Below are 113079 nucleotides of genomic sequence, written 5' to 3' on the forward strand. Positions count from 1 at the left end.
TTTAATAAAAAAACAAAACTGCTACCAGCTTTTCTTCAGAACGATGAACCGAGACTGCAGTGCCACGGAAACAGGGGATGTTCACGTTGTCTTCGACAGTTCGTCAGAAATGAGTTTGAACTTTGATACGATTTGACGTTCTCCCTGAGAACTTCTATTTTAGAAAAGATTACACTTCGACTGTCAATTTCTTATCAGATACTTCATCTAAAAAACAGTGTAATTGTTTCATTTAAAAGACAAACTAGTTGGGAGTGGAAGAGTGGTTCACGGTAGGTAGGAGTGACAAATTTGAATGAGGAATGGTTGAAGAGGAAAAAAAAAGTAGTACTGCAGAAACTCTTGTTAAGACGGAGGCAATATATTCTTAATAGATATAAAAATCAATATTTTGTAAAGGTAAGTCAAATTTGAATGAGTATATCGGTATAGTATTTATGAGCTTGATGTACCGGCAAGTTAACTAAGAATTGGTTATAATTTTCGATGTTTGACATTCTGGAATCAACACGCCTGATAGAAAAACAGAGTATTATTCTTGGCACGGTTTAGACTCTTGGTTGCCCATATTTCCTAATAAGCCAAAAATGGTTTGTTAGAAAATAAAAATTAATTTATGGATAAAATTATATATATATATATATGTTTTTTGTTGTGACTTAAAAGTTAAAGCTGAAAAGAAAACTATGTTGAAAGTAACTTAAAATCTTAAAAAAATTAAGTTTAAAAATTTAAAATTTAAAATCTTAAAAATTAAGTTAGGGCAACCAATACGACTATACATCACTACTTTCCTGACTCTGATTTCTTCTTGAGAAAAACACTTCCCAATAATTAAGGCGAATATTATGCACTACCTTTTGAAAACGACCTAACACACTAGTACATAGACGATCCCGCAGTTTTTGATTGTATCACGAAGACAAGGAGGCAGCAGAAGAAATCTAAGGACAAGAATTCCACCATCATCCATCAGATCACCAGCCTGTGCTTTTGAATCCCTTTTATTTTCCTTGTCAGGTCTTGACATGTCATTATCTTTAAATCTATGCCGATAAACCTGTAGCAAAACTCTAATTTGACATGTGTGTAGATGGTACTTAAAGGCAAATAAGAATCATCAGCTAACTGACAAGGCACTTTAGTGCACAGGGATAGTATCTCTGATATCTAACTGATGACCTTAAACCATTGTTTTGCCGCACATGTAGAATAGAAATGCATTCACATTAGTCACATGACATGAGAGACAAAGATGCAAACAGATACATAACCTAGTACTCCAAATTTGAATCTAGGTTGCTATATTTTACGACAAAGGGAGTATGTAAAGAAAGAAAGAACATTTGGAACATATCACATCTAAAAACACCACAAACAGATCCATAACTTTTGAGATTATGGGAACTAATTACAGACCATTTGGATGTCAGTTCAGACAAGCAAACAAACTGGCTAAAATTTATTTTCCACTGAGCTGTTGCAAATACAGAGGATCTTTAATGGACCCATTCTTCGGATTGAGATAAACATATCTTAATTGAAAATTAGACCATCTATTGGATTTGTTTTCCTATAAGGTAGTATTTCTCATTCGAAACATCATTAGAAATCCACATTTTTGACATGAAGCAACAAAATATCGAAATCCTAACTTCCCAGGGCACAAACATTCTACAAATACCAAGGCATGCACAAATTTCCCCCCAACAAAGCCATCATAAAAATATGGTACGCAAAATTTCAAACTCTAGAGGAGATCAGCCGGCGTCCGATTTGGGTCGCCGGTGTTGTCGCTGGACGTCGTGGGCTCGCTAGTTGGGACGGGGGTGGGCTTTTCTTCTTTGAAGGCCTTAGAAACTTCCCGTCGATTCTTAGCAACATCAGAAAAAGAAAATAAAAGCAAACCTTTTGGGCTATAAAAGTGTGTACCTTTTGCGTCTCAACTCAAAATATAGAATTTTATGGTTCGCGAAGTGGCAAAATTTTCATACTGATGTATGTAGAATTTTTTTTAGAAACACAGTATAAACATAGATGCTCAAAAAGAGCTCACACTGACCCGACCAGCATATCTTAAAACTAACAAAGTCACCACGAACATCTCGCTGTTGACGGATACATCACTTACCGTTAAAAAATAATTAGCCATAAATACGGGTATTTGTGTTAAGTCTGGGATTTGAATCAGAGCGGGCTGGTTCAACCACAAGTAACCTAAGCAGTAAAACTATGCTCACTTCGCTTTGAAGTTAGAAATTGTAAAAGGATCTTGCATAAATTAAATTACTTTTATATATTAAAAAAATCATGTAAAATAACTACGGTCCAAAGGTTAGCTCATCTCTTTTTTTTTCTCCCTTGGATTCCAGATTTTCTATAGATTGTAGTAGCTTAGCTGGCACGTGAGACTTGTAGTCACTTAGGGCTGTTTGAATGGGAGAGACTAATTTTAGTCCCCTTCTCATCCAAACAGAGTCTTAGATTGAGTTTGGGAGGTAAGGTTCACAACCTTTGCCTCCAGACACGAAAAACCAAATACCGAATTACCGTATAATTAATTAAGTATTAGCTAAAAATAGATTAATATATATTTTTAAGCAACTTTGCTATAGAAGATTTTTTAAAAAATCATACCATCTATTATAGTTTGGAAAAAGTGACTGCGGAAAGAGATAAGAGGTTTGGAAAATTGGAAAATTAACTGAAGAGCCCAGCCTAGTCACAGGTCAAGGTCTCCCTCGACAGGGGTGTACACTGTACAGTGTGGCAGTGACAGCCGAAGAAATAGTCAACCGCAGCATGCCGAACACCGTTGACTCCATCGACGACTCACTCCACCTCCTTCCCCATCCCAACCCAACGAGAACGTCACGTCACCTCACCCCCTCTCCATCCTCCGCCTCTCCCCTCTCCCTCTCCCGCCATGGACGGCGTCCTCCAGGCCCTCGTCGTCGCCGTCGCCGCCTCCGCCGCCATCCTCTTCCCCTGCCTCGCCATCGCCTTCTTCTGCCGCCACCGCCACCGCCACCGCGTCGTCGTCAAGCCCCGCTGCCGCTGCCTGCAGCCGTTGTCGTCGGCGGCGACGCTCCCGGTCACCGCGCCGAGCAGCAGGTCGTGCGAGTGCGTCTCGTCGTGGTCGTTCTACGGCGGCGGCGGCGACGCCGGCGACCGCTCGCTCAAGATGCTCTCGCTGGACGACCTCGCCGGCGCCACGGGCGGGTTCTCGCCGGACAACATCATCGGGGACGGGAGCTTCGGGTTCGTCTACCGCGCCGTGCTCCCCGACGGCGCCAGGGTCGCCGTCAAGCGCCTCTCCGCCGACCACGCCTCCGGCGGCGAGGGGAACCGCGAGTTCCGCGCCGAGCTGGAGGTGCTCGGCACGCTCAGCCACCCCAACCTGGCGCGCCTCCTCGGCTTCTGCGCCGCCGGCGCCGACCGCCTCCTCGTCTACGAGCTCCTCGAGCGCGGCAGCCTCGACGCGTGGCTGTACGGCGACGCCGCCGGCGCCGCCGGCCAGCTCCCCTGGCCGGCGCGCCTCCGCATCGCCCGCGGCGTCGCGGCGGCGCTCGCGTTCCTGCACCACGGCAACGAGACGGCCATCCTCCACCGCGACATCAAGGCCAGCAATGTCCTGCTCGACGAGGGCTTCGAGGCCAAGCTCGCCGACTTCGGCCTAGCCAGGATCGCCGCCGGCGGCGCCGCCGAGTCACACCTCAGCACGCAGGCCGCCGGCACCGCCGGGTAATTTAATCGATTGCACCCTTACTACAAGCCAAAATTGCTTCTATGGCCAATAGTTCATATACTAGTTGAATGCCTGTGCCTTCCAACGAATTTAAAAGAAAGAATCATAGTACCATTATTGTCTCAAATATTAATCCAAGAATTCCAACAGTATAAATGCTCCTTATAGAATTCGTTTTATTATTGTTCGTGTCACTGTGGCTCACTATTCACCACCACTATTTTTTTAGTGTTTCAGAGAAGTATATATAGCACTTCGATAACGATAGTGTTAACATAATGCTATTTTGAGAACGTTGGAAACTTTGGGTGCTATCAAAATGAATCAGGATCTTATGATTCTATGTAGTTATAAACTTTCGGTGCTAGAAAAATAATTTTGACTTATTAGAAACTATGGTTTGCAAATGTGGTTCGTCATCGAAAACCGATCCCTAGTGGTTTGGTCGATAACCGTGCAACAGTTATCGATGATAACCAGTTGAATTCAGATAATTTTTTTTCACATTGATCTCGATTTTGGTTTGATTTTTTATTGAACTTGACCGATTTATCGAGCCGTTTGTAAATATTTATTGGCTTGATAAGGTTGATAACCATGATAATTGAGCTGTTGCCGTCGCATTTCAATACCTTGCAATGAAGTACCCTTTTAGAATATGGTTTTTCATATATGCTTATTCTTTTTACAAATATTTGGCCCTGTTGACCAATATTTGATCAAATGGATTGTAGGTACATGGCACCAGAGTTACGTGCTGGCGTAGGCACGAGCGTAAAGGCAGATGTGTATAGCTTCGGCGTGCTACTGATGGAAATGGTTACCGGCCGGCGACCAAGCTGGCCGGTGAAGATCAACATGAAAGGGAAAGAGGTAGAGATGCTGAAATGGGCTAGGGATAAGGTAGACAAGGGCCAGGCATTGGAGATCCTGGACCGTCAGATGGGGATCCAATGGGAAGGGAGAGAGGCTGACCAAGATGAAATGATAGCGTATTTGGATGTGGCACGGCGTTGCACGGAGGAGAGCCCTAAGCACCGGCCATCCATGGAAGAAGTGGTTGAGATGCTCAACAAGATCTAAACCTGATTGAGAGCACATAGATTGAAATGCTTTAGATAGCTGTAGCCATGTGAAGTTCAATCAAACTTCCGGTTAGATTTTCTGTCTAGTTTGGGCTGATTATGATGCAAGATCATACTTTGGAATTGGGAATTAATTATAAACCATGGTGAGTATGAATGTTGAAGGGCAAACATGCCAATGCCTATCGTTGTATGGTAATGTTTGTAACTTGGTGATGAAAAGCTGATGTATACATGGGTAGCGAATAGCTTGCAGCATTGCAATAATGTATAAATATTGTGCGGATTTTGTCATCCGTTTAACTTGTTTGACTAAAATTTGAAAAACCCCATACATATATACATGTGGACATTTCACATTTGTAACATAACACCTTTGATTTTAGAAATCATTCACATAGCAAGAGGTAGTTCGTGCTAGTAACAACGGAATTGATAACATACCAATTAATCAACTATACCATTAATACAGTTGGATCATATGTCAGACCATTTCTTCAATTGTTCAAATTAGGCACGAATTCAAGAACAGGAAGTTGTTTTTTCATCCAGGTTGAAATGATCCTCACTAACTATCACCTTGAATTCTGCTACCTTATCTTGATATATTATCAGCACAACTTCATCTTCATCAAAAAAAATTTTAGTTGTGGTACAAGCTTCATATTCCAGTCCCCCTTCATGTTAATTAACTTTTGTCCAGATGCAGCAGCTTCTTTTAAATCATATATATATGCTGCAACACAAGGCACAGCTAGCGTTCGCGAAAAAAACACAAGGCACAGCTACAAAATTATGCAGAGAGAGAAACCTAATGCATGTACTGAGTTTCTCTGGACGAAAGAGCGTGGGGATGAGCGGGGCGGGCGATGAGTTTTTTCCAGTTGTCTCCAATTCCTATGGTTCTACAATAATTGGAATTTTTTTCTTTGAAATCTTACAGCAATTGGACTTTTTTTAAGAACACGCAGCCGATCTATGTAGGTGTTAGAGATAAACTCCGACAATCGTCCACCCGAGAAATACAACCACTAGTACAAAATCATTTTTCATAGCACTATCCTTTTATATTTACTGGCGGGTTTAATGAACACATGCTTGTAAAAATACTTGAGAGTGATTCCGGTCACCAACCACCAGCGGAAACCAATTTTTATTGCCTGACACTTAAGAGAACCGCTTGAAAAAAAAATAAAGGTCATTGTACAAGCGGACCTCTTAAGTGACAACCAACGAAAATTGGCGGCTGCTAAGGAGTACTAACTGCAAAAATAAGTATCACTGTATTATAAATCCACACCAACTGCACCGATCGACTCCATTCTTCTCCACCCACCCACCCCACCCCCTCCCACCCCCACGTCCCTAAAGGCGACGGCGGCCACAGTGACGACAGCGATAGCGACTCCGCGGTGGTGACTACAACAGCAACCCAACTGCTTGGGCGGTAGATTTGGTCGCTGGAGCGGCGCGGATGGAGGATTCAGTCGCAGGAGTGGCGCGAGCGGCAGATCCGGCCTCCGGATGGCCGCAGGAGGGGCGCACGGTGAAATTGTTGCGATACATATTTTTTGTAACATTATTAGCTGTTACAATAGCATGGTGAAATCGTTACAATATTACTACATTTCAAAGCAACAGCTCAGAATTTGCAGTATGCCTATATTGCACCAAATTAAAGTTTATTGCAATGGAAATTTTTGTTGCGGGAAATAGAATTCCCTGTAGTGTATATGGATCAATTGTATTAATAATTGTATATAATGATAAGTTCATATATATTATCCCTCAACTACCACGTTTGTCTAAAATGATATTATGTTTTTTTATACCATACTATTAGTTCAACTAAAATCCTGACTTATCACGTGGATGACCAAAAGTCTTAGTATGTTTTTACTTAGTGAATTGGAACATGCACTGGTCTGCTATAATACGTGTCAATATAATTAAAATCCATACGGCCTCATCTAAACAATTAAAATCGAATAGCAGAATGTTCTTCTTTTTCATAGAGTAAAGTGTACGGGCGGTACTTAAACTTGTAGGAGTATGTCATCTAGGTCCCTAAACTTTCAAAATGCATATCCAAGTCTCAAAACTTGCCATAGTGTGTCATCTAGGTCTCAAATCACCACAACCCCTTCAGGATCTTACGTGACGTTGATGTGGCATACCATACGGACATGACATGATATTATTTTGACTGACAAATAGGATCCATTTATTTTTTTCCTTTTTTTCTCTTTTTCCCCTTTCTTCACCTTTCTATGCGACCCGTGCAAAAAAAAGGAAAAAAAGAAGAATGAGAAGAAAACGAAAAAGAAAAAGAAAAGAAGAAAAAAAAAGAAAAGGACACGTCACGTCCATGTGGCATTGCCACATCCCTAAAAGGGACGTGTTAATTTGGGACCTAGATAATACACTTTGTCAAGTTCTATGACCTGAATATGCATTTTGAGAATTTAGGGACCTATATGACACAACCCTATGACACAATCCTATAAGTTTAAGAACCACCAATGCACTTTACTCTTTTTCATACTTTGGCATACTTTGAGTGTTGTTTAGTAGTTGCATACTTCCATGCCAATTCTCTTCCTTACACCTCACTCATTAATTAATTGTCACTAAGCCGATTTCCCAAAAAGAAACAAGAAAAATACCGATCAATTACTCATTATTGGTGAGTAGCTGATGATCGATCTAGTACTACTATATACTACGGTTTTTTCTCTCCTTATGGAACAGAGAGGAGATCATCTCCCATTTCCAACATCGAAAATGTAGGACTCTCATATCCATCCACCTAACTAAAAAAGAAAAAGGGAAGCATCAATTTTCTTGCCACAACTTCAGTATAGAAATCAAGTACTCATGTTCTTATTTTGCATCAGGAAGTTTGGTGCCCAAGAATGCATGGTGGATCCACCATAGAGGCTACGGGATCTCGAACACACACTACCAGTGTCGTAACCATGGGAGCTCCCATTAAGCCCCTCTATCTATCATACATCCATCAAAAGAAGGGATTATAGTTTCATCTAGTTTGCTTAGCCCTTTCTTTTAGTCTTTCGGATCCGCCGCTGCAAGAATGCATGAGGTTTGATGAACTCTTGGTTCATTCCCTTTTGCCTCCTGTTCCCATAGCCGATCTCAATACCAAATTCCTAAAGATTTTCACTTCTTTCTCTAGTTTCTTGCTCCATAATTGCTAGCGAAGTACCATGTATTTTAGCTAGTTTTGTGCTCTGCTAGTGTAGGCTAGTGGCACTGGTTTCTCCGATAGAAAATTATGTACAGTATGATACTGGTATTGATATGCCAACGATATATAGTGGAAATTTGGCTCATTATTTACATCTAGAAATGACCAAACAAGGTATAGCCGTACATGATCTCAATATTTATGGGCTTCGATTGCCTGCACATCACAAATATGTGTTTATCTCAATATTTACACACTCTGGTTGTCTGAACATTGCAACCACTATTTTTGCATGTACTGATTTTTGCTGGGCAGTAGAGACTGGGGAGAGCGAAAAATTCCTTGCTCTTTGCCTCCGATTCCCATGCATGTCTCCACGATAATCGATTGAACACCCAAACTTTCCCTTTACTTGCTCTTTACTTCGTCGATCAGTCTATGTTATACCGGCTGCTGCTACATGCTTACAGTAGTACTCAATCCCTCATATTCCAAACCAAATATACAATTTACCAAAATTGTGTTCTCTCAAAACACCGCGGACACAGCCAGCCACAATGAATCCGAACAGGACTCCTCGCCAATCCGGTGACGACACGTCGCCCTTGTACGTTTCCCTTGCGCTACTGCCTGCTGCTTCCTTCCTGCCGCATGGGCCAGCTGAGCCTCCTGCTGCCCGGGCCTACACAAAACCAGCACACTGCATGGCACAGCACCACCGCTACAGTACCCGACCATATACTCCAACAATTTCTCTCTCCAACCTCCAACCTCCTCCGCGAAAACCGACGCTTGCACGGACATCTCGTGAAGCCCGTTGCGAAGATCTCTTTAACACGGTGTCTATCAACCGTGTGTGGCATCTCGTATCCAACTTTATCCCTTAGTATCATTTATCATTTGGACCTTAATTCCTCCCTGAGCCTAGTCTCGATCTTACCGTTGACCAAAGTTGATCTCTAAGAATTCTGACTCTAGTCACTTTTCACATGGTATTACGACCGTGCTAGATCTATGCTCTTCCGTGAGTATAGTCCTAATCCTTACCATTGACTAAGGCCGACTTCAAGTCACTTGCACACAATCAGACAAAACAACTATTTCTGGACACAAATATCACAACATGACCCACATTAGTCACACACGCTCACACCAATATCCACATATAATTCCAAACCAATTTTCATTGAACAAACTATTTGCAAAGCCAATTGTTCATCACAAAATATTAATCATGACAATGATTTCACAATGCGTACATGAACTCACATTTATGCACTTAGATTGGCTGCCTGAATATGGAAAATCTGTGTAGATGAACTCAACACTTATGCACTTCGATTGGCTGACTGAACATCGAAAATCTGTGCATCTCTTGATATTTATGCACTCTGATTGTCTGAACATCGCAACTATATGTTTATCTCATAAAGGTGGGTAGAGAACTAGATGATCTTTCTTGACGGTGTTATGCACACTTTCGGGTGATGAATATAATTTTTTAAGAGTAATTTTACAGCGGTCTCTACGGGTGTATTCTACGGTCAATATTATCCTTAAAGGTGCGATCTCAATCATTGATTTATAACTTAGATATGATTCATTGAATTAGAAAAAAAAAATCAACGGCCTAGATGGATTCTACTATAGTAAAAACCATTAAAAAGATTATTAAGGGAAAATTCAACGCAAGAAATGTATCCCTTCTCAATGACGCACTCCCTGTCGCCCTTGCAAAAGCGATCGGGGGCGAACCCTAGCCCCTGGCCGCCGCCACCCTCCCCTCCTCTCCCCCGCCTCGCCACCGCCGAAGCGTGTCACAGGAAACCGCGCGGCCCGCCGGGATGGTAGTGGTGAGGCTCCAATCCCCTGCGGTGCGTCCCGTCTTTGGCACGAAGGGGCGGCGCAGCGCAGCGGCGAGGCACGTGGCTGCGGATTCGGCGCCGCCACCATTGGATCTAGCCCCATTGCGGCTGGATCCGGTGTCGCCGCCGCCAGATTTGTTTTGTGGCAGTGTGGGCGCGGCGTCGGCGGCGGAGGCGCAGGAGGCCGCAGTAGGCGTGACGGCTACGGAGGCGCGGGCGCTTGGCCGGCAGCAGGCGCCTGGCTGGCGGGGCTAGTGGCCGGCACGACAAAGGAAACGCGGCCCGGCGCGAGGAGGCGCGGACGGCAGTGGCGGATGCCGGCACACGGAGGCTGGTCGGCAGGGGGCGTCGGTGCAGCGGTTCCCACATGTCGACGGAGGTTTGACAGCGGTGGAGCTTGGGTGCATCAATTGTGGGTTCGTAGGCAGCGGGCGACAGGTAAAAACCTAGCCCGACCTAGTCCGGGCCGACAACGATGACGTTTTCAAGCGTCTCTTCCCTCTTCCCTCTTGAGGGCATTGTCATGCCGTCCCATCTCCTCCAGTGGGGCTGTCAGGTGAAAACCCAGATTCGTCTCTCTTTGAGACCTTAACGGACGACAGCGGTGATGTTTTTCGTCGCTCTTTTTTTTTGGAGACGTCATCAAATCAAATTTGAGTCAACAAGTTTGTCATAATGCGAATGCGAGTTTTACAACTTTTTAGTTGGAGTTTAACTTCTAATGATTATAGTTGAAGTGTGCAATAATTAAGTACCCTCCCCATGTATATTTACCAAGTTTTAAACATATAATTTCTACCAATACCATACCCAATGGGTATGTATGTGAGCAATGGATACCTACTGGCAGTCCTAGTAACAAAGTTATGCAATCGTCGGTGGATCTTATTGTCTCAAGCATACTGTGGTGGTGACTAAAACTTTTGATTAATTTGAGCTGCCCCATACATTCTGTTGTAGTATACAGTCTATGCCTATATAACAGAAGACAAGTAGTAATAGTCTATGCCTATATAACAGAAGACAAGTTTTACTACGATCTTTGCTTGCACCTTAATTATTGTACAATTCTATACTACCTGAAGTATGTATTCATCTAATACACGGATTCAACTAGCACAACACATAGGCTAGAGTTGCGACAGTACTCGAAGATGCATGGAGCCAGGAGTCTATCTCAGTTTTTCCGCAGAACGCGGAACTCCATAGATTTCCCATAGCACAGCACTACGAATATGTAGAATATGATGCCGAGAGAGCAACCTAATGCGTACTCTACGAATATGTAGAGTACGCGCGTATTGCTTTGGGCAGGACGAGCAGTTCTTCCCTCTTGCCTCCAACTCCCATGGCTCCACATAACTAGCTTGTTCGATCCCCAGCTCTTTCTTTAATTACTTTTCTTTCTTCCTTGATATACCTGCACTACATATGTGCTGCTGCTACATAGGTAGCACCTGCTGTGCTGTTTGTTTAGGAGGCATCATATATATAGTGGACGCCATATGGATCAATGGACGGGTACATATATATGACAGTGATATTATTGATGATGGCTTGATGCATGATCTGTTTTGTACTGTCTGGTTGGAGGGATTTCGTGGGTGGGTTGGGTCGAACCCACTGTAGTGCATAGCCCGGTCCACCAACCGTAGGTCACCCAGATCACATTAGGCCTGCTCCACACAAGCCCAACCATAGCCACAACTTTAAATCCTGTGCCTACAACTCAAAAGACTAGTCTTATGGATGAGGACCGCACCCACCTTTTAAGTCGTGCTCCCTCGTCCCCCCATCATCAATTACCGATATGGGACTAAACACAAACAATCTCCCCGTCACATCAACCCATATGACCCCGAACATCGGGCCCAACAACCTTCCCTGTCACATCAATCCATGTGACCCTGAAGACAAACACAAACAATCTCCCCATCACATCAACCCATGTGATCCTGAAGACATTGGGCTCAACAAAATCTCCCCCGTCACATCAACCCATGTGACCCCGAAGACATCGGGCTCAACAATCTCCCCGTCACATCAACCCATGTGACCCTGAAGACTTATTACCTGGCCTCCCCACCATGTGACCCATAGAAATCGTTCCAGGTTCTAAACCTGGGCTCTAATACCACTTGTTAGAGTACGCAACTCGGCCCACCAACCGTGGGCCACCCAGGTCACATTGGGCCTGCTCCACACAAGTCCAACCGGAGCCACAACTTTAGGTCCTGAGCCTACACAACCCAAAAGACTAGTCTTATGTATGAGGACTAGGGGTGAAAACGGTACGGAAACGGACGGAAACCATCTTTATCGTTTTCGTTTTCATATTTTTTTTCGAAATCGGAATCGGAAACCCCGGATACGAAAACGGAACTGAATATTATCGAAACCGAAAACGGAGCGAAAACGAACCGGCGTAAATACGGTAACGAAAATTTATCGGAATAAAAAACCCCTCAAACTGATAAATCCAATTCTCAAGTCTCAACGGTCAACGATTCATCATAAAACACAATCATATAAGTCCAATTATTAAGTATTAACAGTACATCACAAAACACAATCTATGAAATAAATTATCTATGTTTAAGAGAGTAATGATGTTGGAAAATCCCAATGAAGGAAAAAATATTCTTATGTAATTTTAGATTTGCATAAAAAAATATTTTCAAGAAAATAACAGCAAAATACCATGGTATTCACTATTAAGTGCTTAAAAAAAGAACCCAGTATATTTTAGTTACAAAATTTCTGGAAATTCCAAAAAAAATTCCGGAAATTCCGAGAAAATTTCCGGAAAGTTTCCGACCGATTCCAAGTTCCGACGGAAACTGCCTTTATCATTTTTGATTCTGTTTCCGAGAAAATATTTTCGAATTCGTTTCCGAAAAAACCGACAGATTCCGTTTTTGAAAATAGGTCCGGAATCCGGAAAGTTTTCGTACCGTTTTCAGCCCTAGTGAGGACCACCCCCATCTTTTAAGCCGTGCTCCCCCATCATCAATTACCGATGTAGCACTAAACCCAACACCCACTTTCATAGGTGTTTAGTTGTGGGACTAGGTGGGATGGGTTGGCTCCAAAAGAGAATATTCCACTAATATCTGGGACCAGTCGATCCATGAAAAATGGTCGTACCGCGCCGACCCACTCCGCCAGCGCCGCAATGAGCATGACACGGTAGATTTTTGTTGCTGCCGCAAATATATCGTTTTCAAATAGTAGTATATATGTTTGCTAAACTCATGTTTACTCAAAAATTATTTCTTTGTTATATGTATATTGTGTGAGAAGTAATCTCACCAAAGGTGTCTATATCCACGGAGCCTGGCTCCATCCATTCATCCAAAGAAGGAATATGATCATTCTACCCATTATATCCCTCAAACCAAACATATTTTTCCCTCAAACCAAACAAAAAAAATATGGTTCGTTCTATTCCTCCAACCAAATAAAAAATAGAATCATCTCAACCCAATAAAACAGGGATGGACCTAACCCATCCCACCTTATCCCCATACCAAACACATGCTAAGGTGTTCATTACTTATTTGAATACTCATGTCTTTTGTAGTACAAAATCAAGTACTTGCAGAACTGTTGTGTAATGTATGTAATAATAGTGGAATAGGAACATGCACATGTAGCTATATACTAGGTGAAACCCCGCGCATTGCTGCGGGAATTTAGTATGATAACAATAAAAAAACAGCGTGTAAGATAGCTAGATAACATTAGATTAAGTAAATTAATGTGGTTTATGATAATTTAAATTTAAATAGTATGTAGAATAGTGATTCAAGCGTAAAAGTAAGGTGGTATGATTTTATGGAAGAAGAAAAGTAGGGAGATAGTTTAGACCGTAGATTAATCATCTAAAGGCTAAAAACAATTGATGTGATATGACTTAATTAGAGGAAAAAAGGAAAAAGATAATTTGGACCATAGATTAATCATTTAAGCACTAACTAAGTGAGGATGAACTATATAAGTATATAGGATATCATAAAACATAATAAAGATATACATTGAAACATTATGTGAATTATGTTGGATGATAATTTAACATGTTTGTATTTGAAAAGCTCTTAAATTATAAAAACTATAAAGATATAGCATGTTTGCATGATGTTTAAATGTGATGATTGTTAGTGGATGATGATGTGGCATCTTGTTAATTAGTGGATGATGATGTGGCATCTTGTTAGTGGATGATGATGTGACATCTTTGTATGTTAAGCTTAAGGAGTTAATGGGGGATAACTTTATAGTAAGATAGGATATGTAAGCATAAGAACAAGAGCTGTTCTTTAGTGTTAATTTGCTCATTAATTAGCATTCTTATTAGTGAACCGGAGTAAACATTTGGTTATTCTCTGCAACTGATATGATTATCCTATATATGCTTGCCGTTATCTATATATGTGTAGTGCACCAATGATAGGGAAATTAAAATTTCCCATATGCACAAAGTGATATTTTCCGTATTAATTTAAATTGTAATCTACTACCTCCGTTTCAGGTTATAAGGCTTTACAGTATTGCCCACATTCATATATATGTTAATGAATCTAGGCACCCATGTGGGTAATGCTAGAAAGTCTTATAATATAAAACGGAAGAAGTAGTTGTTATGTCAATTCTCCTTCCATTCGTATGTCGTCATTCGTCAATTGACAGTAAGCCAATTGAACGAAAACAAAAAAAATACATGGATTAAATAGTTTATCATGAGCTAGCCCATTGATCCCTGATGATACCCACTTCTAACTATTTGGCGGTCTAGAAAGTGATGTGGCCTCCTAGTATAACGAATATGGACAGATGGTTGTCCAGATTCGTTACATGGCCGTATGGGTCACATCCTGTCTAGGTTGAGTTTTTAACATATATATAAAAAAATCGTTGTTTGGTTGGTCTAGTATATTATAATGCGCAGTAGATATCTTATTTCTACATAAGCATACCGCTATAAAAGTAGTCAAATATATATATATAATGAAATTTGAAGTTTGTATAAATTACAATTGTTCTAAAAAAAAGCTACAAGTGTACTTTCAATTGGCTCCATATAGTGTAGTTCCCCCTACGATTATAAATTTATACTCCCTCCGTCCTATAATATAAGAGATTTTGGGTGGATGTGACACACATCCTATTACAATGAATCTGGACATACGTACGGTATTCATTGTACTAGGATGAGGCACATTCACCCACAATCTCTTAGGTAGTGTTTGTTTGGAGGGATATCCCGGGATGGGATGGGATCATCCTATTTTTAGATGTGTTTGGTTGAGAGGCTAGAAGGGATGGGATGGTTCCAAAAGGGAATATTCCTTCAATATTCGGTACCGCTTCATCCGCGAAAATTTGGCGGACCGTGCCATCCCACTTCCTCGCTCGTGATTTTACGTGCCTCAGCGCGGTAACGCTCGCGTCCCACCACATATTTTCACCACTTTTCTTTTTTCCCTTTGCTCTTTTCTCCTCCTCACGATAGCCTCTAGGGTTAGGATTAGTGGCGGTGGCGCGAGAAGGGCGAGGCGGCTGCGGAAGTTGGGGCGAGCCGACGGCGCGCGTGCCTCCTCCATTGCCGGTTGCTGCTCTCCCTCATCCTCTCCATCCCTACCCACAAACTGCAGAGCTCGGTTTCCATTGTTCAAGGTAAAAAATCTTCATCCTCTCCATCCCTACACTGAATGGGGATTTCATTTATAGATCTGTGCATGTCTGTTTTTGTTCAAGAATGTTGTAGTATAATTAGTTCAACAATGTTATTTTTTTGGGTAAATTTATTGACAGTAGATGATGGTCATGTGTTATTTTTGTTGTTGTATCTAGATGGATAAGAGGACCAAGCTTTTAGTTTGTATTGCTGCTATAAATTTATTGTTATCAATGATGGCCATGATTATTCGGTCTAGAAAAAGAACAAGAGGTTAAGGAGAAGGTATTAGATATGGCCCAATGGTTGAAAGGGATAGGATAAGAATTGAGTACCTAGAGGAGGAATGATACAACTTGTATCGATATGCTTAGACTTAGAAGAGAAAGTTTTTTTCGTTTTTGTAAGCTGTTTAAGGATCGTGGTTTACTTGAAGATACCATCCACATGTGTATTGAGGAACAAGTTGCTATGTTTCTGCATACGGTGGGGCATAACCTTAGAAATAGGTTAGTCCGCACTAATTATGATAGGTCTGGAGAAACAGTAAGTCGTTATTTCAACAAAGTCCTTCATGCAATTGGTGAGCTACGAGATGAACTTATCAGACCCCCCCTCATTGGACACTCCAACTAAAATAGCAGGAAATCCTAGATGGGATCCTTACTTTAAGGTGTGAGATTCATCCCTATCTCATTTTATATTTATGTGAACATTGATATATTGTCCCTAATTTTTAATGTTGTTGAACACAAAATAGGATTGTATTTGAGCTATTAATGGCACACATATTAGAGCCTCTGTTCGTAAGAATGTGGAGTCTTCTTTTCGTGGTAGGAAGTCCCATGCCACTCAAAATGTAATGGCGGCCGTAGATTTTGATCTTCGGTTTACTTATGTCTTGGCTGGTTCGGAGGGGACAACACATGATGCTGTAGTTTTAAGAGATGCTTTGGAACGTGAAAATGGCCTTCATGTCCCACAAGGTAATATATTACTATAGTTTATCAAATTCTCCATGACAAATGTTGATATTTAGGAATGTGACCAACTTATCGATCATATGATAGGAAAATTCTATCTAGTTGATGCTGGATATGGAGCCAAACAAGGATTCTTGCCTCCTTTTCGTGCTGTGCGGTACCACTTGAAAGAGTGGGAGAATAATCCGGTGCAAAATGAGAAGGAGTTGTTCAACCTTAGACACTCATCCCGTCTGATTGGACAAGTGAGGACATTGATGAATCGTCAACCGGCCAAGCGAATGACCATGCATTGATGGTTCAGTTCAGGCATCGTTTAACTGATCAGATGTGGGCTGACTGTAATAACCATCATGGAGTGTAATATGTAGCCATGCAACTTGTATTTCTACCTTATTTGCTACATTTCATTTGTATTATGAACTTTTTTATTTATTTAATTCGCGTGGACAGCTTGTTGTAGTCCATTTGCCAAATGTCAGTTGTATGGATAAATGTATTGTTGTATGCTGAATTTCTAGTTTGATGAATTGATGAATGTTGAATTTCTAGGTTAATATGTTCCTGGATGCTCATATTCTGGGTTGATATGTTGGTGAATGGTAATTTTTTGGGTTGATATATTGCTGAATACTCATATTTTGGTTTGATATGTTGGTGAATGGTAATTTTTTGGGTTGATATATTACTGAATGCTCATATTCTGGTTAGAAAAAGTACGAATTACCCCCCTGAACAATTGCGGTTGTCCGATTTACCACCCTAAACTTCAGTACCAGTTATTTTTGACCCTATACTTTGTAAATCGGATGAATTACCCCCTAGATCGATTCAGGGTGGTTTTGGTCCTACGTGGACGCATATGTGGCAGTCTAGTCAGCCAAAACAGATAAAATAAAATATGGGACCCACTTGTCAGCCCAATCCCTCTTCTTATCCCCTTTCTCTTCACCCCTTCCCCTCTCTCTCTCTCTCGCTCCCTGGCGCACTGAGGCAGGCGACAGAATAGGCGGCGGTGGCGGCGGAAGAGGCGGCGGCGGCGGAAGAGGCGGCGGCGAGCCCACTTGTCGTGTCGGCGCGGCGGCCGAACCAAATCAAGAACATCGTGTCGGTGCGGCGGCGCGGGGGCGGGGGCGGGGGCGGGGGGAGCGGCGGCGAGCGCGTGCTGCTGGCCGCGCCGCGGTTGGCTTCCCGCCTCGCCGGTGTGCTGTCGCGCTCGTCGTCAGGGCCCAGGCAGAGGCGACGTCGTCGTCGTTCGATCGATCTGCAGCGGACGTGGAGCCGACGAAGGAGGAGACGGCCACGGCGTCGACCCCGACGGGCGGCGGTGCGGGCGGTCGGCTCGTGAGGGCCGGCGACGGACGGCGGCGCGGGTGGTCGGCTCGCGAGGTCTGGCGACGGGCGGCGACGCGGGCGGTCGGCACGCGAGGGCCGGCAATGGGCGGCCGAGGAGGCGAGGCGAGGCGAGGCGGCGGCGGCGGCAGAAGAGGAGGAGGCGAGCAGCGGCGATGTGTGGCGGAGGAGGCGAGCGCGGCGGCGGAGGAAGCGAGGCGGCAGCGGCGGTGAGGCGGTTGGTGGGGGGACGACATTGCCGCCTTCTCATCTCGCGCCGCCTCCTCGTCTCACGCAGTCGCCTCGCCTCGTGTCGCCAGTCGCCACCCAGCTGCACCGCCGCCGCCGCTCAAGCCCGCCCCTGTGCCGCCCTTCCCCGCCGCTCGCCTCGCCGCCACTCTCGCCTCCAGCCCGACCCCGACCGCCCCGTCACCATACCGGAGATCATGGAGCTGTACGACTCTGACACCGACACGATCGAGTCCTCGTCGTCGTCGGAATCTCCCACCCCGGTGGCCGGAACGCCTCGCGTGAGCTCGCCTCTCCGCCGCCGCCGCCTCGCCTCTCTGGCGCTTTCGCCTCTCCGTCGCGCTCGCCTCCGCCGCCGCCGCGCTCGCCTCTCCTCCGCCGCCGCCTCGTCTCTCCGCCGCGCTCGCCTCTGCCTCGCCGTCGCGCTCGCCTCTTCACCGCTCTCGCCTCTCCGCCGCGCTCGCCGCTGCCTCGCCGCCGTGCTCGCCTCTCCGCATCCGCCATCGCCTGGAGAAGTGAGAGAGAGAAGTGAGAGAGAGAGAGAGAGAGTAGAGAGAGGAGAGAGTAGTGTAAGACAAGTGGGTCCCACATTTTTTTATAAAGAGAATGTTGACTGGACTGCCACGTGTACGCCACGTAGACCAAAACTACCGCGGATTGGGTCGAGGGGGTAATTCGTCCGGTATTTATAGTTGGGGGTGAAGAATGTCCGGTTTTATGGTTCGGGGGGGTAATTCGGATGACCGCGATAGTTCGGGGGGGTAATTCGTACTTTTTCCATTCTGGTTTGATATGTTGGTGAATGGTAATTTTTTGGGTTGATATATTGTTGAATGCTCATATTCTGGTTTGATATGTTGGTGAATGGTAATTTTTTAGGTTGATATATTGCCGAATGCTCATATTCTGGTTTGATATGTTGGTGAATGGTAATTTTTTGGGTTGATATATTGCTGAATGGTCATTTTCTGGGTTGATATGTTGCTGAATTCTGAATTTTTTTATTAGATATATTGCTGAATGGTTATTTTCTGAGTTGATATATTGTTGCATGCATATTTTATTAATATATATATATATATATATATATATATATATATATATATATATATATATATATATATATATATACATATATATTTATATTACTGAATGGACATTTTTGTTTCATTTTGGCAAGGGAGGAAGCACCCATGCTTCATGGACCTCAGCTATGTCCTCTTTCATGTTTTCTCACCTAGTTAATGTTGTTGCTGGTGGCACAAGGACCTCATCTGGCTTCAAGGCAGTCCATCTCAATGCATGTGCTAGGGCGGTCAATGAAAGGTTCAATAGTACTTTCACGGGTGAGCAAATTAAGAACCATTTGAAGACACGGCAAAGAAAGTTTTCAAAGATAAATAGGCTTAGGAAAGTGAGTGCTGGCTAGTTGGGATGAGAAAATTTTCATTATTACTCTTGATGATGAGCACTATAATGGTTATATTGAGGTATATGTCTTACCTTGTGGGTTCTTTGTTTTATTTTTATAACTTTTTATTGCATTTTCTTATACAATAACTTTTGTTTCATGAAGGATCACAAGGCTAATGCAGATTATTTTAACAAACCTCTTGCACACTATGGTGAGATGCTTACAATATTTGGTAGCACCATGGCTACAGGAAAGTATGCAAAGGACTCAAGTTCAGTCCTAGGAACAGAGGATGTTCAAGATGACAATGATGAAGAAAATGATGGTCCTGCCACTACTGATGATCGTGCGGAGGCATCATCTGCAAGTAAGCCAAAGAAAGCAAAAACACAAGAGAATGAAGATGACGGGCTGATTGGTGCATTCACTAGTGTTGGTGACAAGCTTGCCTCTGCTATACTAAAGGTAGCCGAGCCGGACAATAAGCTTCCAGAAGGTTTATTTGACATATTGAAAACCCTTCCTGGTTTTGAGGAGGTCCATAGATCATTTTACTATGCTCATTTGGTTGCTAACCCTCACATTGCTAGAGCTTTCGATGGACTTCCATTTGAAAACAAGATGCATTGGTTTGCTATGTTCATTAGTGAAAAGTTCCCTGGATCAACATAGGCTTCTTGGATGAGTTGGATAGTTCTTTTGGTGTTATGTGTTGTTGGTTGGCTTATTTACCTATTATGTAAGACTTTAAACTGCCAATATGTTTGAGGCAGAGAACTTACTAGTACGAGTAAGACTTAAAATTGCTATCATGTGCAAGAATTAAATGTGAAGACCTTAAGTTGCTAATATATGTAAGACTAAAATTTGCTATTATTATGTGTGGCTTGTATTATATGTGCACTGTGAAGCTTCTGCTGCTGCTGCAGCAATTATTTTGGGCATACATGAAGTTTTATTAAATTTTTTTAATAACTTATGGAGCTATATTGTTTGTGAACAAACGAAATTGGAATTCACAATGGTCATTTTTAAATAGTGTGGTGTTCATGACTAAGTATTATTTTGCACTGTATGGTGTTCATGACTAGTTGGGGGTAACTTCACCAACTAATATCAATAGGTAGCCCTATCAGGCATCCCACCTTCATCCCTCCATCCAAACAATGTATAGGATCATTCCATCCCATTATATTCCTCAAACCAAATTAAAAAACAGGGTTCGTTCCATCCCTGTAACCAAACAAAAAAACATAATCATCCCATTCAAAAATAGAGATGGAGCTAACCCATCCCACCTTGTCCCCAAACCAAACATTACCTTATATTATGCGACGGAGGTACGTACTAGTTTCCTTTCATAACGTTTTGTATATTTTTTTAGTCATACATTTTAAAGTTTCACTAAGTTTGCCTAAAAACATATAGTAACACAAAACAAAACATATTATCAAAATATATTCAATGTAAAATTTAATGAAACAAATTTATTTAGCGTTGTGGATATTACTATATATTTTTAATAAGCTTCGATCAAACTCAAAAAAGAGTTTTACTGGAAAAAAATTAAAAGTGTCTTTTAATATGAAACGGATATGCAGTAGAAAGTTCCTTTTCAATTGGTCGACACCCATGAGCGTTTGCTTACTGGGCCCAAATCAGATGGGTCGGGCCGGATACTCCAAACGGGCCTACTAATCCTTTCGTCTTCTCTTCTCTCTCTCGCCGTCGTCTCGTCTCGTCTCCTCCGCCGCCGCGATTCATCCGACACCACCGGCGGCATCTCCGGCGAGCGGCAGCGCCGAACACCCCCAACCCCACCGAGTTCTTTACGGCTGGTGTCTCCCCTCCCATCCTCGCTACCGCGTCGCCGGCGCACGGGGAGGGTGGGGGCGTGGCGGCGAAGAGATTCCTGGGATCTCAGGGGATAGTGGACTATGGGGTCGGTGGATCTGATCGCCGCCTGCCTCGACTCCATCCGCCAGGTCGGATCTCTTCGCGACTTCTCTCTCTTACCTTGCCTGCTCGGATTCCTCATTGTTTGTTCGATTTCTTTTTATTATCATGTAAGAGATTAATTTTGTCCGGGTTAAACTGAATGTGTAAGAAGATTCCCAGAATTTTCAGTTTCTAATTATCTGAATTTTGCACTTTGGAGATGAATATGAGACTACTGCGTTTAATTGGACTATTGGAGCGATGAAATTGTTCTTTAAAAAAAAACCCATCTTTACAGCTTCCTGACCGTATTTCTTTCTCGTTCCAAAACGATAAATTACAGGAGCTGCTTAACTTGGTAAAGATTTATCCTTTTAGCTTCTGAGCTGACAAGTCGCTGTTATTCGTTCGTGATTAACTTAAGCTGTGGATAACTTTGAGAAAACAAATTCCTATTTGATGATTTGCATGTAAAACTAATGGACTTTATCTTCGTGGCTTTCACTATAGAAATTTATGTTCTTTTTTTGGTCTGTTGCTGCTTTGCAGATTGGAGATGAGATTGCAGATGCACTAGTGTACCTTGATGCAGGCACTCTGGAGGCGTTTCAGTTTATTGGAGCTTTCCCCTTGCTTCTTGAGCTTGGTGCTCGTGCAATTTGCAGCTTGGAGAATGCATCTCCGCTTGATGCTGTGAGATTACTTAAATCCCTTGCCATAAAAGTCAATTAATTATACTAGTAATAAAGAATAGATATGGTAATAATGCATACTACCTCCCAAGGTAGTTAGCCAGTAAGCTAATAGCAATGCCTCCCAAAAGTTGCAATGTTGTCTGCTCAGTAGTAATTTATGTGTCAAACTGAATGCAGCATGTTGAGTGCACCAAAGCTCAAGCATTTTTAGTGTGTGTCTGGCACATGAGTGGCAAAGTTTAGGAAGAAACCATAGTTGCAAGTGGCATTTGTTTCTTGATTTGTGTCAACTTAGAGCTAAGGACTACTCCCTCTATCCCAAAATATAAGGCATGGTCAAACTCGTCACGGTCTCCAAAACTAATCTTTGACTCATAATTTCTCATATACTATAAAGTTTGTAGGAACAAAATTATAGCCATTTGAAAGTGTATTCAAATGTCAATCCAATGATACTATTAGCAAATAAAATTCAATTTATATTATGGTATGGAGGGACTACCTTTTTGGTCCTATGACATCTTGAATTTCTGTACTTCATATTTCTTTTTCATTCTGAACTTCTTATAGATGAGAAGCAGTGCACCTAACAGCCTTCATGTTAACCTTAGTGTCAAACTCATATTTTCTTATATAAAACCATAATTTTCTTTGTTCATGTACAAAAAGTAAGAAAAAATTATGCTTTTTTTTAATGACAAATGTGCCATCCTGTTCTTTACATGATCAAAATGCCGTAACTTGTGTTTGGCAGGCTGCTGAATGGCACTCAAGTTTTGCACATCCAGCAAGGAAGATAGTAGTGATTACATCACGCCTGCTTAGTGATGCACATCGGTATATTTTGCGCTGCCTGGGAAACCATGGAACTATTTCACATTGTACTGTGTTGACAGCTATTTCCGAGGTACTTCATTCCTGCAAGAATTTGTTACTTTGATGCCTGTATTGCTTCTGAAATGCTTGAACATCCAGCCATTATTTTCCTACAATTATCTTCTGTTCACATCAAAATGGCTTTAGATTTTATTTTATTTTATTTTTTGCCTGGGGCTTAAGTTCCTATTTAATTTCCTTTGAAAAAGGTACATAGTCCATGTTAGTTTCCATATTATCATGAAGGTATCATATACTATATCTGGATTGTTTGATTTATCCTTTCTCCAGGGGATGGTCTCAACACTCATGTATGTAGTTTGTATTGTTGCATGTTGTCCATTTGGAAGCTTATCTAAACCATTATTTATTGTATGAATAATCTTAATGTCCTCTTGAATTATTTGTTGTACATAGTATAGCTGAACACATATGAGTGTATTAGTATGAGCTAATTTGTGGACTTTGTTTTGTTTGCAACCTGTGGTAACTTCTGTGGTGCTCAACCAAATGTTGATAAACAGCAATCTTGCTTCAACCCATATTATAAGATTTTTTTTTCTTTTTGCAAAACTTAAGAGTTTTTTTATTGAAAGCAAAATCATCTTAAGTTCTGCAAGCAGGATTTGAATCATTTGTGATATATTGCAGGTTGGTCACTCAGCATATGTTGATTCCCCATTTGGACCAGATGCCTTCCGGGAGTATGAGACATTACTTACTCAGGACCATGAGGAACTTCTGAAGAAGTATGAAAAGTCAGATGAGCACAAAGATACCACTTTTTACACAGGAAAAGATTTCACATCGGATGGTGGTAGATACTCCAATTGGGAATCTGGGGTGCATTATGGCTCTAATTCTGAATCTAGCCCAACAAAAAAGGATTTGTTTGCTGATGAGTCAAGCCAGCTAGAAACTAAAGGAAAAAGATTATCTGTAACTGTGACTCACTTTCCGATGATTTTCTCTCCTATTTCCTCTAGGACTTTTGTTTTGCCATCTGAAGGCACAATGGCTGAATCATGTTTATCAAACCATCATGAAGATTCCCTTAGTCCAGGGCTACCTCCCATATCTACTGGTAGATCTTTTGATGGTGATGAGATTCCCCCCGGAGTGACATTGACTGCCCAGTTCCTTTACCATCTGGCCAGTAAGGTAAAGATTTATCATAAGAACATATTTCTTACTAGTGGCTTCTTATTTTTCATTCATATAACCACTTAGTGATCCGTATTACAAAACATGTGTAGATGGACCTAAAGCTCGATATATTTTCACTTGGAGATACATCAAAGGTCATCGGGAAGCTGATGATGGATATGTCAAGTCTATATGATGTTGGTCGTAATAAGAGATCTGCTGGCCTGCTGATCGTAGATCGTACACTTGATCTCCTTACTCCTTGTTTCCACGGTGACTCATTTCTTGATAGGATGCTGTCCTCCTTGACACGCAAGGAAGGGACTTCATCCTATTTTGTGTCCAAAAATCCACAAACTCCAAGCAAGCATTCTGAAGCTACTGTTAAACGTATCCCACTAGATATAAAGGTCCCTTTTGAAAAGGTCTTCAGCAAGGAAGAACCTAAGAGTAGGACCAGTATGTTACCCGAAAGTATCATGTCATTTGTGTCTGGATGGAACTCTGCTGAAGTTGAATCTGAAGTAACCTGGCTACCTGATTACGCGGATAAAGCTCATGATGACAAACTCAGCAGTCAACATGGTAGTTTAAATGGTTCATTCCTATCCAATTATGCTGGAGTGTGCTACTTGGAATCATTACTCGACAGAGGAGCAAAAGATGGGTTAATGTTGATTAAGAAATGGCTTATGGAAGCTTTACAACATGAGAAGTTATCCTTCCCATCCAAAGGTCGGCAAGGAGCTGCCTCTGTTTCAGAGCTTCATTCTATGGTTCAAATGCTCTCTCGAGACCAGTTATCCTTAGTAAGAAACAGAGGGGTTATCCAATTGGCACTGGCTGCTGAAATGGCTCTCCAGGAGCCTCAAAGTTCTCGCTGGGATGCCTTTACAAGTGCAGAGAGAATATTAAGTGTAACATCTGCAGAGACAACTCAAAGTCTTGCCAGTGAGCTTCGTGATTTTATCAACACTAGCACTTCAGTTGAATCTCACAAGCAAGCTAATAAAACTGAGTCCTCTCAGGGCCTTCTAAGTTTCCAGGATGTTTTGCTTCTAACAATTATCGGGTATATCTTGGCTGGTGAAAATTTTCCTACATCGATTGCTGGTGGTCCATTCTCTTGGGAAGACGAGCGGTCTTTGAAAGATATTGTGGTGGACTCTATCCTTGACAGGCCATCATCTGTGAAGCTCAGATTTCTTGTTGGCTTGGAGAATGAGCTTGAAGCTAAAGCTAGACCTAAAGATGGTGACAAAAGTAATGACTCCATCGAAGCTTCTAAGAGTACTGATGATTTTGATGACCAATGGGATAGCTGGGGTGATGATGATGATAATACTGATGATCAGAAGGATGAAGCTTATGGGGACATGCAACTTAAGTTGGAAGTACGAGACAGAGTTGACCAGCTTTTTAAGTTCTTTCACAATTTGTCCAGTATGAGGTTAAGGAACCAAACTCTTGGAGAAGGCCTAGCAGCACTGAGCAGATTTGAGACTGACATATACTCAAGAAAAGGCTTGCTCTATAAGTTGCTATTAGCTGTCTTGGCAAGGTATGACATTCCTGGCCTTGAATATCACTCATCAGCTGTTGGACGTTTATTTAAAAGTGGACTGGGGAGGTTTGGGCTAGGACAGGTGAGTTATTAGTTTGTACTTCCTTGGTTCCTTTGCCACCACTCTGTAGCTATCCTTTCTCACACTCAATACTATCTGCAGTCTAAACCAAGCTTTGGCGACCAAAGCATTCTCATCGTTTTTGTTGTGGGAGGCATCAATGCCCTTGAGGTATGGTCCATATTCTTTGGTTTCAAGTATTCAATCATACCAGTATGGCATTATTGAAGCTGTGTTTCTATTATACTGTTTGGTGTTTAAATATAAATATTTGTTTATTTTGTTTAAAACTACAGTAAGAATCCTCAAATTTGACCTATATTTTCTATGTTTTGCTAGTGTACTGGTAGTGTGGCACTTTCAGAACCATCAGTTGGTACACGATTCCTATCTTCAAAATATCAGGTTACATTCCCATGTAGAAAACATGAGGTTTTAGTTAGTGCACTTTGAAAAGCGCATAAAATTGCACTCATCCAAATAAGAGATTACAAACCACAATAGAACTAAAAGGAACTTGCAAAAAGTTCTCTTTGTAAAGAAGGTACATATAATGTCTGATCCAATCTGCCGCCAAAACATTTGTTAGAATGGTAAGGAACCTTTCTATATTGGAGGAGATATGGAAAGGGATATGGATGGTTGTATTGGTATATCAATATCCGTTGGGTGTGGATTATCCAATATTTTTTAACTGATTATCCAGTGCTTGTTACTCCCTCCCCAAATTGATCATCATATAATAGAAACTAAAATTTCTCAAATTGATCATCTTATAACCGCATGGACACGGATTTCATCGGAGTGCAATTAATACAACATGGGAGAATGTGTATATTTGTGCATTATGTTTTAATCAATGCATGCACTGTGGGAGAATATGTGCATATTGTGCATGGCGTCTTAATCAATGCGGTTTAAATTATCCTAGGTCTTGGTACACAAACATTATACGATCAATTTGGGATGGAGAGAGTATTTGGACTATCTGCAACTTTTCCCATCTATGATTGTTCCTTTTCTCTGTGCAATTTGTGCTTATGTGTTGGCAAAGTATATATCGCAGTGTGAAAAAGTAAATCTTTAACAAATTAAATGATCTTTTCTATGCAAGGTCCGGGAAGTCATGAAGGCAATATCAGACAGCAGCAGACCTGATGTGGAGCTTATTCTTGGGGGAACAACCCTTCTTACCCCAGATGACATGTTTGAGTTGATGTTGGGCTCATCCAGCTTTAGTTAGTCTCAAGCTTAATTGTTGAGAAGCTCAGTCCAGTTAACACCAATGCATCTGCCTTGGACATCTTAAGAATGATCCAGATCATTTCTCCGGAAGTTCTTTCTCCAAACGTGGCAGTTCAGATACTGAAACTCTAAAGATTGTATCTTGGTGATGATACCAACAGCAAGCATAGGCAATTCAATTCATAAGCTCTTCAGATTTTTAATCGCAACTGAATGCAGCGATACAGTTCGTCTTTTGTAGGACAGCCATTGAAAACAATGACTTTTGAGAATCATCTTCTGGACATTCATTCATGCTTTGCTCAAAAGCTGGAGTCTACTGCTTTGGATCAGTCACTGTATTTGCAAGTGAAGTCAAATATGAAGTGACCCTGCTGACTACACAGTAAACACTCAAAACAAGGTGTAATTCTGTCTTAAGTTCTCTTGCTCCTAGAAGTAGCTGCTCTTCCGTTCAGAAGCCATATGTAAATTTAATCTATGTAAATTGTTTGCTGTTGATTCGAAAATCTTTGGTGTTCACTGGTCAGGAGAACTGTCAAATTAGGTACAGCATTGTAACTGAAAGAACATCATTACTCAGTTCAGTGAACTGAAGTGTACATGCACTATGTTGTGACTTGTGAGTAATATCACAACCCCCAAAAAAAGGCAAATAAAATTAGGAATAGTTTGTTATGTTCCAGAAAAAAAATAAACATATCATAATGTGTGTAATTGGCCTTTCTTTTTAGTAGGCTACATTTTCTGGTAAAACATTAATGGCAGCTTTCATAATCCAAGATACATAAATGTCTTTTGGAATTGTTTGTAGAGGAGTGGAGGCAACAATAGAAGTTGCCATATCAGAATTGGTCAGTGGTTTTGATTTGTCTGTCAGATGTGATCTTCCAATGCTCGAGGGACATGGAGAAGTTCAGCTTTTCAGTGGCATTATTGGTGAGCCATGCAGCTTAAGGAGGTTTGTGATGGCTTTCAGCTTGGATATAGTGATGCATTTGAAGTTCATTCATGGTAGATCAAAAGGGCTCCAATTTTGTTGAACATTCTTGTTCCTTTGAACCTAAGAAACATGGATATGCAAGCCATCAAATAAAACTTGAGCTCTACTTAGTCAACATTGGGGTGGCGCGATGCCAATTCTTTCTAGATGAAATGCGGATGTAGGATGATGGATGATCGATTTGTTTATAGGAAATGAATCAAATAATTATATTTTATAAACCTAACAAGTATATCTTAGAATAAGTAGCCTAAGTAATACTTTTGAAAGTGTGGCGCGAATAATCCATAAATAGTTCTGGCCCAGTATTCCAAGAATAACGGGACAAAACAAATTCCTTTGTGTTACATTTTGTTATCCTGAGCTGTATCAGTAATATTGTTTAATATATGCTTTACAGTGGTATTGTTCAATATGTGTGTCTTTGGATGTTAGTGGCATGGTTGGAAATGACAAGTCTGTATGCATGTTGGTTTGAACTTTGAACCACTTCTACCATTAAGCTTTCCTATTTGCCATTTACCTGAGGAATCTTGGGGTTCACATATTGCAGATTGGACCCTTCTCAATTATTGTCACAGAAAAGAAAAAAGATGATCACACACACACTGACACGTACTTGAGAAAAAAGGGAGCTTCTCCTAGATCTGAATTCTGACATTAGACTTGTAGAGACACTGGGAGTGTTGCTTAATCACCCTGCAGTCTCTGGCCTGAAAATGCTAGTGCTTGTAGCATTGCTTGGCATGTACTGTACCTGCCAGGCTTAAGCTCAACAGCTGTGGTTAGTTAGTGCTGGGCTAATCAAAATATTTAACCTGTTCTTTGTGTGTCCATGGAACGGCAGACATGTCAGGATCTGAATAATCCGTGCTCGTGGATGGATGCACTGAAGATGCATGCAGGGATGTCTGCTTGTTCCTGCTGCAGTGTTCAGTTCTTGCAATTTATAAAGCATCTTGCTCTTGCTGCCTCCTGTTGTCGTTCTCTGCAACTGGGCTATGTATCCTGTGATTTCGTTGATGCATTCTGTTCTTTTCCATTCTTTTGTTTCTTGCAATGTCTCCTTCTGTCAGCTAACATGATGTTCTTTCTCAAACAGAAAGAGAGAGAAAAAGGTTATTTAGCAGATTACCAAGTTATTTGGTCTAACAAGCTTTCTGATTGTCATTTTGATTGAGATAAGAATCAACTGATGATAATTCTTCTACTAATTTCTTAGTCTTGCAGCAGTAGCATTCTCTCTGGCAAGGTTAATTAGTGGAGAAATTTTACCTTACTTGAAAAAGTCTTTGTTAATTAGTAGAGAAATTTTACACTAAAAATTTTTATACCTCAAGATACCTAGTATCTATAGGTACCAAGTTTTTCATTAGAAAAATATAATATCTTCCGATACTTTTTTTTTAAAGGATGGTAAAGACTAAAGATTTCCCTAATTATTACTAGGATCATATAGCAGCCTATACTAATCTGAAACGGTTAACACATAACTTCAGAGTTTTCAGAGCTAAACCCCACATCTTATCCATGGCTACTGCAACTCAATCATCCTGCACTGCACAAGCAACAGAACACTGATCACCATCACCAGAAAGGAATTTTCCTGTTGACAGTGTGTTCAGGCATCAGGACAAGGAGGTGAAGTCTGAAAATTGTAGGCTCTTGCTGCATCTCTGAACTTTTGCTGTTTTGCACTGCACTGGCATTGCATGCATCCAGCTTGCTGAATATGATCACTGTCCCCGGACGGCCCACCGGAGACGGAGAAGAAGGCGGGCGACGACGGCCGCTACAGACGCCGAGGAGACGGCGCGGCTACCGAGGCCGGAACGTACCGCCACGGCACATGATCCAAGGCATCTGGAGTCTAGCTGAACAAACAGTTGAGCTCAAGGTAGAGACGAGCTAAGCTAGGGGTGATTAATTTGGCAGCAACTCCTTGTTCGTTTTTCTTCAGAAATGTTCAGAGTTCAGAACCCATCCGATCGAAACAGTTGTGGTGATGGAAGGCAGCTCATGCCGTGGAGTGTTTTCCTGTTTGGTGTTCGTCTTCCTCCCACAATCCGTTGTCATCTAGCTGTTAGCGTTTCTGCAGAGAGAGAGAGAGGTGTTTGTCTGACAAGTGCCCATGGAAGCTGTCCATGCTCTGACCGAAGAACAATTCAGACACTTGAAGCTACTTAACTCAATAATGCCTCTTGCTTTGTTTCATTGTGGATATTTTTTTTCTTCTATTAGAACAGTAGAGTTTGAGATATTATACCGTTTCTATGCAATGCAATGTGTTTCATGTCATCTCATGTTCCCCACCTGCAAATTTCCTGAAATCTTGGGAGCAGTTAACATAAACCTGAAATTTTCAATGCAATGTGTTAAAAATGTTAAAAAAAATTTAACACATTGCTGATGGTGCATGATCCAATACATTGCATTGCATTGCAGATTTCAGATGTTGCAACATTTTTTTTTGGAATAATTGTTGCAACATTTTTAACTGCAACATTTTTAACACGTCTGAAAAACTGGAAATTTCTGACCTTGCAACATCTTTAACTGCCCAGTTAGCTGGCTCAATGCATTAGGATTCTTATTAACTTATCCTAAAATCTTACCACAGATCCAAACTACAGAGCCCTCATGATGCAACCATATGAGAAGCTGAGAATTACTACTTTGTTTATTCAGTCCTGGACCTCCTTTGTCCTGTGGCTGCATCCATGCATGCATATATCATATATCATATATGACTTTATGGGACTAGATGCACACATATGGTCTCCAAGCTAGTCCTTTCTTCACATCACAGTAAGGACATGGACCACAGCTTTGTAGCATCAGCTTCAGTTGATGTATACTTATCTTCCTTTACCCTTTTGTAATTAGAATTCAGTATCACCTTTTCTGGGACAAAAGGTGGACCATTGCATGCATGGATGCAAATGCAGGCCTGCATGCAGGTTCTTCCTCTGATCTGCAAAGCTTGCAGACTGCATGCAGATTAAGCTTTTTGCCCTCTCTGTCAGTCATGTGATTCTTCAAGTGTGATTGTCCTTGAGGGATGTGGGTATGATCATCAGTTAACAGCATCATCAGCACCATTGGATGTCTCTGCATTGTAAAGGATCAAAGGAGGCCATTAGCATTGGTGTATTGGTAGGACCATTTGATTTGATACACCCAAACATATGTGCACTTCTAAATTGAGTACTGCCACGGCATGAAAAGTTGAAAACTTGCTTGCAATAATACTTGTTCACTTACTAGTAGGAATCTGAATCTCCAATACTTGTTTAAAAGACAGAGGCATGCACAACATTGCATCACAGAAGCTATATCCATTTCTATCAAATTAATTAGGAAAGAAATGAAACGCCAACAAAAAAAAACCTAACTGAACATGCATCACACCTATGATTCAGAGAGATACATATAGTTCAATTCGATCCATCATATATCATCATCAATCATACACACATACACACATACATACATACATACATACAGGAATTAATCTCTCTCCTCACAGACACTAATCATAATCAACAATGCCATGAGCTCGATCGCCATGGAAGATTAAGATAGATGATGAAGCTCGCATGCAATCTCTCAACTTTTTTTTTCTTCTCTCTCTGTGCATCAATGCAATTATGCAACAGTAGGTAGCAGGATTAATTAACTCCTCATCAAGAAATTAACCATGGTAAAAAAAATTAAAATTCTAGTGTCTTGGAGGGCACTGGTAGCACTTGGTGAAGAGGCCAAAGGTGTCAACTTGGCGAACGAAGTTGACCGTGCTCGCCCATCCGCCGAAGCCGAAGCCGACGACGAGCACCCACGCGACGACGAAGCAGTTGGCGGCGAACGTCCCCGGCCAGCCGCCGAGCGCGCGCGGCGGCGGCTCGACGGCGTTCTCCCTGGCGGCCGCCGGCGCGAACGTCGCCATGTGCGCCATCGCCGGGATGATGTAGACGGTGAAGCTGACGAGGAAGGATCCGACGGTGGAGTTGATGGGGCCGAAGAAGGGGAAGATGACGGCGAGGAACCAGATGGGGAGCACGACGGGGAGCCTCGCCGCCGCGCGGCGGAGCACGCCGGCGCCGCCGTGGACGCCGATGGCCTTCTCCCACACGAAGTAGAGCGGCGTGCAGGCGAAGCCGAAGGTGATGAACTGGTGGATGAGCATGAGCACCACCGCGGCGTCGCGCCACGGCGTCCGCGGCAGCAGCGCGAAGGCGTTGGAGTGGTCCAGCAGCGCGTCCCCGAACGCCCAGTACATCGCCGCCGCCGACGGCAGCGTCAGCGTCAGCACGTACGCCGTCGCGGCGAGGTAGATCATCTTGAACCGCCGCGGCCTCCACATGGCGTGCATGATCTCCACCGTCACGGCGTGGCCGCCGAACGTGTAGAGGATGTTGGTGGCGCCGGTGAAGTAGAGCACCATCGTCTTGCTCGGCCCGGCGCGCGGCGCCGCCCCATCCACCTTGCCGTGCACGACGGCGGCGACGGTGAGGTACCACGCGGTGTAGGACGTCATGAGGAGGCCGAGGAAGGACCAGACGCGGTAGTTGTGGAAGGACGGGACGAACACCGTGGTGGCGCAGCAAGCCCCGAAGATGTAGGTCCATGTCCGCTTGTCGAGGCGGTCGTTGATGTAGTAGATGTTGCTGGCGCAGGCGATGAGCTGGATGACGGAGCCGAAGAGGAGGAAGGTGCAGTTGAAGAGGAGGCCGGCGTTGCGCCAATGGCGGCCGAGGAGGCCGTCGAGCACCTCGAACCACTGGATGACATGGTTGCGGAAGTCCACCTTGTCGCGCTCCCGCCGCGTCCGGTACTCGACGTAGAGCACGCTGATGAGGTAGGCCGTCCACGACCCCATCAGCCCGTAGAACACCTGGAACGCCACCCCGGACGCCATGCCCAGCTGCGAGAAGGAGTAGGGCAGCGTCAGCAGCACCTGCGCCACCTGCACAGAATCACGCCATTGATGACGTCAAGATCGATCGTAGTGATCGCCATGAGAGTGTCATGTCATGTCATATGACGACGGATTGAACCTGGTTGGAGGCGCAGCTGAACCAGGCGTCGTAGACGGAGCCGCCGTGCCAGAAGAGGCTGGAGACGGCGAGCTTGCCGCGCCGCCTGCCCGACGCCGCCGCGGCTCCGCCGACGCCTTCGCCGGCGGTGGCGGCGCCTTCACGCTCCATCTCGACGTAGTTGCCCGCCACGATCGTCTCCACCTTCTCCGACGCCATGTCGATCGATCGATCGATGCTTGATTGATTTGCTTCTGAATTGTGATCTCTCGATCTAGCTAGCTCTGATCGATCGATCCACTGGATGAACTGGGGTCTTGTAGTTAATTGGATGGGCACAGGCTGTGGTGCAGGCTGGCTATTGATTTATAAAGAAGACGCTCGTCGATTTGTACTGTCTTGTCGTGTGTATTTTAGAATTTAGAGTGATGAGAGTAGCTAGCATGTGTGTATGTATGCAATATATGGATGGGGCATGCAGCTAGCAGCACACGAGCGGCCATGCCACTGATATAAACAAGTGATAACAACTACACATATATCTGAGCTTATTTGTTATTCCCGATCTCTTCTTTCTTGTATTTCATAGTCGTAAAACCGTGTGTCGCACAGCTATTGTTATTGACATTTGAAATATTTTTTTTTTAATTTTTTGAGGTCACATATACATTTGTCGACAACTTTTCTTCTAGAAATTTGACAGATGTAATTATGGTACAATCGAGTTGTAATTACATTGTAACTACAATGTCACTTGTATGTAACTTTTAAAAATCTCTTCGTAGCATGCTATTTTCGTGAAATGGAGGTCAACCGAATCCTCTCACATGTACGCACAATTTGATTTTTTTTCCTTCCTTGCCGGTAAGAATCTTGAAACAAATCTAACAATTCAAATTTTTTGTGAAAGTTGCGTACAAGTTATATTATAGTTATATGTAAATTACAATGTAATTATATCATGATAGTACTATAATTATATATGTTAAATTTCTAGAAGAAAATTTATCGACAATTATATAGCAAAACTGAATGGTTTCATAATTCTGAATTAATAAATATTGAGTTGTACTCAGTTTGTAATCTTAGTTGTAGCTTACCGACATTTTGCTTAGTCTAGAATTTGGAATCAATAAAAACCCCGTTGTATCCAGTTTGAAGCCGGGTTTTATAAATTCCCATTATAAAAAAAAACATTCATCATGAAGTATAAACTCCCACAATATGTAGATGTAGAATAGATAAGTTTTTAACATGACCTGAAAAGTTAAATGCATATAGATCATGTTAATATGATCCATCTAAAATGGTCAGATATTTTTTAACGTACGTACGACCAGTTTTTAGCAAGTACCAATTAGGTTTAGATACGTAGGAGAGATCTATTGTATATATAAATATTCTGATTGTTCATTGTGCTCCAAAATAAATAAACATAATATGGAATATTACATGTTCTTAGTACTACGAGCTATGATTTTCTACTAATATATTCATGTATGAAAAGATCGGAGTTTAGTGTATATATTATCTCTGCATGCATGGCTCCAGGGGATGATCTAATATAAGGACGGCAAGGGCTCGAGTCTCCACTACTGGTACCAGAATTATGAGAGCTCTTATAAAGATCTCACTAAAACTTTTTGTCATACATATATATAAAAAGGGTTAGAGTTTTGTCTAGTTTATTTAGATCTTTGCTATATCTCTCTGAATCTACTACTGCATGGCTTGGCTAGGCAGTGAGACAGAGAGTCGTCAAAGACATGGAAGTACAGATTATGTATGTATATCTTCTGAATAATCATTTCTGATAATATATATTGCTGTGATCTCCAGGGCCGGCCCTGACTTTTTGGTGGCCCGGTGCGGAAAAAAAATAAAGGCCCCCATTCACCATAAAAAAACAAGATAATATTTAAAAACTCATTGTCATTAACGAATTTCAAGCCTAATACCATAGTATACATATTTTGGAGGCCCCTAATTTTTAGAGGCCCATTACGGTCGCACCGTTCGTACTGCCCCAGGGCCGGCCTTGGTGATCTCTATAGCAGATAGCTAGCCAGATCGATCGATGCGGTTGGAGCTTAGTACTAGGAGACGTGGCCCATGCATGCAAAGTTGGCCAATGATCAACGATCCATGCATGTCCGGATTGTTGAGTTGTGATCCAAATTCATTTACACTTAATAAAGGCCAGCTTCTGCCGTACGGATCATCATCCCTTTTAGGGTTCCACTATATATATACCTCTTGTAAGCCGCCGTGCGGCGATGTAACCTCACCTCAGATATAGTGAAATATTTTGCTGGCTAGCGCCCGTGGTTTTTTTTCTCCTGTTTTGAGAGGGTTTTCCACGTTAAATCTCATGTCTTTTGTAATTGATCTATTGTTTTTTATCGTTTGTTCGTCTATCGTTTCCTAACACGGATGTCCCCTTATCATTGGCCGACGATATATAGAAGATCTCAACACGACAGCTAGTTACACTGATCGGCCATCATCTCGATTGATTGCAAAAGATATGCATGCGCACAGAGGCCACTTCTATCCTTAATTAGTTAATTAACACGAAAAATACGCACTTAATTAGTTTTTCGATACTCCCTCTTTTATGAATATTGTAAGACGTTTTAGATTGTGTAAGAAAAAGAAGTTTTCGATTTATCCTAAATTAAGTTTCATTAATTTTTAACAAGTTTATATAGAAAAATATAGCAGCATTCTCAACACAAGACAAATATACAACGGAAATATTGGATTTAATGAAACTTATTCGATGTTATAAATGTTACTGCGTTTTCTATGATCTTCGTCAAACTTGAACCTTAAACGACTAATTATAATACGGAACGGCTAATACTCCATTTCTCTGTTTCACTATACCTATCAATATAATTTTGATTGTCACTGTTTTACTTTTAATTAGTTTGACGAACTTTCAAATCGTTTGTTATGATGAACGGATATATTTATTGTCTAACATACTTCAATAATATGGTAGGTTTTGAATACTCTTGAATTTATTTATAAGTCAGCGGTGGACAAAATAAAACAAAGCCAATCAAAATTAGTAAAGTATTATGAAATAAGGGAGTATTGTAATATCTACAGTAATTTGGTCATTACTCAGACAGGAATTAATACTCCCTATACGTCTAAAAAGACTTGATTTCTCTAAGCAATCTAAGAAAATTTACTAGTGAAGAAAAACACCAAAGTGTCTCTTATTTAGTATTCCCTCCGTTTCATAATGTAAGACTTTCTAGCATTGTCCATATACATATAGATGTTAATGAATTTAAACACATACATATGTCTAGATTCATTAACATCTAAATGAATATGGATAATGCTAGAAAGTCTTACATTGTGAAACGGAGGAAGTATTATTTGTAGGAAAGTAGTATTGCCAAATGGGTAGCTAAAGGATATATGTTGAATGGATAAAACTCCACGATTTATATGGACAAGGGTAGGGGATAAAAATTAATTCTTTTTTTAACAAATATTGAACGCAGTAAATTAAGTCATTTTGGGACAGATGGAGTAATAACTATTTTAGAAGACAATATTAATATTATTTAGCAGCGTGATTAATAACGATGTGTTCAGTGGTCTTGTGCGCAATTAGTAAATATTTATTTTAGTTTTCGAAAGTGTTTATAGGGATAAAATGTACGTGTATATATGTTCATAGGAATAAGTATGTACTCCATCCGTTTCAGAATGTAAGACTTTTTAACATTATCCACATACATATAGATGTTAATGAATATAAAGACATACATATGTCTAGATTCATTAATATCTAAATGAATATGGACAATGCTAGAAAGTTCTATATACATATAGATGTTAATGAATTTAAACACATACATATGTCTAGATTCATTAACATCTAAATGAATATGGATAATGCTAGAAAGTCTTACATTGTGAAACGGAGGAAGTATTATTTGTAGGAAAGTAGTATTGCCAAATGGGTAGCTAAAGGATATATGTTGAATGGATAAAACTCCACGATTTATATGGACAAGGGTAGGGGATAAAAATTAATTCTTTTTTTAACAAATATTGAACGCAGTAAATTAAGTCATTTTGGGACAGATGGAGTAATAACTATTTTAGAAGACAATATTAATATTATTTAGCAGCGTGATTAATAACGATGTGTTCAGTGGTCTTGTGCGCAATTAGTAAATATTTATTTTAGTTTTCGAAAGTGTTTATAGGGATAAAATGTACGTGTATATATGTTCATAGGAATAAGTATGTACTCCATCCGTTTCAGAATGTAAGACTTTTTAACATTATCCACATACATATAGATGTTAATGAATATAAAGACATACATATGTCTAGATTCATTAATATCTAAATGAATATGGACAATGCTAGAAAGTTTTACATTGTGAAACGGATGAAGTACGTGTGTATATGAGCGGTTTTCATCTAGAAAGAGTCATGCAATGCTAGCTAGCTGTTTATATAATCAACAAAATATTGCATACATATAGTTGTGCGTAGTGTAATTTGCTAGTATGGAAGCACATATTATATATACACACACGTACTGTCGAAAATAATTTTAATTTCCTCAATACTATACTCGATCAATTAATTGCTTTACTGCGGCTTTAGACAAGATCAGATTTCATACAAATATTTTTTTCCATATTTTTATTGTTAGTGACATAGTGTAATACATGGAGGGGGTTCTATCTCTCCATCTCTCTCAGCTGCTGTATACATATGGTCGGCAAGCAGATCAGAGAGAGCAGTGGCATAACTAATTAGTTGTCACACGTGTAGCACAATAATGTGGAGCACCATTGCCCACTCGTGGAGAAATCATGTTCAAGATGAATCAAACACAGAAGGGACCATAAAAATAAAAAAAAATGAAATTAATTAGAACGGGGCATAATACTAATTAATGACATAGTAGTATATATAAAAGGAAATTAACATAAGGTAAATATATAACCATATAAAGAAATATCATGATCAAATTAAGCAATTAAAGTCATATATAGTGTATTACCACACATTTGCCAGGTCATGAAACCGTTCTATATACATGAAGTATATGTAGGTCTATTATGATAATTGTAGTTAGTCGTCTTGGTATGTCTATTTTTCAATAGACATTATATATTTTTGAGTCGTTATCATGGTACTATTCCCATCAAAATAGTCTCTTCTGACTCATAAATGCATCAATGCATTTTTTTTTAATCCATCATATATCAATGCATCCGGCTCAGAATAATCATCAGTGTTCTTTGCTTGATACAGGAGAACTTCTTTGTGAATCACATAAAAGTGTCAGGAAAGTGGGGAAAAAATGTGATGTGTGGGGACTCAAAAATATCAAAATTAAATTAAAGTGTGCGTTCACAAGTTATGATTGACAAGGTTCTACAAGGAATCAAGGAGGTAGGCCTAGCCAACTTTTTTTAATAGTGCTCCTCTTTTTTTTCCTCCTTTAATTTCTATATGATTCAATAAACAAGGGGAAATATAGTGTACTACTCCAGTAGTACTAGTGATTAATTTGGAATCGGAATTTCACTTTGCATATACTCATATTAAGTAACAATAGAAGATCAATGAAGTACTAGTCTTGGGGCAAATTCAAATCAAATATCACTTCCCAGAACGTGCAGTCATGCACCAAGAAGTTGGTAGGTCTTGATTATGATGATGAGCTCTCACTTGTTGAAACATGCTTCTCGGAAAACAATAATTAGGGAAAAAGCAAATCCTGTTGATGTAATACTAGTTGCAAAGTAGTAATGTTATGCGTGTCATCAGATCACATAAGCCAATGTACGTAGATGATTTATTATATGAATTAACAAAATATATATAGTATTCCCTCAGTTCCAAAAATAAATATATGTACTTCTAGGATTCAAATTTTATACCACAATATAAAATTTCCATTTATTCTCATCATTTCAATGTTTCTAAAGCCAATCAAATGCTTGGAAAGGAAATCTAAGCAATTTGAAATTCAAAAATTGATAACTAAAGTGATTAAAAAGGATTTTTTTTACCTAACTTAGTATTTGTAAACAACCTAGAAATCTTTATATTTTATAATGGAGGGAGTAATTGCTACGTATATATTTCTACATTGAATGATATTTAATAATAATAAAGATCTAAAAATAGCTCTACGATTCTACTATTCTTAGGAGACTGATTAACCAAGTGAATTACAAATCGAGTATATCAAAAACTATAAAAAGGCCAGCCCAACACACAGTAGAATGAAAATGAAGTTGCAATGTGTTGAGAGTGCCAACCTAACTAATGTCTGGAATATTTCTAGCCTATTCATGAAGATCAGCCAACTTTTTTGACTTGCACCAAACTGCCAAGCTAACTTAATTATTGGAATATATATTATAATCAGCAATCAGAAAAAAGGGGGAAACAACAATGTCTACCGAATAGCTAGCTAGGCCGGTGTGTAATTGGCTTCATATATGTGCATACATATATATTGCACAAACGACCTATGCTTCATACATGAACGTTACTCCATCCGTTTAAAAATATATAACGACCTAATATAAAATGAGACATATTCTAGTAATATAAATCTGAATAGGGATTTCTTAGTATCGAGATGTATCCCATCCTGTATTACGTTGCTATATTTTGGAACGGAGTGAAGAATAATCAATCAACTGAGCTTACTTGCTTGGTAGCTTCCAACTCTGTGTGATCTCATGATTACCTTTGGAGCTGCAGTTAGCTGTTGGTTACTAAAGAAACTAAAGGTGCAATATAATATAATGGTACCCTTAAGCTTAATCTCTCTCATCATGGCCGCCCTCGATCTCATGGTGGCCTAGCTACCTTTATTTCTGAGACTTTTTCATCTCTGAATCTGCCGGGACCATGCATATGCATAGAGGTGCCCCAATTTCTCTATCTTTCGGACCATCTCATCAAAAGGACGTTCACAGATGATAGATCAACTGTTGTGTAATAGGTATATTTGCAAGTTTCCTTTAATTTCAATTTTGGCATGATCATTACACATGTTGAGATCGATCTAGAGAGAGAGATGGCAGGAGTCTTTCAGCTGGCTTGAGTACGTGAAGGCAGAGCTGGCTGGCTAGCTAGCTTATGTTGAATTCATCACTTTTGGGCTAACCAGCATTATGCATTATGCATATGGCCATATGGGCCTGATTGATGAAAGGGCCATTGCACCTTGACTGACCGTGAGATCGCCTTTTAAATGATTATGTGTATATCGATCGGCCTTATATTAATATGGCTATACTATAGTAATATGGTGCTACTACCTCTGTAAAAAAAAACTTCATTATTTTCCTATCTCACACATACCAATATAAAGTCAAAAGACTAAAATGCTCTCCATTTTTTTCGAACTCCAATACATTTGTTCCTCGCTTTTTTAAATCTCTAATGTATTTGTGTTTCACTTTTCCAAACTTTGATGTATTAACTGTCTTAAAAATGAAGGCATTATGGGACAAATGAAAAAGGTAACAATAAAGTCTTTGTGTGATGGAGGGACTACTACATATGTTTTAAAATACAAATTGTTGACTTTTGACTATTCATCTTATTAAAAAGTTAATATAAATATGAATAAGTCATATTTGAAGTATATTTAATGATAAAATAAGTGATATTTACATACTCCCTTCATCTTAAAATATAGCAATTCTAGCTATATATACGGACATACTTTTATGCAAATACATATAGCTAAGTTATATTATATATTTCAGGATGGATATAGTAGTATTTTTAATAAGATGAATAATCAAATTAATTTATTATCATCAGGAGTCAAACACATCATATATTTAAGAGTCCTGCTCCGGTGCTTTCTACTTGGAGTAGAAAGCAATCTGAGCCGTTCATTATATTTAATTGTAGGGTTGTGATCTATTTCTACTCCCACCAGAGTTAGTGGTAGTAGAAATGTACAAAGGTATATTCGTTCAGGGATAATAATTCGTGCAGGGGTATTATCATAATTTATCAATATCTAACTCATCTTCGGCGACGCCACCGCCGTCTTCCAGCACTGCGACATCGTCGCACGCTTCCCCCTCCGCGGCCAGCAGAACACCATCACCGCCCAGTCCCGCGCCACAGGCTTCTCGTTCCAGGACTGCAGCATCTACGCTGACACCGACCTCCTCCGCGGTGCCCCCGCCGGCAGCAGTGTGGAGACCTACCTCGGCCGGCCGTGGCATCCGATCCCGAGCAGCTCGCCATTCTCCGACACAGTGGAAAACTAATGGCTGATTCCTTCGACACTATGGCAAGAACTTGCCATGGAGCTCAAGAACGCCCTCTCAACCTCTTCAGAGGCATCTCTGCTAATCAAGCACATGACGTACTCTATCACTGATGCATCGCACGTCAACGTGATCCTGCCATCATCGCCGGCGAAGCCAAATTCCTCTTGAGACATGGCGAGGAGCTCGCCGAAAACCACCGTGCAAAGGTACACCAATGGCACCCTCGAACCGTGCCCCGTCGGTGGTGTACACCGCGCTGTGGCCCTTGCCGGCGAGAGACGACGACACCATGCTGCAGCAATCGCCTGTGGTGCCTGCCGTGCCCATCCACCGAACCTGATGTGATGCGAACCGAACAAAACATCCCATGCCAAAATTACCCCTAAACTATATTAGGAGATTACTTACCTGCCCTTTTAAATAAACGGTCGAGATTAATTCTACTTGTAGTAGAATACTGCAAGTAGAGTGCACCGGAGCATCACCCTTTATTTAAAAGCAGAGGTAGTCGTAGTTTTTATCTAGATATTAATTATATTACAACACATTTATTCTGAGACACTTTTGTTAGACACGTGGAGGAGGATAAGTCTACGGTTTTCATGACACCACAGGAGTCATCAGAGCTTCACTAGATGGTGGCTGACACTACCAACAAACGACTTGAACGTGGTTCTTATACCCTAGAACTACTATGCTTTTGAACTTCCTAGTCCTAGTATTGCCAAATAACCTCCCAATATTCTTTTTTTTTGAACGATCTACCTCCCAATCTTCTGAATACCTTGTTCATGTGTATGAGCCATTGATCCATAGATGGTAAGTACCCACGAACCATTATTAATTTAGCTAGGGCATTTGTAAATAAAATGATTTAAATGATGATCTGAACATTGATGTAAATTTACATTAGGCTTTTAAAACATTCAGAATTGACAATCGTCTTGAAATGATGATATATGTGTGTCGAGCAATAATGCTGATTAAATTCTCATGTCTCTGTCACCATAAGATCGGTCGACACATCCGCATGTGCTTCTGCTTTGTTCTTGTCATGTGTGGCTCTCTTCCATTAATTACTTTGCATTGCGTGCATGTATCATATGCTTAATCATGGCTCCTAGCTACAGTCGCTAGTGGCTGGATATCTAAATGCAATTAACCCATTCGATATCGATGTGCGGCTCATTTCTGGAGCGTGCTCGTTGACCAAGGTGGCTAGCTGAATGCCTGAATCTGATGGCATCTCTTTTGCTCAATACTCCGAATACCATCGCAAAAAACAGAGTCTAAAATACCATTGTATAATGTGTCATCGACATATGATTCGTATTGTGTAACTCATGTAGTATCTCTATTATATGTGATGGTATTTTTCATATTTCTTTCTCTTTTGGTAATTAGCTCAATTATTCAGACTTGAATAAAAAGAACTACTACTTTCATCAAGCAACATACGATGATTACAATATATACACGCCATTGAAAACATTACTGCTTTCATCAAGAAACATATATACGATGTTTACAAGATATACACAACATTGGAGATGGCATCCATGTTGACAAACTCCCTACAAAATCATTCGTGAATGGAAGGAGACTACCAGCAAAAAATTAGGAAGCCCACAAAGTTGGCCAATGTTCAAAATAACTAACCAGCCCATGTACATATAACTGGGCCGGATTTGGAGAAGGCCCATAAACTTGTACATAAAAAACAGTTTTTGTCACTTTGGGTTGGTTTGGTTCGTGGCCTAAATAGGCCTTATCAAATTTTGTCAGTGCCAAATTTTAGCAAGTTTTAGCATGACTAATTTTGGTAAGGCAAAGTTGTGTTTGTATTGAAGCCAAAATAGTTTGAGTTCACTATTGAAATGGCCTATTTTCTTAGGCATGTCAAATTTTGGCTTCAAACCAAATAGACACTAAACACTATTGAAATTGCCAAATATTGGTAAGTCTAATTTAGGCCTCAAACCAAACCAGCCCTTTGGCAATTTACAGTACAAATATAAATTTTTAATGCGTTAATAAAATTGGACAATGTTGTCTATAATTTTAAATGAACTCAATGTTCTTTCATCCTATTTGAAATACAGTAATTTCACTAAAATAGTATAGTTTTCGTAAAAAAAAATAGTAAGAGAGATTTCTCGCGCTCCAAACATTCAAATACAGCATGATTGTATCTCGTCGTGGAATTGCCAGTATATGCATTATTGCATACACGTTCAAATACAACATGATTTGTATTGTCAGAGCCCAGGTATATGCATGATTAACCACTACGGAGTACTATACTAGTAGTGAATAGTATCTGGTCCAAATTAATAGTTCCTCTCTGATCTGGGTCTCAGATGTGATGAACTATACTAACATGCAATTAGCGTATACTAATCGCTGGAACCTGGAAGCGCGCGCTCATGCATGTTCAAATGTTCTTTGTTGCGTACATGCGAGCGAGTGGCTTTTCTTTATAGGAGGACGAATAACATATGCCAAAAACTTTAGTTTTTCTTTGAAACTTTGTCCCTCTTCTCAAATTAAAGTTGGCATGAAGGGGAAAAATGTCAATTGTCAAAGGCATTTATACATTAAATTACAATATACTCCCTCCCCGTTCCTTTTACTTACACCAGACACAGTTCATGTAGAGTACCAACTTTAATAGCTTATACTTTTTTAGAAAGAAAAGTTACAATATGTCGAAGATGTCATATTATCAGAATACTTTTATTATAAATATAACTATTTAGTTCGTCAAAACATCACAACTTAAAAGTCTTCAATGTTCTAAAATAATACTTCCTTCATTCTAAAATATAATATTTTTAAGCTACTCCTATTAATCTAGATAAGTGTAATGTCCAAATTCATAGATAAAAAATAAATATATAATAACGGATACAATTCACGGGTGCATGTGGCAGCTAGGGATGCAAATGGACCGACACGCGAACCCATTTATAGGTCAGATAAGTGAGTGACCCACCGGTTCCCATATATCGTGGCAGCTTGCCGTACCTGAGGATGCAAGTGGTTCGACCCGTGAACCCACTTATAGATTAATTAATTCTAAGTAAACAACATGTCAATTCGTGGCCCGTGGGTTACCCACTGATTTTCGGCCTCGTATTTTCGTTTATGCTTATGCTTATCAGCTAAATTTTGAATTTTCAAACTTAAATTTGAATCTGATTTTGAGGTTCACTCATCGAAGTTTATTATTTAGGCATTGCTTTTAGATCACTAATAACACGTATATAAAAGTTTTATTCATAAATTAGTTTTCGCTTGTAAATATGTTATTCGGCATATTTCACCAATAAGCCAAACAATAGGATCCTTTACCTGTAAGTAGGTTCGTGGGTCTAGCAACATCAAATCATCAAAAACCGTCGAGTTCAGCTGTGCGTCAACACGACACGTGTCACAAGAAGGGCCGTGGCGTCTGACGCTGACAGGTGGGGCCAGAAAGGGGTGCATGACGCAGAACCTGCTGGAAGTATGCGGACCGTCTGTTTCTTGTGATGAACGGCCGAGATTGATTGACGCTGCCTCGCATCGCGGATCATGTCTGCTGGTCTCCGTCCGTTCCTGATCTGTGGACGGCCGGGATCTCTCCCCACAAAATCTGCACACGACGATCGTATCACAGTGGAATTATTTCTTCCAAATTTTTTTCCAAATCACTTTCCAATCATCATCGCGTGCGCCAATCCGAACCAAATCACGCAGAGACTGACAAGACTAGCTATGAATGACAAAGCTATGCTACAGATTAGCCGTTTCTGAATCTGCGATGCTAATGATCTTCCAAAGAAGAAATCTACGTACAGAAGTGCTAATGATTGTGAGCAGTGCAGCAGCAGGGCTTTTTAGGCGAAACTGAAGATCTTATCTACACTGCATTATTACTTGACTCTCTCTAATATACATCTTTAATTTGCACTCTTTTGACTGCACAGTAACCGCTAAGAACGGATGCTGGGATTAATCCAAACTAATCCACATCAACCTGCACCAATCATGCCATCGAGATCACAACAGCATCTTGCATTGCAAGCATTCTTCCTGCTGAATTTCGGAACTGTCACATTCAGAATGATGTTCAGAAGTTTGATCGTTAAACCATAGAACAGCGTATAAGCAACCACAAAATAGTTTGTGGGCAAAACTTCAATATCTGTGCTATTCGTGGTTTAAAAGAAAATGCTAGAAAGAAACTACAATGAGAAAGCCACAAAGTCAATTTCAAAATTCAAATTCTGACAATGGCTTATAAGCTGAAAAGCAAACAATGACATTGCAGAAATTCAGTCAAACAAAACTTAAGAGAGAGAGGGAGAGAAATATTCAGAAATAGTATTTTAGTGCATTCTTGCCACAAATGTAGAAGTATTCAATTAACAGGTGATCTTTCTACTCTCCTCTAATCCATGGCTAATAAAATGCAGAGAAGGAAAGAAACAGGTGATCACATCACATGGTCTCATCAGAAGGTCAGGATTGGGAGCATGATGGCATAGCTTCTGCATGCCCAATCGCCCATGCTGCAACCGCACATAAAGATCCCCTTTTTTCTCCTTGGCATTTGTGTTGCATTTGTGTGTCTTTTCATTCATTCCCACACCACCCAACACCACCACACCACATTTACATTACATTACAACCAAAAGCTTCATTAAGGTCATTAGTGTTAAACTAATCATGGGGTAATGGAGCCTAAAGCTTAAGCTGTCTTGCTCAAAAACAACAAGTTTTTAGCTTAGCTAGGCATAGTGACAACACACTCACTCCCCTCATTTCATCAAACACCTTCTTCTTCTTCTTCTTCTCCAATGGAAGCTAGTGCAGCCAAGGAGAAAGACAAGGATGGCAAGAAGATGAGCAGGGTTGGAAGCTGGGGATCCATGGCGTTCTACTCCTCGTCTTCTTCCTCCAGAAGCCAACCAGTGTCTGCAGCAGAAGGCAAGAATGGTGGCAAGAAGGAGAAGAGGAGGAGCAGCATCAGCAGGAGCATCACGTGTGCCGGATCGATCTGCAGCACCAAGGAGAGTTCGGTGTCGAGCAGGGGGAGAGGCCGGCGCCGCCGGAGCGGCGGCGGCGGCGGCGGCGATGGCGGCGGCGGAGGGAGCACGTCGAGCAGGTCGCTGATGGGTCCCGGGTACCACGGCGACTCCGCGGCGGCTGTCTCCGCGTCGTCGTCGTTCAACTCTGTGATGACGGCGGCGACATCCGCCACCGCGACCACCACCACCACCACCACCAGCTCGTCGGCAACCTCGCCGCCGTCGGCGCTGTCCTCGCCGCTGTCATCCATCGGCGGCTCGTTCAGGGCGATGCAGATCAGGAAGCTCTCCGGCTGCTACCTCCACTGCCACTCGGTGCTCGACCCGCGCACCCTCGCCGCCGTCGTCTTCTCCTGCCCCGACTGCGACGAGGTGTTCGTCAAGCCCGACTCCCTCGAGCTCCATAGATCAACCAGACACGCAGGTATCATCGCATCACCATCTCAAAACCATCAAAATTTCCCACAGTATATTCGCTCGTTTCGTACATGCCACCTAAATAGTCATAAAAAAATTTAAAAAAAATTTGGCAACATTGATTAATATGAAATATATCACTCCACTAATATACAATTTTAAATTTAACTTCTACAAGTTATAATAAAAATAACAAATATAGCTAATATAGCTGCGAGTGTATAGTAACTATTTTTAGTTTAATTTATTTTTTTCAACTTGTAGAAAATGAATTTGGTTTTACATGTTTGTGGATGATATATTTCGTATTAATCTATTAAACTTTTTAAAAAATTTAATAACTATTTAGAATAACATGGAAATAACGAGAGGATGTCTCTCGAGAGATAGAAAATCCACATCCCACTGAATCTTCTCATCTAAAAACTAACAATCCATCCATTGATTCGATTGGGATTGCAGTTTCAGAGCTCGGGGCGGACGACACGAGCAGGAACATCGTGGAGATCATCTTCCAGTCGAGCTGGCTGAAGAAGAACGCGCCGGTGTGCAGGATCGAGAGGATACTCAAGGTGCAGAGCTCGGACAAGACCATCAAGAGGTTCGAGCAGCACAAGGAGGCGGTGAAGGAGAAGGCGAGGAGCGCCGGCGACGAGGCCGGGAGGAACCCCAGGTGCGTCGCCGACGGCAACGAGCTCCTCAGGTTCCACTGCACCACCTTCGCCTGCTCCCTCGGCCTCGCCGGCGGCACCGCCCTCTGCTGCGCCTCCTCGTCGCCGCCGCCGCTGCACTGCAAGCTCTGCAGCATCATCAAAGACGGATTCAGGTAACTCGACCAAGATGTTCAGAGCCCATAATTCTTTTTTTCACAAATTCATACTACCTCCGTTTCAAAATGCTTGATGTCTTTAATTTTTGTATAACGTTTGACTGTTCATATTATTTAAAAATTTAGTATAGATATATAAAAGTATATGTTAAGATTATAGTTTCTTTAATAACAAAACAAAATACATAATATCTATATAATTCTTAGACGAATGTTCAGATGTTATATGAAAAGTCAACGGTATCATAGGATGGATGGAGTATTTCGTAATAGGTTAATGTGTATTTTACTGACAATATGGATCCGATCCCACACGTCAGTGAGACAATGGGTGTCATTTAAAAGATTTATGAAGAACATTTTGTTGAATTATAAGTTGTTTGGTTTGATTGATGAACAAAAAAAAAATTCATCAGGGTGGATGGCAATGGGAGGATCACGACGATGGCGACGAGCGGGCGGGCGCACGACACGGCGGAGGTTTCGCCGGACGGCGAGAAGAGGGCGATGCTGGTGTGCAGGGTGGTCGCCGGCAGAGTGAAGAAGCTCCACAGCAGCAATTCTTCAGAGGATCATGACTGTGACTCTGTCAGCCCCTGCTCAGAAGGGGTTTACTCAGATTTGGATGAACTGTTCGTGTTCAGTCCCAGAGCTATACTTCCTTGCTTTGTTGTCATATACAGTGGCTACTAGATCAAAGAAAACCAGTAGAATAGCTTGATTTTGCCACTGTTCTTAATCTAGTTTCTTTCTCTGTTGTAGGTTGTAGTATGTTTACTTACTTCATGTTCATCAAGTCAGATCATAATGCAAAAATGGAAAAAAAAAAACTGCCTGCAAAGTGCAAATCTTTCTCTTGTGTCACAGTTGCTCTCAAGTGTCATTCAAATTTGACATGTTTGAAAAGCAGGTACAAGATGGGAACAAGGCCATGAGATAGACACCAAAAACAGTGATTTTGCTTGCTTCCAAGATCTAACAGAAGTACAAAACCATTGTCAATGCAGAGTTTTTGTCCATGTGTGCTGAGCAAACATTAGATGCTTACACCCATGAACACTTTGGGTTCTTGGAAGAAGCATCTACTTAGACAAAAGGCTAAGAACAAACAGCTACTTTGGAAGAAGCAATGAACTGCTAAATGTTATACTATTCCTACCCTGCATCCAGCTACATCCAACTCAATATATTACTAAATGCAAGTATAGTACAGATCCCTAGCAAATGCTGCTTCTTAATTGTGCAGCTCTACAAATATAAATTCCTCTAACCAATATAGGTTAAGAGCTAAGCAGTAGAGGCGATGGTGATTATACCTGTATTTTAGTCAATCATATTCTGAGGTTGTCTGCTTGTGGACGACAAGTTGCACAAACTGATTCCAAACAAAGAGAGCACACATTCACCAGATTCAAGATTGTTCATCAACAATTTGTTAATCTAGCATTATCGTGGCCTCTGATCTGTTCACTGCAAAACTGGACAAACGTCAACAGACAATTTTACAGCAAGAATGTCATTTGTCACGAAAGCTTAAAGAAGATCAGTGTCCTCAAGTTGCCTGTTTTTGTTCGTTTGGATTCAGCAAACAACGTGCTTCGAACGCTATGTCAGGATGTGCCATGATTTGTTTAAAGAAGTCAAGTCTGCAGTAGATCTAAAATTGATTGTCTTACCTAGTTATCTGCAATTTCACATCAATTGGTTCAGGAACTTGCATCAGCTAGTGCTTAACTAGTTGTCTTTTGCCGTACAATTGTTTGTCACAACTCACAAAATTACCATATGCCATGGATTATTGAGCTAAGATGCCTGGTATTGCAGGCTACATTGGATACCAGTGGGTATCAAAATTCCTAGTGGTGAAAAAAAAATCGACATCCTTGTGAGTTGGGAAATTTGGTCAGATGAGGAGTACAGCATATTAGCCCAACTCTTAATCTAAGAAAAAACAGATTTTGAGGCTATAAATGTACCATTAAAAGTCTAAAATTGCCAGGTCAACCACATTCTAGAGTGACGTGGCATGACACGTGTCGAATCAAAAGGAGTCTCAGATCCACGGGAAAATTTGCAATAATTTGTATATATATATAGGCTGTGTTATAAATTTTTTTTATCACACAAATATAGATAATTAGATAAAATAGATAGGTTGAGTGACTGTCTTGCTCATGTATACTGGGTTACAGAATAAAAACTGAGGGCCAGAAAGATCGCAACACAAAAATGTCAGCAACGCTCAATGATGATGAGGCCAGCAAGATCCTCCTCTCACCAGAGCCTGACTAAACACAATCACCATCCATGGAGCACGCCGGCCGATTGCTGAAAAATCAAACTCTGCTTCAGAAACAAACGGTAGCATAAATTGTAACCATATAACTGAAATGTGTTTCTTCAGTATTTCTTATAGCAATGTAACAGCATTTTGTCCTTATAAGCTGTTACTTCCTTCGTTTCATAATACAAGTCTTTTTAACATTGCGCACATTCATATAGATATTAATGAATCTAGATATATGTGTGTCTAAATTCATTAACAACATATTCATATGTCTAGATTCATTAACATATATATAAATACGACTTACATTATGAAACGGAGGAAGTACGTTATTGCTATAAGAACTACTGAAGAAATGCTACATATAAGAGCAGGTACAATAGCAGCCTATTAGCCAGCTATAAACATATTTTAATGAGATAAAAGATGAGAGAGAGCAGCGGACTACAGATCTGTAACCAGCTACAGCATGGACTCCAAGACGCAGTGTGTGTATGACTGGTGGGACTATATATTAATAGTATAGCAAGCAACTATTGTATAAATTGGCTATTAGATTGGCTATAAATAAATTGGAGCTAACAGTGGACTATCTAAAATGTCAACACCCCCCCTCCCCCCCCCCAAGCAAGTACAGTTCTAAATTATTGAAAGCTCCAAAATCCAAATGATATATTATCAAGAAGGCGTGGTGGTTTTACAATGCGCCAGTGATTTGTCATTTCAACAGCAGTACAAGAACCTCAAGCACAACTGATGCAGGTAATCAACCTGAGCAGACGGTATCAGGGTTAACATTCGGAAGAAACCTCCAAAATTTCGGTGGGTCATGGTGAATGTTCTACCGGCTGAAAAAAACATTAGTAGCAAAATATGCCCAAAATTCGTTACGGAATTTCGGTGACCCACGGTATTGTTAAGTATCGGATATCATAAATTAACTGTATGTCCCCTCAGATTTGCTTGAACTACCTAGATTGTGTTTTTGCAACACATTTCCAACTTCACTCCCTCGTTTTTCAAGCGTACGTTTTTCAAACAGTTAAACAGTACTACCTCCGTCCTAAAATACTTGTTGCTTTAAGTTCTTGTTTGTAACGTTTAATCATTTGTCTTATTCAAAAAATTATGAAATTATTATTTATTTTATTTATGACTTGCTTTATTATCAAAAGTACTTTTAAGTATGATTTAAGTTTTTTCCTAACGTTGAACATTAGTCTTATTCAAAAGATGATTTAAGTTTTTTTCTAACGTTGAACATTAGTATTATTCAAAAGATTATGAAATTATTATTTATTTTGTTTGTGACTTACTTTATTATCAAAAGTACTTTTAAGTATGACTTATCTTTTTTATATTTGCACTAATTTTTTTAAATAAGACGAATGGTCAACGTTAGAAGAAAAAAGTTAAATGGCATCTAATTTGGGACGGGAGTAGTATTTTTTAAAAAAAAAGTTTCTATAGAAAAGTTGTTTTAAAAAAATCATATTAATCTATTTTTCAAGTTTTTAATTAATTTAATTAATCATGCGCTAATGAATACTAAGGAACCTCAACTAAGGAACACTACCCATTTCAAAACATATGATTTATGTAAGTTTTTCAAAAAAGTATTTGAAAAACGTGTACATTTTAGAATGGAAGGAGTGGCAATTTACTAGTAGTAAAGATACAATAAATATTTCTTCGTAAACACAACCTTTCCCAATCATAACAAAATCGAGGTGCAACCCGTAAGATTTTTCTTTTTTAAAAAAAATTTGCACCTCTCCTGTCGCGGAACTGCTTACGGCAACATCATATCTCTCGGTGTGCCGACATCACCGGAGCAGTAACCACCTCCGCCGGCGGCGCCGACACCGACGGCTTCGACGGGGAGACACCGGCCTCCACCCGTCCATCCTCCGCTTCCTTGTGCGTTGCCGGCGATGGAGAAGACGGCGGCTGCCCCTGCATCTGCTGCTGCTGCCGCAGGAGGCGCCGGAGGTGAGGCGGGGCGTAAAACCTATCATTGGAGCTGAACACGAAGCAGCAGCAGGAGGAGGAGGAGGAGGAGGGTGGGTCGGCCATGGCGGTAGGGCTACGAGGCTGCGGATGATGGGGTTAGGGTTTCCGAGGGTTGTGGGGTTGAAGCGACGTGGTGGCGATCGGTTTTTTTTTTCAGAGAGAGAGAGATGGCGATCGAGTTGGGTCCAGGTTTCCAAACCGCCGGGCCAGGGTTACCACGCCCCGACGGTAAACACGGTTATCGCGCGGTAACCGCGGTAACCGTGAAAAACCGTACAAAACCATGCAAATTTCATCAAAAATTTAAATTATTTTTTAAATTTATTTGAATTTAAGGAGGTTACCGCGGTATTTACGTTACCGTATCCCCGCGGTAAGCTCGGTAACCACGGTAACCACGCGGTTACGGGCGGTATGATGAACCCTGACTTGGGTCGCTACAATTTCTAGCGGTCAAGATTAAATGGGCTGGGCTAGTTGTCCGCATAATGGGCCAGACACGGCGGTCAAGGCCCAATCTGTCAGAAACTGATGGGCTGGGCCCAATCTAGTACACGATGTTGCATGGCCTTTTTCTGACGAAAATCGTCAAGGTTATTGGAGAGTAATGTAAAGCAGTGATCAGGAAACATAAAGAAACTGATGATGATAGCACATTTGCACTGTTGAACATATTGATATTCAGGAAGCTGGAAGATCACATCCAAATGATCATTGCATGTGTTAGGGACGCGCACGCGTGTGTATGCGTGTGTTGTGGTGTGAGTGTGGTGTGTGTTAGTGTGCATCCTGAGTTATACCCTTTTAAAAAAATGATCATGGCATGAACATGTTGAAAAATTGCACGAAGAAATTGGATGAGCTCTGCAGGAAAATTTGGCTGGATGAGGCTATCATTCGCCAATCTTCGCTAATTTTAATCATTAGTAATTAATTAGTGATAATTAATATATGGTGCAAACAAGACGTCATGATCATACGTACAACATCCGTCCAAAAAAGACAACTTCTAGAAATGAATCTGGACATATGTTTATTCAGATTCATCCCCAGAAGTTAGTATTTTATAGGACAGAAGGAGTAGGTGGTTTTCCTCTAAAACAATATTTTTACGCAGCTCTTTTAAGGGTGTGTTTAGATCCCAAAAAATTTTGGTCAAAAATGTCATATCAAATGTTTAGACACATCTATGAAGCATTAAATGTAGACGGAAAAAACCAATTACACAGTTTACATGCAAATTACGAGACGAATCTTTTGAGACTAATTGCGCCATGATCTGACAATATGATACTATAGTAAACATTTGCTAATGACGAATTATTTAGACTTAATAAATGTCTCGCAGTTTACAGGTAAAATCTGTAATTTGCTTTGTTATTAGTGTACGTTTAATAGAAAGAACTAAACACGGCCTAAGTAAGCATAGAAAGTTTGTGTTTTTGTCCAGCAAAAGAAAAGGTAGGAGTCTGTATGTGAATTGGTGATAAACAAATTCTTGAAAGTAAGAATGCAAAAGATGAAAAATTATCGAAAGTAGAATACAGAAAGAAAGACAAAAAAAAAAATTGGGGGTCTGTCAGACCACCTCTGCGCCACCCTGCACTGGTACCACCAGTCAGGAACGATCCTCTACAGCCGTCAGATGGTTCCTTCCAGAGATCCATCCAAGCCGTTAATCACGCTCTGGCCCAGAGGTCATGGACCCATCAACCAGACTAGAGTGCTTGCCTCCTTATTGGTAAAGGATGCAACGGTACGAGCCTATAGAACAGATCCTGTTCAAGTAAGGTCGTGCCCCAAGCCTCCAAGCTCCAGTTTATAAGTAGCTCCCGCTCCACCAAAACTGGCGAGGTGGTACTAATCGACAGCGCTTGACCTGCATACATTTCGCTGGTAGCATAATGGGCCCAGCCCATCTAAATCATCTGCGAGTTATTGAAGTCCACAATCACATTCCCACCGAACCACGTGTGCTGTCTGCACTGTTTATTCTGAGATTAAGCTTGAAAGCAAACGTTGTATGGTTCCAATTAAACAACTCCAAGCAATATAGAGTTTTTTTTAGATAAAAACAATAAAGAGATTTGAGCTGCTTACTTATGGGAAAATAATACTATTTCAGGTTCAACAATGCATATTTTCGAGTAGAAACTAGTAGCAGATAACTTCCATGTCTGCTGTTATACTAAGGTCCTCTTTGTTTAGGCTTATAAGCCAACTTATAAATCAAAAAGTCTAAGCCAAAACAAACAAGCAGCTTTTTCATTTGGCTTTTTTGAAGCCATAAACCACTCTAACACTATTAAGCCAAAAGCTAGGTTGGAAAAGCTTTTTTGGCTTATATGAGATAGATGTATGACTCCACCACTAAACTTAGGACATTAAATCCACTGGCTTATAAATCATATAAGCCAATAAGCTGACTTAAAAGTCTAGTCCAATAAGCCTAAGTCTAAACAAAGAGGGCCTAAATCAAAGGTTACGAGAGAAGCATAATGCTTTGCCAGTTTGTTTCCTGGCCGGTGTGTACTGCAAAACATTCATGAACTATCCCATGCTTTTGCTCTCAAGAAACATGCAGGATTGCAGGTTACCTAGAACATGAGAATATTCAGTTGCCTTTGCCAATTTTTTTTAATTGTGGATGACATGATACTGTGGGAGTAGTAGAACGACCTGCTGTATGTAAAGGATGCAACTTTGGAAACTTATGTAACAGATCAACAACACCAGAAGTTCAGTTGTGAGCAGAAATTCAGATCCATGGTTATGCAAAAAAAAAAAAGTTACATATGACAACTGTCAAAGATGCAGAATAATTCTATCCAAACTGTCACAGCTCACAAGCTGCCTTGGGGGAGCACTATTAACCTGCTCCAAGCCTCCAACTGCATATTTGAATTCAGTGTGAACTATGAAATGGCAATCATGCAGATAACTATATTTCATCAGTGTTGTTACCCATACCCTGAGACTAGGAGAGGAAAAAAGAGCACACCTTCATACAAAAGATATAATCAACGGTGGAAAATGAGGCCAAATGAATTGTTCAAATACTTTGTTGTTGGAATCAAACCAAACAACAGTCATACCATATAGTATTATTAGTTAGTGAACTATATGCAACAAGTAACTCTACCGAACATGTTCAGGTTTCTGCATATTGAGCACCAGAGACGCAAATTGGCATGCCTGCATCCAAGCCCAACAATCCAAATGCTCATGACACAACAAACATAAAAGAGTACATGCTTAGTCAGCGCCAGCAATCATAATGTTAATATTATACCATATTCCATTTCCTAAGCTCAAATACAGATGTCAAGAATATTTCGGTGAACTGAACATCGCATCCTAACGCATTTCACTTGTATTACTTGAGCTTAAGTCTAAGAATCAGTAACATCGTTTGCACATCTCAAATTACTAACTGGGAACTCCTCTTAAAAACAGAGAGATATTGAAGGGGGTAAACCCTTTCTACAACTCTACAGCAATATCACCTAGTGAGAGAGAACAGATCAACAGCAATGCCCTGCGCCTGGAATGCATTAGCAGTTTAGCACTAGCCCGACTACTAATGAACTCCATACATACAGCAAAAACCAAATAAATAGCCGCTGTTATTATAGTAAAGAAATAAACTTATTGCAGTTCATATGATCAAAGGCTCAAAGCAAACAGGCAATTAGTAGGTCTTTGATGCTTTCCATTGTCAATATTGCTTCTTTCTATTCATTTCCTTTCTTTCCCCTTTTTCGGTAGAACATTAAGACAAACAATGACAGGGACGATCACAAGTGACTCTTTAATCGCTTTTCATTCTAACCATATTTGGTTAAATAAACATCAACTTAGGTATGTGACTATATGAAATATCAATTAATGGACTCTTTCAAAACCAAGGGACACATCAAGACACAAATCATTGCAATTTATGCTGCTGAGAATTCCATAAGATAGTAGTTGTAGTAAGGAACATCAAATTAATATATGTTCGGTAAGAAATGCATAAAACAAGTCAATACATAATCGCCTGCTAAAATCCATTACTAGTAGTAGATAGCACACTACACCATGTTCTTTTCATCAACCGCACACATAAATGTGAAATATATTAATTCATCAGCTATATGCAAAAACAATAACATAAGACAAGATAACTTACAATACAGAACTGGCTACATACTAAACCAATGCTTTTCCAAGCCACAAGAGTCGACCTTTACGCATTGCAAGGTTTAGTAGACTTCAATGAAATTCCAGTGACAAACTCATGAGAAAAATGAACTCTTTTATCACCACTGCAGAAAATCTTACAAGATGTAATGCAATCAGAATCATTTTGACAGGAGCAGTACATCAGGCTTCCGCTGCTTGCCTGGTGTGTTTGGCTTGGAGCTGGGTCTAGAGCTCGACGCGGTGCTACCAGCTGTGCCTACTGACACGATTGCCCCAGAAGCTGCTGCAGCTGCCTCCTTGGCAGCCTTGCGTGCGCTTTTGTCGAGCTCGATCAAGCTACGGGACGCCAAGATAGCCTGTGGCACAAGCTCATGACACGCGCGGGCATAGACAACCCGCACAGCTTCTGCGGCGGTATCCCGCACCTCCGTCGGATTCAGCGGAGCTAACAGGCAGTGACCAAGAACTCTCATCACTGGCTGTAGAAGCTCCCATGGAAGTGGCACCCTCCCCTCTCTCTCGCCACAATTCCGACCATTGGTGTCTCCGTTGACGCGCATCTTTGCCATTTCCTCCTCCAAGGCCTTCCCGTTCTCGGCCTCCGATGACAATGGCGAAACGGACCCCAATGAATCAGCCTCCTCCTCTTCCAACTCCTTCTCATCAAGCTCAAATCGGCACTTGCAGTACTGCCCCGCCCACGCCGCCACGGCGTTGCAAGCATCCACCTTCGATGCAGGCGGCATCTGCGAAATCTTGGCATAGTACGCCTCGAAGGCAACTCCGATAATCCCCGCGCGCTTGGTCGACTTCACCGCCGCCTGTGGCTCAAGCGGCGGCGATAGCACCCCGACCACAACATTCCCCGCGGGTGGGGGGATCGGCGGCGGCTGTGGCCGGCGAGGGGACTTCGAGCTGGGGCTGGACAGCGGCGTGTGGTAGAGGGAAGGGACGGAGAGGTCGGGTACCTGGACAAGGACGGGCTTGCCCTGGCGATTCTTGGCCTCGGAGGAGTAGACGGCGAGGAGGACGGCCTCGAAGCCGGAGAGCGAGGAGGGGAGCGCGGGCGGCAGGCGGAGGAGGTAGAGCGACGAGAGGAGCGGGAGGAACGCGAGCGCGGCGAGGCGGAGGTCGGGGTCCGGGGACAGCAGCGTATCGTAGAGCCAGTGGCAGGCCGGGTCGTCGGCGCCGCCCCCCGACCGGAGCGCCGCGGACAGCGCGACGTACGCGGCGGACGACCGGAGCAGCGCGCGCGCCGGGCGGTCGGAGTCGGCGAGCGCCGCGACGTCGGAATCGGCCGGCGCCGGGAGGATGGACGACAGCGCCAGGATGCGGGACCTCGCCTGCGAGACCGACTCCCACCACGACGGGGTGGGGTCGGATGCGGACGCCGCCGACGAGTTCGACGGCGAGGCCGCCCCGGCGGCGGACGGGGACGGAGGCATCGCCGGCGGCGAGAGAGAGAGGAAAGCGAGATGAGATTTGGGCGATCTCTCTCCACAGCTCTCGAATCGAGGGACCTTTCTGCGTCTCGCCTACTTCTCCATGGGCTCTTTTGTAAATAAACCACAAGCCCGAGGTGTTATTACTAGTACTACTAGTAGGTGGTAGTTGACCATTTCTTTTTCTTTTCATTTTTTTTGAGAGAGAAAAATAGTGAGACGTGGCAGTTGACTGGTTCACACGTCGACGTCGTCGTCGTCATCACGTCGCTGCACCGAGCGGCCGCATGCGCACCCATGCCGCGGTGCTGGGCACGCCGGCGTGGAGCACGAACCAGAGGTAGTACCCCGGCGGCGCCACCGACGGCGACGGCGGCGCGGCCACCTGCGCCTCGTACAGCCCGGCGGCCAGCTGCGCGACGGTGCCCACGGCCAGGGACACCACCCTCTGGTTCATCCCGAAGGAGTGCGTCGCGAACGCCGGCGCCACGGCCGCCACGCGCACCTCCTCGGGGCCACCGGAGACCGCGCCGCCGGGCACCTCGAACCTCACCGCCGCCGCCTCCCCGTACCCGACCTCCGACGGCGCCGCCACCAGCCGCGGCCGCACGCCGTCGAGCCGTGCGTCGAAGTATGGTGGTAGGAACGCCTCCAGGCTGAGCTCTGTCGGGTACGTCACGTTGTCGAACACGTAGCCGACGTGCGGGTTGCTGCCGCCGACGAGCACGCGGCCGAGCGTGTCCAGCGTCGCCGACGAGTGGTACATCCTCGGGATGGTTGACGCGGCGAGCACCTCGAACCGCGCGCCGAGCTGCATGTCCGGCTTGTACAGCACCGGGTAGGTGACCGGCTCGCGCCCGAGCTCCCACCCCGCCGTGCCGGCCGCCGCGCCGTTGACGATGAGCACGTCGCCGGTGGGGAGCAGCACCATGTCGCCCATGGCGCGCGGCAGCGGCATCTCCTCCATCGCCCACACCGGGTTCGCGTCGGTCGGCGCGATCCGGCCGCAGGTCCGGTCGGCCGGGGCGAACGTGCCGTTGCGGAGGGCGAGGCGGTACGCGCCGCGCGGCGCGCCGCCGCAGACGAGCACCTCGGCGTGCGACGGCGAGTCCGGCCGGAGCGGGAGGAGGACGGAGGATCCCGACGACGGGTAGTTCCTCGGCACGCCGCCGGGGATGGCGGGGAGGCGGCGGAGCGGGGCGCGGTTGTAGGGGTCGAACACGACGGCGCGGTCGTTGGCGAAGACGAAGACGGTGGCGTCGGGGAGGAGGTGGAGGAACGGGTAGAGGTTGTCCTCGGCGTCCATGTCGGTCGTCTCCTCCAAGAACGGGAACAAGGTCGGCTGCGGCGCCGGCGCGTCGTCGTGGGGGAAGAACTCGAAGTTGAACTGCCGCCGGCCGCCGAGGATGAGCACGCGGCCGTCGGCGAGGAGGATGTCGGTGGCGTACCACCGCCGGACGGCCAAGAACGACGGGAGATCGACCCACCCCGTCGACGGCGAGAAGAGGCGCGCGATGCGGTCGCCATTGGAGAACCCACCGGTCTGCAGCAGCGTGCCATTGGGGAGCAGCGCCGCGGACGAACACCATGGGTTGGTGGCGAGCGGGTACGGCCGCAGGGCGTTCGACCGGAGGTCGAGCAGCACCGAGTGCGCGGTGCAGTCAACGGCGCCGCCGCCGCCGGCGGCGAGGGCGGTGGTCGCCGCGGCGGCGCACGGCGAGAGCGCGTCGAGGGAGATGTTGGAGGGGCCGGAGTCGGTGCGGTCGAACATGAGGACGTAGTCGCCGGGGAGCAGCTGCATGTGCATCGCCGAGACGCCGGTGTTCTGGTGCAGGAGCTGCCACTCGCCGGCGAGGACGACGGCTGGCTGCTGGGCCACCTCGGGCTCCTGCCATGGGTCGCCGCCGATGGCGTCACCGGCGGCGCCATGGGCAATGTAGATGGTGATCAGGAGGAGGAGGAGGAGGAGGGAGAGGAAAGGTGATGCCTTTGGCATGGTTGCTCTGCATGCATGTAGATTGATCTTTAAGCTGTCTGATGCACGGCATTGCTGTGATGTGATGCACAAGGGTTTGTACAAAAGTGTGGTGAGTTTTTTGGTACAAGTTTGGTTTGAGGAGGTTGAAGGGAATTCACATTTGATGGTTAAACCTTCAAACTTTAAAATTCAGTTTAGGTTATCAAATAGTTTTGTGGCTCCGCTCTGTTTAATTGCTACGCCTATGTTAATCTGATCGAAAACTATATTTGTGTTTTCACATCATGGTCTAAGTACTAAAACAGGAAGATGAGCAAATAATTGTTGTGTTTAGTTCCACGCTAAAATTAAAAGTTTAAAGAAATTGGAACGATGTGACAGAAAAGTTAGAATCTAAACAAGGCCAATGACACAATTCGATGATATTTAATTGTTGTCGTTTACGTTAGTTTATTTTTCTCATGGGATAATTTTCTTAGAGGCAGTGGCATTTCCAGCAGGATTTCCTTTGGTTGGTTTGGAGTTAGCATTGGAAAAGAGAGAGCCAATCTCTTGACATCACGCCCTATTGATGAAAGGGATTTGTGGTTTCTAGTAGGTAGAAATTACATTTAGGAGACCGGTGATAAGAACAATAAGATAAAGGGATTTGATGTTTGCTCTTATTTAGTTCCAAACTTTTTCTTTAAACTTTTAACTTTTTCATCACACAAAATTTTTCTACACACACAAACTTCCAACTTTTTCGTCACATCATTTCAATTTCAACCAAACTTTTAATTTTGGCGTGAACTAAACACACCCTTTGTCACTCTATTAGTCGAGTTTCTTGCCATTATGTTTGTTTTATTGGGCCCGCTTCAATAATCGGGTCGAATACATTTGCTACTAAACTTGTAACTAAAAAAGCACCTTGTGTCTCAATTGTTTTATCGATACACGTCTAATCCAGTTTGAACTATAAATTCTCATATCGATGGTTTCCTCTCCACATGGTTTCTTAAGGACACGTTTAAATCTTAAGTAAGAAAAATTCTACTCCTACTTTGCTAAGGCACGAGAGGCATTTGGTACAAATGGAAAAAAACAGAGCTTTTAAGGCAAGCCGCACATAACCGCCTCAAAATCCTTGCCCACCAAGGATGATCGACTCTCCTCCGTTGATAAGCAATGGACGCGGGCGGTTTTCTTTAAACAACCGTAAAACCAAATGAACGCTCCTGCCATAGGTTATAGCCAAACGTGGCTGCCTTAGCAATAGCGATCCATATGATTTGTGTGTTGGTGATATATGTTCATGTTTACAGAGCTGCTCATTATGTAGTATGTTGTGATAAAGGATATAAAAAAACAATGTTATAGGCAATTTGCACCATTTATAGTTTTTTTTCTTGAGTTCAAACTTTAATTAATTATAATTAAAGCAGATAGAAGAGAGCGGGGCCCACTTCCAATTTGCAATCGTCTCCTCCCACAGATCGCGATCGCCGCCGGAGATCCCAAAACCAAAGCCCCCCAAAAGCCCAGCAACAACATCACAAAGCCCACCCACCCACGCACCGCCACCACCGACGTACGGCGCCAACGCTCCCGCTGACGCTCTCGCCGTCGTCACCCCCCCCCCCCCCCCCCTCGTTGGATTCTCCGCCCGCGCCGCCGTCCTCTTCCTCCGCCTCCCCCCCGTATTTCTCTCCGCCCCCCACCCGCCACCTACCTGCCATTGCACTCTCCTCCTCCTCTGCCTCTCCCGGAGGCCGCCTCCTCCGCCGGTGAGTGACACAGGTAGCTACTGCTACTACTACTAGTTCCCTGCATTACCTTCTAGAAGCTTCCACAGCAGCATCCAGTAGGCGGGGGTGGGGTCTGATCCGTCCGCTGGTTTGATTTGGTGGTGTCTCTGCAAGGCAACTAGTAGGATCTTGTAGAGCAATGCCGCAGTGGGTTTTTCTCGACTAGAGGATCTTGTAGGATGGAGTGGACTACTACGTTAGATTTGAATAGCTCCGCTCGCTGCGAACGAGTTGCTCCAGAGGAGAGGAGTCCGACTAGTAACATTTTCTGCATCTGGGGAGGAATTCAAAACTCGTTTGTTTGGGGGGAGGATTCTAATTCTAATTGATTGTAGACCACTGGATAGCAATGCCTTCCCCTTTTATGTATCTGTGTCTGTTAATACGCGATAAATATCTGATAATGTAGCTACATTATCATTTCAGGTTTATCACTTGAAAAGTCAATTGCAGATCAGTGCCGACACTCCGCGGACTAGTAGCTTTGTGTAAGGCTGGGAAATATGAATCCTTATTTCATCGGCTTCGCTATCCCTTTTCTGGCATCTCTGCTGTTCACCAAGAGGAAGGGTGAAAAGAAAAGGGGAGTGCCGGTTGATGTGGGCGGAGAGCCCGGCTATGTGATCCGTAACCACAAGTTCGAGCGGCCCGTTGAAACGCACTGGGAAGGGGTTTCCACGCTTGCGGAGCTGTTTGAGCAGTCCTGCGAGCAGTATGTCTACATGCCACTCCTTGGCACCAGAAAGCTCATTTCGAGGGAAATGGAGGCAGCCCGCGATGGGAGGTCCTTTGAGAAGCTTCATTTGGGGCAGTATGAGTGGAAAAGCTATGCTGATGCATTCAAGACTGTCTGCAACTTCTCATCTGGTTTAGTGCGAATTGGGCACCAGAGGGATGAGCGTGTTGCTATTTTCGCCGATACACGGGCCGAGTGGCAGATTGCATTGCAGGTAGCTTTCTCTACCCACGCGCTCCTATAACTTCCATAGTTTTTTTGTGTGTACATAAAAGGTTTGAATTTACATGATGCGGACTGTTCTTGAAGTGTCTCAACCTGTCCTTTTCACAATGTTCCATCACCATCCTTGCATATATAAAGTGAAATGCGCTCATGAGAACAAAAGGAACTATGTGCTATCTAGATAGATATGACAAGACAAAAATGATCAAATTAATGACACAGCTGAGTATATAAGAAGTCATTTACATTCTCTCATGAAAAACTGATTTTGTTGAACATTGAACTGCTTCAGCTTAACCATATTGATATTCTCACTTAGTTGAGAAATCAATTATACTGTTGTATTTCGCTTATGTTCTTCATGTTATGCTAGCAGTTAGCTCCGTGAATCATTTGCAAATTGTCTAACCATTCTTTTCTATTTGAAAGGCATGCTTCAGACAAAGTATTACGGTTGTCACCATTTATTCCTCCTTGGGCGAGGGAGCGTTATGTCACTCACTAAACGAGGTCAGTTGACTTTCTTTTTTTGACGAAAAGTCACTTGAATTTTTTCTCACCCTGTCCATCATTATGGTAACAAAACCTCAACCAAAGTGAATTTTGTTGGTTATCTTGAACAGTTTGGACATAACAATTTATTCCTACTGTATCTGCGTCGTGATATGATCTCTAACTTTGCTTCTGTTTTGACTCTTTAGACTGAGGTAACTACTGTGATATGTGGAAGGAAAGAACTGAAAAAACTTCTTGACATAAGTGGGCAACTTGATACTGTGAAACATGTCATCTACGTAAACGAGGAAGGCGTCTCTAGTGAAGTATCCTTAGCTCAAAAATGCACCAGCTGGAGGGTTGAGTCATTTGAGGAGGTAGAGAGGTTAGGATTGGAAACACCTGTAGAAGCAAAGCTGCCTCTTCCGTCAGATACTGCGGTGATAATGTATACAAGTGGCAGCACTGGAATGCCCAAGGTTTGTTCAAAGATTAGTTGATTTTTTTGTAGTGCCCATGTTGGATTACTTCACGATATGGATATTACTAATGGATGTCTTTTCTCAGATCATCTGCTTACAACTCCTCTCATTTGTACTTTTTTTTCCACAGGGAGTCATGATGAGCCATCGCAATGTCCTGGCTGTTGTATCAGCTGTTATGACCATTGTGCCTGCACTTGGCAAGAAGGATGTCTACTTGGCATACCTCCCATTAGCACACATTCTTGAATTAGCAGCTGAGGTAGGTGTCAGATGACATATTGAAATCTCAGTCTATTCCACATGTTGGTTTTGTTGATGCTGATGCACTTTATGCAAATGTGATTTGTAGACAGTTATGTCTGCTGTTGGGGCTTCTATAGGGTATGGATCACCACTGACCCTGACTGATACATCAAATAAAATAAAGAAGGGGACTCAGGGCGATGCTTCAGCTCTGAAGCCAACACTTATGACTGCAGTACCTGCTATACTTGATCGTGTTCGTGATGGTGTTAGAAAAAATGTATTGTTCTTTACAATGATATTATCCATTGTTTCTTTCTGGCCTTCTTGCCATCTTGACCATTTGTTTTTTTCATGATGAGATGAATTAGGTTGATGCAAAGGGTGGTGCAGCAAAGAAACTATTTGATATTGCCTATAGCCGTCGGTTAGCTGCTATCAATGGAAGTTGGTTTGGTGCATGGGGATTAGAGAAGCATTTGTGGGATATGCTTGTCTTTCAGAAGGTGCGTGCGATCTTGGGAGGAAGGATTCGATTTATACTTTCAGGTGGAGCACCTCTGTCTGGAGATACTCAGAGATTTATCAATATATGCCTTGGGTGAGATAGTACTCTTCATTATTTTATAAGCCATTCTCAAGTCTCTTTTGTTAATATCAAGTTATTGTTTTTGGTCCACTTGTGTTTACTGTGATTGAACTTCACAATATTCAAATCTAACTTGCATACTGCATTTTAAACCAAAACAATTGACAGGTTTTGGGTTGTGCTGTTGCAGGGCTCCAATAGGGCAAGGATATGGTCTTACTGAAACATGTGCTGGCGGGACATTTTCCGAGTATGATGACAATTCTGTTGGCCGTGTTGGTGCTCCATTGCCTTGCTCATACATTAAGGTACATTAAAAAATATGTTTTATTATTTTGGTAGGGTGTATTGTATCCTCATTTCCATAGTAAAGTTATTGTTGCCATGCATGTTATCACTGTGATATAAATTGTATCCTCATTTCCATATATTCATATGTACGAAAGATTTCCGCTAAGTGCAAAAAGATATTGTTTTTCTTCGTATTAGAGATCACAGATAAACTTTTGTGTTCAAATTTTTGACATGAGGCGTGGAATTGCGGATAGCTTTACTTGACCACTAGCCTTACAGCCAGTCCAGTGACATTGTGGATAGCTAGTTTACACAAAGCTATGCATGTAATCTTTTGCACGCTTCACTCAAAAAAGAACATCTATTTTGAAATTTAGTGTATTATGCCCATCCAGTTTATTTTGGTTTTCTCCTTCATGTTGAGATTCAGAAGATTAATATCTTATCCCTCAGATCTTATTCTTTCCTAACGTAATATGAATTGTATATGATAGTTGATAGATTGGGCTGAAGGTGGATATTTAACTAATGATTCACCAATGCCTCGGGGTGAAATAGTTATTGGAGGTCCAAACGTGACAAAAGGCTACTTTAAGAATGAGGCAAAAACAAATGAAGTCTACAAGGTATGTTACGATAATATGCCAAAGCAATCTGTGCTGTGAAGCCCATGATAACTTTTCTTTAACAACACCAATTTATTGAAGGATGATGAAAGAGGCATGCGGTGGTTCTATTCTGGTGACATTGGACGTTTGCATCCAGATGGTTGCCTTGAAATTATTGACCGTAAGAAGGACATAGTCAAGCTTCAACATGGTGAATATGTATCTTTAGGAAAGGTAAGCTAAGCTTCCTTTTCCAGCCAAATTAGCGGCAGTCAGCTATTGTAATCTAACTATTATAAAACCACAGGTGGAGGCTGCTTTGAGTGTGTGCCCATATGTTGACAACATCATGATCCATGCTGACCCCTTCCACAACTACTGCGTTGCACTTGTTGTAGTTGCACACAGTGAACTGAAAAGCTGGGCCTCACAACAAGGCATCACGTATTCGGATGTTTCAGATTTGTGTGAGAAGCAAGAGACTGTCAAAGAAGTCCTTCAATGTTTAGCAAAGGTGTGTATTCTCCCTGCGTTTTAATTAATTAGATATATCTGATTAATCTAGCAATCCATTAACCCTCAATATTTCCATCAAAATTAACTAGTACTACTTTACTAATGATTGCATTCCCTGGATGATTCAGCAAAACATGATCTCTTCTATTTTTCTCTCTTTTGAGAGTGGCAATGTGGTATTGCCGTACCAATATGAGAACAACGGAGGATATGTTGGACCTCATAGGTTATCAGTAGAATCAGGAAAAGAACACATTATAATCTTCCAGTAAACAGAGAATATAACCCATACACTAATATGCAATTTGATATGATCATAATCTGCGACGATATCTCCATATTTTGCGTGCAAAAAGGATGTACATTCATGAGCTCAACCAGATATCATGTGTACGGTCCGAATGGTCGATGCCAAATACCAATTTTTCACTCTCAGTATGCAATGCAACCCCACATTGCACGCACCGTAACAATCTCAAAACAAATTGAATCTAGCAAGCTTATTAAGTAATATCAATGCAAGACATGCAAGTCTTATGACAATTGGATCGTACTGACGTGTGTTTGTTCTTCAGGCTGCCAAGCAAGCGCGGCTGGAGAAGTTTGAGATCCCAGCCAAAGTCAAGCTGGTGCCGGAGCCATGGACCCCAGAGTCAGGACTCGTCACGGCTGCCCTCAAGCTCAAGAGGGAGGCCATCAAGAAGGCGTACGAGGATGACCTTGCGGCGTTATACAGCTAAAGTTGCCGCTGCATTCTGTTTTTCTGATACTGAAGAAAAATCAACAGCACGAGTTCTGTCTCGTGGCAATAACAAAATTTTCTTTCCTAGTTTCGAAACATCCAAAAACCACTGTTTTTGCAATGGCATCAGTGGGTAGCGATGAAACAGATGTAGGTCAATGCATTTGGAAGAAGCATTCCTGAAATGGGGAACAGGTAGATTTGGAATTCTGTGGTATTGGCCTTGTTTCTTGTAAATTACCTGAGATTTTCTTAGCTCTTTGAGAGGTTATCTGAGATTTTCGGTACAAGAGATGCTGCAATAGGGTAATGAATTGAGTCAACAATAGTTACAGATTGGTTGAGCACTAGCAGCGTACGAAATTTGGTGCGATTGTACAGAACGGCCATTCAAGAGGAAAAGATCACCTTTCTTAGAGCAACATCTGAGAGTAATTAGCCTACTCATCTCAATGAACACATGAGCTTATCACACAAGTCGGATGATATAATGATGACTTGAACTCATAACAAAAAGGAGCATTGATGATTTTTGCAATCCAATACATTAGAGTGAAGGGATGAACATAATATATTGTAATGATTTTATTTTGCTACAATGCCGTGTTTTTTATTCACCACGAATGAGATTAAATCCGTTTGCTCAGGAGCAGCAAATCCAGCCTAACCCAAAAAACTTTGCATGAACCACCACAAAAGAAACAAAAAGGACTGGAAGTGCCACCTTCCTTAAGCTACAAATCGATCTTTTAATACATTAAACTAGAGCTCCCAAGTAAGTTTCAGGTTTTCTCAAGAATATAGCCAGTGGAATAACAGCGGTATGGTACCGCAAAGTGCCTAATCTGCACGAGATTGGCCGGCACGGGATGAGAGGATGATGCCCACAATGAGACCATACAGGGCAAGCGCTTCTGCGAAAATGAGGATGAGGATCATGCCCACGAAAAGCTTTGGTTGCTGTGCATTTGCCCTGCCAACACCAACAAGAGATATCAGAATTGTAATCCAAAGTAGGCAGCTTAGGAGTAGCCTCAAGCTCTCAACACAAAGGGTAGTCATGAACACCGAGGTGAACACCAAAAAAGCAGTGAAGCACATTTCGATCATATGATATCATAGTAACATCACAATCTAATAAATCATCCCAAAATTAACCTTCTAACGTCAAAATTTCTAAGAAACAATATGTACGATTATACAATAACACACTTGCCATCATGAATGGAATCATATTCCAGTTAAGTGCTAAAATTGTGAAAGTAGATTATTTACATTCAAATCACAACTACTCAGCATTACATCGTTGAAAAAATTTAAGGCATAACACCTTGACCACTTGTTTGCTCTTCACACCACAGCACATTTTTTCAGTTGTTAAAAGTTAAAACTTCAGCAAAAAATACCAGAGAGCAGTACCAAGAACAACATCATTATTCAGTATATGCTACGTATTGAAGTGCCCACGAGGAAAGAACCCCCCATAAATAAATACTAACAATTTATAAAGCCTTGGCACTTATAACTTATTACCAGACCACAAGGATTTACAAACAGGAGGATCCAGAAATACCATATAAGGATTATATGAGCTTTGTTCTTCATTTCCACAGCCTTGAAGCCATTGAAACGCACAACCTTGTAGGTAACAGCTACTCACTACCAGTTCAAGATTAACTACTAGGCTAATACAAGAACACAATGAATACAAGTTATCAAACAGACAGCGCTACAAAAACTACATACAGATCCCTTAATCATATTTGGTAGCAAAACAACCTATAGAAAGTCTTCTAGAATTGTTAATCAACCTGTAGCTTCCATCATAAAACCATACTTAATCACCAATGCACAGCAGTAACAGCATATACACACTAACTACATCACAGATCAACAAAGCAGGCAGCATCTTTACCTGACACCAGCATCACCGACGATGCCGATGGCCATTCCGGCAGCGAGACCGGCGAGGCCACAGGCGAGCCCGGACGACAGATGCGCGTAGCCGTCAAAGAGGTAGTACGGCTTAGCCTTGGGGTTGATCCCTGTACTGATGATGACGGCGATGATGAGGCCGTAGATACCGAGCACACCAGCCATGACCACGGGCACGATGGACTTCATCACGAGCTCCGGGCGCATCACGCCCATGGACGCCACGCCGACGCCGCTCTTCGCCGTCCCGTACGCCGCACCCATGCCTGCAACAGATCGAATGAAAGCAAATAAGCAAATCCCCCCATCAAGAACAGAATCCAAAGCTCCCAACTTTTTTTCCCCACAAATCCGATCTCCAATCGGGTCAAATCTAGCCACGCGAAGAAGAAAATTCACACTCAGGGCGTCACAGATCGCGCGAATCGGAGGGGCGTGGACCTCCATCACCATCGAACCAAATCGCAGGATCAACCAGATGGGGGAAAGAAAAAGATGGCGACTTTGATTGGAAAAACTGGAGCTTTCTACACCTAATCGCTTGATCGGGGGAAGAGGAAGAGGGATGGCGGAGATTACATGAGAAGATGAGGGCGGAGGCGGCGCCGAGGAAGCCGAAGAAGGGCGCCGTCTCATCGCCGCTGAACACCGACGACATCTTTGCTCCTCTTCCTTCTCCGGCGAGATCGGTTGATCGATCGATCGATCTCTTCTTCTCTCGCGCCGGGTCGCCTCGTCGAAGATGGGAAAGGGAGGAGGAAGAAGAGAAGATCTGTCGGGTTTGGTTTTGTTGTGTTTTTTTTTTTTGGGGATTTCTGATCTGATCTGAAGATCTCTGGAAGCGAGCGACGTCACGGTTTTCTTTCTTTTTCGTTTAGGTCCCTGCAGTTTGTCCGTACTAAAAAAATTATCTGAAATCGACAGTTTGCCAGCCCATTGCGGTTTTGATTATTTCCATTCAGGCCTCGTTTAGATTCAAATATTTTTCTTCGAACTTCCAACTTTTCTGTCACATCAAATGTTTGGACACATACATAGAGTATTAAATGTGGACGAAAAAAAAATCAATTGCACAGTTTGCATGTAAATCACGTGACGAATCTTTTGAGCCTAATTACGCCATGATTTGATAATATACTAATAATGTATATTAAATTGCACAGTTTGCATGTAAATCGCGTGACCAATTTTTTTTGTTATTAGTATACATTTAATAGCTTAAATGTGTGTCCGTATACTTAAAAAAAATTGACACATGAACTAAACACAGCCTTGGTATGGGAAATTTTGGATCCGGTTTAGTGTTATCTGCAGATAAAAATTTTCTCCATGTTAATCTAGGGCATTCAGATTGGAAGGGAAGAAATTTATGTGTTAACATCAATTGTGGTTTCATCAAGTGACATTTTGTAGTGCTAGTATTATTATCTTCATGCTTATGAGTAACATATTATAGCAATATTATTTTATATCTTGTGTATGAATGTAAAGTTATCCAAATTTGATCAAATACCATTGTTGTATTCAAAATTTCATGTTCATGATCAACATGTGTACTTGTATATAATCCTAAGTAGACCATTTTATGGGACATACACGACGGTGGTTTCAGTTAATTCGTGGGTGGTCTAGATGAAGGATACGGTAGCAACAGCTAGTGGCGGTCGGCTAGTACAAAGCAGTTAGCAGGGTGAGCGACGGTGTGTGCTTCTGCTACCGGTATTGATGCTTCTTGTTTGTTCGGTTGTCTCATGGATAATGTCTTGGGGCCATGGGGGAGCCGAAAAAAACAATACAGTGCAAAGCCACTTGTAGGTCATCTCCTCCTCAATCTCCCCTATTGTCTTCCGCCTAACTATAATAAGACAATAGTTTGTTAGTCATCATTTAAGCCATTTCAAGATTAAGGCAACGTGGGGTTTTGCGAAGTTTTTTATAATTCACCCTGGCATTAACCATGTTGATAACTCCATTCAGGTTGAGTGTGAACTATCTATCTGACTCTTCTCGACATGAATGCAGATTGTACTCCTAAGATTTGACGGTGGTGGAGATATTTTGTCATCCAATCTTTGTATTGAGGAAGCCATAAATTTCTAATATAGCATATTATGGATTTAGAGTGCTACCAAACATCTCAAAATCAACATATCAAGTATATCAATCTTTGTGCTGAAAAAGCCATGAATTCAACTAGATCATGAAAACTACAAGTACAATCAAGGTGCTTAACGGATGATTGAGATATTTCTTCATCCAACCGGAGCCCATATACCCCACAACAAACATGTACAGATTGTGAAGCCACTGTTGTAAACCAACACGTCTATTAGCAGATCACCGGATCCATTCTCTGTCCCTCCCGCCGCAGTAGAGACGTAAGAAAATGTAGAATACCTGTGCCTTTTCCTCTGCCCTCAACAACATTGTAGAAGTAGACAACGATATAGGGTGAAGTTCTCTTTTAATTATAGATATGATATTGAGTATAAGCAAATCTCAAATGTCTCACCTTGCCCCTTTATATACAGTTGTCTTAGGAGAAGATAAATCTTATCTTTACTCTGGTTTGGATTAGTCCATAAGAAAGAAAATTTATCTCCCCAGGACATACTAGTCCATAAAAGCTACGATATCAACGAGCTAACTGTAAATTCTAAAGTTGACAGGGGTGCAATAGTAAATGACATGTGGACCAGGCTCGTCCGGGAACCAGAAGTGCTGTCTAATTTTCCTCCAAGAAGGATGATGGGCCATGGCCCATAGGCCACATGGGCCCTTCACCATTTCCACTCGACTTTGTGTTTCACAGAATTTTACCAAGCTAAGCTTGGTGTCCACCGATATTCTTAGGAGAGTTGAGTGAGAAAAACAATTGTACTAGTAGTAAGTAGTAGTAGTTTAGAGTAAAAGAAATGAAATATCATATTTAGTAAATCAGTAGGCACATTCAATAATAGTAAACATATACAGCGACATGCATATGACTTACATGCATGCTTATGTCAAGCAGCAGCAACAACAACAAACATAACAACAATTACAATAATAATGTCCATCACATTCTGTATTTGGGATGGTAAGAATGATCGATGATAAATTTCTCCCCAGTCCAAATCTCTCAGAATCAAACTGTCACTCAACTCTCACAACATATATAGCTACTATTTGTTCTTTTGAAACTGAAACTAGTATTTGTTCTTGTTGAGGAGATCGTAGTACACCATGGGCTTCCTGTAGTTCTTGCCGCACGCCTCCTGCAAAAAAATATATAAAAAATTAAAAATAATCACTTCTGTGTAGATAATTAAACACATTTCACTCCCCACATGCAATGCAGGATTTGGAAAGAACAATTAACATCAGTTCGTTTCCAGCATCAGATCGGTGACCTGCATGGCGTAGGCGAGGTGCAGCAGCGTGGCCTCCGACCACGGCCTCCCGATGAACTGCAGCCCGACGGGGAGCCCTTCCCTGTCGTACCCAACCTTCACGGTGATCGCCGGCAACCCCAGGAAGTTCCCGGCGATCGAGTACCTCACCAGCGCAGCTGCATCGATCCAATGCAATGCAACACTGACGAGTTAGTGAGATGCCAGCTTAATTATTCTGAAACTGAACTCTTTTTTCTTCAGTTAATTGCTCGTGATTGGTTGAGTTATAATCACCTCCGTTTATGTAGTCCAGCTCTCCGGTGTGCCCCGCGTTGTCCTGCAATTCGTGCGCTGTCACTCTGTACAAGAAGTACACAGTTAGGCCCTGAAACTGTCACTGCTACACTCAGTAGTAGTGGTGAGTGATTTTTTCCATGCAAGATTGCATAGGTACCCTGTCATTGGTGTGACGATCACGTCGAATGTCTCAAAGATCTTGTCGTGGAAGTACATCTGACGGTTCCTGCAAAAAAAGAAGAGTTCATTCATTTCGAGTTCAGAGTGGATAGTGTTCTAAGTTTGATGGTGGAATGAATGTCTGAAGAATGGTAGATATGATAGCTCACCGGATTCGTTGCGAGTTCAGGTAAGCTCTGCTGCTGAACGACCCGTAGGCGCTCAGCGCGATCCTCACATCCCAACCAATCTCAGACTTGCTCCTGCATCAGCATGGTTTGAGTGTACAATGAATTGATCATCATTTTGAATTCATACGCATGTCAGCCTGAAAAATGATTTCATATGACAAAATTTATGATACGCTTACAGCTTCTTCAGATACTTATCGAAGGAGGCGGTGCATTCTGAACCCATTGTCACGTAATGCGCGAGCCGCATCTCCTCAATTTCAGGAATTGTCACATCAGCAGTCTTGCAGATAGTAGCACAAACAATTGCAAAAATAAATAAATAAAATGTCAGATTGCATGAACTGTAGTGTATTTCCTCAAAATCATGTCACTGAGTGCATTGTTTAACTTCAGGATTAGATGAAGCGTAGAGTTGTTCTTACTACCTCCCAACCGTATCGAGTCCGCAGCGTATGGACAGCTTTGTAGCAGCAACTTCTGATGTCTTCAGAACAGTCATTGAACCACTGTTTTTGTGGCGAATATCAGTACAATGTTCAGTTTCAGATGACACGATTTTATTACAGTGTTGAAGCACTCACCTTTGCATATCTTGCTAGTCTGATGGTAGGCATCGAGCTTGCAGCTTTCAGCAGGGGAAGATTCAGTTCAGGCTGCAAACAAACAAAAAATATCAAATCTTCTGCAAATTCAGTCTCACTGAACATCCAAACGTGTAAGAGAAAATACAAAGTTCGAGCATTTGCCTGCAAGTGGCTTGGTTGGGACTGATCAGCAATAGCTGCATAGCTGAATGATAAACAGCAACACAAAACTTTTAGTACATTACAACATATATACACAATCAAGTGTAACAAGATCACTGAGAGCTAAATTAGTTTCTGAAACAAGAGAGATTACTAACGCGATAAGCGCATCCTCCACTGTCGCGGCTAAGATCCCTGGCATCCCGACGGTCCAGTTAAGAGGAAGAAGCCTGAGATCAGAAATAGCCCAGGTCAGGTGTGTCTGAACAATGCACATCCATTGCAGCTATGGCTACTTTGGCTAGTGATTGATCTTGTAGAATGAAAAGTACATATATGTGGAGCATGACGAACCCATCCTTGGAGAAACGCCCTGCCGTCGGCTTCAAGCCCACCACACCGCAGAGCGCGGCTGGCATGCGAACAGATCCTGATTAAAATGCACAAAGAAAACAATAACTCAATACTGCATGCAGATATTCTTGTCGTACATTTGGCAGAATTCAATCCAAACATCATTCATTATGTTCGGATATAGATTTTCATCTTCCGTCGTTGTTTGCATGACATCTAAATAGTTATAAAAAAATTTAAAAAAATTGACAACATAGATTAATATGAAATATATCACTCCACAAACATACAAGACCAAATTCGACTCCTATAAGTTGCAACAAAAAGAACAAATTAAACTGAAAATAGTTATCATACATTCGTATTTATATTTATTATTTTTGTTACAATCTATAGAAGTTGAATTTTATCTTGCATGTTTGTAGAGTGATACTCCTATATTTCATATTAATCTATCTTGACAATTTTTTTTTAAAAAAAATTATAACTATTTAGGTGACATAAACGAAACGAGGAGATATCCCCTCGACGGATGAAATCACTTTCCCATTATGTTCTGAATGTTTTGTATCACACAAGCTAGTTCAGCAATGTTTTGTTTGTCAGAGCAAGACATTTTCAGTTTCATTGTTCAGATTAAAAAAAAAAACCCATTTTGCGTGTACTGATGATCCGATCAGATAACAGAAGCCAGAGCAACACAATGTTTTGTATTGTCAGAGCAGGATGTTTTTAGGGTTCAGAAAAATTCCCAATTTGCATGTACGAGTTGAGTAGGTTTACCGCCTCCGTCGGCTCCAAGTGCGACGGGGCAGAGGCCGGCGCAGACGACGGCGGCGGACCCGCCCGACGAGCCGCCGGCCACCTTGCCGGTGTTGTACGGATTCCTCGTCGATCTGAAACCATCAAACCAGGTAAGAAACCCATTGGTAAAAGGGTAAAAAAATTGTGATTTGGAGACCGCGCGGATGATGAACAGGACGACGACAAGTGATGCGTACCCATGGTGCGGGTTGATGCCGCTGGTGCCGGCGCCGAGCTCGTGCATGTTGGTCTTGCCGGCGAGCACCGCGCCGCACGCCCGCAGCTGCGCCACCACCGCCGCGTCCTGCACGCACGGCCGCATCCTCTGCAGCCATCTCGTTCCTCCTGTTCATATGCGTCTTTGATCAGTTTCAGGGTACAGTACAACCAATCAGACATAACATTTCCACCCCTAAATATAAAACTAGTATATATGATTTAGGGCCTACCCTAGTATCGTATTGGTCTCACTTTAAACCATACCATTTTGGGGTAAAATTGACAGACATGTGGATGAATTTAGTCTGTTATCAAATATTGGTAATGTGTAAAAAATTGACAGCACATTTAGCCTATCATACCAAAACTCGGCAATGTTGCCAACCTATCAAATTTTGGTATTGCCAAATTTTGGAAATATTCATTTTGACAGTAATCTGAACTGGTCTTTATTTATCATGTTTGCTATGTCGACATAGATTTGGTCCTGACATTAGTTAGAATCTTCAGATTCATACACTCTCTTTCTTCAGAAAAAATGTTTTTAATTTGCAAACAGTATTTCATAGCATGGCCAATGCAATAATTTATTTTGTCCCCTACAAAAAAACGAGTTAGTACAGCCTACTGTAGCTAATTTAAAAAATAAAAGCACCGATTTCTCTCTTTTTGCAACAAATCGGATCACGTCTTCTGTTGATGAACAGTATCAATCCAAAACACACATGCCAATTGTCAGCACTCATTTTGCAAGAAGCAAACGATCGACGGACAGTGTGTACGGCGATGAACAGTGTCATCAGAATCATCCGACCGTACCGGGGCCTCCTCTCCATGGCGGCAGCAGCTCTACCTACCGTCCTGCAGCTGATTAAATCCTGATTCCGATTGCTTTTTACCTCCTGTTCTTATATATGATTCGACAACCTTAGCACCGTTGATGATACCTGATCTTGTGATGTTCTTACCTGTTGTTGGGTATGGCAGGCAGTCGATCTCGTCTTTGACGGCCACCAGGACGCCATCCATGGCAGAGAGAGGAGCTCCTGCAGTTAATTAGCATCAAGAACAGTCAAACACTTGACATAATCCAAGAACAATTAACAGTTAACAGAAGCCAAGAAATGAAATGGTGCATGCAATCGATCAGGTAAAAGCTGCATGAATGCAAAGAGTAAACGATGAGATACTGCAACAACAGATGCATCAGCACAACGAGATGCCTTCAATTGCAACAGATCAGCAGGCCAGGCCCTGCAAGGAATGTAGTATTGGCCTCTGCGTGCAACCACATGCAGTGGCAACTAACCGTCCCTATGAGCTATCAATGCTGGATCAGGACCATGCAATGCTTTCAGATTCGATCAAGCAAGCAAAGAGCTAGTCTAGTCAATGCATGATCATTAGGGGATGATGCCGATGCCATTTCTATGGAATCTTTCATCAGAAAGCCCCTTCTGTTCGAAGTCTGAACATTTTGCTCCATGTCAGATTAGTCCGAGCCCTGAATCTGCTGCAAGCTGCGTGTTGTTTCATTGTGGAAACATCTCTTTCAGAGACCAGTCCGTGCATTGGCAGGCTCTGACAATGCCTTCCTGTAAAGCATCTGCTGATACTGTTCATCCAGCTGGTCAGTTCCAGACTGCAATGGCAGTAATAGTAGTACTTCTTCACCAGTACTACAAGTAAAAACTCATGGCCGGAAGCATGCAAGTTGGTAGTAGCATACAGAAGTAAACATGGTGGTTATGACAGTTTAATTTCTGCAGATTCTCTGAACCTAAATGTCAATGGTGATGAAGGCTAGACACTGAGGCACTTGCTGAGTACTGCTAGTATGATATAATTACTGTTTAATGCTCGAATGATTCATTGATTTTGATTTGTTGATACGGTTCTTTGGCATAATGTACACTGAAAATGTAGTTAATTTTGTTTACCTTGCTGGTATCTGAGGGTGGATGCCTCGGCCTGTCTGATGACGTCCTGAGGATTGCAGCTGATGAACAAGGCCATGTTCAGATCAGGGCCTGAACACTCCTTCACTGCAGCGAGAAATCTCCTCGCAACCTGCCAGCAATGCAGTACAAGCTAATTGGGTAGCATTCATGAACAAGAATACCTCTAACCTACTAAAATTCAGTGAGTAATTCACACCCCCAATGCACTACACATTGTCATAATGCATTGCATTGTACTGAACTACTGATACAAAAACCATTAAACACGAACATATTACTGTCAGTAAAACTGTACTAAATGTTTTACCATGACAGGAGTGATCTCTCCTGAGATGTAGGCACTGGTGAAGTCCCGGATTGTCCAGCGCCTGAACCCCGGCGATGGCGGGTCAGCGAGCACCGATTCGAGGCGAGCCGGGAGGCAGACGACGGCCTCCTGAACGCGCTCTGCCGGCGACATGTCTGGCTTCGTCAGGCTCACATTCTGCTCAGGGATGTCTGCAATGAAGCAACAGCAGCAGGAGCAGCAGTATTTTCAGGTTCTAGCTGAATCTAAATTTGATTTTCAAATGTGAATTCTACTGTGAACAAAAGTACAAAAACGGCTCGAAATGGTAGGGCCGAAATCCCAAAAGGTAAGGAACAGAAGACAGACCTTGCCAGGTGTGAGCTGCAGTGAACAGTGGTGGCTCCGGGATTTCGGCATCCGAGACAAGCTACAGTGAAATTTTCAGCAACTAATCAGCATCCAAACAATCTGATCACAGTTCAAGTGCCATTATAATCTACAGCGTTTCAGCTAACATTTCAACTTGTGTTTTTTTACTGTGCCAAGCAGAAGAAGTGATGATCATCTACCTTGTTGACAAGATTGTCTCTCTTGAGGATGTAGAGCACGATTGAGCCGATGATCGGCGCCTCAAGAACCCATGCGAATATCTTCACCAGAAGCCCAGCAACCCGTGGAGCTGAAGAAAGCAATAAAACAAAAATGATCAGACATAAGCATACAAATCACTTCCAAGAACTGAAATTCTGAATTCTGAATGCAAAAGCTCTTTGACATGAAAATGGACAGAAAATTCAGCAAGAGCTTGTAACCTTTGACGTTGGGGCTGATGTAGAACTCGTTGCTGTCGGCGCCGAGATTGACCTCCGACGCCGGCTTGTACACCTTGGGAGCCGAGCTGAAGACACCCATGGATGGAAGCTGATGAGCTGAGCTGAGCTCAAGAAGAACAAAGACCTTTGCTTGCTCAACAATGGGAGACGATTCGAGTGTGCGATAGAGTGCAACCATGCCACAGCTTATGTAGTACTCCATGTCGCAGTTTTGGACGGTAGTGTGGAGGTGGTTGCATCTTACAGAGGTAAATTCAATCGTACGGAACCTACAGTTACTGAAAACCAGCTCTCATCACTTTCAGACATTCGAGCTATATATCTCAAGCATTTAGTTTCCAGGCTTATAAACTCGAGCAAAGCACTATACAAGTTTCAAGCTGCATTTCTTCAGTGACAGATTATTCATCTTGCATTCAGTGAATTGCCTACTTATATGTTCAGCACATCTTCAGCTCGAACTGACTAGCTTGTGAGAATGGTACTATATGACAAACATCAGTCTCAACTTTCAACAAGACTTGCATCAGAAACTGGTGAACGCTGAAAAGTAAAGAAAATGAGGCTGAGCTCATAGCAGTAAAATCATCAGGCGGAACAAGCACAAGTAACCATCATTTTCCTGTAAATGTACACTGATCTAAGCATCAGGTGACAACTGACAAACATCCACGAACTGTTAAATAAGTTTATGCACAAATCTTTTTCATCAGATTTCACTTTCTTGTTTTGTTCCTGTAGCTACCAAGCGACGATAAACCGCCAGAGAACACTGACGTTTGCGAATGTGTGGAAGACGACTGAACACGAGGAATGGGTGACAGGCAGCTCCCATTGCTCTTTGGAAGATCCAAATCGTACAGGCCATTTGCAAAGCCTGCTGGTGGCACCTCAACATCGGGTTCTCTAAAGTCCAGAAGTGCATCCCCAGACTCTAGCTTTTCAGGCTCGGCTGTTACACTGTCGAGATCGGTCAGCGATTTTAGCTGACGACCGAGGTTCGCAATCGTCTTCTGGCACTCCACGAGTTTTCCAGCAGCACTGGAGAGCTCTTTATCCTGTTACAGAAGATGAATTGTTAATAGAAACTTCTCAACTGACAGGTCTGATTGGACCTTAGGCACAAACTAAAATACAGGTATGTAAATCCTTTGGGTGTGCTTAGATCATTGACCAGTACTAGATCCATTCGGTTACATGTCACTATAGAATGTGTCTAGGGACCACAAAACTACATACCAATAGTTAGATGTCCCTGGAAGAGTTTACAAGTTCAATATTTTAGCAATTTTTATAACATACACTTAGCAAAAGAAATGGCCATTTGGATGTCCAAACAACCTCAAGCGAAGCAACTAGCAAGTAGATTGGACCATAGGAGATAGAATCCTTGTACTTTTGGCCTGATGTTTGCAACTCTTAAGCCCTATAGTGTTATAACAGTGAGGTGGTTAAATTTCCAGTTTATATGCAGCAGAGAGAGCATAAAAAGACTACCTGCTTGACCTTCAGGTCACCATTTGTGTTGGCCAGTCGCCAAAGCCTTGCCTCCCGACTGTCTCTTGACAGCTGAGCCTCTAACTTGCGGCATTTTGCTTCGTACTCCTCTGACAGCAGCTTCTCCTGCTCAATCTTACCTTGCAGCAAGCTTACCCTATTTGTAAGTTTTGTGATTTCCAGTTTAGCTCCTTCAAGTTGGCCTTCCATTGCCTTCCTTCCCACCGCTGCATCCTCGGCCTTGGCAGTGAATTCTACCAACAATGCAGTCTGGTCCTTAAGTCTTACTTCCAACAATGAGATCTTCTCCTGGAGCTTCATGGTTTCCTGGTGTGAACTCTCAAGCTCAGACTCCAACATCTTTCGGATGCCTTCCACTGCCTCTAGTTGCATCTTCAGTTCCGAAGAAAATGCCTTCTCCTTTGCTGCATCGCACTCCAGATCGTTCACTGTTCCATGCAGTTTCGCAATTTCTGAGTTCACTACCAGGAGCCGTGCCTCCAATGCTTCTTTGGCAGATTCCACGCCAAGTTTTTTCTCTGATTCAATCTTCATTGACTCCATTTGGACCACAAGTTCTTCATACATGGTTTTCTCTTTTTGCAACTCGCTCTCCAGTGTTTCAATAGATCCCCTCAGTTTCCCGATATCCGCATGTGCGGACTGCAGTTGTGCCTCTAGTGACTTTTTATCTGCATCTGCCATGTCTGCATATGCTTTGTGCTGCAAAGACAGAGTTCTCTCGGCATCAATCTGCTCTTGCAAGGATGCCACTGTCTTGCAAAGATCCGCTAACTCTACAGAAGTTGACTCTAACTGTGACTCCAGCTCTTTCTTATCTGTACTTTCTTCCAACGAAGCCACAACTGCCTGAAGTTTCTCAACTTCTATTGACTTCGACTCAAGCTGCAATGCCAAAGATCCTCTCTCAGCATCTAACTGATCAGCTTGTCCCAAAGCAGCAATTTTAGACTCATTTGCCAAGTTGAACTGCATTTGTAATTCTGCCAACTTGTTGTTGGCTGCCATCAGGGCATCACACGACGCGTCAAGCTGGACTCTAGCCTCTGCAAGGGCCATTTCAAGATCCCTTTTCTCAGTCTCAAGCTTTTCAACCTTTGCCTGCAAATCTGTGACCTGGCTCTTTAGTGTTTCAGTTTCGACTTTTGAAGCTTTATCTATAGCCACAGCCTGGTCAGAATCAGTTTCTGTTCCAAAGCTAGAGCTTACACGTTCTACTTCAGACAATGCAGCCAGCTTTTCCATCTCAAGGAAATCATCCATCAGGTCAATCTCAACATGATTGTTTACAACATCTCTTGAGCTGGCACTACTGTTCTTGAACTGATCAAGTTCGGCTATCAGAGCCGAGGCCCATGAATCAGAATTTCTCATTTCACTGTCAACAGTCAGCATACGCTCCCCACTGTCAGACTGGCTATCAGTGAGAGATTCCATGCAAGCATTGTTAGGCGCAGGCCTAGAATCATTGGCCAAGGAAGTTCTTCGTGTCAGATGGCGCAGCTTACGGCATTCTGCCTCAACCCTTGCAATCTTTTTCACACTTTCCAAATGTTGTTTACTTGCTGTCTCTGCTGCTTCATTGCTCAGATCTCTTTCCAGTGACAGTCTCTTCAAGTCCTTGGCTAGCGTGAGCAGCTCGATCTTCAGGCCCTTGTTTTCCTTCTCTGCAGCCTGAAGTTTATCCTGCAGATCATGCTGGACAGCCACAGTGGCAGCTTCTAATTTAGCGGCTTCCAGCTGCTGCTTTAGCTCATAAATATGGTTCTGGAGCTCAGACTTGTGAGAATCCAATTCTTGAGTCTTCTTAGCAACTGCATCACGAATTTTCTCCTCTTGTTCTTCCCTAGCTTGGCGAAGCTGCCTGACACATTCTTTGAGAGCATCATCTAGGTGGTTCACTTGATCATCCAAAGAGGCATTCTTCTGAGTTGAAGCTTCGAGTAACCTCTTCAGGGTACTAACTTCAGCTTCAGCTTGTTCCCAACCTACAAGTAAGTCAAAAATAAAGTTCAATATGAATTTGGTTCCATATTGGAATAAATAAAACTATGATTTTCTTGAGAAGGTACAACTGAGGAGACAGACGACACACTCACTCCACACACACTAACACGCATGTGCAGACAAACAGAATTATTGGTTGATACTACTATTTTAACTTTGCCAAAGAACTATTTGAATGAGTTTCCTCTTTCTTAGTTCTATTGATGTCCTCACATATAAAATTAATTTTGAATAATGAAGGGAAGCCACAGACTCAATAAATGCATGGGATCACAATAATGCAAAATGTCTAAAATCATAGTGAAAAGAAAGATTACCTGCAACAGCCTCTTCTGCAACCTTTGTATGCTGCTTCACCAAGTCATCTTTAGCATTGATAGTCAAAAGGGCTGAAGCAAGCTTCTCACTCAAACTCTTCACAGAATCTTGCATATCTTCATCTTTGACATTTGTGAAGACATCTGGCTGTGGTGACTGACAATGCTGTGTGGAAGAATCATCTGACACAGTTTCCAACACTAGCTTTTCATTTAAAGATTTTGCTGTTGCAGTTCCTTGAGTCTCATTATCTGTAATTCTTGAGCAAATTTTAGGTGATTGGCTATGATTTGGGGAAGCACCATTCGGAATAGGCTTTTCGCCCTGGTTTTGCCAGACACAGAAAAAATGAGAGTATTTTCCGCAAGCACTTACAAATAATTTCAAATTTTAAATAGTCTACAGAAAAAGTAAGAGATTTAATGATTGTACCGGAGAAGCAATTCCTCCCTCCTCTCTCATCTCCGGTCTCTCTTTCAGAGAACTTGATTCAGACAACTAGAGTATGCTCTCAAGCCACCAAAGTGGAAATCAAACATGTGACCTGTTACATAAGAATTAACTTCCTTAACAATGAGATACCACAGGATTCTGAAAAAAAATCTATATGTTACATTCTATCCTCTGGAAAACTGCAAGTCAAAAACATTCAACAGAGCTATAGAGATCAGCACTATCAAAACATTCAAGTTAACCATGCAAAACTGAGGGGGTAACAGATGTTAATGGTGGTTCTTTCTATATGCAGTGTGCTATTCTGGAATATAACTATCTAGGAACAAAATTGAGGCATAAGCCTTTGAAGCAAAACTCCAGAACCATGTCAGATAGCTATTAATTTATTAATTTGAGAATCACTTATAACTTCAGCGAGCAAATCGCTCCTCGACACAGCAATAAAAGAACAAGATATTACATGACAGTTAAGTGCTACATTCATTTACAATTTAAATATTATGTCCAAATGCCACTACTTGCGTAACATTATCCTTAGTTTGTTAATCCACAAATTACAATTGCACTTCATCCAGGCACCTAACTACATAAAGAATGCATCAATACCACATGAAGCATAATAAAACCATTTGTGACAAGGTTATGTTGCTTACGAAGTAGAACATTAACCCATGCTTAACTCAAAGCCCATTTGTCCCTATCAGGGAAAAGGGGCCCAATAAAGAACCCGCTAGAAGTCTTGGGAACCTTTATATCTTGTTTGATGCATTTAAAGATTGTGTAACCATATGTTTGGAAGTACTTAGTAGTCTCTTACAAAATCATATAATCAGGACGAATCAAGTACAAACCTAACTACTCAAGTCTATTTCCAAATATTAAAACTGGCATGCTATATTGCTATTGGTTACTGGATGTCTGATTTCTACAAATTTATTCATTGACAAGCGTGTGACAAACGAGTGACCCTGTAATGGCTGGCCCAACAGCAACAGATCAAATTGCAAATTTGCATGTCATAAATCTGTCCAAAGCAGAAAAAATGACATCTCAGCTAGAGATGCCAACAGGCAACAGCATCCGTTATGTTTATTAAAATCAGAAATCCCAACTTTGGTTCTTAAGAAAAGTTTGTTCCCCAAGTCTAATTCGCAAACACCTAAACTATCACCAAATCATGATGTTTCTAGTACAGAAGTGCAGATGAATAGCCAAACAGAATTCAGAATTTCTTTTCTCAAAACTGAATTCAAAATTTCTTAGATATGGATCCCATTCAGACAGAATTTAACTATTGAGGTGAACCTGATCACCGGAGTGCAATGACATCGAACCAGGGCATTCAAACTTGTGCCTCCAGAGTCAACTCTTGGAGATCCATCTTGCAACCACCGGTCATCAGACAATCAAAGCATCAATAGTGATCACTTGGTCTACCAGCCACCATCAAAAAGCATGGTTTGGATCACTGAAGTCTGAAACACAAACCAATGGAGAGAAATCTCATCAATAAACATCACATTGCATATTACTAATGGGATTCCTTAATAATGTAATGTTGTAAACTGAGCAACAGGCAGTAACTACAATCGTCCTAGGGAAGTAAAAGTAAAACTTTAAAACGTTGCAATTACCAAAATGTGAGCAATGCACAGGATCCGATTTTCCACTGTAATATACAATGTCTATAACTTAATGAACACTTCAAAACAAAGATACCAAGGAACACAAAATCCAACAAGGCATTGAGTACGATTCCAGAAACCAAGAGAAAAATAATATATGCTTGCTGCAAAGCACGGTAATATCAAAGTTTTTTTTTTTAGCAAACGTAAAAAGTACAAACCCTATCCTACCCTTTTCTAAGACAAATCTTTGCATCAAACGAACACATCAAAGATCAAAATGTGGCTAGTAAATACTCCTAAAACTTCAAAACCAAATCTGGCAGCACCTAAAACCCTACAAAAATGCATGCCAAAGCAGAAGATTTTACCCAACTCCGAGGCCTCAAAACGAGCCAAGAAATCAAAATCACTTCGCATAACGCAAAAACAAAAGAGAGAGAGAACAATTAAGAAACCACCAAAAACGAAGAGAGCACCGCGCGTAAACTGGATTGCAGCGCAAATCAAAATCTCCCCCCTTTCAATCTTTGGAAAAACTGCACCCGCAATCAAATCTCATCAAAATCAAGTCTACGACGGGTGGAGTGCGCAAGATACAGAGCAAAAAACCTACAGGAAAGGGAACAAAGAAGAGAGATTCAGAAAATCGGCGCAGGTGAAGGGGAAACAGGGAGCAATTAATACCTCTGAGAACCCCCGAATTAAACCCGTCGCCTGGAGAACAGCAAAACCACCACAAGAACCATGTGAACACCAGACCAAAGTTCAGTTTTTTTTTGTCTTTACTGCTACTACTATTCTATCTCTTTCCCTTTCTCCTAGTAGTTTATTTGGGATAAAGATCAGAGGGAAGAACAGCCGCAGATTCACATTGCTCACCTCGCCCACAAAATCAATCACAGATCGAAGCGAACACACGCGGAGAAGGATGAGAGAGAAGCAAGCACAGGAGGTAAAAAAGCAGGAGGTTACTGTACCAGAGCAGCAGCATCACCATGAATGACACCATGCCCAAGAAAGGAGGAGGAGGGAAAAAGGCCACTGCTTTTGACGAGATGAGAGCCTCGAGTGCGTAGAAATCGCAGCAAGAATCCAAAAACCGCCTCCTTTTTTGCTTCCTTTTTTCTCTCTTCTCTTCTTCTTCTTCTTCGCGGTTCGCCTCCTCTCTTTCCCGCCCAGGCAGCTCAAACCAGGACTCACTTTCAGCTGCTGGTGTTCTTGCCTCCCCTCCTCTCCTCTCCTCTTCTACTGCTCTTCAATGTGTCATTATTGTAGTACTAGTACTACCTGTGCTGCTACCACTTTCATCTCAAGAAGAAAAGGGAGAAGGGAGAAGAAAAAAAAATGTTGTTACCGCAGCTGTTACTTGTATACTGATAAATACTTCCTGTCTTTGACCGGGCAGAGAGTACTGCCACGGTCTGCTGCTACTGTGTAAGGGTATTCCTAACTCAATAACTAGATGGTGTCCATAGTATTAAATAAGTTGTTATCTATGATAAAAAATAATGTGGCAAGTGAATAAATAAGAAAAAAAGAAGAAAATCATGTGTTGCATCTACACAACATCCAAGACATTATGTGAGATAAGTAACATTAAATTAAAGTAGGAATAGTGGTGTTTGCATTGGAAGAGTAATGTCTAGTACTAGTTTTTTTGATGATGTGGAGTTCATAGAAACCATGTCTAGTGTTATGGGTTGGGACTGCCCTAACGTACTACTACTTAATTCCACTAAACAACCACCATTACTTATGCTAATCTATACTTGCTGGATTTGGATGGGATTTTGCATTCCATAAGCATAATGATGCTAATCACTGCCTCAGCTCAGCTCAGATGGTGGATCTCTGTATTACTGCAGGTTTGTAGAGCATGGGTAGAGTAGGGGCCTGTTTAGATTCATTTGGAATGGCAAAAGTTTTGGTGGCAAAAATTTTGGCATTGCAAAAGTACTGGTTGGTGTTTAGATGCATGTTAAAGTTTTGTCATTCTAGTACTAAAGTGAGAGAGAAAAAGAGAGAGGGAGTGGTCTCAAAGCATTTTTTGGTACAATTTGCTAGCAAATACCAAATGCCAAATTGCCAACTTTTACTACTAATGTTTAGATCTAAAATGGCAAAAAGTGCTATAAAATAACAAAACTTTTGCTATTTTAGAGGATCTAAACAGGGTCTAGATTTGTTTAGTGAACACAGGCTGCGTTGCACCTGGGGTCCTGGGGAGGCTCTGGCCTCTGGGCGTTTCGGATTTAATTTTCTTTGTTTCTTCCGATACGGTGGGGCCCACCTGCAGCGCGTCGGGACCGAGGAGATCCCATCGTCTCGTATTCGGAAGTATTCGTATGGATCGGAGTACCCTGGAGCTTGCACACACAGGTTTGAAAATGTATTACGTCCTCCATCGAAATATAGAAGTAGTACTCCATCAATCTAATATGGAACTTAACACATTATTTTACTATATTAAGGCCGAGTTTAGTTCCAAAGTTTTTTTTTAAACTTTCAACTTTTCCATCACATCAAAACTTTCCTACACACACAAACTTCCAACTTTTCTGTCACATCATTCCAATTTCAATAAAACTTCTAATTTAAACGTGAACTAACCACACCCTAAATCCGGTACTAGATCGTTATGCTATGAGACAAAGGCAATACTAGTATGGTTTGGAAATAAAATGAAAATTTTCAAAAAGGTCAAATTTTGGCCCTCTAGCTCTAAACTCTCACTCCAGTGGGAGCGGGCTCCTATGAGAGTTGGGGACAAGCTAAAAAGTGTTTGTCTAGCATTCAGCTCTAGATCTAAATAGAAAAAAAAAAGGGAAAAAAAGCAATCCCCAATCTGAAGCCCTAGGTTGCCGTCTCCGTGTGTGCTACCGGCTGTCGGCCGCGCGCCATCGCCCGCCACTGGACACCTCCCATGCGCCATCCCCACGTGCGCCGTCGGTCACCGCCCGCATGCCGTCCCCCCACCAACCGTGCGCCGCCCGTGGCCTACCGCGCACCCCAAGCCGTCGACTATGCCGCCTGTGCGCCTGGCCGGGTGGGAGAGGTGAGGATTATGGGAGGGAAAGAGAGGTGAGAGGTGGGGTAGTTCGGTGGCATTTTTATGTAAATATGTTGAAAAATTAAATGGTAGTGGGTCTTTTAGATTGGAGTGGAACTGTGCCGCAGCAAAAATTTAGCTCCACCCCCGTATTTTATTTTTTATGAGTAGCTTAGCTAACTCCACTTCCAAAAACGGAGGATCTGAACTGTTTGGCACAGCTCCGGCTCCGGGTAAATTAGAGTTAGGAACTAGAGCTATGCCAAAGGGGCCTTTCTTTGGGACACATGAAGTATATGCAGTTTTTATAAAATATATTATTCCATTTCAAAATATAAGAGCACGGGTCCAATAAATTACTCGTCTATCCTAAAAACCCAATCTTAGAGGATACACGCTCATCTACATGTGCGATTTGAACCCTGGTGGGTGGAGTTAGGCACCAAGGACTCCACCATACTTCCGGTGCTTCCCCATTTTTTTTATAGAGGGATTATGTGTGAGAGAGAAATGGGACATATATTAATGATGACGTGTTGTGTAGCGCCCGTTCCGTCGTGGCGCCTAGCGGGAAAATTATCTCTTAAAAACCCTAGTTGCGAAATTTGTTTCTTTGCTTGTTGTCTAGTGTCCGTGCCATCTCAAGATCTCAAATCCCCGATCTATCGTCGAGTTCAATTCCGAATCCAAATCCTTCCAAATCAAATTCCTCCGCAAAAGTCTATTTTGTCTCCCCCAGGGTCGATGGGCCGAATTTCCTCCCGGCTATCTCTCTCGCTCTCTCTCTCTCTCCCCCTCCCCCTCCGCTCCGCCCGCGCGCCGCGCGCGCGTGCGCGTGAGCCGCCGAGCCGAGCCCTCCTCTTCGCTCCCTCGCTGCCGCTCCCCGCGCGTCGTTCGCGCGCGCGCCCGCGTGGTCGTCGCCCGCGTCGCGCCTACGCCGTCTGCGCCGCCCGGCCCCGCTGCTCTGCCGCGCCTGCAGCCGCTCGGCCCCGCAGCCAGCGCGCGTGCCCGAGCCGCGCCGCTCAATCCGCCGCGCCTCCCATTGCATCCCACGCGCGCGTGCCGTGGTGGCCGACCGCCTGGTCGCCGTCGCCGTCACCCTCTGCCGCGCCAGCCCGCGCCTGTCGCCCGTGTCGCCGCTCCGCTCCAAACCGTCCCGCCGTCATCGCCGTCGTCATCGCCTCGGCCCCGCCACTCCGCGCGCAAGCCGCCAAGGGACGGAGGCAGAGCCCCTCCTCCCTCTGCCGCGACGCCCCGCTTCCCTCCTCCTTTTCCCAAAGCGGCAAGGAGGCAAACCCCTTTCTCTCCCTCCTTTTCCCCTTTTTCTCCCGCCGGCGTTATCCTCCCTCCGTCCTGTCGCCGATTTGGCCGTGAGCGCCGAGCGCCAGCTCGCGCCTTGACCGCCCAAAGTCGGTTTCCAAACCGACATTGCCGCCCTTAAAGCCCCAGGCGCCCTCCCTTCCTCTTTCCCCCCCAATCCTCCCTGTTTCTCGTCCGCGCCATTGCCGCCGCCTCCCGTGCTCTGTCTCGCCTCCGCCGTTCATCGCCGAGCGCCGGGAGAGCCGGTGCGTTCGAGGACGCGGAAGGGGACTCCGGGCGCTCGTCTTCTTCCTCTTCCCCGGCCCGAGGCCGGAGAGATTACTCCCGCGCCGTCGGCCTCTCGTCACTGCGCCCCGCCCGCACGGTAGTGCCTCCCTCCGTTCTTCCTCCTCGGTCCATCTCCCCCCCTTAGTTTTCGGTGGTAGCACGAGTAGCCTCCCCGTAGCTAGCCGGCGCCGCCCCGACCGTTGCCGTCGCTCGCCGTGTGCTCACCGCCGTCGCTGCCCGAGCTCCGTAGCACCCGCTCGTCGCCGGCCTCGCTCGGCGTAGCTCCGCCCAATCCGACGCTAGCATCGGATTCCCGTAGCCGCGTAGATGCTCTCGCCGCCGGGAATTGGCCCCTCGTGACCTCGTCGCCGTTTCCCCCTTTTCCCTCCGCCGGGCGCCGCCGCCGCAATCCGCCGCCGACGGACTCCCTCCGGCGAATCCAAGCCGTTGGCTCGCTCGCTCTTATTCTCCCTCGTCATCCCGGTGTACGCCCCGTCGCCCCTCATCGTCGCAAGGCGTCCCGGAGAAACCGCCGCCGCCCGCGGTCCATTCGCGGCCGGCGCCTTCGTCTTCCTCCCGCCAGCCCGCGTGGCAGCCACGTAGGCGCCACGTAGGCGCCAGCTCGGCCGGGTCGAGCCGACCCCGGTCAGCCCCTCCCCGTGCGCGCGTTCCACCGCGAGCCGTGAAGCTGCGCGTGGGCCCGCCGCATCCGCATCCACCGCGAATCGTGCGCGTGCACCGCGTCCCTCCCCCGCCCGCGCGCGTGCGCCGCGTGCTCGCTCCGCACGGTGAACCGTGTCACCGACAAGCGGGTCCCACCCGGGACCACACGTGGTGAGCCCGGTTCACCGGCTCTCTCTCTCCTCCCTCCCGCGCGCGCGCGCCTTGGGCCGCCTTGGGCCGGCCGGCCCATTTAGCTCGGCCGGACCGCTCCATTTCTCTCGGGCCGCGCCCTAGCCGCCCGAGAAAAGTCTATTGTCCCTCCCTCTTTTCTTTTCTTTTCTTTTCTTTTCTAAAAAGGATTTAATTAAATCCTTTTCCTTTAGACCAAAAATCCAATAATCTTAGAAATTCAATATCCTTCCAACCGTAAGTCCGTTTGACTCCGTTCAACTTCCAAAATTCCTCAAATCTCGAGATCTATCTAATGGCACGCTTAGAGGTCATTAATAGGGCTTTATTTTCACCGTTTGTTGAGTTGTCCCGTTTCGCGTGTAGTTTCGGAGCCCGAAGACCCGCAGTGCGAGGATTTCGAGGATCAAGCTCCAGATCTCGAGCAAGGCAAGCCACCTTTGAACATCTTGAGCCTATATTTGAAATTTAATTATGTTGCTTGAAAAATATTATGCATTGATAGGATCGCACTTAATCTGTTGTCCCGTCTGCAAGGCAGATCGGCGGACCTACCTAATTTGTTGCATTTGATCCTTCCTTTGCTAATTGATATACCATGTCCCCTTGTAACCATCTAGTTGCGTCCCGATATTCGTGCACCCTGTGCGAGTATCGACGGACGCCTTCAAACTTAAAATTCTGAGTAACTTCTTGGGTAAAACTTGGGTTTTACAAAAGACTTGGAAAACCCGACACCTGGGTCGGTGCTTGCGAACTAAATGAATTTCCAAAACCGCGGACCGGGGAACGTACCGGGTGTACGGTTTTCCGCTCTTGCACTTAAGGACCGTTTCCTTGGAATTTCATCCAAACATAAGACAAGTACGACCACATGGGTGGAATAGGACACCCCTGGCTGAGTAACTAGCTTATCAGGGGAGCCTTGATGCCGAGAGACATGTGGATTCGCCGGGGTGGTGTCGGGGAGGACCCCTGGGCTTCCTGGCACAGTATGGTCTGGGACCTAACCTGTTGTTGGTCTGGGACCCCTCTCGTCGGCATATGGTAAACCTGTGTCGGCTTTGGAAATGCCTTGTCATGAAAGCTTGGAGGTCTCCCGACGTGGCTGATCCTCACGGGTTGGGTGATCCGGGTTAGTAATGTCGTGTGGGTAAAGTGTACCCCCTCTGCAGAGGTTAACAAACTGTTCGAACAGCCGTGCCCACGGTCATGGGCGGATGTGAGGTGATTCCTAGCGTAGTTTTGCTTGACTACTGCTTGTGAAATTGCTGTTGTAGAAAAGGGTTCGATGATTGAAAAATCTGTAGCTGATGGAATCAGCTAGGCCCGGGTGGCCGTTTGAAAGTTGTTGGCCCGGGTGGCCGTTTGAAAAGCTGTTGGCCGGGTGCCAACCTTGATTCAAATCTAAAGACTGATACATTGCACATACTCCGACCGGACGAGACGCACTGTCTCATCCGTGTCATTTGAGAAGCGCTCACTTAGTTGATTTCAGAAAAGAGTTCAAATGAAATCAATTGCAAAAACAACAGCCTTTCCTTGAAGCCTGCAATAAACACCTATTTCCCATGGCATGCTGAGTACTCCTGTACTCACCCTTGCTCTATATAAATAATTCCCCCCCCAGTTGCTGAAGAAGATGAAGCGGATCCCGCTGACGAGGAGTTCTTCCAGGAGCAAGCCGGCTACGATGAGTTTTAGGGTTTCGGCCTAGTTCCCAAGTCGCGCCTGTGTTGTTTGGTCCAAGTCCTGGCTTCCGTTTCCCTTTTGTAATGCAGTTGTGAGCTCGGGATCTGTCCGCAGCCCAACATGACTGTACCTCTACTCTATAATAAAGAGACCTCTGTTGCTGTGATAATCTGTCTTCCTATGATACCAGCACTGTTTCCTGGGTCTGGTATCAATTTACAGGTTAATTTGGAGCGTCACGGGCTAGTTCCGGTCGGTACTAGTTCGGGGCGTGACAAGAGATGGTATTAGAGCACAGGCTTGGCCCTAGGGCGAAACCCGACGTTTAGGACGACCCTAAGGATACTAAGTTCAAAACTACTTGCGAAAAGCTAAGGTTTCTTTTGTTTTCTTTATTTCCAATAGTTTGTTTCTAAAATGGTTACTAATATTTTCTCCCTCTTTCAAAATTGTAGATGGCAGTGAACGCAAGCGTCAGCTCCCACGGTTTTGGTGAGGGTCACCACGTCGCTCAGCTTCGTGACCTCGCCCGTTTCCTTGGCTTCTCGTGTCCCGAGTACACGGGGTACTCCGTGGACCGTGTTCCCCCTCGCTGTGAGCTCTCTGTGTACCTTTACCCCCGTGGAGGTATACACGGAGCTGGCCTTCGCCCACACCACTTCACTGTGGCCAGGCCCACTCTCCAGATCGCGTACCAGGACCTCTCCTGGACTGCGCTTCGTCGCCTGGCCCACGACTACAGCCACCGTCTCGGGGGCTCCGCCTTCCGGCAGCTTCCACGCCTTCCTTCTGGCCACGCAGACGCCAGGTACCCTTGTCCGTACAGCGAGTCTCAGCCAGTGCTGACTCGCATGGTTGAGCTTTCGGAGGCTCAGGCCACTCAGCACGACCTACTCCTTGAGGCTTACCGCTCCCTTGCCCGCCGCTACGCCGCTCTGGAGGCCCATATGGCCGAGGAGGGTGTCACCTCAGTTGACACTGTCTCTTGGGACTCAGGCCGCCTCTGTCACGCCAGCCACCTGTCCTCCCACAGCTCCCGCGGCTCTGCCCGCACTCCCAGTGGCCCGCGCTCCCCTAGCTCGCGTGCGCCGTACTCACCAGTGTACTCCCCCTACCCACACCCAGTTAGCCCCTCCTACACCCCCGGACACACCCCAGTTGCTTCCTCCCGCCGTGGCCCACGCTTTATCCGCACCGCGCGGAAGCGTGTTGTTGGTTCTTCCACCGTGTTCCGTTTCCACTACCCAGCTCCCCCACCGCCAGCGGCCTGTGCTGCTGCCGGCCCTCGACAGGTTCCGCCGGTCCCTTCGCGTCAGCCGATCGACGTTTCTTCGACTGAGGAGCCGACTACAGGAGGCAGCCAGGCTGACGAGGAGTAGAGGAGGCAGTCTTCAACAGCCGTCCGTGTGTTAGGCCCTTTTGTTCCGCCGCCAACTCTTTTGGAGTCGTGGCGAGGTAGTGCGTGCGTGTGTTTGTTGTGGGTGTTGTTTGGTAGTCTGGTTCTCCTAGGTGGTGTGCGCACAGTCAAGCTCGGCGTAGCTCTGTGACTTGTCCACACCCGTTGTATCAGGTGTTTTTATGATTTGAAAAATCCAGTTTATGCCTAGTGTGTGCTGTCTGAGTTGCTATTTACTTTGCTCCTTGCCCTCCTAAGTGCTTACCTGATTCTTACCTCGCCCTCTTCTGGGAGTTTAGATGGCTAGCCCCCCCCCCCCCCCCCCGTGCAGCCCGTGCGCCAGCCCGCTTCGGTTTTGAAGAAGGTAGAGTTGTGACAGAAGCAAATCATGAGTCAGCTAATGAGCAGTCTCACCACAGCAACCGTTCGCACCGCACTGCTTCCCGCAACGCAGAAGTTGAGCAACCCCGCCGCAGCAACCGCTCGCATCGCACAGCTTCCCGTAATGCAGAGATGGAACAGTCTCACCGCTCTCACCACACTGCCAGTCACAATTCTGGAGAAGAACGCCTCCCTTCCCCACCTCATGTGGAAAACAACATGCAGCACTTAATGGCAGTTCAGATACAAATCTTGCAAGGATTAGCCGCAGCCGTAGCCGGTTATCAGCACAATGCGCATGGAAATGGCCACCCTCACATGGGCAATAATAGATCCAAGCTGACAGATTTTCTGAGGTCTCGTCCGCCAGAGTTCTCTCAGACCGTCGAGCCCGTCGAGGCTGACGATTGGCTGAAAGATGTTGATAGAAAACTCAACTTGGTGCAGTGTACTCCGGTTGAGAAGACGCTCTACGCCTCTCACCAGCTAAGAGGACCTACTGCAGATTGGTGGGAGAATTACTGTAATGCATACCCTGAACCCACTAACATTGCTTGGGATGAGTTTGCTACGGCTTTCCGTGCAGCTCATGTGCCTGAAAGCACCATTGACATGAAGAAAGAGGAATTCAACAGACTTAAGCAAGGCAACAGCAGTGTCAATGAGTACCTAAGTATGTTCAACAAGTTGGCTCGGTACGCCCCTGAGGAAGTGGACACAGATAAGAAGAAGATCAGGAAATTCTTGAAAGGAATCGCGGTTGGAATGAGACTCCAGTTGCTTGCTCACGACTTCCCCACTTTTCAACATATGATCAACAAGGCACTTCTACTTGAGGATGCCAGAAAAGAGGCTACCGAAGAATACAAGAAACGCAAGTCTAACCATCAGGGAAATTCCTCCCGAGGCGCACCTCGCCCTCGCTACGGTCAACCCATGCAATACCACCAGTCGGTCACTCAGGCTAACCGCCAGCCAGGCTACGCCCCTTGTCCTCAAATGAACCGTCCGGCACCTCAGCCACAGCAGCGTGCCCCTAGTGGCAATACTGCGCCAAACAGTGTTACCTCTTTCAAGTCACCGCAAGGACCGTCAGCTGTTCAGTGTTTCCGGTGCAACCAGATGGGCCACTATGCCAGACAGTGCCCTCAGAATCCTACCAACACCAGCTCACGGCATGCTAATGGCAGCACTGCCAGAACTCCTACTCCAGCGGCAGCTCAGTCTCGTCCTAGCTCTCAGGCAAGTGGACAAGGTACTTGTGCTTCCAACAACTTTGGTCGAGGCCGGGTGAACCACATTCAAGCTGAGACCGCTCAGGATGCTCCAGACGTTGTGATGGGTATGTTCTCTGTCAACTCCGTACCCGCAATAGTTCTGTTTGATTCAGGAGCTTCCCATTCTTTCATATCACAAGCTTTTGTGAAAAGAAATGGTTGGAAAACCCAAAATTTACGTGTACCAATGATAGTACATTCCCCTGGGAGGAATATAAGGGCAACTCAAATATGCCCGGAAGTTAACCTTAGAATTGAGGAAGTTGACTTCCTAGCCAAACCGATAGTCCTAGACTCGCAAAGCTTGGACATCATCCTAGGGATGGATTGGTTGGCTAAGCACAAAGGACAGATAGATTGTGCCGAAAAGTCCATCACCTTGCAAGGACCTGGAGGAAAGCAAGTCCGTTTTACCTCTAACACCCCTACCGCAAGTCGGTCTATCTTAACCTGTTTACAAGTCACCTCCTTGGAGTCGGTGCCCGTAGTCTGTGAATATCCCGACGTATTTCCAGAAGAATTAACGAGTATGCCACCAGACCGAGAGATTGAGTTCGCCATAGAACTGGCACCAGGCACCGCACCAATTGCAAAAAGACCCTACCGAATGGTAGCCAATGAGCTAGCAGAAGTTAAAAGACAAATCGAAGAATTGAAGAGTAAAGGTTATGTGCGACCTAGCTCATCCCCTTGGGGAGCCCCAGTGCTTCTGGTTAAGAAGAAGGATGGCTCTGAGAGAATGATAATCGACTATAGAGCCCTGAATGAAGTGACTATAAAGAACAAGTACCCGTTGCCACGGATTGACGATTTGTTCGATCAACTTAAAGGAGCAAGAGTTTTCTCAAAGATTGACTTAAGATCAGGTTACCACCAATTGAAAATCAGATCTGAAGATATCCCGAAGACTGCTTTCTCAACGCGTTATGGTCTATATGAGTTCACAGTGATGTCCTTCGGACTCACCAATGCCCCAGCATTCTTCATGAACTTAATGAACAAAATCTTTATGGAATAGCTGGACCAGTTTGTCGTGGTGTTCATCGATGACATCCTGATATACTCCAAGAATGAGGAAGAACATGCTGAACACCTGAGGCTAATAATGGAAAAGCTCAGGGATCATCAACTATTCGCTAAATTCTCGAAATGCGAATTCTGGTTAGACCGAGAAGCATTCCTTGGACACGTGATCTCCTCCAACGGTGTCGATGTAGATCCCAGCAAGGTTGAAGCTGTACTTGCTTGGAACCCGCCCAAGAACGTGTTAGAGATTCGCAGCCTCCTTGGCTTAGCTGGATATTATCGAAGATTCATTGAAGGATTCTCTAAGCTAGTCAGACCTATGACCGAGCTGTTAAAGAAGGAAAAGAAGTTTCACTGGTCTGCAGCCTGTGAAGACAGCTTTCAAGAAATGAAGAAAAGGTTGACCACTGCCCCAGTTCTCACCTTGCCAGATATCCGAAAAGATTTCGAGATCTTCTGTGATGCATCAAGACAAGGCTTAGGATGTGTCCTAATGCAAGAACGAAAGGTTGTGGCCTATGCATTCAGGCAGCTCAGGCCTCATGAAGTCAACTATCCCACCCATGATCTCGAGTTGGCAGCCGTGTTTCATGCTCTTAAGATCTGGAGGCACTATTTAATCGGGAACAGATGTGAAGTATACACTGATCACAAAAGTCTTAAGTATATCTTCACTCAGACCAAATTAAATATGAGGCAGAGAAGATGGTTGGAACTAATCAAGGATTACGATCTTGGAATTCATTACCACCCCGGTAAAGCTAATGTGGTCGCTGATGCGCTAAGTCGCAAGGCCTATTGCAATGTAGCTCAAATACGGCCTGACCAAGATCGCCTGTGCAGAGAATTGGAGAAGTTGAGGCTGACCGTGGTACAGTCAGGTGTCCCTGCCAGCTTGACAGTACAGCCTACCCTAGAGTCGCAAATCCGGGAAGCTCAGAAAGACGACGAAGGGATAAAAGAGTTAATAAAAAGAATACAGGAGAAGAAAGACACCAATTTCTCCATAGACGATCAAGGCACAGTTTGGTGCGGTCCACGCATCTGTGTACCGGCCAAGAAGGAATTAAGAGATCTCATCCTAAAGGAAGCTCATGAGTCCGCCTACTCCATTCATCCAGGAAGTACGAAGATGTACCAAGATATCAAGGCATACTTCTGGTGGACTGGAATGAAGCGAGATGTCGCAGAATACGTAGCCTTGTGTGACATTTGCCAAAGAGTCAAGGCAGAGCACCAGAGGCCAGCTGGTCTGCTACAGCCCCTACCAATTCCCGAGTGGAAATGGGAAGAAATCGGAATGTATTTCATCACCGGTTTGCCAAGAACCCCTAGCGGGTACGACTCCATCTGGGTAATCGTGGATCGACTCACGAAATCGGCTCATTTCGTGCCAGTGAAAACCATCTTTGATGGAAAGAAACTAGCAGAACTCTACATGACCCATGTCGTATGTAGATTTGGCTGTCCCAAGAAGATCGTGTCAGACCGAGGCACTCAGTTCACCTCAAGGTTCTGGAAACAGTTGCATGAAGCTCTCGGAACCGATCTAAATTTTAGTACAGCCTACCATCCGCAGACCGATGGTCAGACCGAAAGGGTAAACCAAATCCTAGAAGACATGCTACGTGCGTGTGCCCTGGATTTCGAAGGCACTTGGGATCGTTGTTTGCCGTATGCTGAGTTCTCATACAACAACAGTTACCAGGCCAGTATTCAGATGTCGCCGAATGAGGCAATGTTCGGAAGAAAGTGCCGCACCCCCTTGTGCTGGAATGAGGTGGGCGAAGCGCTGGTATTCGGTCCTGACATACTCAAGGCAGCAGAAGAACAAGTTAAGCTGATCCGAGAACGTTTAAAGACAGCGCAGAACCGCCAAAAGAATTACGCTGACAATCGGAGGCGTGACCTTGAGTTCGAAAAAGGAGATCATGTGTACCTGCGGGTATCACCTCTCCGTGGTATGAGGAGGTTTGGGATGTCCGGCAAGTTAGCACCCCGCTACATCGGCCCCTACCTTATAACCGCCAGACGTGGCGAAGTGGCTTACCAGCTTGAGTTACCTGAAGGTCTCGCAGATGTGCACAACGTGTTCCACGTATCCCAGTTAAAGAAATGTCTTCGAGTTCCAGAAGAACAAGTCCCCCTGGGTAACATCGAGCTGGAAAAGAATCTGACCTACAAGGAAAGACCGATCAAGGTTCTTGAAGAGGCAGTACGTCAGACTCGAAGGAAGACCATTAAGTTCTACAAAGTCCAATGGAGCAACCACTCTGAAGATGAGGCAACCTGGGAGCGAGAAGATCTTCTCCGCGCCGAGTTCCCGGAGCTGCTCCCTTAGGTGCTGAATCTCGGGGTCGAGATTCTTGTTAGGGGGGTTGGTCTGTAACGCCCGTTCCGTCGTGGCGCCTAGCGGGAAAATTATCTCTTAAAAACCCTAGTTGCGAAATTTGTTTCTTTGCTTGTTGTCTAGTGTCCGTGCCATCTCAAGATCTCAAATCCCCGATCTATCGTCGAGTTCAATTCCGAATCCAAATCCTTCCAAATCAAATTCCTCCGCAAAAGTCTATTTTGTCTCCCCCAGGGTCGATGGGCCGAATTTCTCTCGGCCCATCTCCCCCCTTCCTCCCGGCTATCTCTCTCGCTCTCTCTCTCTCTCTCTCTCCCCCTCCCCCTCCGCTCCGCCCGCGCGCCGCGCGCGCGTGCGCGTGAGCCGCCGAGCCGAGCCCTCCTCTTTGCTCCCTCGCTGCCGCTCCCCGCGCGTCGTTCGCGCGCGCGCCCGCGTGGTCGTCGCCCGCGTCGCGCCTACGCCGTCTGCGCCGCCCGGCCCCGCTGCTCTGCCGCGCCTGCAGCCGCTCGGCCCCACAGCCAGCGCGCGTGCCCGAGCCGCGCCGCTCAATCCGCCGCGCCTCCCGTTGCATCCCGCGCGCGCGTGCCGTGGTGGCCGACCGCCTGGTCACCGTCGCCATCACCCTCTGCCGCGCCAGCCCGCACCTGTCGCCCGTGTCGCCGCTCCGCTCCAAACCGTCCCGCCGTCATCGCCGTCGTCATCGCCTCGGCCCCGCCACTCCGCGCGCAAGCCGCCAAGGGACGGAGGCAGAGCCCCTCCTCCCTCTGCCGCGACGCCCCGCTCCCCTCCTCCTTTTCCCAAAGCGGCAAGGAGGCAAACCCCTTTCTCTCCCTCCTTTTCCCCTTTTTCTCCCGCCGGCGTTATCCTCCCTCCGTCCTGTCGCCGATTTGGCCGCGAGCGCCGAGCGCCAGCTCGCGCCTTGACCGCCCAAAGTCGGTTTCCAAACCGACATTGCCGCCCTTAAAGCCCCAGGCGCCCTCCCTTCCTCTTTCCCCCCCCAATCCTCCCCGTTTCTCGTCCGCGCCATTGCCGCCGCCTCCCGTGCTCTGTCTCGCCTCCGCCGTTCATCGCCGAGCGCCGGGAGAGCCGGTGCGTTCGAGGACGCGAAAGGGGACTCCGGGCGCTCGTCTTCTTCCTCTTCCCCGGCCCGAGGCCGGAGAGATTACTCCCGCGCCGTCGGCCTCTCGTCACTGCGCCCCGCCCGCACGGTAGTGCCTCCCTCCGTTCTTCCTCCTCGGTCCATCTCCCCCCCTTAGTTTTCGGTGGTAGCATGAGTAGCCTCCCCGTAGCTAGCCGGCGCCGCCCCGACCGTTGCCGTCGCTCGCCGTGTGCTCCCCGCCGTCGCTGCCCGAGCTCCGTAGCACCCGCTCGTCGCCGGCCTCGCTCGGCGTAGCTCCGCCCAATCCGACGCTAGCATCGGATTCCCGTAGCCGCGTAGATGCTCTCGCCGCCGGGAATTGGCCCCTCGTGACCTCGTCGCCGTTTCCCCCTTTTCCCTCCGCCGGGCGCCGCCGCCGCAATCCGCCGCCGACGGACTCCCTCCGGCGAATCCAAGCCGTTGGCTCGCTCGCTCTTATTCTCCCTCGTCATCCCGGTGTACGCCCCGTCGCCCCTCATCGTCGCAAGGCGTCCCGGAGAAACCGCCGCCGCCCGCGGTCCATTCGCGGCCGGCGCCTTCGTCTTCCTCCCGCCAGCCCGCGTGGCAGCCACGTAGGCGCCAGCTCGGCCGGGTCGAGCCGACCCCGGTCAGCCCCTCCCCGTGCGCGCGTTCCACCGCGAGCCGTGAGGCTGCGCGTGGGCCCGCCGCATCCGCATCCACCGCGAATCGTGCGCGTGCACCGCGTCCCTCCCCCGCCCGCGCGCGTGCGCCGCGTGCTCGCTCCGCACGGTGAACCGTGTCACCGACAAGCGGGTCCCACCCGGGACCACACGTGGTGAGCCCGGTTCACCGGCTCTCTCTCTCCTCCCTCCCGCGCGCGCGCGCCTTGGGCCGCCTTGGGCCGGCCGGCCCATTTAGCTCGGCCGGACCGCTCCATTTCTCTCGGGCCGCGCCCTAGCCGCCCGAGAAAAGTCTATTGTCCCTCCCTCTTTTCTTTTCTTTTCTTTTCTTTTCTAAAAAGGATTTAATTAAATCCTTTTCCTTTAGACCAAAAATCCAATAATCTTAGAAATTCAATATCCTTCCAACCGTAAGTCCGTTTGACTCCGTTCAACTTCCAAAATTCCTCAAATCTCGAGATCTATCTAATGGCACGCTTAGAGGTCATTAATAGGGCTTTATTTTCGCCGTTTGTTGAGTTGTCCCGTTTCGCGTGTAGTTTCGGAGCCCGAAGACCCGCAGTGCGAGGATTTCGAGGATCAAGCTCCAGATCTCGAGCAAGGCAAGCCACCTTTGAACATCTTGAGCCTATATTTGAAATTTAATTATGTTGCTTGAAAAATATTATGCATTGATAGGATCGCACTTAATCTGTTGTCCCGTCTGCAAGGCAGATCGGCGGACCTACCTAATTTGTTGCATTTGATCCTTCCTTTGCTAATTGATATACCATGTTCCCTTGTAACCATCTAGTTGCGTCCCGATATTCGTGCACCCTGTGCGAGTATCGACGGACGCCTTCAAACTTAAAATTCTGAGTAACTTCTTGGGTAAAACTTGGGTTTTACAAAAGACTTGGAAAACCCGACACCTGGGTCGGTGCTTGCGAACTAAATAAATTTCCAAAACCGCGGACCGGGGAACGTACCGGGTGTACGGTTTTCCGCTCTTGCACTTAAGGACCGTTTCCTTGGAATTTCATCCAAACATAAGACAAGTACGACCACATGGGTGGAATGGGACACCCCTGGCTGAGTAACTAGCTTATCAGGGGAGCCTTGATGCCGAGAGACATGTGGATTCGCCGGGGTGGTGTCGGGGAGGACCCATAGGCTTCCTGGCACAGTATGGTCTGGGACCTAACCTGTTGTTGGTCTGGGACCCCTCTCGTCGGCATATGGTAAACCTGTGTCGGCTTTGGAAATGCCTTGTCATGAAAGCTTGGAGGTCTCCCGACGTGGCTGATCCCCACGGGTTGGGTGATCCGGGTTAGTAATGTCGTGTGGGTAAAGTGTACCCCCTCTGCAGAGGTTAACAAACTGTTCGAACAGCCGTGCCCACGGTCATGGGCGGATGTGAGGTGATTCCTAGCGTAGTTTTGCTTGACTACTGCTTGTGAAATTGCTGTTGTGGAAAGGGGTTCGATGATTGAAAAATCTGTAGCTGATGGAATCAGCTAGGCCCGGGTGGCCGTTTGAAAGTTGTTGGCCCGGGTGGCCGTTTGAAAAGCTGTTGGCCGGGTGCCAACCTTGATTCAAATCTAAAGACTGATACATTGCACATACTCCGACCGGACGAGACGCACTGTCTCATCCGTGTCGTTTGAGAAGCACTCACTTAGTTGATTTCAGAAAAGAGTTCAAATGAAATCAATTGCAAAAACAACAGCCTTTCCTTGAAGCCTGCAATAAACACCTATTTCCCATGGCATGCTGAGTACTCCTGTACTCACCCTTGCTCTATATAAATAATTCCCCCCCAGTTGCTGAAGAAGATGAAGCAGATCCCGCTGACGAGGAGTTCTTCCAGGAGTAAGCCGGCTACGATGAGTTTTAGGGTTTCGGCCTAGTTCCCAAGTCGCGCCTGTGTTGTTTGGTCCAAGTCCTGGCTTCCGTTTCCCTTTTGTAATGCAGTTGTGAGCTCGGGATCTGTCCGCAGCCCAACATGACTGTACCTCTACTCTATAATAAAGAGACCTCTGTTGCTGTGATAATCTGTCTTCCTGTGATACCAGCACTATTTCCTGGGACTGATATCGATTTACAGGTTAATTTGGAGCGTCACGGGCTAGTTCCGGTCGGTACTATGTTGTTTATATATCTATAACTAACTATTTTATGGATGGGTTATTATATTGCCTATGGATGATATGTATGAACTTTTGAAGTTAGCCGTTGGCTATATTATTAAACTTACTCTAAGTATTTCTAGGTTTTTCTTAGCAAAATTAAGTTAGTGGGAAAATATTCCCTTTTACTAGTTACCTTAGTGGTCAAATTTTGAATTGTTTGTATTTTTTTCTCAAGCATTTGATTGGCTAAAAATGTACTATAGATTTTCATGCATTAAAATCAATGCTATAGAAAATACTACTATATATCTGAATATACAAATTTTGAATTCTATTCCATAAATGGTTAGAGCAGGTTCAATAGCAGACTATAAGCCAGCTATAAACGTATTTTAAAGTGATAAAAGAGGAGAAATAAGAGCAGTATGCTACAGATTTATAGCCAGCTGTAACACGTACTCCAAGATATGTGTGTATGACAGGTGAGACTAAACATTAATTATGTAGTATATGTTTATAGGTAATTATTATATCAATTGGTTATTAAATTGACTATAGATAATTTGAAGTCAGTAGTTGGCTATACGTTAGTATAAAGAGAGTACTACTAGTACAAAGTTTTAAAAGGTTCAGAGTAGGAATACACTCCTCCTAGTATCAATCAATAATGTTGAGGCCTGGTTTAGGCCGAGTTTAGTTCTAAAATTTTTTTTTCAAACTTTTAACTTTTCTATCATATCAAAACTTTTCTACACACACAAACTTCCAACTTTTCCATCACATCGTTCCAATTTTAACCAAACTTTCAATTTTGACGTGAACTAAACACACCCTTAGTTCCCAACTTTTTATTCAAACTTCCAACTTTTCTATCACATCAAAACTTTCCTACACATAAAATTTCACCTTTTTCATCATATCGTTCCAATTTCAACCAAACTTCTAATTATTTTAGCGTGAACTAAACACACCCTCCTAAGTAGAGAACCGTATTTATGTACCCTCCTCAAGTAGTATGCATCAGCTCAAGCTGCACGAACACTGACCAGTCCGTTTTTTTTTACTGTCAGTACACAGGACATCCCGATCCCGGGGTACAAAAACAGTTGTCCACTGTCACCCTTGCCCCAGCCATCAATCTGTGTCTGGACCTGATCCTAGTACAAATTTTGGTACCCTAAACATTATTACTGCATTCAACCTTGCAAAATACTAGTATGCCCATACTGTACTGGATTGCCATTGTACACAAACAATGCAACACCCTCGGCCTAAACCTTTGCAATCTCCAGGCGATTTGCTGCTATTGCAATACTAGTACTGCATTGCTGGGCCTTGCTGCCGCTGCATGTGTGACCCTGGTTCACTGCACCGGGGGACATGTATATGATTATCTAGTACTTGATTGTAGAAAAGTGATAAAAAATTAAAGAAATGATACAAGCAGTATAATAGAATAAAGTTTTTTTTGAAAAATATTTTTTAAAAGTGAAACAAATAATCTATTTTAATAATCTAGTAAAATAAGCTGAAAAGAACATGACCTTAGGGCTCTATTGGAGCCGAACAATTTTACGAGAACTTTGTAGGAAACAAACTGTTTTCTATGAAAATTCTGTAAAATTTCCGTGTTCCAAATAAGCCCAAATTTTGTCACTTACTTATACTGAAACTTCACTATACTGCTTATCACAGTTCAAAAGTCCCTCCTGATTAACAGCGATCAAACTAACTGCTCCATATAATGTAGTAGTAACCTTGAAGCAGGTTACTAGACAAGCAAAAGCAACTCCAATTTAATTTGTCCACAGGAACACCTTTTTACTGAACAATGAGGACTGCTGCTATGTAGTACTCCTACTTGTCTGACAGAGAGACAGAAAGGAACAGTTGGTAATTAACCTGTGTTGACAACACAACGCAAAATTGACGACGGCACCACCTTTTTGCACTCCTCAAACAGTCGCCGCATTCAATTAATTAAGATAACATTACTACAATTAATTTTGGTAATTAAGCTACTATTATAATACCAGGTTAGCTGTAAGATGAAGCTTACAAGATACTAAAAGAATAACTGATTCTCAACCAAGACTTCATGCCAAACTAAATACGCACTTCTCTGAAGACAAATACTACCAGATGATGGCATCATCACACCAATCTGAAAAACTACCTTTGAAGCTACGTACAACAACAATGGCTTCCAAAGACAAAAGAGAAAGGATTAATCATGAGATTCCAAGCTACAGCCACGAGTACATTCCTATCAGGTGTCCCTGACACACGATCTAAATGGATTAATTATGCAAAGATGACAAGACATCACATACATAAAAGCTAACAGAAAAAAGATAAAGGTTTCACTTCCATTGCATGCAAGCCATGAAAAGTAAATAGACACCTCAACTCTTTTAATCCTTTTTATTTGTACTATGAAAACGATTGTGCAATAGATAAATTTATATATAATTCATTATCATTATCAATCCATCACACGCTAAAAGGACTGGAGGCCCCTCTAACGGGGACACAAAAACTTTTGGAAAAAGAAAGGAGAATGGATAAATAAAGGTGGCATGCACCTTTGGATGGTGAGCACCTTAAAATTGAGGGATTACCGGTTTACTCACGACTATTTGTCTTGTCCTTCTAACAATATCGAATATGTTTTGTCTTTTGTTAATGAATGTATCGGCCAATCTAGTTTTGTTTTCATGCGATTTATATTTCAATTTACCTCTTGCTGAGACAAAGTGTGAAAACCAGAGAGAGATATACTATATCCGGTCATATTCTATTATATTCCCTCCGTCTCATTTTAACCGCAGTTATGAATTTCTATGTCCAACATTTAACCGTCTGTTTTATTTTAAAAAATTAAAACCTATATATCAAGAGAAGCTCAAAATTGTTAATGTGACTTAGTGGTTCCCATTGAATTTGGACTCTATATCTACCTGGGTGAAAACTCAACTTATATATAAATTTGTTTGCGGTAATAATTTGTTTGAAATTTATTATTTTTATATCTCACAAATAAAGTTGAGGTTAGATAATATTTTTTATAATATTGTGTAACATCAACTTATCTATATGTGCGATTCTTTTTATAATTTAGGTGACCTTTTAGTTAGGATTTCCAACGGATATTTACCCTATTTTACCTTTACATTTACATGTTATCTCCCCTCTCTATCTCTCTCTCTACTTAGAAATGCAGAACTACAAATCTCGAAACATGGCCGGTTACTACCGGTATTTGTGCTTATTTCGTTTCATGGAAGCGAGCATCTGTCTTGTGTCCTATGCCTCCTGTCTAGCACATATATATGTTGCCCTTTGCAAAGGAAAGTTTGTTTAAATTCTTTTCTGCTCTCGAGAAAGGATTCAAAGTAAAATCCAAAGTAGGTTCCCTTCTAGGGGTCCATACGGGACGGAAACAAAATGATATGTATTTTTCATTCTCGAAAAGAGAAAACTAAAGAATTTGAGTTTCTACTCTAGCATTGGATACCCGTAGGAACATGACAAGTTTTGGGTTTGATGCATGTTGGAGCATTTTGTAGTATTGTACTCCTAGCTACTCCCTCCGTCCCATAAAAAACTAACTTCTGGCTACGAACCTAGACGTAGTGTGTGTCCAGATTCATAACCAGAAGTTGATTTTTTCTGGGACGGAGGGAGTAGCTAAGAGCGCTACTATGTATCATTTGGCTAGTACAAATGTCAAAGGGTTGGCTCCACATTTCATGGCGAAATTAAAACACTATCCCTATTATCCGAAGGTCATAGTATTTGTCGATGACATGGGACCGGGAGTATCATGACTAGAGGCTTGGGCAGGAGCAATCACCCACGTGGCCTGACCCCCTCGGGGGGTCGGGCCCGAGGGTGATGTGACCGCCCCTCTCTTTGTCTCCCCGAGGGATCGGACCGCTCCCGTTTCGGCCCCGAGGGCCGAGGCGCGCCCCGACCCCTTGTGGGTTTTGCGTCGCGTATGGGTTAGGTGAGCACAGCGGGGCTCACCTAACCGCATTTATTGTGGTTTGAACGAGCGCGTCACGCCGCATGTAACGCAGTGCAGCGCGCTCGTTTATCCGGTCTGTGACCGGTCACAGACCGATCAGATCGCGGGTTAGGTGGCAACAGGCGGTCTGACACACGCCTCGCCCCATCCCGTCAGGATGAGAGCCTCCAGGCACTCGTCCCTAGCCGGAGCCAGCGTGCTAGCTCCTGAAGATGGCACGTTGGTCCCGGTCAGATATATGCCAGGCTTCATCCCAACCATTACAAGCAAGACATTGTATGAAGAAGGACGAACATGCAGATTGATAAACTGACGCGTGGTGGACAAGAATGACCGATTTGTGACCGGTCTGACCCTGGTCATGTCGTCGGCAGACAGCCATGATCCCACGTTGCACCTGCTTCCGGCGGAGTAGAGGTAGGTATGGGCCATCCCATCAGAAGGTCATTCGGACGGCAACCATTGCAAATCTCCGCCCATTGATGAAGGAAGGGCGGGCCAAGTTTTAGTAAAAAGAGGATGGGTCCCCATCGAAAGGAGAAATAGGTAGAAGTGGTGCATGTGGTATCCCCTTGAGATATAAAAGGAGGACCTAGCCCACTTAGGAGGGGGATCAGAGGTTGGAGACTCCCGGAGAATCCAGGAGAAGATCCCACGAGAGGCAAAAAGAAGGAAGAGGGTTTCTAGAGTTTGATCCCTCTTGCTCTCCAGCTCTTTGTAGCTTCTTCATACACAGATCCACCATAACACAGGAGTAGGGTATTACGCTTCTCAGCAGCCCGAACCTGTATACATCGCCCGTGTCTTGTGCGTTTCCACTTTCGCGAACATTCCACAGACCAGGAGCTTAGAACCTCACCCAGGGCCCCCGGCCGAACCGGCAAAGGGGGACCTGCGCGGTCTCCCGGTGAGGAGCCCCACGCTCCGTCAGTATTATTCGAGATAATCTGATCTATTTATCTATTTATTTTTGTTCTTATAAGGCGTTCATGTACATATTATTTCACCCCTCAAACTTTAGTTTGATTTGTAAGTTACATCCTATTATTACTCCCAAATTGTTATATGAAATTAAAGTACCTTTTGTTCAACATAATTCGATAACTGTGGACAATATCCAAACTCCTCTAGAAAAAGAAGTACGGTGCGATGGTGGTGAATTTGGCATGTCACCACATAATCCTTCCATATATATTGTTCTTTTTAATCACAGTTTAGAACAAAAATACAACTTTTATTGGAAAATTGATTCTAGTCACAAGTCACAAGGGCATCAAGCAACTACATAGACAGATGCCATCAATCACAACACCCAATTAGTCCATCCATGTATCTTCTCAAATATGCAATTGCCCCTTATGTTTTTGTACCAGCATAACGTACAACAGTTCATATCTCACTTCTGTAGTTCTGTTGGAGAAAAGGTAGCAAAAGGTAGATCTATTATTGGTTAATCAATGCATCAATTATAGAGTACTAAGATGTTGCAGTAAACTTTTTTGGGCAATCAAGATGTTGTAATAATGAATCACTACGTACTGTACTATTCTTTTTGTGTGGTGAGCAAGGTTAATAAAAGTAGAGGTGATTGATATATCTAATTTTATCCACATAATCTCTCATTAGTAATTAGGAGACAGCATACATAGTATATTACCTCTATCACACTAATATTATTTTATTCATTTGCTCCCAATCTACTAGTAGGTCTCTTGTGAGAGGTAGCAGCTCATCCTCACTTCTGTGAGTTCTCTCTTCACCTCATAATTCAAACTTACATAAACATTCTTATGGCTAGCAATTCAACGCGTATTTTACTTGCTCTTTAACCCATATAACACTGGCAACCCTCCTGGAATTACCACTAATCCCAACTTTAGGCTGGCTTATGGAAATGTAGCCTCATTATGAGAAAACCAACTACTTGCGCCGTTAAATTTTGATAAAAACTACATTGAATTTATTTTTCTTCCAGGAGACGAATGATTATGTCGGCATTAGCCATTTATTCCGATTTATGATAGATTCAGCTATCCTGATGAAACATGATGTGGCTGATAAAGAAAGAAAGAAGGGAAAAAAAAGAAAAAAAAAGAAAAGGAGATCAACGAATTATTGTTAGTTAAATCTAAGAAGGAAGATCTAATGTTGTTTTCAGGGATTAAAAAAGAGGAAAAAATGGTCAACACACCATTAAAGTGACCAAAGAAGAAATGCTGGCGAGTTGCTACATAGCTTTCAGAACAGATAGAAATAAGTGGCAACGCATCATTTAGTCTAGAGGTGCAACAAGGTAAAGAAAAATGTTGCACAAACACATTTTCCTGAGCTAAATTTTGCAGCAGCAAACTGAGACTGATGAATGGAGCAAAATCCTATCATAACTTCTTATCAGCCACATCATGCATAAAGTATTTCCAGGCTCGAAGAGATGAAGATAACAAAAAAAAGGACATTAATTCTTTCTCACATTAATAAAGAATGATTATACTGCATATATTAATTCTTTCTCACATTAGTAAAGAATGATCATACATTGTTGTATTCTTCATATCATTTCTTGCCTTCTTGGGTTCTGTCAGGGAAGAATCCACTAGATTCGTGGTGACCAGTAATTCATAATTTCATATAGCAATTATGCATAACATGCATTTCACTACATCTGTGAAAAATCTGCATGCAAAAACAAAAATGGAGCAATACCATATTTTGTTAGTTCCACTTCCAGCCCAGTTCCTCAGTTCCTGAGAAAACCTGAGACTGTCAGTTGATTGCTTTTAGGTCCTTGACTCCATGTACGCCGTACTTTATCGTCGATGTCCATCTGTCTCTTCACTCTTAATCTGTTGATAAGCTAAGAAGTTCAATCGTGCTGTTTATATTTTAAATTAGAGCCATGTGTGGAAAATTTATCTCAGACAATCACACTTTAGAGCGTCTCAAGTAAATCATCACCACAACCCCTGTTAGAACAACTGCACCTGCCATCAGGCCATAATGAGCAGGGGTCAACTGACTTGTGTGTGAAGATGTCAACTCTGGAGGTTGCTTTGTCACTTCAGAAGTGTGCTTTGTCACTTCAGAAGCGTGCTTTGTTACTTCAGAACTGTGTTTTGTCACCTCAGAACTGGAATTTGACTCATCAGTGTACAACCTCAATGACTGAAATTGAAAATTTCACTCCGGTGAAGCAATAGTCATAATCCAATGAACAAAAAAAGAACGCAATGTGAAAACAGAGGGACCAATCTATTTGAGGATTACAGAAAAGACAAACCTTCAATCCAGAAGATTTAGCATGGAGCACAGCCCCGGTAAGATCAGTATCCGTAGTGAGCAACACCCTATCACCTTCATCATCATCATACTGTACGGAACATTATCAAAATTTAGCTTGTAATTGTGGCTGAGGTGTGATAATTGAGCTGTAAGTGAAGTGCTTGTAACAGTTAAGGGTGCATTCACAATTTCATGGGATAATTAGTTACCAGCGCTACTCAAAATAAGACCGTTTTATGCCAGTCAACTTATAAATTTCTATAATACAGGCAACACTATATATAGTCTCTATGGTTCAATATAATGTCTATAAGAAAATCAGGATACTGAGATACAGATATGGGGTGACATAAGATAAAGATAAATTCTTATTCTTGAAGTGGATGGTGGTTAAGTACTTTCTTACATCAGTTAGCATTCCATATAAAACAACAGAACTTCTTGAACGATGATCAGACTGACAACCTTTTTTTTTTTTTTTGCTTCCAAACACTAACGAAATACATAAAATAAGGGACAACAAATTACCAAAAGTTGAACTGTGCCCTTTTCGCCATCAATGCCTAATCTTTGCACCACAGAAGACACCAGCTCATGTAAACTCTCTGAACCTGCAGAGACGGAACAAACCAAACTGTTAGTTAGAGCAGTACAACCATAGTTTAACATTCAACCAACTTGTAACACCTACCACATGCAAATCTATGCATACGTCCCTTCTGGTCCTCAATCTTAAAGACAAATGAATTGCCAACAACAGGAGGATTAATGCTACTCCTGCCATCTCCAGCCTCTGATGGCATGAGCAAAGATATTTCACTGAACAATGCAAAAATGCAGGTAAGAATTGCAAATTTGAAAAAGAGGACAAAGGACAAAAAAGGAAGCGTTAATTAACCTGCGACTATCAAATTCCTCATCTGGGGGCTCCAAAGCAAGAGCTGAGTCCCAAAACTTTTGCATTATTGTGTTTGCCACACCATTCGTGGTCTCAGGACCTCCTTCAACCTTCACACAGAATGATGTTAGATGAACGGAAACCATAAGGAAAAAGCAAGGAATGAGAAGCGAAAAAATACGCATGTGCAGAGAGACCATTGAAATGGCTGCATGGGTAATCTGCAGAACATCCAAGCAAGCAACAACTCTCCCTTCTGTTCATTTTTAAAATTAAAAAGTTCAGTCAGATATAAAATACTAGTACCATAAAGAGAAACCTTAGGCTGAAGAAGAGTCAAGTGTTACCTCCATCAACAACAGGAATATGCAAGAATTTGCCATCGCGCATAATATGCAGAGCATCGAGAATTGATGTGTCTAATGTAGCACATTCAGGGTGTGCAGTCATTACCTTGAGCAAAACAGTGAGTAATGCTGTTAGTCTAGAATGAATTGTATAACCCATCGGTAGTTTAAATCATTTAAAATAATATTCAATCTGGAGAAACAACCTTTTCTACATGAGTTAACTCAGGAGAGAGATTTTGTGTCACAACGCGCATAAGCACATCCTTTGAGCTGAATTTCACAATGACATAGCCATTAGTGCCTTAAGAAATATAAAATAATATAAACTCTAGAATAAAGAATTATTCCATAAAAGTATTGAAATGCTTACGTAAAAATCCCTTGCAATGAATTTCCTGCAGTGATAACCACTGAGTTAACCCGTAATTCATGCATTTTTCGTGCTGCTACACAAACAGGATCCCATGGTGAAACAATTGCTACTCTGCAAGTTAAAAAAGAGGTAACTCCCATGATTCAAACCACATTATGTTGGATGATCCATTTTATACCACCAAGTTTCATTCAGTGTCTACAATATACTACTGATGTCTCACTGCCCACATGGCCACATGTCATCCTCACAGTGAGTGGTCTACTATGGATATGAATAAAACTCAGTGGCATGGTGTGGATTTATCCCAAAAATGGAATACTAATAAAAATTTCATGTACTTTGTGTTCTCCGAGATAATGGTTGACAATGAAGGTTTAAGCATCCTTTCTCTTAGAGTTTCTATTACACTGGAATGATCTGCAAATGGTAAACACAGTAATTTGGTCAGCTAAACAAGACCAGAAAACAGTGGTTAAGTGAAATCTATTTAGAAAATAATGTACAAATGTATACAGTAAAGCATCAAACATCAAACATAGTTCCAATCCTGAGAATCATCTCATTATTCTTTGGGATAAACTGGGTATTACAAATTGCTCATAACCTAGTTCACATGGCTACTGACTGCAGTATACATTTTCTGTTCTTGTGTAGCAATGAACATTTAGAGTGAAACAAAGGAAAATAACTAGTCAGCACAATATGCAACAGAAAACCTGGCAAGTTGTCTCCCACTTGACGCTCAACCCCTTCTACAGCAGCTGCTAATGCACTTCCCTGTTCTGCTGCCTTTTCCAGTCTTGATATTGCATCATAGAGGCATTTTGCAATGTCTAGCATGGCAATAACCTCACCATTTTCCACCACTGGGAGGTGCCTAAATTTTCCTAAAACGTGAGTGTTTCATATTAGCTCTAAGGAGAGGAAAATGAACATACTTGGAATACGGAGAGACAGTATATAAAACAATTGGAATGATGAGCCCATGTTATTAAAATAAGAAACAAACTTTCTAACAATGACCATTGATTTCATAGCATAGCTGTTACTGCTTTATTAACAAGTGAATAATGCTTTCTTAATATGCATACAGGTCATTGGGATTGTAGAATGCTGATGTTCAGAGGTTAAAGATATGCAGTTGTCCTATAGTAAATTAAATTTAGCCAATGAGACTCTCAATACTGGAAGAATGTCTAGAAATTAGAAAGTTCCTCTGAAATTAATTTAGATTATTGCTAAAAGGAAATGCAACAAACTTGAAAAGACAAACTGATGAATGCATAAAAGACTGCAAGAAAAGAGAAAAAAAAATGGAAGTACTCAAATAGTTTAATAGTCTTGACCGAATAGATTTTCAAAGAGATTATACTGTAAACAGGGAAAGAGAATGCTGATTGAAGCTTCTCAGAAATACAAAAATAGTGATAATTTTAAACAATATGGCTAGTCCAACATTGTCAACAAGGATTTACTGATCACAACATTATTATCCAAAACATTCTCACAATAAGTAGCTACAACAAAGATAACTAATGCATATGAAATATACTCCACAGCAGCTTGTAGGAGTTAAAGGAAGTGAGTTCAATTGACCCAAGTCCGAAGTATCTGAACCAAACAGGCAGATCACTGGGTCTATGCTTTAAGATTACAAGATACCTTGGACCATTTTCTGCAGTGCTTCAATAGCAAGTGTGTCAGACATGACATAAACAGGAGTTCGTGTCATGATCTTGGAGGTGATTGTTTGCTCAACCCGCAACCCCTCTGCAATCACCCTTTTAGCTATGTCCTGTATCCAAATTAAGCAAATAAGAAACGAAACGATAAAGAATCTCCTTATCTCCTTTAAGCTAGAAGTACCAGCCATGTCCTATATCCCAATTATGCAAATAAGGGCGAAAAGATAAAGCATCTACTTTAAGCTTTAAGTACCATAAGCATAAGATACTTTGGCATGTACTTATAGTATTAAATCATTGCTGTGATTTGTACAAACTTACAGTCGAACACATAACATAGGCACCCGCAAAGAAAAAAGAAAAAAAGAAAACACAACATGGTTGGGCCGCAGTCGAATACATAAGAAGCAAAATACATAAATAACAATTGATTCATGGAGCATTAGTCAAAGTATTTAAACTCTCAACGATTCATTATTGAACAAGTCAGATGTGGCAAAGAGGAGTTGTGCAGTCCTAAGAAAAAGTTGCAATAACATAAAGCGTCCATCTTTAAGAAATCTAGGCACTTGATGTAGACACAAGCAAAACTCTATATGGAGTTTCGTAGAGTACAATTATACCAAAACCCACTTATTAGCCAATCGCAACCACCTCCAGCTTAGAAAACACATCACAGATTGATTTGAAAAATAAAATAAGAAGAGGAAAATTACTTTATCGGTGACGATGCCGGAGAGTAATCCGTTGGCGTCCGTGAGCAGCACGGCGTCCACCCTCCTCGCCGCCATCCGCTGGCAAGCCTCCGCCACCGTCGTCCCCTCCGGGATCGTCACCGCCTTCGTCAGCCGCAGCTTCTTCACCGTCCTCTCCCCTCTGAAGAAAAAGAAGAAAAAAAAATCCAATCTCTGTAAGGATCAAAGGCGGCGAGGAGAGAGAGAGAGAGAGGCAATCTTGGTACGCGGCGTGGCTGGGGGAGGGCGTGGCTTCGGCGGTGGAGATAGCGGCGACCGCGGCGGCGGGATCATCGGACTTCTGGGAGGAGGCCACCGACGGCGGGCGGCTGCGGGTGCGGCGGTTCAGCGCCACGCCGGCGGCACTCATGGCTTCGTCCGCCGCCGCCTCCGCTGCTCCGGAATCAGCGATGTAGTTGGCAGTGGGCGGAGAGAGGGATCGTCGGCGGCGGTGGCGGCCGCCGGAAAAATTGGAGGGGGGGAGAGGTGGCCGGTTCGACTGGGCTCCCACACGCCACGATTGATGAATACCCCACGTGGGAGTTTTTTCACATCGATCTCTTGATGACGTGTCAATGTCAGGTGGGTCCCACACATGCACTTGATGGGAACTAATAACCAGATGGAAAAAGTCCACTTTGACCGAATCTAATAGCCGAATCTAATTCGTACCCCTCAACTAAAAAAGGGGATAGGACGACTCCTCGAACTATTGAAAAATCAGTGTAATTTAACTCCTCCAAGACAGTTAA

At 43.5% G+C, this 113079-nt stretch overlaps 11 protein-coding genes, 1 long non-coding RNA gene, 1 other non-coding gene and 1 pseudogene across 14 annotated transcripts; 6 read left to right on the forward strand and 8 right to left on the reverse strand.

Moving 5' to 3' along the window:
• The first annotated feature begins 2861 nt into the window (after positions 1–2861).
• Positions 2862–5129, forward strand: LOC9267729 (leucine-rich repeat receptor protein kinase MSP1-like). Its single transcript, XM_015760114.3, has 2 exons — positions 2862–3744; positions 4483–5129. Exons 1-2 carry the CDS (start codon positions 2927–2929, stop codon positions 4829–4831), a joined length of 1167 nt encoding a protein of 388 aa, XP_015615600.1. The 5' UTR covers positions 2862–2926; the 3' UTR covers positions 4832–5129.
• Positions 5130–15838: 10709 nt separating this feature from the next.
• Positions 15839–17123, forward strand: LOC107279280 (uncharacterized; annotated as a pseudogene).
• A 4162-nt stretch (positions 17124–21285) lies between these two features.
• LOC4349884 (sec1 family domain-containing protein MIP3) lies at positions 21286–27784 on the forward strand. Its single transcript, XM_015762088.3, has 7 exons — positions 21286–21546; positions 22049–22192; positions 22949–23101; positions 23722–24231; positions 24327–25862; positions 25944–26012; positions 26956–27784. Exons 1-7 carry the CDS (start codon positions 21499–21501, stop codon positions 27082–27084), a joined length of 2589 nt encoding a protein of 862 aa, XP_015617574.1. The 5' UTR covers positions 21286–21498; the 3' UTR covers positions 27085–27784.
• A 3738-nt stretch (positions 27785–31522) lies between these two features.
• On the reverse strand, positions 31523–33562 carry LOC4349885 (putative auxin transporter-like protein 4). Its single transcript, NM_001423165.1, has 2 exons — positions 33147–33562; positions 31523–33055 (listed from the first exon to the last, which is right to left on the reverse strand). Exons 1-2 carry the CDS (start codon positions 33342–33344, stop codon positions 31811–31813), a joined length of 1443 nt encoding a protein of 480 aa, NP_001410094.1. The 5' UTR covers positions 33345–33562; the 3' UTR covers positions 31523–31810.
• Positions 33563–46109: 12547 nt separating this feature from the next.
• Positions 46110–48596, forward strand: LOC4349886 (uncharacterized). Its single transcript, XM_015761114.3, has 3 exons — positions 46110–46933; positions 47389–47752; positions 48172–48596. Exons 1-3 carry the CDS (start codon positions 46279–46281, stop codon positions 48446–48448), a joined length of 1296 nt encoding a protein of 431 aa, XP_015616600.1. The 5' UTR covers positions 46110–46278; the 3' UTR covers positions 48449–48596.
• Positions 48597–53628: 5032 nt separating this feature from the next.
• Positions 53629–53851, reverse strand: LOC112937254 (small nucleolar RNA U3). The gene has a single exon (XR_003239769.1). It is a non-coding gene; the product is annotated as a small nucleolar RNA U3 (small nucleolar RNA).
• A 2287-nt stretch (positions 53852–56138) lies between these two features.
• On the reverse strand, positions 56139–57773 carry LOC4349887 (uncharacterized). The gene has a single exon (XM_015759710.3). It carries the CDS (start codon positions 57683–57685, stop codon positions 56399–56401), a length of 1287 nt encoding a protein of 428 aa, XP_015615196.1. The 5' UTR covers positions 57686–57773; the 3' UTR covers positions 56139–56398.
• A 130-nt stretch (positions 57774–57903) lies between these two features.
• Positions 57904–59719, reverse strand: LOC9266733 (aldehyde oxidase GLOX). Its single transcript, XM_015759711.3, has one exon. It carries the CDS (start codon positions 59676–59678, stop codon positions 57945–57947), a length of 1734 nt encoding a protein of 577 aa, XP_015615197.1. The 5' UTR covers positions 59679–59719; the 3' UTR covers positions 57904–57944.
• Positions 59720–61199: 1480 nt separating this feature from the next.
• On the forward strand, positions 61200–66673 carry LOC4349889 (long chain acyl-CoA synthetase 9, chloroplastic). Of its 2 annotated transcripts, none has more exons than XM_015761378.3 (12): positions 61200–61442; positions 61877–62400; positions 62841–62921; positions 63113–63385; positions 63519–63650; positions 63741–63914; positions 64006–64235; positions 64414–64531; positions 65012–65143; positions 65225–65359; positions 65433–65639; positions 66217–66673. In XM_015761378.3, exons 2-12 carry the CDS (start codon positions 61954–61956, stop codon positions 66379–66381), a joined length of 2094 nt encoding a protein of 697 aa, XP_015616864.1. In that variant the 5' UTR covers positions 61200–61442; positions 61877–61953; the 3' UTR covers positions 66382–66673. The 2 variants fall into 2 exon arrangements, with proteins under 2 accessions (XP_015616864.1, XP_015616863.1); XM_015761377.3 differs by having other exon boundaries at positions 61208–61429.
• Positions 66674–66867: 194 nt separating this feature from the next.
• Positions 66868–69147, reverse strand: LOC4349890 (V-type proton ATPase 16 kDa proteolipid subunit-like). The gene is made up of 3 exons (NM_001423167.1): positions 68898–69147; positions 68299–68584; positions 66868–67356 (listed from the first exon to the last, which is right to left on the reverse strand). The coding sequence occupies exons 1-3, from the start codon at positions 68974–68976 to the stop codon at positions 67224–67226; spliced, it is 498 nt and encodes a 165-aa protein (NP_001410096.1). The 5' UTR covers positions 68977–69147; the 3' UTR covers positions 66868–67223.
• Positions 69148–71226: 2079 nt separating this feature from the next.
• Positions 71227–77708, reverse strand: LOC4349891 (fatty acid amide hydrolase-like). Its single transcript, NM_001423166.1, has 19 exons — positions 77528–77708; positions 77285–77394; positions 77082–77142; positions 76734–76924; positions 76406–76535; positions 75434–75511; positions 74444–74591; positions 74226–74338; positions 73443–73518; positions 73247–73318; positions 73089–73131; positions 72924–72995; positions 72768–72848; positions 72519–72622; positions 72319–72411; positions 72147–72215; positions 71987–72051; positions 71711–71868; positions 71227–71575 (listed from the first exon to the last, which is right to left on the reverse strand). The coding sequence occupies exons 1-19, from the start codon at positions 77625–77627 to the stop codon at positions 71507–71509; spliced, it is 1833 nt and encodes a 610-aa protein (NP_001410095.1). The 5' UTR covers positions 77628–77708; the 3' UTR covers positions 71227–71506.
• Positions 76827–77706, forward strand: LOC4349892 (uncharacterized). The gene is made up of 2 exons (XR_003239416.2): positions 76827–76965; positions 77265–77706. It is a non-coding gene; the product is annotated as an uncharacterized lncRNA (long non-coding RNA).
• Positions 77709–78099: 391 nt separating the features above from the next.
• Positions 78100–84725, reverse strand: LOC112936920 (filament-like plant protein). Its single transcript, XM_066305392.1, is given in 7 exon segments — positions 78100–78305; positions 78307–78606; positions 79046–81054; positions 81391–81715; positions 81824–81935; positions 83153–83322; positions 84453–84725. Coding segments are annotated over 5 exon segments (2712 nt in total). The 5' UTR covers positions 81854–81935; positions 83153–83322; positions 84453–84725; the 3' UTR covers positions 78100–78257.
• Positions 84726–107443: 22718 nt separating this feature from the next.
• LOC4349894 (CBS domain-containing protein CBSCBSPB3) lies at positions 107444–112849 on the reverse strand. The gene is made up of 14 exons (XM_015759605.3): positions 112555–112849; positions 112310–112469; positions 111571–111703; positions 110625–110795; positions 110247–110325; positions 109903–110016; positions 109736–109802; positions 109530–109635; positions 109380–109438; positions 109183–109292; positions 108976–109103; positions 108813–108895; positions 108283–108372; positions 107444–108167 (listed from the first exon to the last, which is right to left on the reverse strand). The coding sequence occupies exons 1-14, from the start codon at positions 112695–112697 to the stop codon at positions 107928–107930; spliced, it is 1683 nt and encodes a 560-aa protein (XP_015615091.1). The 5' UTR covers positions 112698–112849; the 3' UTR covers positions 107444–107927.
• Between the last annotated feature and the right edge of the window lie 230 nt (positions 112850–113079).

This window comes from Oryza sativa, chromosome 11 (assembly GCF_034140825.1).
Source record: "Oryza sativa Japonica Group chromosome 11, ASM3414082v1".
Classification (NCBI taxonomy): domain Eukaryota; kingdom Viridiplantae; phylum Streptophyta; class Magnoliopsida; order Poales; family Poaceae; genus Oryza; species Oryza sativa.

Bases quoted from the DNA above. Each gene is read 5' to 3' on its own strand.
- LOC9267729 (XM_015760114.3), top strand. From the start codon at position 2,927: ATGGACGGCGTCCTCCAGGCCCTCGTCGTCGCCGTCGCCGCCTCCGCC. The intron at 3,745-4,482 runs GTAATTTAATCG...AATGGATTGTAG, and splicing joins CAGGCCGCCGGCACCGCCGG to GTACATGGCACCAGAGTTAC.
- LOC4349884 (XM_015762088.3), top strand. From the start codon at position 21,499: ATGGGGTCGGTGGATCTGATCGCCGCCTGCCTCGACTCCATCCGCCAG. The intron at 22,193-22,948 runs GTGAGATTACTT...TGTGTTTGGCAG, and splicing joins ATGCATCTCCGCTTGATGCT to GCTGCTGAATGGCACTCAAG. The intron at 23,102-23,721 runs GTACTTCATTCC...GATATATTGCAG, and splicing joins TGTTGACAGCTATTTCCGAG to GTTGGTCACTCAGCATATGT.
- LOC4349885 (NM_001423165.1), bottom strand. From the start codon at position 33,344: ATGGCGTCGGAGAAGGTGGAGACGATCGTGGCGGGCAACTACGTCGAG. The intron at 33,056-33,146 runs GTTCAATCCGTC...GATTCTGTGCAG, and splicing joins TCAGCTGCGCCTCCAACCAG to GTGGCGCAGGTGCTGCTGAC.
- LOC4349886 (XM_015761114.3), top strand. From the start codon at position 46,279: ATGGAAGCTAGTGCAGCCAAGGAGAAAGACAAGGATGGCAAGAAGATG. The intron at 46,934-47,388 runs GTATCATCGCAT...TTGGGATTGCAG, and splicing joins TAGATCAACCAGACACGCAG to TTTCAGAGCTCGGGGCGGAC. The intron at 47,753-48,171 runs GTAACTCGACCA...AAAATTCATCAG, and splicing joins ATCATCAAAGACGGATTCAG to GGTGGATGGCAATGGGAGGA.
- LOC4349887 (XM_015759710.3), bottom strand. From the start codon at position 57,685: ATGCCTCCGTCCCCGTCCGCCGCCGGGGCGGCCTCGCCGTCGAACTCG.
- LOC9266733 (XM_015759711.3), bottom strand. From the start codon at position 59,678: ATGCCAAAGGCATCACCTTTCCTCTCCCTCCTCCTCCTCCTCCTCCTG.
- LOC4349889 (XM_015761378.3), top strand. From the start codon at position 61,954: ATGAATCCTTATTTCATCGGCTTCGCTATCCCTTTTCTGGCATCTCTG. The intron at 62,922-63,112 runs GTCAGTTGACTT...TTGACTCTTTAG, and splicing joins TATGTCACTCACTAAACGAG to ACTGAGGTAACTACTGTGAT. The intron at 63,386-63,518 runs GTTTGTTCAAAG...TTTTTTCCACAG, and splicing joins GCAGCACTGGAATGCCCAAG to GGAGTCATGATGAGCCATCG.
- LOC4349890 (NM_001423167.1), bottom strand. From the start codon at position 68,976: ATGTCGTCGGTGTTCAGCGGCGATGAGACGGCGCCCTTCTTCGGCTTC. The intron at 68,585-68,897 runs GTAATCTCCGCC...GATCTGTTGCAG, and splicing joins CTCCGCCCTCATCTTCTCAT to GCATGGGTGCGGCGTACGGG. The intron at 67,357-68,298 runs GTAAAGATGCTG...TGGTGTTGGCAG, and splicing joins GTCGGTGATGCTGGTGTCAG to GGCAAATGCACAGCAACCAA.
- LOC4349891 (NM_001423166.1), bottom strand. From the start codon at position 77,627: ATGGGTGTCTTCAGCTCGGCTCCCAAGGTGTACAAGCCGGCGTCGGAG. The intron at 76,536-76,733 runs GTAAAACATTTA...CATTGCTGGCAG, and splicing joins GAGAGATCACTCCTGTCATG to GTTGCGAGGAGATTTCTCGC. The intron at 72,052-72,146 runs GTACCTATGCAA...CTTCTTGTACAG, and splicing joins ATCGTCACACCAATGACAGG to AGTGACAGCGCACGAATTGC.
- LOC4349894 (XM_015759605.3), bottom strand. From the start codon at position 112,697: ATGAGTGCCGCCGGCGTGGCGCTGAACCGCCGCACCCGCAGCCGCCCG. The intron at 109,439-109,529 runs GTAACACTTGAC...AAAAATGAACAG, and splicing joins TATTCCTGTTGTTGATGGAG to AAGGGAGAGTTGTTGCTTGC. The intron at 109,293-109,379 runs GTCTCTCTGCAC...TTCTGTGTGAAG, and splicing joins CCCATGCAGCCATTTCAATG to GTTGAAGGAGGTCCTGAGAC.